This window comes from Eublepharis macularius, chromosome 18 (genome assembly GCF_028583425.1).
Source record: "Eublepharis macularius isolate TG4126 chromosome 18, MPM_Emac_v1.0, whole genome shotgun sequence".
Taxonomy (NCBI): Eukaryota; Metazoa; Chordata; class Lepidosauria; order Squamata; family Eublepharidae; genus Eublepharis; species Eublepharis macularius.
This window is the reverse complement of record NC_072807.1, coordinates 6,622,345-6,766,523: the sequence shown is the minus strand read 5'-3', so window position 1 is coordinate 6,766,523 and position 144,179 is coordinate 6,622,345.

Sequence of the window (144,179 nt, the reverse complement as noted above, 5' to 3'; positions counted from 1 at the left end):
TTTTAATTAATCTCAGTAGAATTTATAACTGTAAGTTCTGATACTTCATGCATTGTTGCCATCATGTTGGATTCTATTCTGTACATTTATTATTTATCCATTCATAAAAGGGATTCAAAGGTGTAAAGAAGTCTTCTTCTACTTGTCCATTCAATATAGAAGTTAATTTGTCCGTTTCTGCAGTTTCCATTATCTTCTCTATTAGTTCCTCCTGTTTGGGTATCGCTTGTCATTTCCAGTAAGACGCAAATAAAATTCCAGTTGCAGTTATTACATGAATAGTAAAATGCATCTGTTCTTTGTTTATGTCCGGCATACAATTTAACAAAAAACTCTCTGGTTTGAGAATAATTGAAATTTGTAACACAGTTTGTATCAAGTCGTGCACCATTATCCAGTACTTATGCGCCTCCTTACAGGACCACCACATATGAAAAAATGTCCCTGTATGTTTCCCACATTTCCCACATTTATTTGACACATTTTTATACATTTTGGCCAATCTATCCGGTGTTAGATATCACCTGTAAAACATCTTATATAAGTTCTCTCTGAACGCAACAGATTTAGTTACTTTTACATTTATTTTCCATCTTTTGCTCCACTGTGCTTAGTCAATGTTATTTCCTAGATTCTGCATCCATAAAGTTTTACATTTTTCCACCCCTTCATTCCTTTTCATTTGCATTAAAAAGAGATCCATTTTCTTAATTAGTTTTTCATCTGAGTCGCATAATAATTTTTCAAAATCTTTTTGTTCTAGATAAAAAACACCCAATTTCTTGTCTTTATTATATCTAGATTCAGTTTGTGCTCTTGGCCACCAATCCAAATTAATACCTAGATTTAGTAGATCCTCTTTTGTTTTTAATACTCCTTTATCATCTAAGAGTTCTTTATACCTAACAACTTTATCCATAGAAAATACATTTGGCTGAGTAAATACTTCTAGTGGGGAGACCCATTGTGGGATTTTCTCATATATTCACTGTACAGTTCTTTCCCATGTCATTGTGAAACATTTTCTTATCAGGTGGTTTTAAAAGTATTTGCATCCAGTTATTTTTCTGTACCATATAAATGCATGCCATTCTAACTGTAAATCATGACCTTCAAGAGCTAGAAGTCTTGGATTTTCTAATGAAATCCATTCTCTCATCCAAGCTGTGCAACACACTTGATAGTAAGTTCTCCAGTCAGGTAAAGCCAGGCCTGCATTCTCTTTTAGACCTTGAAGCGTTTTCAGCTTAATTCTTGGTTTCTTTCCTTGCCAAATAAATTTGGTTTTTGTTTCTGTGCTTACCTGTGAGTTAATGTTTCCTAGTATATGTTCCACTCCCTGCAGATCTTCAGTGTTCCCTTTTCCAGTTATAGCCTTTGAATTTTTGTCTCTCTCCCCCATAGGATTTAGTTTAAAGCCCTCCTTATATCACTGACCTTCCTCCAAGCAAAGGAAAAATGGTGATTCTAGTGGTGGGGGATTTATTTTCCAAACAAGCCCATTTTATCCCATGCTTGAAGTTGCCAACAGCCAAGAAGTTGGCCACATTGTTCATGCAGCATGTAGTAAGGCTCCATTCATTTCCTGACAAAGTAATATTGGATTGGGGCCCATAATTTGTTGCCAAGTTTTGGTGGGTGCTGATGGAAGTAACAAGCACGACCCAGGGACTGAGTTCAGCATATCACCTTGAGACCAATGGGCAACCCAAAAGGGTTTATCAGGCCTTGGAGCAATTCCTAAGATGTTACATTAATTATCAACAAGATAATTGGACTGATTTCTTGGCATTCGCTGAGTATTGTTACAACAATAGTGGTCATAGTTCTATGGGAGCATCTCCCTTTTAGATCACACAGGGTTTCGAAGGCAAAGCCTTGCCATTTGTAAAAGCCCCCCACCCAGGAGTGGGGTGGGAACCTCAGCACCTGTTGGCACTCTATCATGGAACAATGGGATCTGATTAAAAAAACAACTGTAGAAGGCCAAACAGGGTTACAAAAAACATGCAGACTATAAACACTCCCCCACCCATGGGATCTGAAACCTGGAAATGAAGTCTATGTGTCCACAAAAAAATCTTAAAGGGGAACAACTGAGCAAAAAATTGGGATGGAAGTTCATAGGGCCTTATAAAATTCTTGAAGTAATAAATGGAGTGGCTGTTAAATTAGACTTGCCAAAGAATCTAAGACACATACACCCAGTATTTCATGTCAACTTGCTAAAGAAAGCCCCAGGGGCAGACGTCTGGCACCCGAAATCTGGAGTTCCTCCCCCCCCCAATGGTAGACGGGCAACCTCATCATTAAGTGGAAGCTGTGTTGGACTCCAAATAGAAAAAGGGGAACTTGTTTTACCTTATCCAGTGGAAATACTTTGACCAGAGTCAGAATGAGTGAGTTCAGTGTAAAGATGTGAGCAAGAAAACTCATCAGAGCTTTTCACAAACATTATACGATAAACCAAGGGAGGGGTGATCTTGTTACAGATATGATTTTTAATGGGGATAATGTCAGACAGGCAAGCCAGCCTGCCTGACATACCTGTGAAAGTATATCTACAGGGGGGGATGGGTAGTAGTGTGGTTGCTTTCTTGCTTCACTGTATCTCTGATACACTTTGGGTTGAGCAGGGTTATCAGTACAGCTGGAATTGAACATCTGGGAACCAACCTTGAGAAATTCGGCTCTGCATCTCTTCCAGGACTTTCATGCTTCACAGCTCTGCGTCAACTTCAATTGATTGTTATTTGAACTTGGGGGGGAGGAGACTGGGGGTATAATCTTTCTGGGAGGACTTTGCTTTGGCATTCCAGGCAATTACAATGTACAGTGTACTTCTAGGGAGTAATAAAGACCTTTAACTCATACAACTGTGCTTGATGAAGTGGAGAGTCTGAGAGAATCCCCTAGCCAGGCTTGATAGGGGGAACCACTTTGCCTGGCTGGCCGGGTCCCAACCATGTGCTTGGAGGGCTCACATCTGGGGCAGTGGGGCTCACCCAGACAGGTCAGGGTGGAGGTCCAGGGGTGACCCAGGGCCTGACCTGTACCGCTAGTTAGGCCCTTGCCACGTTGACAGTTGTGTTGTTGTAATTTAATAAAGCAGCTCTTTAGTTACCTATTCTTGTGTCAGCCTCTTTATTCCAATTTGAGGTGTGTGTGTGTGCAAATGAGATGCCTTGTGCAAGTCTTTGCAGGTCTCCACTTCTGTAAATTATGTCTCACGTTTTTTGGTTCAGCTCAAATCTTGTCTGGTTCAAGTGGGTTCTTTCAATCTAAGCCTAGGGATAAAATCATGGCTGCTGAATATGTTAGATTTACAAACAAACCTCAACAGCAAAAAAACACACACCTTATTCTGGGTTATGGGATTAAATAGGTTTTAAAGTTGCATTTTATTTTATTTATTTATTGTTATCCCTGTGACTCAGCAGGTCTCCTGAATGGCTGTAGATGATCCTGCTATGTCTCCCAATTAAGAGCTCAAGGCTATAAGGATTCAACAATCTGATGAAAATGTTTGGTTAAAAGGGAAATGCTTAGCTACACATTTCCAAAACTCTAAATAATTGGCTGTCATCTGCAAATATTGCTACAGAGCTGTTTTACCCAAATCTTATCTGGGGCTGCCAAAAACCAGCACAGACCCCTGGAAAAAAGATTTCCTGTGAAACACTTGATCTTGACCTAACTCAAATGTCTTATTCATAAAAATCACATGACATAGCCTGCTCCATAAGACCCCAGGAATTTGACCCATAGTCTCTACTGTGGGGTAGAGAAACATTTAATTCCTCCTGGGGTCAAGGATGAACTGCTGGTGCCAGCCAATCATCTAGAGGGGAGGCCAGCAGTGGTGCCAGGGTTTTTGATGCCTGTGGCCGGCCAGTGGGCTGGGTGCCACACCATGCCCACGCGCGCACACACACACACCGGCCTGTGTGATGACTTCATGTGTGACATCATCACAGATGCGCGCACACCGCCGGCCTGATTGCTGTGGTGGGCAGCTGGGATGGTGTGCGGGTGGCCTCCAAGCTCTCCTGCTCGGTTGCCCTGTGCCACCACAGATGCCTGCCCACAGCTGCTGTGTCCGGCCAGGGGTGTGTACTGGCAGTGGTGGCGGCGTGGAGTGGGAGGGCTAGGAGACTGCAGCTCCTTGGTGTGTGCTCCCATCCCCCGCACCTCCTCCGGCGCCCCCTCTGGCACCCCACGCCCTGAGGCCAGCGCCTACCTGGCCTCAATGGGCACACCAGCCCTGGGGGAGGCAATGTTCCAGCCATAACAGAACTCATGAACGTCTTTAAAGTACCACTTGACTTTTGTTTTATTATGACAGACTAACATGTCTATTCCTTTGCAGCCATCTAGACAGGAACTCCCTTAACCAATCAGCTGAGATCTAACAATATCTTGACCAATCAGCTGAGATCTAACATCATGGCTACCAAGTGAGGGAACTCCTGCCCTGAGTTTCCATTCTCCACTGCAACTTGGAGCAGCAGCATGGGGGAAATTAAACATTAAAATAAGAAGTTAAAAATTTTCCTGCAATTCCTATAGCCACTGCCATTGCTTCCATCTGTTCCCCAGAAGTAACAGCATCGTGCTGGTGACATTGCCCCCACACTGCATACTATATCTACATGCTCCCTTCAGTTACAAGGCTCAACCTGGCAACCCTAATAGACATTGCCCAGCTAACAGACAGGAGATCTATAGTGCAATTAAACAGGAAAGGACGAGATAATATAGGGAAACATAAGGCTGGATCTATCAAGCAATCCACTTTCTGACTCTGAGGGAAACGCATTCCACCTACCAGAGCCTGGAAGCTGTAGAAGGACACCCCCCACACACAAACACTGCATTTAAAAGCTAGAGAAAGTTTGTCAGTCTGGGAGGAACAGCTACTTACCAATTGCTGGTCACAGCAGCAGAGGGAGAAAAATAAGAACAGTGATGCTGCTGATGTTGCTACATCACTTCTAGGCACAACCTGGAAGGGGCAAAGTGTAGCTCTAGGAACTGCTGGAAACTCTATGGTTACAATAGTTTCTAGTACAACCCAGAAGTGAAATAGTGATGTCATCAATGTCACATGGATGCCTCCTTACCCTGCCCCCCAGCCTCCCCGCTCATTTCCAGGATTGGTCTGGCCTGGCCACCCTAGGAGAATCCTTCTCCCCATTTCAGAGCTGAGGTCTTAAAAGGAGCAGGTTGCATAGTAGAGAGCTGAAGTGTTAGGAGCAGAGGTTCCAGGTCTCCGATCCCTGGCCTCTGGGCTTCTTCTACTGCCATGTGACGCCTATGGCCTTTCCCCAAGCCCCCATGGGTTGCTTGGCAAGCAATGTACCCCCCCCCCCAATAATCCCAAAAATGTGTTTTATGTTCTGCCTTTGCGGAATGAAATGTGGGCAACACTATCCCAAATTCTTTGCATTGTCAAGAAGCCTGTAGATTAAAAAGTAGCTGTCTTTTTCACTGTACCTAAGCTGGCTGCCAGTCTTTCAGTTCTTCTGCTGAGTTCTTGACATGATTTGCCAATGTTTAGTCAATGGTTGTAAATTAGCAGATGGGGACAAGTTCCAGGCTTTATCTTCAGTCTGGAAAAGCTGGGCTTAAAAGAAAGTATTTTCCAGTCAGCTTTGGATTTTCTTGATTCCTTCCCCCCTCCCAAAGGATTTAATCATGAACTATGTAACTAGGTTTGCCAGTCATTTGTTGGCAACCAGCAGGAGAAGGAGTGGGTTTGGGAGGGATCAGAGTTTTGCCTGAATTCTAGACTGTCTATTGGTGTCATGTTGACAACATGATGTCATTTCTGGTTATTCACCAGTAGTGACACCTTTGGCATGATGCTGTATTTTAAAAATTTCCCTCCGTGCTGGATATGATTGCCAGCTCCAGGTGTGGAAATTCCTGGAAATTTAGGGATGGATACTGGGGAGGGTGGGGTATGGGGAAGGGAGGGACGTCATCTGTGTGTAATGCCATAGAGTCCACCCTCCAATGTGGCAATTTCCCCCAGGATAACTGATCTCTGTCTTTCGGCAATCAGTTGTAACCCTGAGAGTTCTCCTTATGGAGGCTGACAACCCTACCACTGGTTCTCAAAGAGGAAGACCTGGCCTCCTTCCGTGCAACAGTTAACACCCCTGAAGATATTACAATCAACTGAAAAAAATGACAGTCATAAAACAAATGCAAAATCAACATCTAAAATTTGACAGTCCAGCAGAATGCAGGACTTGGAGAGAAAGAGCTAAGGGAGGGGGAGAACAGGGGCTCCTTCAGCTATAAAGAGTCCCCAAAGAACCAACATTCAACTGGTTCAGGAATCCCGATAGGCTATGTGGCTGGCCTTTAACTTGACAACTTTCAAACATCGTTTCATTTATTTACCTTGGAAATAAAGGATCAGAATAAAGAGCCCTCAAGTTGGCTCACAGAAAAGGGAAAACAATAACAAAATAACAACATAAAAGATTAGGAATTTAAAGATTCTTGCTATGTTATACAAGAGCCCTACTTAAATAGACTGGAAGTACTAAAACCAAATCAAGCATCAAAGACCTGGGAAAATAACAATGAGGCCTAAGCATGATTTCTAAAAGAAAAGGCAGCACTGGGGTCATACTGGCATTCCTCTTGGGAGGTTATTCCCCACCTGGGATGCCAATACAGAGCAACTGCATTGTGATCCCATGCAGTTTTAGACTGGAGAGGTGAAATTGACAGTACCTTTGGGGAGGTGAAGATGAAATTAACAAACGCTCTGACAAGCAATCTCTGCCAGCTCTGTCTTTTTAAATTACCCTTCCCGGCCAATATTGCATCTCCCTACACTTGACAAACATGTGCCAAGTCTTGTGTAGAGAGGCTCAAAGTTCCATAAGGATCCAACCTTGGGTCTCCGAAGTCATAGTCCAGCACTCTAAACACACTAGCAGCACGGATTGCACCATGCATTGAATAAATTTTTTATAAAAACATAAAAATTGGTCTAAATCATCTGCCATGTGCCAACTCCACCCAAAAAGTGTTCACAAACATTTGCTGAAATGCAGAGCAGAGACTTCACTGGAGTTTAAAAGGTGTAATTGCTTAAGATTGCACTATATATTTTGAATTTGGGTATTCTGTTTGGTTTGGTTGTGGAGACTGTAATTCAAAGATTAGCGTCATGCTTCCTTCAGTGCTACAATTCATGCTTCTGTGAACATTTAAAAATCACTTCACTCAGCACACATTCTAGAATTAGGGTCATCTTCCACAATAAATCCTGAGGTGCAATCCAGCATGAGAGACAGGAAGAGTGAAAGATTCACATTTCCTCTGGCTACTTGTGTTAATCTGTGATAGAGATAATATGGTTTTAAAGATTGTAAAGGAAAATATATCATGTGCACAGCAATCCAAACTTAATTAGTGCTTTGGGAGACAAAGATAAACTACAGTACGTATTATTTGTCTTCTAGGTAGATTCCCAAGCATTATAGATCTAAAGATTGTTCAATTTATTAAAGTCCTTTTCTAAGTAATCTTTGATTTTTTTCCCCTGCTTGACCTCTTTCTTTGAACTACTGGCACCGTAGATCTATAAAATGCTTGAAGTATCATGGATGTCAAGAATGGAGCTAAACTATTTCTACCCACAACCAAATTAACATGTTACAAAGTGGCTTGTAATAGAAACTCTCCTGCTTTTCCTTTTTCAAGATGTACTTCAAAATGGTAAATCAGAGAAATTTTATTTTCAGAGGGAGATGCAGCATCAAAAATTAATTCATCTCACCTCAGTTGAATTAGAAGCCTCTTTTTTACATTTAAACAAGCTCTGGTAGCCGTCTGTTTGGATCCATTTTTAAGGTCAATCACTAGAATCTTTATTCACACCGAAGTGCTGCTCCATGAAGGGGGGGGGAGATGAAAGCAAATGAGAATTGACCCAAACAAGCGAGGAAGCTTTTAACTTCTCTGAGTGCCAGGATAAAAGAATGAAAGGAAAGAAAGTCTCTGTAGGTATTCTCACATGGAAAATGTTCACAGACATAGCCCAAACTACTTTCTTCACAGTATTTTTCAGTGAACGTTGATCAGCTAAAGAGGCTGCAGCTTTGAGTGATTTTAAAAACAGCTTTCCAATTACTAGACAGAAGACTATTTTCTATATTTAAAAACCAAACTACTTTGAATACTAAAAAGAGGGCATTGCAAAACGTGAGAAGAAACATACAGATAGGAGGGCATGCCATCCCAGATCTTAAAAAGGAGATTCAGGGAATTACAGGTGAGTTAGCCTAAGATATGTGTTCCAGGTAAATTAGTTGAAACTCTAAGAGAGCATTATTAAGCAGGCTCTTCTTATGTTTAGGGTTGTCAGCCAATGGCACCTGGTGGGAGATGGGGGGTGGGGTGGATATAGGGGCATCATTCAAGACATTTGGAATAACATCACTTCCTGGAAAAACAAAATTGACCTCATAGAATCATAGAGTTGGAAAGGGCCTTACAGACCATCTAGTCCAACCTCCTGCCCAAGGCAGGAAAAGCTAAAGCATCCCTGTATTCATCATGCCACTCTAGGAATCACTAGAAACTCTATAGTTTGATTTTACTTAATTTATATACCGCCTTTCGACCCAAAGTGGCTTACATTATTCTCCTTTCCTCCTTTTTTACCAACACAACAACTGCATGAAGCATGTTAGGCTGTACAAGACTTGGGTCCAGTAGCACCTTAAAGACCAACTAGATCCCCAGGGTATGAACTTTTAAGGGTCAGCGCTCCCTTCATTAGATTTGATCTTTGGTCCTTAAGGTGATACTGGACCCAAATCTTGCTCTTCTACTACAGACCAACTTGGATATCCACCTGAAACCATGTTAGGCTGAGAGTGTGAGTGGCCTAAGATCACCCAGCAAGCTTTCTTCGCATAGTGGGGATTTGAACCTGCATCTCCCAGATTTTAGTCTAACATTCTAACCACTACATCACCACAATAAAAAAATCCTACTGCCTGGGTGGCAGGAAGCGCAGGTGGCTGATGGGAGATCTCCTGCTATGGCAAACACTCAGAAGTGACATCATGTCACCAGCATGACAGCAATGCACACTCTAGAATTCAGGCAAAACTCTATTCACCCCCACCCTGTCCCCACTCCTTCCTCTCCCAGTGGCTGCTGGCCAATGCTGGCAACCCTAGTTGCATAGCTGAATCCTTGAAAGGGTGGGATTGACAAGCCTAGTTACGTTGCATGCATGTAACTTGAAATGTAGTACATACACTTCTGACTTATTCTTCATGTTTCCAAAAAATGTATATTTAATTAATTAATAGATGATGATTCACCATATTTGCTGGCTGATCCCATGGACGTATATTCAGAAACCATCCCTTTGAATGAGTCTTGTTCCCACACAAATGTGCCCTCAATAGCAGTTTGATATTGCTTTCATCAGTGAGACCCCAGATAGATGACATTGCCTTAATTAAACCATTTAATCACTTATGTTAGAATGTATATGCCATCTTATCCTTTCTGTTGTAACTAGAGCTTCTCCCCAAATATTTTTAAAGCAAATTATTGTAAATAGACCACTAGTAACTCTGCAGTAACTGCCACTGCCATAGTGCCTACAATCTATAGCTATCAATCTAAAGTGAGGAAAATATGAAGTATAATTCAACATACTTAGAGTATGCTGGAGGTAAGGATACTGGAAAATAGCAGGTTGCCAGCACAGCAAAAAGCAGAAACTGGAAGGTTGCCTGGAGCTCAAACCAAGGGACAGCGAGGGGAGAGGGGTGCGATGTGAGTACTTACCCCTCACATGCTTGCATGCTCCAGAGCACTTCTTTGTTGTTCCAGGAATGAAATCTGGAGCGAGCATGAGCACATTTGAGGGGGTTGTTGACCCAATCCAGTGCATCCCCCCCAGCTGGCTAGGTGAGAAGTGGGTGGGGGCGAAGGAACTGGGAGCAGGGGATCTCCCACCACCATCAAGGGGAATGGGATCCCTGGTCCCTGCTCTCTGGTAGGGCCAATAGAACCAATCATTAAAATCTCAGAGAATCTCTGGAGCTCCATCCGAGTATCTCTTCACTAGACGCCTTGGTGCATGTTTGTCAAATGTAAGGAGATGCAATGTTAGCTGGGAAGCGTAGTTTAAAAAGACAGAGCAAGCGGAGATTGCTTCTCAAAGGATTTGTCAAGTTCATCTTTGCCTCCCCAAAGTTTATGTCAATTTCATCTCTCCAGTCTAAAACTGCTTGGGATCACAACCAGAGGGCAGTAAGGAATGAAAATGGGCTGGAGCTGTTTTCCAGAGCTGGGATTGGACCTGGAGAGGTTATAATGGGCTGAAGTTTCCCTTTTGGCATTTCACAGCCCCTTCACACAGCCCCTTCGCCCTATCACTGGCTCTGGCTTTTTAAACTACCCTTCCCAACTAACATTGCATCTCTCAACACGTGTTCTTCACTTGTCAGATGTCTCATGTAGGGAGACTATGAAACTCTGATTACACTGCATTTCTCAAAGTGGTACATAGGGCTAAAGAGAAATAGGCGCTTTCCATCAACATTCTCATCCTCTGTGAAAAGGCTCAGGGAAGCCTTGTCTTCTTTCTGAATTGGCCAAAGGATGATGTCACGGGATGATTCCAACTGTCTGGTATCAAAGAAGGAATGACAAAGGGTTGAGCCAGCTTCCCAGAGGAGTCTTGATGTGAACAATATAAACATTTGCAGGGTTTGAGGGAACTATTTTTGCCTACCTCCAGCAAAAATAACTCTTTTCTGCTGAAAATGGTTGGCTGATATCAGTTGATGCAGGCCTGCAGTCAATGTTGCTGTGGAACAACTTCTGGTGTTCAGCATTAAGTCAATAAACGTGTGTCTGCAGGATCAGTTACAGACAGAGAGTTCCCAGGGCCCCATCCTTTCCTCTGCCCACCACCAAGCCCCTGCTCATGCCCTCTTTCCTTTCACCCACCTACATGCCTCCCACGTGCTGCTCACAAGCCCCCCAACCACCCATGCTTATAGCTTCCTGTTGCCCTTTCCCAGGTGGCACTGGGCCAACATGTGTGGCAGAGCACTAGCGAGCCAATGCGTCAGGGGAGTGTCTTTGGAATCACTGGGCCCTGGCCACCTCAAGGTATGCTGATGCCAGCTAGGGTTACCAGGTCCCCTTACAGTCCCAGTGGGAGGCTGGGAGCCAAGAACTTACCTTTCTTTAGGCCACAGCATGCTTCACTCGCATGCACTTTGTGTGTGCAGCCCTGTGTCCGAGCAACGATGCCAATTCCAGTGATGTCACTTTTGGGCAATGTCATCTCGTGGATTCAGGAGCATGTGCGAATTCGCAGTGAGCCCACTTGGGACTCAAATGGCCTCAATTTGGCCTGTTTGGGACCCAAATTGGCCTGCAGCAAAGCGTGCACACACTCTCAGGGTGGTGCACATGCTCTTGTCACACTGTTCCCAGGAGTGCACCCGGGAAGCTCGTTCCCATGCCCTCCTCCCCCACTGGCCAGGTGCATGGTGGCGGGGGTGGAGGGTGAAAGTGGGGGATCCCCTGCCCCCACTGGGGGAATGGGATCCCAAATGCCAGCCCAGTGTCTCATGCCCAGTTTCAACATGAGGTTAGCAAGGCAAAAGAAACCCCCCAAGACTCATGGCAAAGGATCAAGGCCTTCTTTCAATGGAGCTGCCACCCTCCCTCCACAGCAATTACATGCGCTTAGTTAGCTCGTGAGCACAATGCTAGCAAAGGTGACAAAATGATGATGTGCAAACTAATTGCACATCATCATTTTGCATGGGGGAAACCCTCTATTTCAATGAGATCTGGAGCCTGTGCAAAGTGGCCCAGGGATGCTGTTTAGCTTGCTAGGGTCATGTATAAATCAGGTCTCAGTTGCAAAAGGAACAAGTTGTGTTTTATAACAATTTAAAATATACACGAGCCCCAAGAAACAGCATGAGGGGAGAGTCAGAAGTGGGGTTGCCAGCATGGGTTGGAAAATTCCTGGAGGTTTAGGAGTCAAGCCTGGAAAGCAGAGTATCATGCCGCAGAATCCACCCTCGAAAGCAGCCATTTTCTCCAGGGGAGCTGATCTCTGAAGTCTAGAGGTCGGTTGTAATTCTGGGAGATCGCAAGGCCCCACCTGGAGGTTAGTAAACCTAAGTTGGAGGTCTGCAGTAGCAGTCGGGAATCAGTTAATACTGCCCCTCCTAATGTTAGCAGATATTTACCTTTTAGGACTATTTTTTAAGGGGGGAAAGGATTTTCCACATTCTGTTCATTTATTTTTCACCTGCATTCTAGTATGACAAGGCAAATTTCTACATTTAATTCTGGAATAGTAGCATGCACAATTTGCTACATGTTCTTATTTCTTCATCTCAGTCATATCTATTCCCCTTCAATGTTACCAATGCATGTGCACATGTACACATGTACACACCCCAACACTGTCATCTGAATATGTTTGCGTTCAAAGTCTTTTGGGGTGGTGATTTAGTGATGTACACAAGTCTTTTGGGAAAATATATCCTACTAGTAACAAAGCCCGTTGTGGAAAAAAATACAACAGGCTCTAGAAAGGGGAGGGAGGGCAGGCAGGCATTGCCTCCTCCTCCATGACTGATCCTGGCTGGGTGAAGGCAGGGGGTGGACAGTGCCACCTGCTCCAATCCTCCTGATCCTGGCCAGGTGAAGGGGGAACGGGCATTGCCACCTACTCTGCTCCTGATTTTGGTCAGGTGACGGGGGAGCAGGCATTGCCACCTACTTTGCTCCTGATCTGAGCTGGGAGAAGAGGGAATGGGCATTGCCACCTGCTCCACTCCTGATCCCAGTTGGGTGATGGCAGGGGCATAACAGCAAAAAACCACGTGACATGTCTGACAACAATGGAACCAGTGTATTAAATACATAAAACACATTACACAGTAAAACACACAATTCTAAAATAGCAATTCATAAAACAAATACTATACTCCACATATGCAATACCATTAATACAGTTGCTAAACTACAGGTTAGTCTTCAAGTTGTCACTGGATTTCCTCTTTAAAAACATCTGAATGCCTGTGACCTTTTTCCCCTTTATTCCTGGGTTTTAGACAAACAAGAAGCATTTTGCTGTTGGCAGGAAGTTCCCCCTGATTTCTGTATGGGCACGACTTGTTCATAAGATTCATTTTTAGACAGCCTTTGTAATGTCAATTTTGCTTTATATAATGGTTCAGAGAAATTGACCCTCCCTAACCCTCCAAGAGAGCAGCAGATTTAATTATTTTCTCTCTCAAACTTTCAAAATTAGTAGCTAAAGTGCTTGATGAATGAGAATTCAGCCCCATACAGATAAATGTCAGCTCAATATGGCGGCTACTGCAAATATCATCACTATAATTGTGTTATTTGACCAAATTCTCATGCTGAGAATACAAACCCAGGTCCTTTAAAAACTTGAGTGACAAACATCTAATCCAGTTGATCTTTAAGATGCAACGGGATCAAAATCTTGCTTTTCTTATACAGACGAACATGGCTACCCACCTTAAATAGTCATATCATCTGTGTATAACAAATTAGATACCTGAGGAGTTCATGAGGCCATTTACAGTAAAAGGTGTGTGATAACCTTATCACACAGTCCCTGGTGAAAATAGAACAGGGAGGACATTATTGGTGCTGTTTTCTGACTCTGTTTGTATTTCATTAATGTGGCTTCCCAGACTGACTTCATCCTGACGAGTTTATAGCCGCAAATAATTTGTTAGAACATTCAAGCAGTGGCTAGAATGTAGGTGATAAATCTCCACCCCACTAGAGGCCTTATTATGTGAATGAGCTAAAATAAATCACAGAAGCTCTTCAGACTGATGGAAGCCTGGTATTTTAAACACAGTGGAAGATTCTGGACCGCAGATTTTGTAATGTCTCTTTAATGCCAATGTTTTACAAAGATACAGTTTAAGAGTACTTCTGGACCCAGAATTGCTTGCAGAAGATCAAGCAACGATACTGGGCAGGAGTAGAGCTTAGGCGAAGTCTGTAATACACTCCCTTCCACCACCTCTACACACCCCATTTCTGTCCTACAATTACATCAGCTAGGAGACAACTTACAGAGAGCATATTGAAGAACTAGCATATAAAACCTTTAGCTGAATAGGACAATCCAGGCATATGTTCGTCAAGTGTTGGAAGATGCAATGTTAGCCAGGAAGCATAGTTTTGAAAGACAGAGCCGGTGGAGATCGCTCCAGAGGGGACAGATTCTCTCACAGCTCTCAACCGCCTTTGGCATGCCAGATTGTCTCTGTCAGAACTGTGGCTAGATAACGTCCTTACTCCAGACTACCTTCTGCAATCAGACAAAAGCCTGTTGTTTTCAAAAGTTTACTGAAGAAAGAATTCATTATAGTCCACGAGCCTGAATACAATATTCAGGATGGTACATGTGAATTGTTACCAATGACAGGCAAAGCATGAGGTACAAAGTAACAGAACCCAGCAGGCCCAACCTCCCCCCATAGTTCTCATAACAATCCCTTTGAAGTCAGAAAGTGAAAGTTCTTCAAGGCTGGAACAGCGGTAGCCAGAACAATCCTCCTCTGTGAGAAAGCTGCTTGGGAACATCTTGGCACCTGTGAAGAAAGCACTCATAATACTGAAAGGATTAAAATGGAGTCTCTTTGGTAATAGCATATATGAAGGTTTTCTGAACATGACATTCTGCCCCCTCTAAGATGTCCCCCCCCCAGGTTTATGTGGATAGCGATTATGGAATGCCTTGATTAATCTAGGAGCATGGACATGCACAGAGTTCACCCATTCATCAAACCCAGAGTCAAAGTCCTTCCACCTGATGAGGTAAAATAGCTGATGTCTTTTTAGTTTAGAGTCCAAAATTTGTTGTACTTCGTAATGGGTTGGATCATCAATTAGAGTTGGAATAGGAGGGGCACGTATGTGCCATTTGTTTGCTGGGGGAGCTCGTTTCAACAGGCTGACATGGAAGGTATCATGTACGTAACGCAAATTCTTTGGTAAATCTAGAGTAACAGTCACTTTGTTGATTACTTTACGAACAGGAAAAGGTCCTAGGAATTTCAGAGCCAGTTTGCGGCTGGTTTGGGTTACTTTCAGATTTTTTGTGGAAAGATAGACAAGATCACCGGGTTGTAAATCCCATTCAGCCGCACGGTGGCGGTCAGCGTACTTTTTGTAATCCTGTTTGGCTTTGTCGAGGTGTTTTCTAATTTGAGTCCATTGTTGAGCAGCTTCCCCCCACCGTTCGGTGACGTCTCTGGATGCTGAAGTAGGAGGGGGGAGCGCTTCAGACGGGAAGGGTTTGAAGTGGAAGCCATAAACTACTTTGAAGGGTGTTTCTCCCGTGGAGGCGTGCACGCTGTTATTGTAAGAGAATTCTGCCAGGGGGAGTAAATCGACCCAGTTGTCTGTTGATAGCTAAGTGTCAAAAGCCAGTGTGCAGAGGCTTTAGATTAGAACGATCAGTATGACAGGTAGACACATCAGGTGACATAGAGTCAGATGGTTAACATAAGGGTCAGGAGACCATGAAGTGAATGACTCAGCTAAACTCATGCATGTATCTGATTGGGTGTCTACATGTATATATAGCTACCATGTACAGTATGGTTGGGGCTTCTTGCTAGTCCAGGTGTAGGCGAAGCACTTTGTCTCTCTGGACTGTAAACTTGTATATATTGCTCTTTATCCACCTATAAATAAACTGTATTATACACCTTTGCTAAACTAACAAGGTGTGGACTCTTTGTGGATCCTCCTTAAGCTGGTGCAGTCACGCTGAATACACACCCTCCAACAGGGTTATGGGCCCAGATAGACTGCGCCAAGGAGGCTGCTGAGGAGGCTCTACTGAAGTAGAGACGCAACAGAGTCGGTGGTGGATGTTGGCACCTGACGGCCGCGATCCCTCGGAGGAGGAATTATTGGCGGTGGAAAGTGTCAGTGACCAGGAGGAGGAGGAGGCAAACGAGCTCCCTCAGACCGGTGCAGAAGCAAGTATGGCACAGAGTACGGTCGTGTTGGTGGAGAAGCTGACCTCCGTGAACTACTCCATTTGGTCGTTGCGTATGGAGCATTTTCTAAAGAGAGAGGGGCTGTGGAAAAGTGTCAGCAACCCCCCAGCAGCCCCCAATGATGCGGAAAAGATTGCAGATGAGCGTGCTTTAGCTCATATCGTGCTGGCTGTGGGAGATGACCAATTGCTTCACATCAGGGACTCGGCTACTAGTTCAAAGGCCTGGCAAGATTTGAAGCTGATCCATGCAAGAACATCTGCAGGGTCATTAATTATGCTGACACGTCGCCTCTACAGACTTGCTCTCTGGCCGGGGGAGAGCATGCAGAAGCATATAAACAGTTTGACGGAATGTTTCCAGCAACTGGCTGCTCGTGGAAAGCCCACGGAGGACTCTGACAAGGCATACATTCTATTATCAAGTGTGCCTGATGTATATTTTCCTCTTATTGCAAGCCTTGAGAGCCTGGAGCCAGATAAACTCACTTATTCCTATGTTACGTCTCGTCTTCTTGAGGAAGAGGCTCGTGTTTCAACATACGGAGGCTGGCATTCAAGGACGGAGCAACGAGCAGACGGAGGGGCCCATCGAGGGGTTTCAGCTACTGACGGCGGAGGAGTTGCTAACAAGCAGCGTGAGGTCACCCAGCTGTCAGCAGCAGCCGTGAGAAAATGTTACAGCTGTGGCTCCACTTCTCACCTTCGTCGGTTTTGCCCGGACAGGAGAAGAAAACAACAGGAGCAGAAGCAAGGACGTGTACAGGAGCCTCGGTTTCCAGATCATCATGTGAGGCTGGTCACTGCATCTACTGTAAATACGCATTCCCAGTGGACAGTTGACAGTGGCGCTACCGATTCCTTCTCCCGATCTGAGGAGGTGCTGTATGATTTACAACAAAGCAACCTGCAGTCCGTGTTGTTGGCAGATGGGAGAGAATCTCCAGTCAGTGCCATGGGAGCTGTACGGTTTACAGCTCTGGAGGAGGACTTTGCGCCTGTATATTGTGTTCCCTCTTTGGACCATAATCTATTATCAGTAAGTAGGTTGACCCAAAAGGGGTTTGAGGTCCGGTTTGTGGGGGACAAATGCCAAATAAGCAAAGCTGGCAAAGTTCTGGTTACTGGGGAACTGAGAAACAATGTTTATATTGTAGAGAATAGGCAGGCAAAGGCTGACACGGTTACAAACAAGTGTAGCCATGACAATTGTGTGCATTTATTGCACAGGCGTTTAGGGCACGCTAGCTTTGGGGTTATAAACAAAACTCTAACACTCCTGAAGGGAGAAAAGGTGTCAAGCTGCTCAGAGTTCCTAGACTGCACTGTTTGCAAAGCAGTCAAAACAAAGGCATTCCCTGTAGCTAAGAAAAGTGGCCGGGTGTCTACAAAGCCACTTGAATTAATACACATGGATCTGATTGGTCCATTCCCCAAAAGCCATTCTCAAAATTGTTATGCCCTGGTCCTAACGGATGATTTTAGCCGGTACTCATGGCTGTATGTTATGAAACACAAGTCTCAAACGTTTGATTTGTTTAAGGTTTGGGCAAAAAGGGTACAAAAACAGTTGGGGCTGGACATAAAGGCCATCCAGTCTGACCAAGGGGGGGAATTCATGTCTGCACAATTCTCTCACTGGTGTGATAAATATGGTGTTTTGCACAGGGTAGCAAATACAAGTGTGCCACAAGAAAATGGTCTGGCAGAAAGGCATGGTGCCATTATACAAGAAAAAATGGCTGCTATGTTAGCTGATGCTGGTCTGCCAAAAACTTACTGGGCTGAGGCAATTATCTGTGCCTGTTATGTGGTAAATCGTCTGTGGTCCCGTGCTGTGAATGAAATACCTTTTAGGTTACTTTTCAACAGGGACCCTAACCTAAAGTTACTAAGGGTGTTTGGCATGACTTCTTGGGTGCATATCCCTTTAAAACAGCGGAGAAAAGGGGGCCCAAAAGCCTCTAAGATGATATTCATTGGATACCAGAGTGGCATGAAGGCCTACAGGTTTACAAATGAAAACAAAAAGGTATCGTACAGCAGGTCTGCTAGTATATGTGAGCATGGAAGTTGGAAAAGGCTTCACGGGTATGAGAGTGAAAGCCAGATTGTGTTGCCAGTTACCGATGAAATGCCTGAAACAAGTCCAGAGGGGGACGTGAGTGTGAAAGAGGAGATTAGTTCTCCAGCCAGGCAGGTAACACAGGACGCACAGAGGTCTAGTCCTCCTATACGTGTGTCCAGTCGTCCTAATAAAGGTGTCCCACCTCAAAGGTATGGTTTTGAAGCTGCAGCAAACTGTGTACTGGCTAAAGAGCCAGCTAATTATTCTGAGCTTCTCACTTATGAAGGGGAAGAGAAAAAGGCTTGGCTCGAGGCCATGAAGGCCGAATATCAGTCTCTAACTGACCATGAAGTGTTCACAGTTGTACCTAAGCCAAAAGACACAAATATTATTGGTTGTAGGTGGCTGTATAAGGTGAAACGACTTCCCTCAGGTAATGTGCAGAGGAAAGCTCGCTTAGTAGCCCGTGGTTTCTCTCAGGTACAATTCCAAGACTATGACCAGGTATTTTCTCCTACTGTTAGGCCTGAAACAGTAAAATTAGCCTTATGTAAGGCAGGGGCTCAACACAAAAACATAGATCATTTTGATGTCTGTACAGCCTATCTCCATGCTCCTATACAGGAATGTTTATACATGGAGCAGATACCAGGGTATGAGGTGTCAAATAAACATATGGTGCTCAAACTAAACCGAGCCTTGTATGGGCTGCGTCAATCAGCACGAGCTTGGTTTCAATACCTGTCACAATCACTAAAAGCAGCAGGCTTTGAGCAGGGCAAAGGTGATGCCTGCATTTTTACAAAAATGGTAGGAGGTTCAGAAGTCCAACTCCTTATTTTTGTAGATGACATATTGTGTACATATGAAACAGAAGAACAATTATGTTGGTTTAAACAAATAGCCAAAGATATTTGCAAAGTGAAACATTTGGGTCCCATCTCCAATTATTTGGGAGTGCAAGTGTCCAAAACTGAGGATGGATTTTTCCAACTGAATCAGAGAGATAAAATTACGAAGTTGCTCTCAGAGTATGGATTAACTGAAGCACATGGTGTGTCCACTCCTATGACTACAGGGTATATCAGGGAGCCAGATGATTTTCCCTGGGAAGATGTACAAAGATATCAGTCATTGGTGGGCAGTCTTTTGTATCTCTCATGTTGGGGCCGTCCAGATATAACACAAGCAGTAAACATGCTATGCCAAAGGTGTGCTAAGCCTTTCCATAGGGATTGGATAGCAGCAATACGCGTCTTGAAATATCTTAAGGCTACTCTCAATTTCTCTTTGGTTCTAAAAGCCACTGAACCTATGCAGATCACTATGTTTTGTGATGCTAGTTGGGCAGATCGCCCTGACGGTAAATCCACTACAGGACTAGCCATATTTGTAGGAGGTGCTCTCATTGCACATAAGACATTAAAACAGTCTTTGTTAGCACATTCATCGTGTGAGGCAGAGGTCGCTGCCATGAGTCAAGGTATCTTAGAGCTGGAAGTAATACAACAGCTCATGTCTGACATGAAACTGCATTGTGCAGTACCTATTGCTGTTTATGGAGATAATACAGCAGCACAACAGTTAGCCCAAGATGGTGGAACCAAAACACGCAGTAAACACATCTTAATCAGGTATTTGAACGTAAGATGTGCTGTAGAGCAAGGATTCATAAGATTGTTTAGATGTACATCTGGTGACAATATTGCAGACATGTTTACTAAAAGTCTGTATGCTGTACCATTTGAACGATTACGTGATGCCTTAAACTGCTCTCATACTGGCTTGGAGGAGTGTTGATATCTAAGTGTCAAAAGCCAGTGTGCAGAGGCTTTAGATCAGAACGATCAGTATGACAGGTAGACACATCAGGTGACATAGAGTCAGATGGTTAACATAAGGGTCAGGAGACCATGAAGTGAATGACTCAGCTAAACTCATGCATGTATCTGATTGGGTGTCTACATGTATATATAGCTACCATGTACAGTATGGTTGGGGCTTCTTGCTAGTCCAGGTGTAGGCGAAGCACTTTGTCTCTCTGGACTGTAAACTTGTATATATTGCTCTTTATCCACCTATAAATAAACTGTATTATACACCTTTGCTAAACTAACAAGGTGTGGACTCTTTGTGGATCCTCCTTAAGCTGGTGCAGTCACGCTGAATACACACCCTCCAACATTGTCTTGCTGAAAATTAATATAACAGCAGAGGAATTGATGTATTGTCGAAGGCTTTCACGGCCGGAGAACGATGGTTGTTGGGGGTTTTCCGGGCTGTATTGCCGTGGTCTTGGCATTGTAGTTCCTGACGTTTCGCCAGCAGCTGTGGCTGGCATCTTCAGAGGTGTAGCACTTTTGGTGCTACACCTCTGAAGATGCCAGCCACAGCTGCTGGCGAAACGTCAGGAACTACAATGCCAAGACCACGGCAATACAGCCCGGAAAACCCCCAACAACCATAGCAGAGGAATTGTTCTAATATTTGATTAGTTTTTTCTGACTGTCCATCGGTTTGAGGATGATGACTTGAACTTAAACCTTGTTCAATACCCAGCATTTGTAAAAGCTCCCGCCAGAAGTTGGCAACGAATTGTCCGCCACAATCCGAAATCACCTTTGACGGAAAAGAATGTAGTTTTACAATGTGCTTTAGAAAGATATCAGCTAGTTTTCGAGCTGAAGGTATAGTGGTACAAGGTATAAAATGAGCTTGCTTGGAGAATAAATCCACTACGACTAAAATACAGTTGTGACCTTTGGAGGGGGGTAAATCAGTAATAAAGTCCATGGATATTATTTCCCACGGTTTGCTTGGCGTTTCCAAAGGTTGCAATAGTCCTGGTGGTTTGCCTTTGCGGGATTTGGCACTGAGGCAAACGGGGCAGGACGCTACATATTGGGAAATGTCTTTGCGCATGCCTGGCCACCAAAATTGACGTTGTACTAAATGAAGTGTTTTTAAGTACCCATAGTGTCCTGCCATTGGGGCATCGTGACAGCGTCGCAAAACTTCCTTTCTTAAACTTTTGGGTACATAGAAGCGGTCTCCCCAAAGCCATTCCCCTTGTTCAGATTGTTGCAGTTTGTCTTTGGGTACGTTCCCCCCCTCCTTTTCCACTTCAGCTTTTAGTTTTAGTCTCCACCCCTGATCGGGTTGAGGTTGGGTTGTGCGACTGCGTGTGGTCACCACACCCCCTAATTGCGTAGAGGAAAAGACGGTGTCTACTGTCTCCTCTCTTTTGCTTTTGTGCTGGGGCATGCGTGATAGAGCATCGGCGAGAAAGTTAGTCTTGCCCGGTAAAAAGTTTAAAGTGAAATTGAATTTAGAAAAGTATTCCGCAGCTGTTTGGCATTTAGTCTCCGGGGGCTGCGTAAGGCTTCTAAATTCTTGTGGTCTGTCCAAACCTCGAAAGGATGACGGGCCCCTTCTAACCAATGTCTCCAGGCAGTAAAAGCTGCTTTTACAGCAAAAGCCTCCTTTCCCCAAACATTCCAATGTCTTTCTGCTTCAGAAAATTTTCGGGATAGGAAGGCACAGGGTTTGAGTTTCCCGTCCTCCCCCCTTTGCAAAAGTACGCCTCCAATTGCGGTGTCGCTGGCGTCGACCTGCACCACAAAGGGGCGATTTTCATCGGGGTGTTGCAGAGCGGGTTCTGAAACAAACTGCGTTTTGAGGTGGTTGAATGCTGCTTGGCATTCCGGTGTCCAAGGCAATTTGGCACTCGGTTTTTTGGCCTGCTCCCCCTTGTCTTTGGTTTTTAACAGTTCGGTTAGAGGGAGTGTAATTTGAGCAAAGTTCGCAATAAATTCCCTATAGAAGTTGGCAAAACCCAAAAAGGATTGTAGTTCTTTGCGAGTAGCGGGGGTTTGCCAATTTTGTACTGCTCGTACCTTGCCCGGGTCCATTTTTAGGCCATCTTTGGAGATGCAGTAGCCTAAATGAGTTCAGTTTTGTGGAATTCACATTTGGATAGCTTGATGGGCAGTTTGTTACACATGAGAGTAGTCAAGACCTTTTTTACAAGTTCTATGTGTTCTTCCTCAGACTCTGAATAGATTAAAACATCATCTAGGTACACCACAACCCCTTTGTATAAGAATTCATGTAGTACTTCATTGATCATGGACATGAAAACCGAAGGGGCCCCAGCCAGGCCAAACGGCATAACTAAATATTCATACTGGCCGAGGGGCGTGTTAAAAGCGGTTTTCCATTCATCCCCTGCTCTGATACGAACGTGGAAGTAAGCATCTTTCAAATCCAATTTCGTAAAGATCTTACCTTGGGCCACGACGTTGAGTAGATCTCTGATGAGCGGGATGGGATAGGCGTTGCTGGAAGACACAGCATTAAGTCCCCTAAAATCCGTGCACAGTCTTAAGCCCCCATCTTTCTTCTTAACGAAGAGCACTGGCGCAGCATGCGGGCTGTTAGCAGGTCGAATGAATCCTCTTTGAAGATTGGTGTCAATGAACTTGCGGAGTTCTTCCCTTTCGTTAGGGCTCATGGGATAGAGACGGCCCTTGGGCAACGAGGCGCCCGGTAAAATTTCCACAGCACAGTCCGTCCTCCTATGGGGAGGTAAAGTATTGGCTTCTTCTTCTGTGAAGGCTTGGGTGTAAGCTCTGTATTGCTTGGGTATTTGGTTGATTTCTTCCTGGGTGAGGAGAGCGGGTTCAGTGAGGGTAGGATTGTTACCCCAATTTTGATTCCAGCGATGACTTTTGCAAGCATCGTGGGTGAATGTGATGCTTCCCTCTGCCCAGTTTATGTAGGGATTGTGATCGCACAACCATCGGCTTCCTAAAATCAAGGGGTATTTGGCTGTGGCCCTAATAACGAACGATCTTACTTCCCAATGTTGTCCCATGCCGGTTACGACCGGAGTGGTTTCAGTAGTGACTGGGTTCATGTTAGTGCCATCCATTTGCTCAAAAATAACAGGCATTTCCAATTCCTTGACAGGAAGTACTAATCCATTCACTAGGGCTGGTGCAATAATGTCTCTAGAGCAGCCCGAGTCGATCAGAGCTTGCACGCGGATGTGCATTTTTCTGTCTGGGTTCACCAAGGTTACGAGTATGAAGAGTCTGGACCCTTGAGGTTGCTTCGGAGTAGGAACTGACTGAGGTTTGACCTGCCGTTTGGGTCCTTTTACGACAGATCCATTTCGTTTCCCGAGGTGGGACTCTCTGGATTCTCCTCCCCAGTTAGAGCTGTTGAGTCATATTCCATAACTTCTTCTAGCTCTAACCCTCTTTCGGGAGGATTTCTCCAAGGAGCTCCTCTGCCTCTTGCTGTTCTTGGAGCTGGTGTTGGGCGCGGTGGCGCTGGGTAGGCTGCGGGGGCTGGACGTCTTAGTTGGAGTGGAGGTCTTTGCACAGGCCGGTACGGACATTGCGCCACAAAATGACCACTTTGGCCACACTGCAGGCACAAACCTTGTTGCCATCTAGCGTCTCTCGCTCCACGAGTAGCATATCCAGCACCTCGGCCTCCTCTAACGAGAACGGAGGAGCGCCTTTGTCCCGCATGTTGCTGTTGTTGTTCCACTAAACGGACTTCTAGCATGCGGTTTTCTACTTCACAAGTTAATTGGATCCACCCTAATAAAGTAGGAGGATTTTCTTGCATAAGGGTTCTATCCAACAACTTAGGATTCAAGCCCTGTTTGAACAGAATTATTTTGGTCGATTCCTCACACCTTGGGCATTTGGCGGCGAGCTGTCGGAATTTTGTAACATAGTCTCTAGTCGACATGCTGCCTTGCCTAATGGACTGCAATTGAGTTCGAGCTCTCGTCTCCTCTAAAGAGTCTTCATATTGAGCTCGCAGTGCATCCACTAGCCCTTGAAGAGTATTCAATTCGGGGGGCACCGATATCATAAAGTCCTACATACCAATCTGCATCTTTGCCTTGGAGACTCGATCCAAGGTGTTCGATTTGACTGGCTTCACTTCCAAAGAGATGTCCCCATCGATTAAAGAACTGCACCGCTTGTACAAGGAAGAATCCCAGTTTGGAAGGGTCTCCATCAAAGGTAGCTTCTAATTTCCCATGGGAAGTTCTTGCCTGGGAGCTGGTGCTGGCATCGGGTAAACATCGAGCGGGGTGAGTTGTAACGGAGGTTGTCGCGGTGCGGGCGGTGGTAGCAACGGAGGTTGTTGAGGCCGAGGTTGAGGTTGTTGTGGAGGGGGTCCCCCCGGGATCGGCTGGGGAGGAGGCCCTCTAGGTACGGGTAACCTAGGTGCGGGCTGTAGTGGTGTTGGCAGTAAGGGCACAGGTTGAACCGGCGGTGTGCCTCGAGGCGCCGGTAATCTGGGTGCTGGTAACAGAGGAGCGGGCGTCGGTCCCTGGGGTGCCGGTTGTAACGGGGATGGGTGAGGAGATGTAGGCTGAAGGGGTAAAGGAGTTCTTCCAGGGATTGGTTGATTCGGTGTTGGAGTCTCTCTCGGCCCCGGCATTTGGAGTGGCTGGGGGGTGATGCCTCTTCCAATCGCGCTCGTCACCGGGATGAAACGCGGAGTATCCCCTCTTGGTAGAACTGGTGGCTCACTCTCTTGGGTCGTTGGTGGGGGTGCTACAGGGGAAGTGGGCCCCGTAGGACGTTCTGGTCCCCCTCCTCCTCCGTCGGTTCTCCTGTCATCTGGTACGACCGGACCTTCTGGACAGGGGTCTTCTGGACAGGGGTTTTCTGGACAGGGTCTTTCCCCGGTATCAGGCTCAGGATCTCCGGGTTCCTCTGGCTGCTGCGGCCACGGTTGGATTGGGCCCTCAGGCCGTGGCATATAACTTTGTAACGTGGACAAACTTTGACTGATGTCTGGTAGACCGACTGGCGGTTCTCGTCCACCGTCCCCCACCACAAGTACAGACAGCAGGTGGACAGCATGGGCTAGACTTTCTTCCATGCTTGCTAGTCTGGTCTCTAAAACTTGTACTCTATCTGGGTTTTCTCCCTCCTGTTCCGTATACTCAGTAGCCTGCGAGGTTGGCACATATTCAGCATGTGGTCTTGTGGCTTTTGTCTGTTGCCAAGGCAATATTTCTTCCATGCCTTGTTCTTCTTGGGATCTTGCAGCTAAAATCCCTTTCGCTAGACCAGTGACCGCTGAAATACCAGCGTCAATCGCAACAGTTCTGCTTTGGAGCTGCATCCAATGGTGCTCACTTACATCCGGTTTCCCCGACCATGGGGTAACTTCTGAGTAATCCCAGCTTAGGACACCGCGGCGGGACGTCTCCCACTCTGTTTGCTCGGTTGTCATGTTCCAGTAGAGCCACAGTTGGCTGCTGGCGTGCTCAGGAATCGCCTCTAAACTTCGTCGACCATCCATCGGTGGTTGCGTGAACATTGTACTAGCCCTTCGATCTCTCACCTCTCTTGGTCTCGCGCCCCACTGCGTTGGGGTGGGTACGGAAAACAGTGGTTCGGCGGCAGCTCTAGGCCGGGTATCCCCACTGCTGGGAGCGATAGTGTAGATCGTAGTAACAGAGGAGCCGTTACCTCTTGGTACGGGTCCTTGGGGTTCCGATCCTTGAGAGCCGGGGGAGGCATACGGGTCAAACAAAGGGTCCCTGACTGGGACTGCTTTGGAATCCATCTGATCCGGCCTAGGCATTGGAAATGGTGATTGGTAACAAAATGTCAGAACTGTGGCTAGATAACGTCCTTACTCCAGATTACCTTCTGCAATCAGACAAAAGCCTGTTGTTTTCAAAAGTTTACTGAAGAAAGAATTCATTATAGTCCACGAGCCTGAATACAATATTCAGGATGGTACATGTGAATTGTTACCAATGACAGGCAAAGCATGAGGTACAAAGTAACAGAACCCAGCAGGCCCAACCTCCCCCCATAGTTCTCATAACAATCCCTTTGAAGTCAGAAAGTGAAAGTTCTTCAAGGCTGGAACAGCGGTAGCCAAAACAATCCTCCTCTGTGAGAAAGTTGCTTGGGAACATCTTGGCACCTGTGAAGAAAGCACTCATAATACTGAAAGGATTAAAATGGAGTCTCTTTGGTAATAGCATATATGAAGGTTTTCTTCCAGAGCTTTTACCCTGCCACCTCCGCTGCTTAAAACTTTGAATTAATTGAGCCTCAGCAGGTCTAAAGCACCAGAAAAGGAGACGGCAGAGGCAGCAGAAGACTTTGAGAGAATCCATTCCCTCTGGAGCGATTTCCACTGGCTCTTTCTTTTAAAACTACACTTCCCAGCTAAGATTGTGTCTCCTGACACACGAAGAACACGTGTCAAAAATATTGTGAAAGTTGCCATACATTTGAATACCCATTAATTGTTGGGGGGCAGGTATCTAACCATTTACACTTAACAATTTACACTTAACAATTTAATGCAGGGGAGAACACCAATTTCCTCTCCTTTTCCCCCTGCTGGCCTGCTGAGAAGTAGTGAGGAAGGGAATGCCCTCAGTGGCGTATAATACCATAGAGTCTACCCTCTCAAGCAGTCATTTGCTCCAGGGAATAGATCTATTTAGTCTGGAGATCAGTTGCAATGCTAAAAGATCTGCAGGTATCACCGGGAGATTGGGAATCCTACCCAGACCCCACTCATTAAATCACCCTACATATGATTACAGTTGCCAGAATGGTTTTTGCCAGACAATGGAAACAAAAAAACACCCCTAAACTACAAGATTGGTCGTTGAAAGTAAAAGAGATCTATACCTTAGTTAAATTAACTGCATATCAGAAAAACAGAGATACAGATAACACAGATCTTTTATGGTCAGCAGCAATACAAAGAATGGAACCTGCAATTACGTAACTAGAGGAGGTATTACTATTATGAGCTGATGAAGAGCAGGTGTACGTATTGGTGGAGGTGAGTTAGGAGGTTTCAGATTAGTGACAAGATTGGTTGACACCAACGTACTTATATCCTGTATGTTATCTGCATGTATGTTTTCTCTTTTGTGTTTGTTATAGACTGTTAATAATTTTTTTAAAAAAATTCATGTTGTTTGGCTCTTAACAATGTCATTCCTTTTTAAGAATCTTACCATTCTTCTCAGAATGGAGAAAATCACAGAACGCATCTCAACCGCTAAGAACCGGAACTTCCAATCCAATTTCTATGAGAAATGGTTGCCTTTTCTGGACTATATGGAAAAGCAAAACAAATACTTGAAGTCAGTACCTGACAATCTCAAAGTTATAGCAATCAATTAAATTTTATGTTCCTTCATTGGCTTTTACCACATACATTGTAAATACTGCCAAGGCAATTGATACGCTGTTTCGAGCATATGTTTATATTCATACTGTTTATATAGTTATATGGTTATATATTTATGTTTTTTTACTATTGTATATTGTTAAAAAAATTGAATATATATATATTCAATATATATATTGAATATATATATATATTATATTAATATATTATATTATATTAAATATATATATATTTAAAAAGAATCTTACCATTCTTTATCCCAGTAGGTGGTTGCAGCTTATATTTCTGGATTGGAAAATAGCTTTTGTTCCTTCCATGGAAATGCTGGAATACGCCACTACTACAGAGTAGTAAACTGATCCAGTTTACTACATAAGCAACCACCACACCAGGTTGTCCCTGAAATGAGAGGGATAGAAACGCTGCAAAGGATTCCATGGTTGTCACAGTGAAAATTGTTAAAGCAATCTTTTTTGTTTCCCTTCCAAAATAAGGTTTATTTAACCTATCATTTCAAGGTAACTTGAAATGAAGAAATACAGTGGTATAAGTTTCAAACAACTTCAGGAATCCCAGCCCAATCCCCCTCCCTAATAATTTTTGAAGAGTGGGAGAAATGCAGCCTTGTCACAGAACAATTTTCCTCAATGAAATGCCATTTAAAAGCTGGCATAATACACCAAATACACCAAGTTAAGAATAGCTGTTCCACCTGATTCCTTGAGTGGTACATCATTATCAAAATTGTCAGTTCAAACACAACTGTTGTCAGAGCTGGCATTCTAATAAAATAAATGCTTTGACAAGAATATACCATACCCCAAATGGGGCCAATTTCTCCCCAGCAGGGTATTCATTTACAGCTGATTCCACGCCTGTTGCAAGAAATAACAAATGTACAGAACATCGGCATGCCTGAAAATGTGCCTGACCTGGTTTAGTGGAGTTGCATTAACCTCTTCCTGCCCCCTCAGTCTTTCATTTAAAACTACACTTTGGCTTCCATCAGTGTCTCTGTCACTGTCTCTGGAATGATAAACTAGGTGTCTCTATACATGAGATGCAGTACATGAGGATGCTCAGGTGAAGGGAGACACAATGTTCACCGGGAACTGTAGTGTAAAAAGACAGATTGGCTCTGTCATTTTCACCTCTTAAGAGCCCGCATAGCAAGATAGCTCCTCAGAGGGTTTATTTCCTCTTCACCTCCCTGAAGGCTCTGTCAATTTCCCCTCCCTTCGGGCCCCAGCCACAGGTGGGCAAGCTCTGAGAAATGGGGAAGGGGGACCTCACCTGCTCCAAATCCCTGGAGGCAGATTAGTTACCCTCGAGTGCTCCTTACTCTCCCACCCCGACTCACAAGTGAAGGGGGAACAGTGCCTTTGCCCCCACAGTTGGAAGAATGAGACAGACGCAGTCACTGGAACTATGGGCCGCTTTATTAAGCACAACATCAATACTAAACTGCAGCAAAGGCAAACTGGTGGTGCAGGTCAAGCCACAGGGTCACTCCTGGACCTCCGCCTTGATCTGCCTGGGTGAGCCCCACTGTCCCAGGCTTGAGCCATTCATAGAATGGCCTGGACCTGGCTGGTCAGGCAAAGGGTTCCCCCCACCCATCAAGCTCCTAAAACAAGACATAAGTAAACAAGACACAAGCATTAGATATACATTATTCTTAGCACCCTTGTACATACCTAGCAAAAAGAGATATAGTGGTGGTCTAAGTAAGGCCCAGAAAACGTGAAATGCCAATACTGTCATAAGCAGTGAATGTAGGGGAAAACGTTACCCTTGAATTGGAGGTCCCTAACTGTAAAACTGGGGGTAAAGAAAAACAAGCATCCCCCGGACTACGCCTCCAGCCTCTCTTGCTTAAAGGTTCTAAGGATATAGAAAAGGCAATAAAAGGAGAAATGGAAGAAACGAGGCATCTAGAGGACAAGCAAGTTTTCTACATTTTTCAGAGTGTAACTTCTTTGTGGAAAATGAAAGTCATAAACTTTGGAGCAGTTTCAGCTTCCAGGTATAAAGTCATGGTTAAGGTGTTAGGCAGCAGCCTGGGACCTCGGTGACCTCTTAATAAGAATTTTGCTGCGCTTTGCTGGGGTACCATTGTTGCCAGTGATATCACTTGTTTCGTCGTTAGAGTTTAGCAAGTTTAATTCTGAAAGAAGTCGTCTGCCAGAGTCCAGGTCCGAAGCTTGAAGTAGTTTCCCTTGATAGTAAGTCTGGAGCTTTGTGGGTGAGGCCCGTCTGTGTACCTTGTTGGCTTCCATTAGCTTGGATATGGTTGGGCGCATGTCTCTGCAGATCTGAAGCGTCTTGACAGATAGATCGTGGAAGACTCGGATTTTGCAATCATTCAGCATAAGAACAACAACAACAACATTCAATTTATATACCGCTCTTCAGGACAACTTAATGCCCACTCAGAGTGGTTTACAAAGTATGTCATAAAATGCCCTCTCTTCCTGGCTTCGCTCAGAATTTTGACTTTGGTGCTGCTGTTTATGAATTTAACCACAACGTTAAAGGTCAGAAGTCCAAGTGAGTAGTCCTATGTGCAAGAGTCAGCCCTTAGACTGGGCCAGGTCTTCATAGTATAACAAATTGAGTAAACTAAGCAATGAACCAACAGGAACAACTTCATTGGGCTTGTTTCTTGTGCTGCCCGCGGGGAGGGCGGAATAGAAATTTTAAATAAACAAATAAACAAATAAGTAAATAAATAAATAAATAAATAAATAAATAGGGGAGCCATGCCATCTTCCCATTTGAGCTCAGAAGCCAGCCAACCTGCAATACAGGTAGCCAGATCTGTTGTGCCCTCAGCATTTTCTTCCATGCCCCTAAATTTAAGATTATTATTTTTTATTTTCAAGGTCCATTGTTTTGAAGCCAACTTTCACTTGATTGCAAACCTGCGCGTTTCTACCTGCACCGTCAGACCAAGTTGGAGAGCTGTTTCTGCATTCTGGGTGGGATAACTGCTCTGTGGTCTCTTTGTTTTCACTCAGTTGTTCCAAAATAGGCTTCAGCATAGCTTCTATTCTACAGGCTATTTTTTCTTCTAACATATCTATTTTATGTTTGATTTCTTCGTCTAATGATTGAAGTTCTCCTTCATTTACCTCATTGTTGCTGGTGGCAGCCATCTTGGTTGCTTTCTTCCCATCTGTACCTGCTTCTTTTTTTGTTTCTCTGGCTGTGAAATAAGCTTTTAAAGAAGAGGGAGCAGGTTCTGCAGGTTTGGTTCTGCTTCCCCCAGCTTTCCCCATTGTTTGATGTCAAGATCAGTGCCTAGAAGCAGTAAAAAAAACAGCTGGAGGGGAGAGAGGGATCGGAGCTCATTCTTCAGGCATCTGACTGCATCCCATGCAGCGCCCCACTCCTCCTAGAGATGTTCTTTAATGTCTCTAGAGGAATTCTGAGAGAGGTGGTGGCAGTAATACATTAAACCGAAAAGGATTTTTCTGTCAGGATCAATATTAAACCATATAAAAAGGATTGAAGTGATGTGTCAATGAGCTCAGTGGGGCTTTCTTGTGAGTAACATACATGGACTAGAGCTGTTAATGTAAGTATTGTGTAATGATTAGACCAGCGGTTCCCAGCATGATGCCAATGGGCAATACGATGTTCACTAATGTGGTTGCTGGTGCCAATTTTCTGTTTTCCCAAAGGTTCTATTCCCTAAAGCTAACAGTCACTCTACATATTACTTCTTTTACAAGTTCTGCACGAAGACAATCCGTGCTCTGTGCAGATACACATCACCTCGGGGATTGGCTTCTGTTAAAAAAGAACATGCAAATGGGCTCAGAAAGCTGCTGCCGGGGGAAGGAAAGATCCTGCCTTTCTCCCAAGCTTTTTTCGTCATGCGAAAACAGATCGGAGGGGAGACATTTCCTCATTTCTGCTGTTTCACATGGAGGTATTGTGTGCATGTGCGGCAACAGTAAGACGAAAACTCCCCTTCACTGCATTGTTTTTGCATGTGGGGGGGGGGAAGCTTGAGAGAAAGGCAGGAGTTTCCCCTCCCTAGGTGGTAGCTTTCTGAACCCATTTGCATGCTGATTTTTTAAAAATAAAAGCTGTGCAGAACTCATAAAAGAAATAACATGTAGACAGTAACTGTAAGAACCAACTCCACCTCATTGGACTAGGTGGTACATCAGAAGAGCCCATGAATTATTCCTTCTGTGTCACAGCTATTTGTGATAGGATCCACACACACATACAGAGCAGCTATTTTGTGGCACTGAAAAGCTGTTTTCAAAATTTCAAAATTTCCAATGGTTGGGGATATCTGGATTAGACTAGGAATCTGGACACCATGGTTTAAATCTACATCTTTTATCTATGCCATGCCAATTGCTCTCCTTAAGCCTAACTTATTTCTTAAAGATTCAGTGCTGTCCTGAAATCCTTGGAACAAGATCAGGACACAAGTTCAGTTAAAATTGATCCTAGAATGCATGGTTATGTTTGTGTACTGTGCTGAATTTTCAAGCAAATCCTCCTTTATATTGTCAAAGGCTTTCACGGGTGGAGAATGATGGTTGTTGTGGATTTTCTGGGCTGTATTGCCATGGTCTTGGCATTGTAGTTCCTGACGTTTCACCAGCAGCTGTGACTGCCATCTTCAGAGGTGTAGCACTGAAAGATAGGGATCTCTCAGTGTCTCTCAGTTTGACACTGAGAGATCCCTGTCTTTTGGTGCTACACCTCTGAAGATGCCAGTCACAGCTGCTGGTGAAACGTCAGACTCAGGAACTACAATGCCAAGACCATGGCAATACAGCCCGGAAAATCCACAACAACAATCGAATCCTCCTTTGCTCCTGCAGTCCACAAAAGTATTGTTTTGCAGCGATTTGTAGCTGTTGCAGCTGTTACCATTTTATATATGTATTTGACAAATTGGGCTCTATCCTCCATATCCTAGAATGTTTATCCTAGAATGAAAACATGTTCTTTAAAGAGCCATAAGACTTCCTGTTTATTTATATGGGAGGAGAGTTACGTTTTCTCATATCTTTGACTAAAAGAACAATCTCTTGGCTTTTGAATACATGCAGGTTAGGGCCTTGCAGAGGCCAAGTAAATATCCGCAAAGTACAGCAGAACATTAGAGCCTGTAGAAATTCATAATAGTGGGGGGGGGGGAGAGGAAGGAGCTTTTGTGATGTGAAAAATAAGTGCATCTTTATTTCTATGTACAAAACCCAGGATGGTCTGCAGAAAGGGATGATCTAGAGTGGCTATTCATGAGATGCACAAGGCCACTCAAGTGAAGTGAGGAGCAATGTTTCCCAGGAAGCCAAGTTCTTAAAAAGGCAGATCTACAGAGCCAGCAAATATCACTGTTCAGAAGGTTTATTTCCTCTCCGCCTCCCAGAAGGGAAGGTGAAATTGACAGAGCTGACACTGGACACAAAACTTTTAAAAAGATCTATGTGTATCTAATTGAAATACCTCTGGCTTTGGTGAGAGAAGGTCTGTTCTGTGGAACAATGGGGGAGGGATGCCTCCCTCAGCACAAGATGCCTCTCCCTCGGCACTATACAATAATCAATCCACAATACAATAATCTACAGTAATTCTGCAATAATCAATCCTTTCGCTTTGCAATGGCCTTGGTAAGACCCATTAGAAAGGCTGCCGAAGGCAGCGCAGAGTCGTCACAGCGCTCACGTTGTGGGGCCAGCATTTGTGGGGCTCAGAGGCAGCGTGGTGTGGAAGCGGCGGATCTGCATGCGGCAGTGGAGAGCTGTTTCAGCCCTTGCATTCCAGGGCCGGCATCGGCACAGCCCTGAGGCAGACCAGCTTGGAGGCAGCTGATCTTCAAACAGTTTGTCACTACTCAATGCTGTGTTGCAGGTGGTTGCCTGTAGTGCCATTTTCGCGGCTGAGGGCTCTTTGCCGGGGGCTGAAGTGGTAGTTGGCTGAGGGGGGGCTTTTTCGGGAAGTACCCTCCCTGGCATGGGTGCGTGCGGAAGAGTTTCCCCTTCTGCTTTTCGCTTCATTTGCCTCCAGGGTGTCTTTGTCAGATTTATGAGGCTTGGATGCCGTTTTACTGAGTGGCAGTTGCCCGACTTGTGTGTAGCTAAGGTGCGAAAGGGTACAGACAGGCGTAATTTTGTGTGTGCCTCCATTTTGTCATTTGGTGCCATTTTGTGAGGGCCGCCATTATGTTGCACCGGGGGGAAGTGGTGGTGTACAGTAGGTGTGACCTCTCTGATAGTCAGTCATCTTTTTCTTAATAATAATTTGAAGGCCTTTAATAATAATTTGACGGCCTTTGCTGGATCATATTGGCTGGGTGATATTATACTGGGATGGCATCAAGGAAAGGTAAAGGCCCATCTAAGGGCAAACAGCCAGCAGAGAAGCAACCACACACCCCAAGAGGCCCCACCTGCTATTTCATCTTGTGAGGATGAAGGGGGTGATAGCTTTAATTTTGAAATTCTGCAGCGGCTTGAGGCCTTGGAAAAAGCGAAAGGGGGCTCTGCAGTAGGTGGGGGTGCAAAGAACTGGGCTAGGCCAATCAGGGCAGCGTCCAAAGCCGCATTCCAAAAAGAGACACTGAAGCACATTTCTGCCCTTGAGTCTGCAGCAGGTGCTGTCGGGGCCAGTACCAGCCAGGAGGCGCATGAGCTGGAGGAGGTGGACACTGTGCCGGAGGTGTAGTGGGCAGTCAAGGAGACGGTGACCAAGTAGCTGTGGCTGTGCAGCTCATGGTGGCAGAGGATGAGTTGGCCCTGCCTGGGCAGGTGTACACCTGTCCATGGGGACCCTGGGGTCAGGCCGCTGCCTCCAGGTCCCCGGGTCTCACACCACCTTCTTACCCATTTAACACTTGAACATTTAAAAAGACTTCACTGACTATTCTCCTCCCCACAATATTCATACAAGAATCGATTACCTACTAGCCTCATCAGCATCAAGCCAAAGGATACTCTTCAAATACAGAGTTTAAAGCATGGTCAGATCATGCAGGGGTCGAAAGTATAATTGAATTAAACTAAAAAAACAGATCAGGCTTCCAACGGAGTCTTAATAAATCTTTTTTATTTGACCAGTCTTTCTCCAGAGAAATAGAAACAGAAATAAAGGATGATTTTAAATTTAACTCCACTGGCGATACTTTGCAGAGTATGGTGTGGGATGCCATGAATGCCCTCATCAGAGGCAAAATCATTTCACTTGCCGCACACTATATAAAGAACAAGGAACAATACAAATCAGAATTATTAACTAATGTAAAAATTGGACTTTTTGATATTGAATTACAAAGTGAAGAAGCTCTGCTACCCAAGAACTTCAAATGTCTAAAATCCAGCTCCAGTTTTACTGCTGCTCCTTCCCTTTCCAATATCACTTATCATGAGCCTTACAGATGGGCATTCTTCAGAGCCCGACTTGAGGCACTTCCTTCTGCTGTATTGCAGGGTAAGTTTGCTCATGTGCCAATGCATGAACGCCTGTGCCCATGCATGACCAACATGGTGGAATAGGTCACTCATGTTCTCTTATTCTATGAACTATATCAAGAGGAAAGGGCTTGTCTTATACTGCCTCTCTTGTCTAAATTTAACCCCTTGCAGCCCTATCTCGACTTTAGACCAGAAATCTTGCACAATTTCCTTTGAGAAGACACTCAGAGCTCAGTGACTTATGCTGTGGCCAGATTTTGTTCTTTAGCCATTAGGAAACACATACTCCTTTTAGCTGAAAATGTGGTATAATTGCTTTTGCAATTTTTTCTTAATTCTTTTTAATCTTCATTGTTTTTATTTCATCAATTCTCCCATCACTAATGCTCTGATCTTATTGTTATGCCCTGATGTAATAACTTATTTTTTATCGCAGGTTTGTTTTGTTTTACTGGCTTTTGCTGTAATAATAAATGACTGACTGACTGAAAATTCTTGAAGATAAACACAAAAAGCATTGCAGTCCTAAAATACATAAACAACTACTAAGTGAAAGGCAGAAATTAGAAGTGCTAGAGGTGATATATGCTAAGTGATATACACAAAAATTTACTATACTTGAAACAAAAATATTGGCATCATAACCCAAAAGTGCTCCGTTTCTTAGCGTGGAAAATCCATAGAAAGGCAATGGTCAATTCAATTGGATCCATAAGGAATCGCAAAGGCCTCTTAACATCCAAAATAGACATGGGCACGAACAGCATTATGAATGGAAAAAAACCACGAACAGGCCGCTCAGCTGTTTGCGAACGGGCCGTTAGTGAGGCACCATTCCGGCTGAACAGGTGGTCGTTGCAAGCCTTGTTCATTGTGTCCGGTCACTGTTCGGGAAGACAGACACTCACGTGCCTTCAATCAATTGCCTTGGCAACAGAGGGAGGGACTGCCTGAACTCTGTCTGCACTCCCCCTCTCTCTCTGGACACCCCAATCAAAACCCAACTTAGCTTGATGGGCAGGTCTTCCTTCCAAGCATGCACCTGCAAATTGGTTACAATTGGTAACATGGGAGCAGACACCAGGGGGGAGGGAGGGGGGAGTGCCATGGGAACTCCAATCTCATCCCTGCAAACCCTTAGGCAGTTCTGACTGCCAACCACAGACCTCCTGCATTTCTCAATGAGACCTCTGCTTATAAAAGGGCACTGCGCTCTCAGTTCTGGCTCTCACTTTCAGCAAGCAGTGGAGTGGGACAGAGCTGTTGCTAGCCTTTGGGGAGAAAAACAGAGAGAGTGCATTGTAGCTGGGATTTTTTCTGTGTATGGTGGGTGGGATAGGGAGCTATCCCCTCTGGTTCCAGGGCTGCCAGGCCCTGGGGCCAAGCTCAGTGGGCACCTCGGCTGAGGGCTCACATTGGTTATTATCAGTGCCTGATCTGGTGGTCAGGCCAGGTCTGCTGAGCCAGGTCTCTAGCTCCAGCCTCTGATTCCAGGGCTGCTGCCAGGCTCTGGGGCCAAGCTCTGTGGGCACCTCAGCTGAAGCCTCACAGTGTCCTCTCCTTTTCTGTCCTCCTTAATTCTAGTTTGGTGGCACAATGAGTTTTCATGTTGTGGTGGCCACGGGTGGTCATGGGGGGAAGTGCAAAGGCAGTCCTCCTGGTTTCCTCAGTGCAAGCAGTACTGGGTGTGGCTCGGGGCAGCAGAGAGTACTCTTGCTCCCCCAGATTCACCTGTGGGGGCTATGGAGGAGGCCAAAGAGATCTTTCCGCTTGGGGGAGAGGATCTCTCTCAACATTTTGAGGAGGGGGTGGGTGACGGATCCCTGGAGGAATGGTTTGTGTTTTATGAAATATCCCTCCCATCCCCATCCCAAACTCTCTGAGTTGTCCCTGCCTGCAGTCCACTGCTCACTCCGTTGTCCGTGGCCAGCTCTGCAGCACAGCCTGTAACCATTCATCCTCCTTCCCCTGGGACAGTTAGTGGTCCATGTTTCTACACCTCTGTATGGAGGCCCTTCTGGGCCCTTCCTAATGACCCCCATGTGGTGTGGTGCCATGCCTGTGATGTCCTGGTGCTCAGGGGCAAAAACACGAAGCACCTGTCATCAACGGCCCTGACTAGGCACCTGAAGATGAATCACCCGAGCCTGTGGTCTCCATCCTCTCCCAGTGAAACATCCATTGGGGGGAGAAAGGGGGCCACCAGCTCTTCTGAGCGAGGATCAGTGGGAAGGTCACTGGAATCCATCCCAAGCAAGAATCATTGCCCTGAGGGTGACACTGGTGGTAGCAGAGTGCTCAGGCAGGCAGTGCTTGCTGGGGTTGTCCCCTCTGGATCTGGGACAGCGCCGCTAAGAACGGCGAGGTTGAGGGCTCAGGAGGTGGGCCTTCACGTCTTGGCAGAGATATTGCATTACATGACTTGCCCCTATCCACCGTGGAGGGCGTGGGCTTCCGCAGGCTACTAAATCATCTTGCACCTTGGTTCTCCATGCCGTCACCACGCACCCTTGCCCGTCGATTCCGGCGGGTATCTTGAATGAGGGCTGGCATGTTTGGGTCAGGTTTAGGCAGGCCTACTCCCACTGCTAACAGGCTTCTGAGGCCTTGCTAGGCCTTCCTTGCACAGACAGATCATGACACCTCCTTTCTGCGAAGGCAGGAAGGTGGATGATACTGGGGGCAGCCTCCTTTGGGCACTTGTGCATCATCTCAGGAGATGTTGCACGTGTGGTTGAGCCGCATGGTGCCCCTATCCATTGCAAACACTGTGCTCTCTGAGCAGGGGGGAATGGATCCCTCGTTTCCTGTCCTTTCTGCAAAGGCAGGAAGGTGGCTGGTGTCAGCTGCTGCTGCCCCATTCCTTCCTCTCCCGCTCTGGAACCACTCTGACCCATCCAAGTGACCTCTCCTGTCCCGTCCATCCCCTCCTTTCTGCAAAGGCAGGAAGATGGGTGATGCTGGCTGCAGCCTCCTTTGGGCACTTGTGCAACAGCTCAGGAGCTGTTGTACATGTGGTTGAGCTGTTTCCTCTGAGCAGGGGGGAATGGCTCCCTTGACTTCTGTCCTTTCCACAAAGGCAGGAAAGGCTGTCAGTAGTGAGTAGTGCCTGCTCAGCCTAGGTGTCTGAGTGTTGGGATAACCGCACTAGCCCACCTTGGTTCTCGGGGCTGCTTCCACTCTGACCATTCCTAGCGACCTCTCCTGTCCTTTCTCTCCCATCCTTTCCACAAAGGCAGGAAGGTGGTTCATGTCTGCACATTTCATCATCACTCACATGGTCCCCCTTTTCTCCTTCTACGAACCCTTTGGAGTCCTCTGCTGTCCAGCCCATCCCATCCTTTCCACGAAGGCAGGAAGGTGTCTGGTGTCTGGCGGTGCCGCCCAAACTGTTATGAGTAGCGCCTGCACTGCCTGCTCAGGTGAAGTGTCTCAGAGTGATGTGGAACTGCTCTGTCCCCCCTCAGTTCTTGGGGCTGCTGGTCCCTCTTTTTACCTCTCCCTCTGTGGAACCACTTCGAGCCTTCCAAACGACCTGTCCTGTCCTGCCCATCTTTTCCTTTCCGCGAAGGCAGGTCTGTCAGTCATGTCAGCTGCCACTTCACGAGGGACTACCATGTTACTGCTGCCTCCTTGGTCACAAGGGACAGCTTGGCTGCAATTGCACAAATAATTGTACAGTATAGTGGTACAGCATGGTTGCACAGCGTGGTGGCTCCCCTGTCAATGGGACTGACTGGACCTCTTTGAGCTGGGTGGGAATGTGTCCCGTGACTCCTGTCCTTTCTGAAAAGGCAGGAAGGTGGGCGATGGCTGCCCTGTTTCTTCCTCTCCCTCTCTAGGACCCCTCCAACCCCTCCCAACTACCTCTCCTGTCCCGTCCATCCCATCCTTTCTGCTCACGCAGGAAGGTGGGTGATGTTAGCTGCTGCCACAGAGTCCCTCTGTGGGTTCCGCAGGTGAACACTCACAACACTCGGTATCTTTCCAGTTCTTGGTGTATACCTCTCCCTCTCAGGTACTGCCACGACCAGAACCCCTTGGTCCCCCTCTCCCTGACCACTTCATCTTCACTCTTTCCTCCTCTCCCTCTCAGGTCCTTCCCAATGACTTGCACCGCCCCGTCCCCTCCTTTCCATGATGGCAGGGAGGTGGTTGATGCCAGCTGCCACTGACAGATTGAGGTCTTCCCATTCCTGTCCCCCTTGACAATTTCATGGTCCCCGTTTCTCCCTCTCCCTCTGTGGAACCACACCAACCCTTAGGGTTTTCTCTTATCTGTCCCATCCATCCTGTCCTTTCCGCGAATGCAGGAATGTGGTTGATTTCTGCTGGTGCCGCCTAAGCAACAGGGCCAGCTCAGCTGCTGTTGTGCATATGGTAGTGCAACACAGTGCCCTCTGACCATGGAACCAGCTCTCCCCTCTGACCAGGAGGAATCAGTCCTACCATGTCTCACATCCTTTCTGTGAAGGCAGGATGGTGGGTCATCTTGGAGGCAGCCTCTGCTTTGACACTGGAGGGGCATCCAATGTTCCATGCATGTCCAGATGGTGTGCTTTGTCCATACTCTACACCACATGAGGTGTGGACAACACTGTCAGCCCCAATGCCATGAAATACCCTATCTGGTGAACATATGTTGGTGTCTGACCCTCCAGGTTGTGTGTTTGTGTGTATGAGACCTCCTTATATGCCAACTTGTCTTGCTGAAGGTGCTGCCAGTGAGCAGCCAGACCCTCACCCCCGAGAGGAGAGCCGGCCCACCACTGCCCCCCAAGCCCGCCAGGCTTGGGGGCCGCAGTCATCAACCACCTTGCTGCATGAGTGGATGTTTTGTCTGACATGGAGGCCTGGTGGGCAGGCATATGGAGGTGCTGCGGAAGCGGATAAGTGTCCTCCAACCTGGAGGCCTGGCATGTGGGCACATGGGGGGTGCTGCCAGTGAGGGGCCAGACCCCCTGCCCACCACCACCTCCCTGAGCCTGCCAGGCCCAGCGGCCGCAGTCATCAACCACCATGCTGCATGAGCAGATAAGTGTCATCCGACTTGGAGGCCTGGTGGGTGGGCACATGGGGGTGCTGCCAGCAAGCGTCCAGACCCCCCACCCCTGAGAGGGGAGGCAACCCACCACCACCTCCCTGAGTCTGCTAGGCCCAATGGCTACAGGCCTCAACCACCTTGCTGTGAAAATGGATAAGTGGCCTCCAACCTGAAGGCCTGGTGGGCGGGTACATGGGGGGTGCTGCCAGCAAGCAGCCAGACCCCTGCCCCCAAGAGGAGTGGCAACCCGCCGCTACCTCCCTGAGCCTGCCAGGCCCAGCAGCCACAGTCATCAACCACCTTGCTGTGTTAGCAGATAAGTGGCCTCTGACCTGGAGGCCTGGCGTGTGGGCACATGGGGGGGTGCCACCAGCAAGCTGCCAGACCTCTCACCCCTGAGAGGGGAGGCAGCCCGCCACAGCCTCCCTGAGCATGCTAGGCCCAGTGGCCTCAGGTATCAACCACCTTGCTGCAGAAGCGGATAAGTGTCCTCTGATCTGGAGTCTTGGCGGGCCCATGTGGCCAGACCTCCTGCCAGCAAGTGGCCAGACACCCCACCCAAGAGGGGTGGCAGCCTGCCTTCAGGACCACCACACATGGCCAAAGTGAACTGGAGAGGGTGGCTCCATTTGTACTGAATGGGAGTTTCCTGGGGGTGTCAAATTTGGGAATGTATAACTCCGAGATCCACACTGCAATCTTCACCAAACTTGGGTGATGGCTGGAGAAAAGCCTGCTCTACATTCCTTGTGAATATGGGCTCTCTAAGTACTAAGAGGGCTGCTTTGGCACCGACGAACAATGAACACTGGACACATTTGTTAACGGGACACGTTTGTTTCCATTCGGCTGTTCGTGTTCATCGTTGGGAACGAGCCTGTTTGGGGTTTTTTTCCTGTTCGTGCCCATGTCTAATCCAAAACAACAGAGAGTTTAGATGCTTTTGCAGCTTTCTTCAAAATGCTATATGCTTCAGAATACCTGGACAAGGTTTCAATTGCTTCGTACATATCCTCTATTAAATCTTTATCTAAACTTCCTCAAGAGCTTAGAGACATTATAGAGCAACAGGTTTCCAGGCAAGACATTTTAGACACTGTTAAAAGCTTTAAATTAAATAATGCTCCCAGTAGAGACAGCTTCACAGCCAAATGCTACAAAATTTTTTTGAACACTCTGCCTGACTCACTAGTGAATAACTGTAATGCTGTTATGCTCCTAGGAGACATCCCTCAAACCTGGTATGAATCTAAAATAATCCTAATTCCTAAAAAAGAGAAAGATCTGTCTTATCTTGACTCAACAGAGCTATTTCCCTACTTAACCATGATGCTAAGATTTTGACTTCCATACTGGCAAATCAGCAAAGAAATTCATCACAAATTATGTTCACTGTGATAAAACTGGATTTATGCCCCAGAGAAATATATCAGATAACATTAGGAAAACTATCAATATTATTATTTATTGTAAATCTAAACAAGAAGATTCCTTAATCCTTTCTTTAGATGCAGAAAAGGGCTTTGATAGGTTGGCAAGATTAATGTCAACAATCATGCATCCTTATAGACTGCCTTTTGGCTGTTTCAAGTTGGGTCTGGGAGATGCTATTCTACAGTGGGTCCATTCCTACCTTAGCATTAGATTTCAGAGTTTGAGGCTGGGGGACTGCTGCTCTGCCTCTTGGCCTCTTGCCTATGGGGTGCCTCAAGGTTCCAGCTTGTCCCCCAAGCTTTTAAACATCTATGTAAGCCTGCTGGGACAGGTCATCCTTTTCTTAAAAAAACCATATATATATATATGTTTTTATTTCCTTCTATTTCTTTTTTGCACAAAGAAATTATATATATATATATATATATATATATATATATATATATATATATATATATATAATTTATTTGTGCAAAAAAGAAATAGAAGGAAATAAAAACAGAAAACCTCAAAACAATCTGGTGAAGCTTTTATAGAGTGTCTCCAAATATCTAAAAATACATACATACATAAGTCCATACATTGTTTATATGTGATACATTCAAATGTTGATAAGTTTATAAGGGCCCCAATCCTATGAATTACGGGAAAGAGGCTTTTGTCTTTCCAATGCTGTAATATAAATCTTTTAGCAACTGTAAGGGCAAAGAGGGTCCATTTCTGTTGTCCATCAGTTAGGTTCCATGAGACAGGCAAATAACTGACAGTGCAATCCTAACCCCCAGGCAGCACCGTCACTCGTGCGCTGGTGGAAATGGGGCGGCGCTGGATGGCACCCTATTGACTTTCGCAGGATAGTCCCACCGGTGCCCGAGCATGGCAAGGTGAAATGCAGCAGCCCCTGGGAGGTCCTGGCCACCGTTCCCCTGACAACCCCGCACACACCAGCCAATGGCCACACCCCGCCCCTCACATCCAGGCCAGGGAACAGCAGTGGCGCAGCTAATGGGGAGGCCACGATCCCCACTGCCGCTGCCACCGCCGCCTCCAATAGGCCCCCATCAGAGGGCAGTCATCCCTGCCAGGGAGGGGGGCAGAGGTGACAGTGAAGGTCCAGATCGAACACCTCCCCTCGCCTGACCAGCCCCCATTTCTGATGAGGGCCAGGCCGGTGGTGGCTGCAGCTTGGTGCACCTGCACACACCTGCTTCCACTGCCACCCCCCAAAGAAAAAGGTTCCCCCCCCCTGAAAAGTAGGGCCAGACAGTAGGGACCTGATCTCTGTTGCCTGGAGAGCAGTTGTACTTTCGGGAGATCTCCAGCTACCACCCAGAGACCGGCAACCCTAATTAGTCCCCAGATTCTGGAGAAGCAGGTGGGGCAGAGGCAGGGCCAGCAATGAGTGGCAGGAACGGCCATTGGGAACCACGTGGGAGGCCAGGAGGCTGTTTGGAAATGAGGGGAATGAAAAGTGCGCTCAGACTTGCTGCCGTGCAACGTGAACACATCACTGCATCTCTACAAAGCGAGAGCAGGGGCCGGACCTTGACAGCCATGTCCCAGTACTGGGGAGATGCCTCCCCCAAGTGAACTGAGAGACCCTCCCCATGCTGAGCCCGTCTCTGCTTCTGCAAACACAACCCCCACCCCCTGGCAGCTGCTTACCACCTGCACCCCATCTTCTTGGCTTATCAGATGCCAGCCGCTCAGCCTACCAGAGAATGAAAGTCTTCAGTGGCTCCCCCCTCCCTGCAGACATTCATGGGACACAGTTCAATTCCCACCCCTCTGCCTGACGTTATATTGGGGGGAGGAAGGGGGCGGGGAGGCTGAATGGGGTGCTGCTTGATATATTTGTGGTGATGTGCGAGTGGAAATGTGTGACAGGGTGTTTAGGGAGATACTAATGACAATGTCAGTCAGACATGCAAACACAGAAGTTAGTTGTTTTTCAACACGTTTTATTAAACTGGAAAAAGTGACATTGTTTCTAGGCTGGAAAGGGAGCCAAGACATTTTGCTCAGCCTTCCTTTTGCGCTCCCAGGGGTGAGGCTGAGATGCGGACTGCTGTGAGATATTGCTTCCTGGGCTCTATCCAAATGTCACTCATAGAGGATTACGGGGGTGGGTGGGTGGAGAAGCAGACATGCTTGGTCGGTTGTCTCCCAGACGGGTCATGATGTGCCTGCGAGAGAAAGACACATGTGGGCTTTACCCCATCCATGGCCCGCACTCCAACATCTGAGAAGATGCACATAGTAGAGAGCAGCAGCAGCAGTGACCAACTGATGCAAGATCGTCTGGAAAGGATGCACTCTGCCTTGGGGCGCTTTTACCTTTAAGGGAGGAAACGGGCAGATAGTTACAAACACCTGGTCAAGGGTAGTTTTCTGGGCAACTGCCTCTGGGGCAGGCAGGGGCTGTTGCCATCACCCCCTCCTCTGCCGAGCCTCACCTGAAGAGGCTAGTGGTCAGGTGAGTTCAGGTGATGGAGCAATTAGCGCTAATCAGCAAGATGGGTTAGCCGGTGCCCCATCTCCTCCTTACCTGTCAGTGCTCCCTCGCTCTTTACTGAGCTAGAACTTCAGAGTCAGGACACCTGCAAGGAAACAGGAGTGGCTGTTGTTAGTTAGCCAGACATTCTGGACTTTGCCTGTCAGAATGAGGAATCCCAGTTATCTAGAGTTCGTCTCCCCCCTCTGCAAGAAGCACAGGGTTTCTTGGTTCCAAAAGGTTTATTGGAAGATTATGCTCAGGATACAGGTGTCCACAATCCAAGGGCTTGAGGCCCTTGGCTGAACAAAAGCTTTGTTGAGAATGACACATGAAATGAAAGTAACAACGTTTCAAACACCCATTCCCAGCCTCCCCCCTTAGTCCTGTCTGCGAAGGCATGGGAAGACGAGGGCGTCAAGGTTGTCAGCCAGAACGGGCTGATAAGAACTCTTCGCTCCCATGGATATATGTGGCCTGGGCACCACCTGGGCCTAGAGGGAGAAAGCTAAATAACTACAGATTATAGCATGTTAATACGGCGTAACTCTGACTACAGAACTGACAATTGAACTGAGACTCTGACATTCTGCCCCCCTTAAGACCCCTCCTCTCACCCTTCAGCCCCTGCTTTCTCAGGGTATTTTTTATGAAACTTAGCAATTAGTTTAGGGGCATTTACATGAGAAGCTTCCACCCGTTCATGAAACCCCTCCTCAAAGTCCACCTAATTAGGTAAAAGAGCTTATTGTATCTGCGTTTGGAATCCAAGATTTCTTCTATCTCGTAGTGGATTTGGCCGTCTATCACCGTTGGGTGGGGCATGTTTTTCAGGATGCCATTCATCTGGGGGAGGTGCCTTTTTGAGTAGACTAATGAGGAAAGTAGGGTGGACCTGGCGTAGATTCTTTGGCAATTCAAGTTCTACTGTCACATTGTTGATCACTCTCTTAATTGGGAAGGGTCCTAAATACTTTAACCCCAGTTTTTTACTAGATTGCTCGATTCTGAAATTCTTAGTAAAAACATACTTTATCTCCAGGGTGTAATTCCCATTGCGCCACACAATGGCGATCGGCATACTTTTTGTAGTTAGCTTTTGCTTTGGTCAAAGTTTTTTGAATTACAGCCCATTGCTCTGTGATGGAGGTCCACCATTCTCCCAAGTCCACAGAGCGTTTGGATTCTGGCTGCACCTCAAAGGGGAATGCCAACCCTTCATATCCATGCACAATTTTAAATGGTGTCTCTCCCATTGAGCTGTGAACCGAGTTGTTATAGGCGTACTCGGCCAGATGAAGGATTTGGGTCCAATTGTCTTGTTGGAAATTAATATAACATCTGAGGAATTGCTCTAACACTTGATTAGTTCTTTCCGACTGTCCGTCGCTCTCGGGATGGTAGACAGAGCTTAATCCTTGTTCAATGCCTGCCACTTGCAAAAGCTCCTACCAGAAGTTGGCAACAAATTGTACTCCTCAATCCAATATCACCTTGGAAGGAAAAGAATGTAGCCTTACAATGAGTTTCATGAACAAGCTGGCAAGTTTCTTTGCTGACGGTACAGTGGTGCAAGGAATAAAGTGAGCTTGTTTTGAGAACAGATCCACCACTACTAAAATGCATGTGTAACCCTTAGAGGGGGGTAATTTGGTGATAAAATCCATGGAAATGACATCCTGAGGCCTAGAGGGGGTGTTCAGTGGTTGCAAAAGTCCCAGGGGCTTCCTCCTCCTAGACTTCGCCATTATACACGTAGGGCAGGAAGCTACGTACTGAGATATGTCCTTCCTAATACTGGGCCACCAGAACTGTCTTTGTACTAAATGCAATGTTTTTAGGTATCCGAAGTGGCCGGTGGTCCGGGCGTCGTGGCATTGTTGAAGCACTTCTCTCCTTAAGCTAGCTGGGATGTATAACTTGTCTCCCTTAACCCACTCTCCAGCTGCCATTTGTGTCATTTTTCCTGTGGGCGCTTGCTCCCCCTCCTTTTCCACTTCGCTTTTCACTTTAGCTCTCCATCCCTCAAGACTATTTTGCTTTTTGGTTACTTGGCTACGTGTAGTAACTTCACCTCCCAATTGGCTGGGGGAAAATAGTGTGTCAATAGTTTCCTCCCTCCTGCTCTCATGTGGGGCATGCGCGAGAGAGCATCCGCCAGGAAGTTGGACTTGCCCGGCAAGAAGTTTAAAGTGAAATCAAACTTTGAAAAGAATTTAGCCCAGCGGAGTTGCTTAGCATTGAGACGCCGCGGCGTGCGGAGTGCCTCTAGGTTTTTGCGGTCTGTCCACACCTGGAACGGATGACGAGTTCCCTCCAGCCAGTGACGCCAGGTGGTGAGAGCCACTTTCATGGCAAATGCTTCTTTCTCCCACACACTCCAATTCCGTTTGGCCTCCGTAAATTTCCTGGACAAATATGCACATGGCCGCACTTTGTTATCGTCCCCTTTTTGCATGAGGACCCCCCCCCCAATGGCTGAGTCACTGGCATCCACTTGCACTATGAAGGCTTGGTTCTCATCAGGCTGTAGGACCGGCTCTGTGGTAAAACAGTCCTTCAGTGTTTTGAATGCTAGCTGACAGTTTGGGCCCCACCCGAGCTTAGCCATCGGCTTAGTGGCTTGCTCCCCCTTTCCTTTTGTTTTGAGCAAGTCCGTTAAAGGGAGGGCAATTTGGGTGAAGCCTTCAATGAACTGTCTGTAAAAATTAGCAAAGCCCAGGAAGGATTGCAATTGTTTTCGGGTGGTGGGTGCTTGCAGTCCTGCACTGCTTTAACTTTAGCACGATCCATTTTTGATCCTTGCCCCAAGATACGATAGCCCAAATAATCCAATTCTTTCTTATGAAATTCACACTTGGATAGCTTGATTGGGAGTTTGTGGCGCATCAGGGCTGCCAGCACTTTCCGGACTAATTTTACATGCACTTCTTTATTTTTTGAATAAATTAGCACATCATCTAGATAAACGATGACCCCCTTGTATAAAAATTCATGCAAAACTTCATTGATCATCGTCATGTAAACCGAAGGGGCCCCTTTTAAGCCAAATGGCATTACGAGATATTCATATTGGCCTAAGGGGGTATTGAACGCGGTTTTCCATTCATCCCCTTCCCTTATTCTGACATGAAAATAAGCATCTTTGAGGTCCAATTTTGAAAAGATCTTACCCTGCGCCACCACACTAAGCAGGTCTCAAATCAATGGAATCGGATAGGCATTGGTCATCGACACAGCATTGATGCCTCGAAAGTCGGTACAAAGCCTAAGCCCCCCATCCTTTTTCTTCACAAACAGAACCGGGGCAGCATGTGGGGAGCTGGCGGGTCGGATGAAGCTTCTCTCCAGATTTTTATCTATGAAGTTTCTGAGCTCCTGTCTTTCTGCCGGGCTCATGATGTAAAATTTCCCTTTGGGGAGCTTCTCACCCGGGATCAATTCAATGGCACAGTCTGTATTCCGATGAGGTGGCAGGCTATCTGCCTCCTCCTCACTGAAGGCTTGAGCCATGTCCTGCCCATCCCCTTGGGCACCCACTCTGTCTCTAAAACAGCTGGATTCATATTAGAGCTGTCCATTTGCTTGAAAATAATTGGGACTTTCAGTTCATGGGTTTCCAACCCTAGACCATTTACTAACGCCGGTGCAATAATGTCTCAGGAGCACCCTGAGTCAATTAGAGCTTGCACTTGGACATGGGTACCCTTTTTTGGGTTCACTAACGTAACCGGAATAAATAATATGGCCCCTCTGTCTCTCACCTCCTCCTGGGTGGTCTTCTTTTTGATCTGCCGCTGGGTCCTCCTCACGACAGATCCATCTCGTTTCCCGACAGCGGGCTGGGGGTTTCAGGGTCAGGTATCTGGACATCAAACTCCATTAACACTTCTTCCACTTCTAACTCTGTCTCCGGGCGCCCCCTTTTCATTTTTCCTCGACCTCTGCTGGCTCGTGGGGCCGAGACGGGACATGTCGGTGGTGGTGGCTGAGCTTGCGCCCAGAGAGGGCATTGTGCTGTGAAATGCCCACTACTACCACATTGGAGACATAGACCCTGTCTCCAGCGCGTCTCTCTGGCCCCCCTTGCCACAGGAGTACCCCTTCCCCCTCTTGAAGCTGACGGGGCACACCGGGTTCCTGTGGCTTGCTGTTGCTCTACCAGCTGGACCACTTGGGAGCAGTTTTCCACTTCACACGCCTAGCTGTATCCATCCCAGGAGCATTGGGGGGTCATCCTGCATCAGAGCTCTATCGAGCAGCTTGGGATTCATCCCATTACGGAACAGCACCACTTTCCTTCCCTCTTTGTAATGCGGGCATTTCGCAGCCAGCTGACAAAATTTGGCTGCATAGTCCCTCACAGATTGGGATCCCTGCTGTCACGGGCTGGGCCAGCCCAAGCAGGGTGGTTCAAGTCCAAACCTTAAAGCCAAAGTCAAAGGGGAGTTCCAAGAGCAAAAGCCAAGTCAAACCAGTGGTCAGAGCACGAGATAAAGCCAGAGTCCAAAAGCAAGGTCAGGCACAGTCCAAGGTCAGTCACCGATAGTGTCAGGTCCAAAAGCAGGCACGGTTCACGAAACACGGAGTGGTTGCAAGCAGTAGACACGTTGCTTCCACGCCCAGCAGTTCCTCCAGACTGGCTCTTATAGCCAGGCGTGGTTTTCAGCCAGCTGCTGGGGCTCTATCCTGCCACTACTCATTGTCACTCTCCAGCAGCTGGCGTTGGCTCAAGAGGCGAGCACTGCGCCGTCTCTCCTGCAGTTCCTGTCTCTGGCGCTGCCTGCAGTGCTCCTTGGGCGTGGGTGAACCTGGGGGGGTGAAGGCTCTTGGCTGCGCTGCACCTGTAGAAGTCCCTGGCTGAGCTTCCTCTGTAGTATTGGAGCTAGAGGGTGCTGGTGCCTCAGCTGCTGGCTGTAAGCTCTGATCAGCCAGCAGCTGTTGCTCCTGATTGCTGGCTTCTGCTGAATCAGGGCTAGGGCTGGCTACACAGGGCTCCTCTTCTCCTGAGGAGTCCTGGCTGGCTACACGAGGCTCCTCTCCTCCAGAGGAGACCTCACTCTCGGACTGGGCCATGACACCTGCCGCAGGGTTTGGAGCTCAGTGCGGGCCCTCTCCCCTTCCAGAGGATCTTCATACTGGGCTCTTAGTGCCGCAATGAAGGCTTGCAAACTTCCCAACTCGGGGGGCCCCGAGTAATAAAGAGTTACATACCACTCAGCTGCGATGCCCTCCAAGCGAGCCGCTAAATGCATCACTGGACTTTCTTCATTCGGAAAAAGGTGGCCCCACTGATTAAAGAATTGTAGGGCTTGAACTATAAAGAATCCCAATTTACGTGGGTCCCCATCAAAAGTCACTTCCAGTTTGATCCACCCGATAGGCAGCTCGGCTCCACCGGCTGCCATCGCTTCTGCGGGCTGGACTGGTTGTAAGGGCGGTATATGTGGTGCGGGACCCCTAGGCTGAGGCAAAACTGGCTGTTGTGGTTGGAACAGTGCTCCTGCTCTGAGCGTGGGTCTCAACAGCACCCCTGGTCCGGGACGCAGTTGCGGGCGGAATGGGGCTTGTGATTGACCCGGTGGCCCGCCTCCTCCAGGAACCAGTTGTGGCCTTAGTTGAGGTGGTGGTGGCACCGGGCCTTGCGGCTGAGGCGTGGCCCCTCCCAGGGCAGCAGGTCCTGGTCCTATTGGAGCAGCCACCCTGACTGGTACCACAGGACCAGCTGGAGGTATCACTGGACCCCCTGCTGCTGGTCTGGCTGGCGTGCCCCCCCAGGTGCAGTGTGGCTGATGGGTCCCGGCGGCGGCAGTAAAAGAATTGGTGGCCCCAGGGCTGGCAGGGTGGGTGGCTGCGTACAAACTCTGGGAGCCGGTAGTGCGAGGAGTGGCTAAGGTCCTGGCTGGGTTGGGTCTCCAGGTTGGACAGGCCCGACCAAGGAGCCAGGTCTTGGCTGGGCTGGCGGTCCTGTACTGCCTCCTGGCACTGCCCCCGACTCTCCTTGAATCATCAGACCTATGAGATAGGTGGCCTGTGCTAAATCCTCTCTCATCGCTTCCATCTGCGCTTCCAAACTTGGTAGCGATCCTCCACCTGGTTGCTGGCTTCCGGCTCCCCCTCTTCCGCTTGGGTTTGTTGGAGCGGGCTCTCCTCCCAGGCTTGCTGGAGGTGATCAGTCCTCTCCGCTGCTTCCTCCGAGAATCCGGCCCCACACGTTTGGGGTTTCGAGGCAGCCGCTGTCCCTGAGGCAGCTGGGCCCGACATCTCTGAGTAACTGGCGACCCAGCCCTTGACAATCCCAGTTACAGCCAGTATTCCATACTGTAACACTTGGGCTTGGTCCTGCAAATTACTCCAACGTCCATCTCCCGCTGGGATCCCAGTCTCGTTCTCCCAGGTTCCGGCTGAACCTACATCTGCATAGTCCCAGCTCATTAACTCTGTGTGTGGCGCATTCCAGTCCAGGAGACTGCCAGTCTCCTCCAGCGGAGTCCATTCCAGGCAACCTGCATCCTCATCCCAGCGGTACCACGGCTGAGTGCTGGCTCTGGTAGGCCCCACTGAGAACGTGGATAGTCGGCCAGTTTCCCAAACTTGGCCTCTAGTTGGCCCCAGGTCCTCTGACATCGGACTCGATCATGGAGTGGGAAAACATGGTGCCAGCACACCTCTCCCGGGCGTCCTGGGGTCTTGAACCCCACTGCTGGGGCATTGGCTATGACGACAATGCATGGAGGCCTCATCCCATGCTGACTCTTGGCCGGGCACCTTCACTGCTCGCTCGTGCCTGTCCGGTCCCACCATCAGGCAAGGTAGCTGGCCCCGCACCCTCCGTGCCAGGATCAGAGGGGTCTGTCAGAGTAAATCCGGTATCCATCCTTCCCGGGTGAGGTGTCGGGGGAGTAAGGAGGATTCTCAACAAAATGTCAGAATGAGGAATCCCAGTTATCTAGAGTTCGTCTCCCCCCTCTGCAAGAAGCACAGGGTTTCTTGGTTCCAAAAGGTTTATTGGAAGATTATGCTCAGGATACAGGTGTCCACAATCCAAGGGCTTGAGGCCCTTGGCTGAACAAAAGCTTTGTTGAGAATGACACATGAAATGAAAGTAACAACGTTTCAAACACCCATTCCCAGCCTCCCCCCTTAGTCCTGTCTGCGAAGGCATGGGAAGACGAGGACGTCAAGCTGGAATGGGCTGATAAGAATGCTTCGCTCCCATGGATATATGCGGCCTGGGCACCACCTGGGCCTAGAGGGAGAAAGCTAAATAACTACAGATTATAGCATGTTAATATGGCGTAACTCTGACTACAGAACTGACAATTGAACTGAGACTCTGACATCGCCCTTCTTCCCTTCAGCGAGTGCACAGTTCTCCCACTTTTCTTGCAAAATCCCCAAAGTGCCCCCAGTGCCTGCTACCATGGGCACCCTCTCTCCCACCTCGTGTTCAAAGTGCCCACGGCACACAGCAAATGGGCAGAGCTTCTAGCCATGTTCTCACTTACCAGAGAGCGCGGGCAGGGCTGGCCAGATGTTTTATAGGGTGCGTTTGCGGGTGATTGGGTGCGGGGAGGAGGGCTCGTCCACACCAAGAGCGCATGCGGATTGGTCCCCATGATAGTTCCCATCCTATGCTCCTTTGGGCCATGGGGGTGGGGCTGGGTGCTTGGAGAGGGGGCTGAGTTTTTGCCGTTCAATGGGCGCCTATGGGCTATGCCTTGTTCTTTCGTGGTGTAGCTCTTTTTCACTGCTGTGGGCATTCCCGCTTCTGGAAGGGCTTAGGGAGCAAATTAACTCCAGCCCCACCCTCCTCCCTGCCCCCTCCTACACCAACATAGCACTCTACTCTGCTTCTCCGCCTCTACCCAGCTGCCTCTCGCTTGCGGCGGCGCCAGCCTGCCAGCGGTGCTGCACCTCGTGTCACCGCTGACGGTAGGGCATTTTCGCTCATGTAGGAGCCAGTTCCGCCATCACAAGCCTTAGTTCTGTTCCTATTCACTTTCCCTGCACCCCTTAGGATTGCACTGTCCAAGTACGTAAACATCCTCAAAAATAAATGAGTATTCTAATTCAAAATAGGAGTAATAACTATTAATAAATAAATGGACATCTCCAAAGTACATGATTTAGAGATTCATCTTTTAAGTTCCAATGTCAACAACTCGTTTCTGTATGTAATCCTTTACTAAAAAGGCACTGTGATGCCCAGTATAACCTAAACACCTTTTTTTTCTGAGTAAGTCACAGATTAAGATCCACAGAAGCAACAGGTATAAGGCTTAAAACCATGTCCCATTGATTTGGCAGAACAGGACAATCTAGCTCACTATTCCATTCATCTCTGATATTCTGCATATCATGCAGAATTCCAGGCAATTACTCTGTACTTGTGCACTACTAGGGAGCATTATCTAATAAAGACCTTTAACTCATACAACTGTGTTTGATGTGTTGATTCGATACGTGTTTCCAAAAGTGGAGGAGATTCGGAAGCACTCAAAGCTGGAGGGCCATATTTGAACACCAACAAATGTTGCCATCATAAATACTGCCATTCAGCAAAAGTAAGCAATCATACCTAGAGGTCATCTGAGAAAATAACAAGAATTCATCACGGAGAGCACGGCGTCACGCAATGATGGTGGGCGTCTAAAAACCTCGCTCCACACCCCGACTGCCGGCCGAGGCTTTTTTCAAGCACCCTTAAAGCGGTAAGCACTTAAAAATTATGGGCAAAACCGGAGGAGGGAAAGCAAAACCTGCAGGACCCAATAAATCCTTTCTCAAAGCCTTCCTAGAGAAAGCAGAAGCCAAACAAGCTTTGGCTGAAAATCGCCAGACACCAGCCAAGATGGCTGCCGCTAAGCTTGCTAAGGAGCCTGACGAAGCCCTGGCTTTAGAAAATGAAATACAAAATGCTCTGGAAAATCTTGAAAACAAAATAGCCACAAGGCTTGAGAATATCATTAAAAATCAGACAAGTGAACTTAAAGAGTCTATCTACCAAGCAGCACAGACTGCTGAAAATGCTAAACAACTAGCCACAGAAAACTTAAAAGAGATCCAGGTCCTGCAACTCAAAAACGAGCAGCTTCAAGAAAAATTTATGGACCTGGACAATAAACTAAGATCTAATAATATTAAAATTAGGGGCTTTGAAGATCATGAGGAACACAACACAGATCTTGCTGTATTTCTTGCAGAATGGCTCAGGCAAGAATTGAGATTAGAAGAAGGCATTTTCCCCCTGATTTCTCAGGCTTACAGAGTGGGACCCCCTAATAGCACCAGCCTAAAACAGCATCAGAGAGACATAATAATAATAACCCTTCCTGACTATAGATCTAAAGAAAAAATCATGAAGGAGGCTAGAGCAAGAGGCCACTTCTCCTATCAGAATAAAAAAAATATACATCTTTCAGGACCTCTCAAATGACACGCTAGCTAAAAGGAGGGAGCTAAAATCAATTATTGCCATGTTAAATGAAGCTGATATGAGATACCGTTGGGCCTCTTCAGCAAAACTTCTGGTGCACTAGCAAGGAAATACTTTTCAAGCACATGACATGGAGACAGGCATTACGCTCCTCAAAGACCTACAGCTGGACTGGAATTTCATCTCACCAAACAAAATCTCTTCATATGAGGCTAGATCGTCACTAAACAGTTGGAGCAAGATCCCAGTGAAAAAAGAAGCCAGAGGCCTCCAGCAGGAACTGACATGAGCGATTCCTGATGAAGCAAAGAGAGAGAGAAGCTGTCCTTCTTTCTTCCTTCTACTATCAATACTTCTCAGCAGCACAGAAGAAGAAAGACGTTAAGCCAATTGTGCAACAACAACTAAGTCTTTATGCTTTTTGAAATCTATTTCTCCTTGGCATAGGGCATAAATCTGTTAAAACTTAGCCAGGCAGGGTGGGAGGGGGGCGAGCAGTTGCGGGGTCTAGTTTGCTCTCTAACTTGTTTCTAACCCCAGACCCTGGGCTTTATCTCTTTTAGAGTTAAACCCAGTTATACTTACCTTTTCCTGTTAGGAAGAGGCTCTGGTGGTTTTCTCTTTAGTGTTACTTAAAGAGATTGGAGTTTTATTATTTTTCCTTTTCCCTCTTCTCACTTTCTCTTCTCTTCTTATTAACTATTTTCCTGTCCCTAAACTCCTTCAAAGCAAATTAGCTGTTTCTGCCTGTTCCCCCCTCTTTAATACTATATAATTACATATTGCACTTAGAACTATTCAGTCATCTATTAATCACTTCTGGTTAAGTGAGGGGTGTGTGTGGAAACTTATAAGGTTATCCTATATCTGGAAATCAATACTGTAACAGAATTTTATCTAAAGGTGAAAATATCAAAGTTTAACAACTTTATTTTACATTTCTTGGGAGATGGAATATAAGGTTATTTCCTTGAACTGTAGAGGTCTAATAATGTTATTAAGCGCAAAAGAGTCCAGACAATGCTACTGAAGCAACGACCAGATTTTTTGTTTCTACAAGAAACCCATTTGTCTTCAAAAACGCAGCAGGTATTCAAATCAAAACGGTGGGATCATCAATATTTAGCTCATGGTAACTCAAAATCTAGGGGGGTAGCAGTTCTAGTCTCAAAAAATGTTAGATCTGAAGGGATAGTCATAGAAAATGACCAAGGAGGTAGATATTTGTTCCTCAAAGGTTCTTTTGACTCAAAAAAGCTGACACTAGCATCTGTCTATGCACCCAATACAAACCAGAAGATATTCCTCAAAGAAACCTTTTCCAAACTAAATGTATTTCGGGAGGGAGATATTTTATTGGGGGGGGGGGAATCTAAATTTAATTGTTAACCCCAAATTAGACCATTCAAAACAAAAAAACCCTGACTCTTCTGTACCAAACCCCTCAAAAATTGGACAATTAGAGAACACTTGCACTTGGACTTTTTTGATAGGGCACTCCCCACTGGTTAATGTCTGTATATTGTGATTAGCATTGCAATTGAAGAGAGCTAGTAGCTTGGACAAGTGGTATGAGCAGCAGGGTGGTGGATGTGGAGAGTGGTCAGCATGGGGCCAGAGATCCCGGTCCTCTGGGGACGAGGGAGGTATGACCCAGGGAAGGATGAGAAGGACACGGAGATATGGTGAGGCTCGATGTCCTTCTAACCTGTGTCCCATCCCGAGGTATGTTGAGTGTGGAGCTAGGAAATATAGCCCCCCTTCGACACTGATGTTGTGTAATGCCAGGTCCATAAATAACAAGACCAGAACATTGCACGATTATTTTGTGGCAAATGATGTTGACCTGGTATGCGTGACTGAGACCTGGGTGAGGGAGGGTGAGACGGTTGCCCTGAATGAACTAGTCCCACCTGGGTTCTCAGTCCTTCATCAGTCCCGAACGGGAGGCCGGGGGGAGGGGTGGCGATTCTTGTCCGAGAGTCTTTCTCCTTCAGGCCGCTCCCCATCCCAGAGATCTCCGGCATTGACAGTGTAGGTCTAGTGTGGGGTGCCAAGGAAAGTTTGGCCATCTGTGTGGTGTACCGGCCGCCCAGCGCACCAGCAGATGCCCTGCCACATCTGCTGGAGGTGGCGGCTGGATGGGCCTTGGAACACTCAAAACTATTGGTATTGGGTGACTTCAACGTCCATGCTGACGATGACACCTCTAGTCGGGCTGTGGACCTGGTGTCCTCCATGGCTGCACTTGGACTTTCCCAGATTGTTTCAGCCCCTACACATCAAGCAGGCCACACGCTGGATTTGATCTTTGGGATGGGGATGGACGTGGTGCTAGAAACAACTGAGTTGGTGCCATGGTCAGACCATGTGGTCCTGAAGGCTCGGCTGGATATCCCACCTCCCCCCTGCAAGGGCGGTGAGCTTATTTATGCTTGCCCGCAGAGACTTATGGATCCAATTGGTTTCCAGAATGCTCTGCGGAATCCGATGCTCCCTGGCGGCTCATTGGATGAGCTGGTGGAAGACTGGCAAGTCCATCTTTCCGAAGCCATCGATGAAATCGCCCCCTGTCGCCCTCTCCGCCCCCGTACCAAACTAGCTCCCTGGTATACAGAGGAGCTACGTCGGAAGAAGCGGGAGCTGAGACGGCTAGAGCGAGTGTGGCAGTGAACTCGTGACAAAGAGGCAAGAGCATCTTATAGGACGTTTATGAAGGCCTATGAGATGGCAGTGAAGGCTACAAAGAAAGAGTTCTATGCAGCCTCCATTGCATCAGCTAGCTCACACCCAGCAAAACTGTTTAATGTGGTTCGGTCTCTGGTCTCCTTATCGGGAGTGGACCATCAAAATTTAAATTCGGATATTAGCTGTGAGGCTTTTGGGAGCTTTTTTGCTGATAAAATCTTGTCTCTCCGCCATGATCTCCCAGCCACAGTTGATGCAGTGTGCGAACTGGAGGCCGCTTGGCCGCCTTCTGGGATGATATTAGACCATTTCAGTCCGCTCTCTGGGGATGAGATTGACAGGATCCTGCGAGCAGTTAGGCCTACCACATACTCCTTGGACCCGTGCCCTTCGTGGCTGGTGAAGGCCAGCGTAGATGGGCTATGGGATGCCCTGGAGGCCATTGTCAACATGTCTCTGAGCTCTGGAATCTTCCCAGAAGCGTTGAAGGAAGCTGTGGTTAGGCCTCTCCTGAAAAAAACATCTTTGGATCCTACCGACCCGGTCAGTTACCGCCCAGTTTCGAACCTCCCGTTCCTGGGTAAGGTGATTGAGCGGGCGGTGGTAGAGCAGCTGCAGGTCTTCCTGAATGATTCCTCATCCCTAGATCCTTTCCAGTCGGGCTTCCGTCCGGGACATGGGACGGAGACATTGCTGGTCGCCCTGATGGACGATCTCCGTAGACAGCTGGACCAAGGCGGGTCGGCACTGCTGATATTATTAGATCTATCAGCAGCATTCGACACGGTCGATCATGACCTGTTGGTCCACCGCCTTGCCGATGTGGGGATTTGAGGGACAGCTCTGCAGTGGTTTGTCTCTTTTCTCCACGGTCAGGGACAGAGGGTGGCACTAGGGGAGAAGTTGTCATCCCGCCACCCGTTGGTGTGCAGTGTCCCTCAAGGGGCAATACTTTCCCCTCTGCTATTTAATGTATATATGCGCCCCCTCACCCAGCTGGTAAGGAGTTTCGGACTTGGGTGCCATCAATACGCAGATGACACCCAATTGTATCTGATGATGGACGGATGGCCTGGCTCTGCCCCAGATGTCCTGGAACGTGCCTTCGGAGCTGTGACTGGATGGATGAAGCAGAGTCAGCTGAGATTGAATCCCTTGAAGACGGAGGTCCTGCATGTGGGTCTAGGGTCCATGGGTGTGGGACTCCGGCTCCCTGCTCTCGATGGAGCGCTACTTACGCTGGTGTTGAGAGTGAGGAGCCTGGGGGTGGTCCTGGATGCTTCCTTGTCTTTGGAGGCACAGGTTGCAGCGGTTGTTAGATCCTCTTTCTTCTATCTAAGACAGGCTCAACAACTTGTCCCCTACCTATCGACCCATGACCTCACAACAGTGATCCAGGCAACGGTCACCTCCAGATTAGACTACTGCAACTCACTCTATGCAGGGCTTCCCTTGGGCTTGATCCGGAAACTGCAGCTGGTTCAGAATGCAGCTGCACGGGTGGTTGCCGGAGCACCAGTTATGGCTCATGTAACACCTATCTTCTGTCAGCTGCACTGGTTACCGGTTGAGTACCGGGTCCGGTTCAAGGTTTTGGTGTTGATCTATAAAGCCCTATGTGGACTGGGCCCAGCATACCTTTGAGACCGCCTCTCCCCATATGTTCCCCGGAGGTCACTTCAATCAGCCACTAAGAACTTGCTGATGGTCCCTGGCCCCAGGGAGGTCCGCCTGGCCTCTACCAGAGCCAGGGCCTTCTAAGTTCTGGCTCTGACCTGGTGGAACTCTCTGTCTGAGGAAACTAAGGCCCAGCAGGATTTGTTATCTTTCTGCCGGGCCTGCAAGACGGAGATGTTCCACCGGGCATTTGGTGGGGGCCAGGCTGTCCTCTCGCTGGCCATACCACTGAAGACCTTCCACCACCCATGCAGGACAATGCTGCATTTTAATATTTAATATTCTACACCCGCCAATTTTAATGTTTTTTTATACGATGTTTTAATGTTTTTATAATGTTTTTACTGTTTTAATTTGTTGTCAAACCGCCCTGAGCCCATCTGACGGGGAGGGCGGTCTAAAAATGTAATTAAATAAAAAAAATAATTAAAAAAATAACATTTTGAAACAATACGATTTAATGGATGTTTGGAGAACCCAGCATCTATCTGAAAAAAGATTTCACTTATTTTTCTTCTAGATATAGAACCTATACTAGGATTGATTATATCCTAGCTTCCCCATGCTTATTGCAACAAATCATCAATTCTAAAATAGGCCCTATGATGTGGTCAGACCACTCACGGGTGGAATGCTCAATAACATTATCAGAACAAAAAGCAAGAGATTCAAATTGGAGTTTAAATAAATTTCTTTTATTTGACACAGCAGCTCACAAAGCAATATCAGAAGAAATACAAAACTATTTTGAACAAAATGCGAACTGCGGAGTCCCAAGTGAAATAGTCTGGGACGCAATGAAAGCTGTAGTTAGGGGTAGGTGTATCGCCATTGCATCGGCCTTTAAGAAAAAGAAAGAAAGGATTAGACTAGATCTACTGAGTAAAATAACCCAATTAGAACAGGCCCATAAAAGAACCTGTAGCAAAAAAATGTATAAGAAACTGTTAATGGAAAGAAAAAAACTGGAAACTCTGGATACTACATCTATCCAGAAAAACTTAATCTTTTTAAAACAAAAATATTGGCAAAATACTTCTAAAAACTTGAAACTACTTTCTTGGAAAGTGGAGGGAAATAAAGCTACAAGACTTATAAATCATGTGAGAGATGAAACTGACCAAATCCAAACAAAATCAGAATCTATCATAAATGTTTTTCAAAAATTTTACAATAATCTATATAAATCAGATACCCCGAGCATAACAACAATCAATAACTATCTAGAAAAAGTAGGGATCCATAAACAATTAATGGACCAGCAAATTTCAATTACAGAGACCCAGGAGGTGATTAAAAATCTAAAAAATAATAAGTCTCCAGGTAATGATGGATTCCCTGCAGAATATTATAAAAAATTCTCATACCTACTGGCTCCTCACCTCACTAATGTCTGCAACATAATATTGGAAAACGGGAGAATGCCCCCTTCCTGGGCTGACTCGAATACGGTGATCCTTTTAAAACCAGACAAAGACTCCACAAAACCTGCTTCGTACTGCCCAATCACTCTTTTGAATCAGGACATGAAGATCTTCACAGCAATTATGACAGCCAGACTAAACAAAATTATTACAAAATATATCAATACAGATCAATCTGGCTTCATCCCAAACCGTCAACTTACAGACAATATAAGGAAAACATTAAATATAATTAATTTTGGGAAACTGAACAAAATGAATTCACTTATTCTAGCCCTTGATGTTGAAAAAGCATTTGACCGTTTGGAAATCACTTATCTTAAAGAACTACTACAAAAAATGAATTTTGGAAATAATTTTTTAAGGGTAATCCAAACACTCTACGCTAATCCCACTACCCAAATCAAAATCAACGGTCACAAATCAGAAAAAATTAAATTGTCCCGAGGTACTAGGCAGGGCTGTCCACTTTCCCCACTCCTTTTTGCAGTGGCAATTGAACCCTTCGCATCTCATATCAGAACATCCCCTGATATAAAAGGAATTAATATTGGAGACAAGGAATATAAACTATCCTTGTTTGCGGATGACATGGCAATATATCTATCCAATCCCCTACATTCTATGGAAAAACTAGAGACAATCACGCAGGAATTTACAAAAACCTCAGGCCTCTCTATCAACAAAAGCAAAAACGAAATTTACCCAATATATTTACCCACTGACCTAACCAATCATATCAACAGCACCTTCAATTATAAATGGGTTAGAAAAAGTTGGAAATATCTGGGAATCAAAATACCTACAAATTTGAAAGACCTACTGAATACTAACTACTTTGAGATTAACCACTCAATCGACACACTGCTGGAGGAGTGGGGGGAAAATATTTATCCTTATTAGACAGAATCAACCTCATTATGTCATTCATTTCCCCTAAATTCCTCTTTATGTTTCGTGCTATACCCATTACAATCCCAAATAAAACCTTTAATCAAAATTAGTAGATTCATCTGGAATAACAAAAAGCCCAGAATTTCATTGGATACCCTAAAAAGGCCGTCCTCTAGGGGAGGCCTCAATTTACCAGACTTAAAAACATACTATGAGGCTACCCACCTTAAAAATTTTGTGGTGCTAACTAATGGCTCAGAGCTACCTGACTGGAAGGGTATCGAACAAAACTATTTAGAAGGTAAACTCTTAAATGAATGCTTATGGAATAAGAACAATGAACGCCCACCTAATTTACATCTTAACCCATTTCTAATAAGCGATATAAAAATCTGGGACAGACTCAGAAGCAAACTGATTCGGCCATATTCTCAAATTTCTCCCTTTGTGGGACAGCATTGGTTCCCCCCAGCTTATAATATGCATTCATACCAGTGGTGGAGGAGTAACAACAAAACACGAATATTAGATGTCCTTGACAAAGGGATCATCCAAGAAAAATCAAAACTAGAAACAAATATTGTGACACGCATTCCATGGTATGAATATCTACAGGCCAAACACCTTATAGAATCAACTAAGCTTAAAGCTTCATTAGATAAACCCTTAACAGAATTTGAAAAGCTTCTGAAAGAAAGACCAGAGAAACTCAAAGGCATTCTATCCAAAATCTACCTAACCCTTTTGGAAATGAAACAAAATCACAAAACCCTTTCTTATCAAAAAAACCTGGTTCAAGGACGGTACTCTTGACACTTCAAATGATCAATGGGAATCGATTTGGAAATCACAAAACTTTCAATCAAAAATTGTAAACATAAAGATGCAAACCCTAAAATTTATCTCCCGCTGGTACATGACACCAGTTAGGCTGCACTACATCAGTCATTCCCAGTCTGCCAACTGCTGGGAGCATTGTGGTGAACTGGGTTCATATCTACATTGCTGGTGGGACTGCAGATATGTGAGCTTGTTTTGGGATAAAATACTCAGAGAAATCAAAGTCATAACAGAGTATACGATTCCAAAGTCTCTAGAAGTTATCCTATTTAATGTTTGGGAAAACCCAGAAATCCCATCAGCTAGCTTGAATCTCATCTATTCACTTTTGGCATTAGCTAAATCAACAATAGCTGCTTATTGGAAACAAAAATCTGCTCCACCTATAAGTAGCTGGAAATCTCGAATCTGGGACCACTTTATAATGCAGAAAATCACAGATCAACTAGCGCAGAGGGAAAACCCTAACTACAAGTCCTACTTTCTAGAACAATGGCTCCCAATCTTAGATTATTTAAATTAACTAGATTAACTAAAGAAGAAAAATGGTCCTCAAACAAAATAAAACAAGACCTCTACTACTCTATGGCATACCTCTAACCATTGCATGTATCAATCCACTGTTGGTATTGTTAATTTATGCATGGGTAGGGTACTGTGAATAAGAGATGTGATGTCAACCCTCATCTCCCCTTACACTTCTACTTATTGTGTGTGTATTTTATTTATGTTTGTTAAATACCTGTTGATGTTTATTGCTATTGTAGTTACTGCTGTTATTCGAATTCAAAAATCCAAATAAAATACTATTTGAAAAAAAAAGAATTCATCATCATTCATAACTTATCAATTGATCTAAAGTAAAAATCCCCGTTTGTCCCAGCCTTCCATAAAAAGATTTACTTCCAATTTTTAAATCTGGACTAGTTTAGCATGTGAGAATGGGTCAAAGTGATATTTTTGTGATATTATGTGTCATACTTTAACTGCAGAAATTGCAGGACAAACAGAATCCATTTTAAGCAGATTCTAAGTGGCTCCAAACACAAAACCTGCAAGAGAGCCCAAGATGGATAATCCGACTGAGAGGGGTAATCCCAATGATATTGTCCAAGTTAAGAAATATGCCTGGTGAGATAACCTAAGATCAGGCAAATCAAATCCTCCTTTATTAATTGCAAGTTGCATCCTCTTTAAAGAAATCTTGCGTGATGAACCCCACGTAAATTTCTGAAACTAAGTATTAATTTTATACATAAAAGGTATATGGAAAGGTATTGCACACAAAGTATACAGAGTTTGAGGTACAATATTCTTTATGAGGGTATTTACTTTATCTCATAATGACAGGTTTAAAGTTGCCCATCAGTCCCAATACAAGGATAAATCAGCAAATCAATTTGTTAAAATTCAACAAATCCCAGGGAAATGATGGAAACTATGAAAAAGTACCTGAAACAGTTTTGGAATGAATGAGGGCTAACAAGCTAAAACGTAATCTCTAAAAAATCGAGGTGCTATTGGTGGTGGTGGTGAGTTTAACCCATGTTATCTCCTCTTAGGTGGAGTTACACTCCCTCTAAAGAAGCAGGTTCCTTTAGTGCTCTGGACCTGCTCCTCTTGTTGGATAAACAGGTGGCTGCACTTGAAAAATGTCTGGAAGCTACAGTTCCTACAGAACGCTGCAGCCAGAATGCTGACTGGGCTGCAGGGACTATATCCCTTCAATCTTATTCCATCAACACTGGCTACCAATTTTCTTTCAGGCCCAATTCAAGATGCTGATATTGACCTTTAAAGCACTCTACAACTTGTGGCAGCATACCTGAAAGATTGCCTTCTCCCCTATGAACCTACCAGTTCACTCCAGTCCTTTTCCAAGGCTCTGCTTTGGGTGCTTCTGCCATCTTTGGCTAGATGGTTGGCAAGTGGAGAAAGGGCCTTCTTGGTTGAGGTGACAACAATTTGGAACTCCCACCCTAAGGAGATTCATTTCTCTCCCTTGATCATTCTCTTTCACCAGTGAGTAAAGACTATTTTGTTTAATTTGACATACCCCCAATAATTTTTATAGTCCATCCTCCCTGTTCTTTGGGTTGTGTCTTTTGAATTTTTATTTATTTATTATTTTAATAATAACAACATTCAATTTATATACCGCCCTTCAGGACAACTTAATGCCCACTCAGAGTGGTTTACAAAGTGTGTGGTTTACAAAATGTTTTAATGTTCGCTGCCTTTGGGAGCCTACTTGGGTAGAAAAAAATCCTTTAAATAAAAAAAAAGAATCATAGAATCATAGAATCATGGGGTTGGACAGGACCTCTAGGGTCATCTAGTCCAACCCTCTACACAATGCAGGAAATTCACAACTACTCCCCACTCCCCTAGGCATGTAAGAAGGCCATGAGAACTAAGCACTGATGTAATCCATTCTGCCCTGCCCCTCATAATCTGCCCAGGTTCACAGAATCAGCATTGCTGTCAGATGGCCTCTGCTTAAAAACCTCCAAAGAAGGAGAGACCACCACCTCCCAAGGAAGCCTGTTCCACCGAGGCACCACTCTAACTGTCAGGAAGTTCTTCCTAATGTTTAGCCGAAGACTCTTCCAATTTAATTTCAAGCCATTGGTTTTGCTCCAACCTTCTGGGGCAGTGAAAAACAACTCCAAACCATCCTCTGTATGACAGCCCTTCAAGTACTTGAAGATGGTTATTATATCCCCTCTCAGTCATCTCCTCTCCAGGCTAAACATTCCTTTAACCTTTCCTCACAGGGCTTGGTCTCCAGATCCCGCACCATTTTCGTTGCTCTCCTCTGGACACGTTCCAGCTTGTCCATATCCTTCTTAAATCGTGGTGCTCAAAACTGAATACAATACTCTAGGTGAGGTCTAACCAAAGGAGAGTAGAGCAATACTTCTCATGATCTGGACACTATGTTTCTGTTGATACAGCCCCAAACTGCATTTGCCTTTTTAGCTACCACATCACACTGCTGACTCATGTTCAGTGTATGGTCTACTAAGACCCCTAGATCCTTTTTACACATACTACTATCAAGACAAGTCTTCCCCATCCTATAATTATGCATTTGATTTTTCCTTCCTAAATGCAGAATTTGCATTTATCTCTGTTGAAATTCATTGTGTTTTAGCCCAGTTTTCCAGCCTGTCAAGATCACCCTGTATCCTGTCTTCAACCGTATTTGCTACCACTCTCAATTTAGTATCTTCTGCAAATTTAATAAGTGTTCCCTCTATTCCTTCATCCAAAACATTTATAAAAATGTTGAACAGAATAGGTCCCAGGATTGGTCCCTGAGGAAATCCACTTGTCACTTTTCTCCAAGAAGAAGAGGAACCATTAGCTAGCACTCTTTGGGTGTGATCTGTCAACCAGTTACAGATTCAAACCACATTTTACCTGTCAGGCCTGGCTAGGGGATCCTCTCAGAGTCTCCACTTCATCAAACATGGTTGTATGAGTTAAAGGTCTTTATTTAGATAAAACCCCCTAGAAGTGCACTGATACATAGTAATTGCCTGGAATCCTGAAGCAAAGTCTTCCCTGAGAGGTTATACCTCCAGTCCCCTCCTGCCAGTCCAAACAAGTCAGTCAAAGTCAGCAAAAGTCCTGAAAAAGATGCAAAGCTGAATTTCCCAAGGTCGGTTCCCAGACTTTCCCAGCTGTACTGATAAAACCTCTCAGCCAAGCGTAGCCAATAGACAGTGAAGGAAGAAAGCTACACTACAGGAAGAAAGCTCATTCCCCCCACCAGTAGATATACATTCACAGTTATGGCAGGCAGGCCTCACACCAGGTTTTTTTCAATGAACTTACATAACTCCACTCTTTCTCCTGAGCTCATCGAGTAAATTTTCCCTTTTGGCAATTCGGCACTGGGATCAGCTTGATTGCACAGTCTGTAGCTCTGTGAGGAGGTAATTCATCTGCTGCCTCCTCTTCAAACACATGACTTAAGTCCTGGTATTCTGGAGGAATGCTCTCTCTCTCCTCCATAGTTAAACACACAGTCTCTGGGAAGGGGTGAGGATTTTGGCCCCACTTGACGTCCCATACATGTTTTTTGCAAGCTTCAGAAGGGAAACAGCTCTCTGTCCTGCACTTCACATAGGTGTCATGGGCTAGTCCAGGAACAAGGTCAGAGTCCATTCCAGAGTCCAGATAGCAAGGTCAGGCAGTCCAAAGATCAGTTAACAGCAAGTCCCAAGGGCTAGGCAAAGGCAGAGTCAAGGCATGGTCCAAAGGTCACAATAGTAAGGCAAGGGCGAGGCCAGGTTCAGTGGTGTGGGTGCAGCAGGAACAGAATTCCGACATGTTGCTTCCATGCCTCCTGGTCTTCTGTGGCTGGGTTTTATAGACTGGCTGGGCTGGCAGCCAGCTGCTTGGGAGCTATCCTGAGCTTACTTCCTCATCACTCTCAACAAGCAGCTGGCGTCTGGGCAGGAGGCATGCACTTTACCACCTCTCCTGCAGTTCCACTCGTTGCTTTTGTCTACGGCGCTCTCTGGCTGAAGCTGGAGGTTTGGGTGTCCTTGACAGTGCTTCACCAGTGGTGTTGGAACTGGAGGGCAGTGGTGCTGCCGGCTCAGCTGCTGACTGAGAGCTTTGGGCAACTGCTGGCTGGGCTTCACCAGCGGTGTTGGGACTGAAGGGTGTTGGGGCTTCTGGCTCAGCTGCTGGCCATGGACTCTGATCTGCCAGCAGCTGTTCCTCCTGATTGCCGGCTTCTGCTATATCAGAGCTGGCTTGGCTGGTTACACAAGCCTCCTCTTCTCCTGAGGTGTCCTCACCTTCAATGAGCCCCATGACAGTAGGGATCGTGGTCCCACAGCCATCTTATACCCAACACCAGGGGGAACTTGGTGGCCAGGCTGACCATAAAAGTCCTTTCCTCCCAATGTCCCTCCATTCCCACTGGGGTGGTCTAGGTTTTGTGACTGTCCTGTCCATTTATTCAAAGAACAGAGGCTTAGGTTGCTTCACCAGCATCAGCCCCAACCCCGTCATGAGTGCAGGTGTCAGACTATGGATGACAGGATATGGCAGGTAGATCTCTGGATCATTTCAGCAAGACACAGGTCCTTGGTTAAATGACTTTTATTCAGGAAATCAGTCCTTTCCATGTACACAGGTCCATAGACTTACATGAAGCAAAATGCATGTGAGCATGGCAACTTCTCTTTGAAAGGAATAAGGTTTAGGACAGTTACAAGGCAATATACCCAAATAACCCCCTCCCCCCTAAACCGCAAGTTTAGAGGCAGTCTGGGAAACAGTTCTGGAGTTCACACACTAGGCAGACAAGATACTGAGTAATGCAACATTTCAGATACCCAAGGTCAGTCTAAAAAATATCAACGGGAAAGATTGTCCGCAGCTTTGCCAGCTGCCGGGCTATGCTGTGGAAAGGAGAAAACGAAAGTGGTTTTCAAAAGCTAAGGAATGTACCCATCAGTTACAACATGAGACCAGTTACAATACTGAGGTAACTCAGGACCATAAACTTAATATTGGTATGGATGAATGGGTACAGTCAAACATGACAGCAGGGTCAATCAAGTCTCTGCTGCACCCCGAGTCAATCAAGGCCCTTACCTTGATGTTCTGGGGGTTTAACAAGGTGACCACTATGAAAAATAGTACTCCCTTAGGTCTCACCCTTTGCGGCACCGGGACCTCCGGGACCCGCTGGCTGGTGCCCTTCACAGCAGGTCTCTGCCATTTCCCATCAGCAATTTCAGATCCTCATTGTCCAATGAGAGCTCTTCACTTGTGATGTCCTTCCCTCCTCTGGTACCATGGCCACTGTCAGGATTGTTGCCCACTGTCCCTCCATATTGTTACCCAGCTTATGATATGTTACAATAGCCTCATGCACCTGTTCCCTTGCTGCTTTCCAGATTCCAGGATGGGCGAGCCCTTATCTCAGATGGCTTGCCACAGCAGCCTTGGGATGACTCCCCGTTCAGCTACTGATTATGTTCAGCTGGGAGAACTGGAGGGGTGGGGGACATAGAGAAGGGTTGATATAATATATTGTGTACTCAATGCATCATTCTTAACAAGAGACCTGTGTACAGCCAGATGCCTTTAATTGCTTCTGTGTAACCTATGGGCATATGTATGGTATGTCAGGGTTAGAGTATATGTATGTACCACAGAGACTCCATATTAATTCTTTCAGTATTCTAAGTGCTTTGTTCACAGGTGCCAAGATGTTCCCAGCAGCTATCTCACAGAAGAGGATTGTTTTGGCTATCGCTTTTCCAGCCTTGGGAAACTTTCGCTTTCTCAGCTTCAAAGGGATTGTTTTGAGAACTATGGGGGGAGGTTGGGTCTGTGGGGATCTGATACTTTGTACCTCATGCTTTGCCTGTCATTCGTAACAATACACGTGTACCAGCCTGGATATTGTATCTAGGCCAGTGGACTATAATGAATACTTTCTTCAGTAAACTTTTTGAAAACAACGGACTCTTGTCTGATTGCAGAAGGTAGTCTGGAGTATAGACATTATCTAGCCACAGATCTGACATTTTGTTACGAATCAAACTTTTCCAATGCCTAAGCCAGAGAAGACAGATGCCAAAGCTGTTCCTGACAGGGACCCTTTGTTTGATCCATATGCCTCCCCCGGCTCTCAAGGACTGGAACCTCAAGGACCCGTTCCAAGGGGGACGGGATCCTCCGTTACTACAATTTATACTCTCGCACCCAGTAGAACGGATACCCAGCCCATCACCGCAGCAGATCCGTTGATATCCTTACCAACTCCGACGCAGTGGGGTTCGAGGCCAAGGGACGCGAGAGAAAGAAGGGCAAGTACAGTGTTCATGCAACCCCCAATGGACGGCCGACGGAGTTTAGAAGTAATTGCAGAGCATACCAGTAGCCAACCGTGGTATTACTGGAACAGAGAAGCCGACCAGTGGGAGTGGGAAACGTCCCGCCGCGATGTATTAAGTTGGGACTATGCAGAAGTTACCCCGTGGACGGGGCAACAAGACCTGAGTGAACACACGTGGATACAATTACAAAGCCGAACCGTGGTGATTGACACTGGAATTTCAGCGGTTACGGGATTAGCGAAAGGGATCTTGGCAGGGAGATCTCAAGGAGAGCAAGGTGCAGGGGCCCAAGGCATGGGGGAAATAAGACCTTGGCCCGGGGCAGCCTGTGTGGAATCATATGCTGAATACGTGGAGACCTCGCAAGCCACGAGGAACCACCTTATAAGTATGCCGATACCGAAGCCACCGAAAGGAATTCGGGTCGTGTACAAATTTTAGAGGAAAGGCTGACAAGCATGGAAGAGAGTCTGGCCGATGCAGTCCACCTTCTGTCTGTACTCGTGGTTGGGGGTTCGGAAGAAAACCGGGAATTGCCAGCAGGTCTGCACAACATCAGTCAAAGCCTGTCTAACTTGCAAAAGTATATCCCAAGGACTGAGGTCGGGGCACCAGGTCAACCACTTCCCGTAGAGGATATACTGCAGCAACCCGATGAACCACCGGACCCCACTCCGGAGATAAGTGAGGATACCTGTGCTGACCCAGACGTAGAAGACGAGGTGGAAGAGGATGGAGACGATGGGGGAGTGCCTGTAGAAGAACCTCCGACAACCCCGAGGGGTACACCGGAACGTCCTCCAGGAGAAGCTCCCGCCATCACACCGCCAATTATTCCTCCAACAACGTCCCAGGGGGGGGACAACCCTTTCTACCGAGACTAATGGCGCCATTGCAAAGAGGTACCACTCCGCGTCTCACTCTGCTGCCAGGACCGATTGGAAGGGGAACTACTCCTCGGCCGCTACAAACGCCTGGGCCAAGAGGAACCCCCACCCCAAGGCAACCGATCCCAAGAGGCACTCCTCCCCCATTACAGCCCGTGCCACTGCAACCAGTACCACTGTTACCCGCACCACGAGGGACGCCCCCAGCACCGCTACAACAGTACCACTATTGCCCGCACCACGAGGTACTCCCCCCGTCCAACCACTACCGATACAACCGGCACCGTTACAACCAGCGCCGATGTTGCCTGCACCAAGAGGACCCCCTCCACCGCTACAACCAATTCCGGGGGGCCCTCCTCCGCAGCTTCCACAACCAAGGCCCCAACAACCTCCGTTTCAACCACCGCCGCAACCGGTACCTCTCGACTACTGTCCGGCACCAGCGCCAGCAGCCAGGCCACAAGAATTACCGATGGGTTGGGTGAAGTTGGAAGCCACGTTTGATGGAGATCCTTCTAAATTAGGATTTTTCTTCGTGCAAGCCTTACAATTCATTAACTGGTGGGGACATTTATTTGGAGATGAAGCCAGCCAAATCGAACACTTGGGATCCCGTCTTCAAGGAAAAGCTGCAGATTGGTATGTAGCTCTTTATGATATAGGCGCCCCTGAGTTAAATACGCTTCAAGGGCTAGTGGATGCACTACAAGCCCAATACGAAGATCCCTTAGAGGAGACAAGAGCTAGGACGGAATTGCAGTCCATTAGGCAAGGCAACATGTCGGCTAGAGACTATGTTACAAAATTCCGACAGCTTGCCGCCAAATGCCCAAGGTGTGAGGAGTCCACCAAAATCATCCTATTCAAACAAGGCATGAATCCCAGGTTATTGGATAGAGCCCTTATGCAAGATAATCCCCCCACCCTATTGGGGTGGATTCAGTTAACTTGTGAAGTAGAAAACCGCATGCAAGAAGTGCGCTTAGTTGAACAACAGCAACACGCTGGGCAAAGGCGCTCTTCCGTTCTAGTAAGAGGAGGCAGAGGTGCTGGATATGCTACCAGAGGAGCGAGAGATGCTAGATGGCAACAAGGATTGTGCCTGCAGTGTGGCCAAAGCGGTCACTTTGCGGCGCACTGTCCGTACCGGTCTGTGCAAAGACCTCCGCTCCAACTAAGACGTCCAGCCCCCGCCGCTCCACCTGCGCCACCCCGCCCGACGCCAGCTCCTAGATCAACAAGAGGCAGAGGGGCTTCTCGTAGAAATCCTCCCGAGAGAGGGTTAGAGTTAGAAGAAATTATGGACTATGATTCAACAGCTCTAACCAGAGAGGAAAATCCAGAGAGTCCTGCCTCGGGAAACGAAATGGATCTGTCGTAAAAGGACCCAAACGGCAGATCAAATATCAGTCAGTTCCTACTTTGAACAGACCTCATGGGTCCATACTCTTCATACCAGTAACATTGGTGAATCCAGATAGAAAAACGCATGTCCACGTTCAAGCTCTCATAGACTCGGGCTGCTCTAGAGACATTATTGCACCGGCCCTAGTGAATGGATTAGTACTCCCCATTAAAGAGCTGGAAACTCCAGTCATTTTTGAACAAATGGATGGCACTAACATGAATCCTGTCACTACTGAAACTGCACTGGTCGTCACAGGCATGGGACAACATTGGGAGACAAGATCGTTCGTAATTAGTGCCACCGCCAGATATCCGTTGATTCTGGGAAGCAGATGGCTGTGGGATCACAACCCCTACATAGACTGGGCAGTTGGCAGTATCACTTTTTCCCATGATACTTGTAAAAATCACCGTTGGAATCAAAATTGGGGTAACAACCCTATCCTCAGTGAGCAAGCCCTTCTAACTCAAGAAGAAATCAACCAAATACCCAAACAGTACCGGGCTTACACCCAAGCTTTCACTGAAGAAGAAGCCAACTCTTTACCTCCCCACAGGAGGACGGACTGTGCCATAGAGATATTACCGGGTGCATCTTTGCCCAAAGGCAGACTGTATCCCATGAGCCCTAACGAAAGGGAAGAACTCCATAAATTCATTGACACCAATCTTCAAAGAGGATTTATCCGACCTGCTAACAGTCCGCATGCTGCTCCAGTACTTTTCGTTAAGAAGAAGGATGGGGGACTAAGACTTTGCACAGACTTTAGGGGACTAAACGCAGTATCCTCCAGCAACGCTTACCCCATCCCACTCATCCGAGATTTACTCAACGTCGTGGCACAAGGTAAGATCTTTACAAAATTGGATTTAAAAGATGCTTACTTCCACGTTCGTATCAGGGCAGGTGATGAATGGAAAACCGCTTTTAATACGCCCCTCGGCCAGTATGAATATTTGGTTATGCCGTTCGGCCTGGCCAGGGCCCCTTCGGTTTTCATGTCCATGATCAATGACGTATTGCATGAATTCTTATACAAAGGAGTAGTAGTGTACCTAGATGACGTTTTAATTTATTCGGAATCGGAAGAAGAACATGTAGAGCTCGTGAAAAAAGTTCTGACTACTCTAATGTGTAACAAATTACCCATTAAACTGTCCAAATGTGAGTTTCACAAAACAGAACTCACTTATCTGGGATACTGTATCTCTAAAGATGGTCTGAAAATGGACCCGGGCAAAGTACAAGCCGTACAAAATTGGCAAACACTCTCTACCTGCAAAGAATTGCAGTCTTTCTTGGGCTTTGCCAACTTCTACAGAGAATTTATAGCGAACTTTGCTCAAATAACACTTCCCCTAACTGAACTGTTAAAAACCAAAAACAAGGGGGACCAAGCCAAAAAACCAAGTGCCAAAGTATCCTGGACACCAAAGTGCCAAGCGGCGTTCAATCACCTTAAAACTCAGTTCGTTTCTGAGCCCGTCCTACAACACCCCGATGAAAATCGCCCCTTCGTAGTACAGGTTGATGCCAGCGACACTGCGATTGGAGGCGTCCTTTTGCAGAGGGGGGAGGACGGTAAACTTAAGCCCTGTGCCTTTCTATCTCGGAAATTTTCTGAAGCTGAAAGAAATTGGAATGTTTGGGAGAAGGAGGCTTTCGCTGTAAAAGCAGCACTAGCCGCCTGGAGGCACTGGCTGGAAGGAGCCCGTCATCCTTTTGAAGTGTGGACAGACCACAAAAATTTAGAAGCCTTACGCAGTCCCAGAAGACTAAATGCTAAGCAACTGCGTTGGGCGGAATATTTCTCTAAATTCAATTTCATTTTAAATTTTTTGCCTGGCAAAACTAACTTTCTTGCCGATGCTCTATCGCGCATGCCCCAACATAAAAGCAAAAGGGAGGAGACGATAGACACCGTCTTTTCGCCTACGCAATTAGGGCGAGTGGTGACAACGTGCAGCCGCAACAACCCAACCTCCCCAACCCGATCAAGGGTGGAGACTAAAACTGAAAGCTGAAGTAGAAAAGGAGGGGGGGGAACGTACCCAAAGAAAAATTGCAACAATCTGAACAAGGAGAATGGCTTTGGGGAGACCGCTTCTATGTACCCAGTAGTTTAAGGAAAGAAGTATTACAACGCTGTCATGACGCCCCTACGGCTGGACACTATGGGTACTTAAAGACACTCCATCTCGTACAATGGCAATTTTGGTGGCCGGGCATGCACAAAGACATTTCTCAGTATGTAGCGTCATGCCCCATTTGTCTTAGTGCCAAATCCCGCAAAGGCAAACCGCCGGGACTGTTACAACCTTTAGAAACGCCAAACAGACCATGGGAAACAATATCCATGGATAGGGATGTGCGTTTCGGCATTCAGAATGCCGAAAGAATGCCGAAACAAAAGTGTTTCGGCTTCTTTCAGGGAATGCCGAAACGTTTCGGGGAATCCCGAAACGTTTCGGGTAGCCGAAAGAAAAAAGCCGAAACGTTTCGGGATTCTTTCGTCTTTCATTCGGCTTTTCAATGGGAAAATGCCTCCGTCTTCCCGGACGTCTGGGGGAGGCATCTTCCCACCGAATAAGCCCAAAATTGGTGGGGACCTTCCTCTAACCCTTCTCTAACAACCACCCAAGTTTCAGACAGATTGGACTTTGGGGGGCCATGTTATGGCCCCCCAAAGCAGGTCCCCCCATCCTCCCATAAAGGAGCATCTTCTTCATTATTTCCTATGGGGAAAAAATGAAGAAGCAGGCTTCCTTTGCCAGGGGTGGCATTTTGCATGCAAAATGCCCCCTTACCCTCAGGGGCCCTTCTCCCACCCCTCCTCCCACCCCCCACCAAGGCTCAGCCTGCTCCCACTTGGGGGGGCCATTTCATGGCCTCCCCAAGTAGGTGCTCTAATCTCTACCACTGACAGCTGGGGGAGGCTTGTGTTGCCAGGGGTGGCATTTTGCATGCAAAATGCCCCCCAACCCTCTGGGGCCCTTCTCCCACCCCTCCTCCCACCCCCCACCAAGGCTCAGCCTGCTCCCACTTGGGGGGGCCATTTCATGGCCTCCCCAAGTAGGTCCTCTCAGCCCCTAAATTCCACCCCTTACAGCTCCACACAAACCCAATTCCCCCCAGCTGCCACACACAGACCCAAATCCCCACATTAGCCCCTCACAGACCCAAATCCACCCCCACCTGCCCCACACTCATAACCCCAGGAACAGGCTGGCAAAGGCCAGCCCTCTCCCTTTGTTCCCTATGCTGGGAACTTCTAAACTCTCTTTCCCTGGGCAATTCTGCACAGCCCAGGGGTGCCACAATGGTGGGCACACTTCTGAGTGCCAGCTGGTCCCTGTGAAAGAGCACCTGAACCACAGACACCCTCCCTCAAATTCCCCCACCACCTACAGAGATGGCTGGCCAGCCAGCCCCATTGTTCCCTATGATGGGAACCAACTGCACAACAAAGAATAAAACAAGAACAACACAAAATAAAGTTTTTTAAAAATTATTTTCTCCCTTCCAAAGTACAAGTAGGCAAAGCATTATGACACATAACACCAGCAGTCCCCCACACAGAAAAATAACACAACTCACTTAACATCAGAGAATCACAAAGCACGATTCCTGTCAAAAACACTTTATTTCTTGAACAGCTTTAGGCTACACAGCAGGGGGGGAACACCAAAGGGCATGGCAGCAGTATCTTACACAAAAATAACACAACTCACTTAACATCAGAGAATCACAAAAGCACAATTCCTGTCAAAAACACTTTATTTCTTGAACAGCTTTAGGCTACACAGCAGGGGGGGGACACCAAAGGGCATGGAAGCAGTATCTTACACAAAAATAACACAACTCACTTAACATCAGAGAATCACAAAAACACAATTCCCGGCAAAAACACTTTATTTCTTGAACAGCTTTAGGCTACACAGCAGGGGGGGAACACCAAAGGGCATGGAAGCAGTATCTTACACAAAAATAACACAACTCACTTAACATCAGAGAATCACAAAAACACAATTCCTGGCAAAAACACTTTATTTCTTGAACAGCTTTAGGTTACACAGTAGGAGGGCACAAAAGGGCATGATAGCAATGTACTACAAAAAATAATACAACCCACTTCACCGTTTTTGACAGCAATTGTGTTTGTGTGATTCTCTGATGTGAAGTGAGTTGTGTTATTTTTGTGTAGTACACTGCTTTCCTGCTCTGTGGTGCCTTCCTACTGTGTAACCTAAAGCAGTTACAGAAATAAAGTGCTTTTGACAGCAATTTTTTGGGGTGATTCTTTAATGTGAAGTGAGTTGTGTTATTTTTGTGTAAGATACTGCTTCCATGCCCTTTGGTGTCCCCCCCCTGCTGTGTAGCCTAAAGCTGTTCAAGAAATAAAGTGTTTTTGTCAGGAATTGTGCTTTTGTGATTCTCTGATGTTAAGTGAGTTGTGTTATTTTTGTGTAAGATACTGCTGCCAAGCCCTTTGGTGTTCCCCCCTGCTGTGTAACCTAAAGCTGTTCAAGAAATAAAGTGTTTTTGACAGGAATCGTGCTTTGTGATTCTCTGATGTTAAGTGAGTTGTGTTATTTTTCTGTGTGGGGGACTGCTGGTGTAATGTGTCATAATGCTTTGCCTACTTGTACTTTGGAAGGGAGAAAATAATTTTTTAAAAACTTTATTTTGTGTTGTTCTTGTTTTATTCTTTGTTGTGCAGTTGGTTCCCATCATAGGGAACAATGGGGCTGGCTGGCCAGCTATCTCTGTAGGTGGTGGGGGAATTTGAGGGAGGGTGTCTGTGGTTCAGGTGTTCTTTCACAGGGACCAGCTGGCACTCAGAAGTGTGCCCACCATTGTGGCACCCCTGGGCTGTGCAGAATTGCCCAGGGAAAGAGAGTTTAGAAGTTCCCAGCATAGGGAACAAAGGGAGAGGGCTGGCCTTTGCCAGCCTGTTCCTGGGGTTATGGGTGTGGGGCAGGTGGGGGTGGATTTGGGTCTGTGAGGGGCTAATGTGGGGATTTGGGTCTGTGTGCGGCAGCTGGGGGGGAATTGGGTTTGTGTGGGGCTGTAAGGGGTGGACTTTAGGGGCTGAGAGGACCTACTTGGGGAGGCCATGAAATGGCCCCCCCAAGTGGGAGCAGTCTGAGCCTTGGTGTGGGGTGGGAGGAAGGGTGGGAGAAGGGCCCCAGAGGGCTGGGGGGCATTTTGCATGCAAAATGCCACCCCTGGCAACACAAGCCTCCCCCAGCTGTCAGTGGTAGAGATTAGAGCACCTACTTGGGGAGGCCATGAAATGGCCCCCCCAAGTGGGAGCAGGCTGAGCCTTGGTGGGGGGTGGGAGGAGGGGTGGGAGAAGGGCCCCAGAGGGTTGGGGGGCATTTTGCATGCAAAATGCCACCCCTGGCAACACAAGCCTCCCCCAGCTGTCAGTGGTAGAGATTAGAGCACCTACTTGGGGAGGCCATGAAATGGCCCCCCCAAGTGGGAGCAGGCTGAGCCTTGGTGGGGGGTGGGAGGAGGGGTGGGAGAAGGGCCCCTGAGGGTAAGGGGGCATTTTGCATGCAAAATGCCACCCCTGGCAAAGGAAGCCTGCTTCTTCATTTTTTCCCCATAGGAAATAATGAAGAAGATGCTCCTTTATGGGAGGATGGGGGGACCTGCTTTGGGGGGCCATAACATGGCCCCCCAAAGTCCAATCTGTCTGAAACTTGGGTGGTTGTTAGAGAAGGGTTAGAGGAAGGTCCCCACCAATTTTGGGCTTATTCGGTGGGAAAATGCCTCCTCCAGGCGTCCTGGAAGACGGAGGCATTTTCCCATAGAAAAAAGCCGAAAGAATGCCGAAATAATGCCGAAAGAATCCCGAATCCCGAATCCCGAAAGAGATTCTTGTTTCGGCTTTCAGCTTTAACGATAGAGAATTTTCTTTCGGCTTTCTACTTTCGGCTATAGCCGAAAATTTTTGGCTTGCACACCCCTATCCATGGATTTTATTACTGACCTACCCCCCTCCAAGGGACACAATTGTATTTTAGTCGTAGTGGATTTATTCTCCAAGCAAGCTCATTTTATACCTTGCACCACTATACCTTTGGCCCGAAAACTGGCAGATATCTTTCTAAAACACATTGTAAAACTACATTCTTTTCCATCAAAGGTGATTTCGGATCGCGGCGGGCAATTCGTTGCCAACTTCTGGCGGGAGCTTCTACAATTTATGGGAATTGAGCAAGGTTTAAGTTCAAGCCATCATCCGCAAACCGACGGACAGTTGGAAAAGACTAATCGAATATTGGAACAATTCCTTCGCTGTTATATTAATTTCCAACAAGACGACTGGGTTGATTTGCTTCCCCTAGCAGAATTTTCGTATAATAACAGTGTACATGCCTCCACTGGAGAAACTCCCTTTAAGGTCGTGTATGGATTCCACTTCAAACCCTTCCCGTTTGAAGCGCTCCCCCCTCCTACTACAGTGACCAAGGACGTTTCCGACTGGTGGGGTGAAGCTGCTCAACAATGGACTCTAATTAAAAAACACCTCGACAAAGCCAAACAGGATTACAAGAAATACGCAGACCGCCATCGTGTGGCCGAATGGGAATTACAACCTGGAGACCTTGTTTATCTCTCAACGAAAAACTTGAAAGTAACTCAAACCAGCCGCAAATTAGCTTTGAAATTTCTGGGACCCTTTCATGTTCGTAAAGTAATCAACAAAGTGACTGTTGCCTTAGATTTGCCAAAAAACTTACGCCATGTTCATGATACCTTCCATGTCAGCCTGTTAAAAAAGGCTCCACCAGCAGACCAATGGCACTCTCAAGCCCCTCCTATCCCAACCTTAATAATAATAATAATAACATTCGATTTATATACCACCCTTCAGGACAACTTAATGCCCACTCAGAGCGGTTTACAAAGTGTTATTATTACCCCACAACAATCACCCTGTGAGGTGGGTGGGGCTAAGAGAGCTCAAGAGAACTGTGACTCGCCCAAGGTCACCCAGCTGGCTTTGTGGAGGAGTGGGGAATCAAACCCGGCTCTCCAGATTAGAGTCCCATGCTCTTAACCACTACACCAAACTGGCTTTCTATAGGACTCATTGGATATAGTCTGCCCTTGGGCAGGGTGGCTCCTGGGAGGATTTCTACTGCACAATCGGTCCTCCTATGAGGAGGTAAGGTGTTTGCTTCTTCTTCAGTGAAGGCTTGTAGATAGGCTCGGTATTCTTTCGGTATTTGGTTGATTTCTTCTGGGGTTAATAGAGCTTCCTCCATCCGGGTAGGATTGGTACCCCAATTTTGGTTCCAACAGTGATTTCTACAACCGTCTTGCCGAAATGTAATGCTCCCGACTGGCCAGTCAATGTCTGAGTTGTGATCCCACAACCATCGGCTACCTAAGATTAGAGGGTATTTGGCGGTAGGGCTAATCACAAATGACCTCGTCTCCCAATGCTGTCCCATTCCTGTGATCACAGGTTTGGTTTCGGTGGTTACTGGGTTCATGTTTGAGCCATCCATTTGTTCGAAGATGACCAGTGTTTCTAGTTCCTTCATTGGAAGTGCTAGTTCATTGACCAGAGCGGGTGCAATGATATCTCTGGAACAACCGGAATCAATAAGTGCTTGTACACGAATATGAGTTTTCCGCTCTGGGTTGACTAAAGTAACTGGCATGAATAGAATGGACCTTCGTGGTCTTTCCACTATGGGAACGGACTGGTTTTTGATCTGCCGTTTGGGTCCGCTTACGACAGATCCATCTTGTTTCCCGAACTCGGGCTCGCGGGTCCTTCCTCTCCAATTAAAGCAGTTGAATCTAAGTCCATGACCTCTTCCAATTCTAATCCTTTCTCAGGGGGATTTCTGCGGGTTGTACCACGTCCTCTAGCAGTTCAGGGAGCAGGTGTTGGGCGGTATGGTGGGGGAAGGGTGGTAGAGGTTGTACGTACTGGCTGGAGCGGAGCTCGTTGCACAGGCCTGAGTGGACATTGCGCTGCGTAATGGCCGCTTTGGCCACAATGTAAGCACAGTCCTTGTCGCCATCTAGCTTCTCTCGCTCCTCTAGCCGCGTATCCTGCTCCTCTTCCCCCTCGAACAATTATCGAAGTTCTTCAGTGCCCCATTGCCTGCTGTTGTTCTACAAGCCGTACTTCCTGCATACGGTTTTCCACTTCACATGCCAATTGAATCCAACCCAATAATGTTGGGGGATTGTCTTGCATAAGAGCCCGATCCAGCAATTTAGGATTCATGCCTTGTTTAAACAGAATTATTTTTGTGGACTCCTCACATCTCGGGCATTTGGCCGCTAGCTGTCGGAATTTAGTAACATAGTCTCTGGCCGACAGATTGCCTTGCCTAATAGTTTGCAATTCCGTTCGGGCTCTATCTTCTTTTAACAGGTCCTCATATTGTGCTCGGAGAGCTGCTACCAAGCCTTGCAAGGTATCTAACTCCGGGGCCCCCAATTCATATAAAGTTACATACCATTCTGCAGCTTTTCCTTGCAGCCGGGATCCTAGGTGTTCGATTTGACTAGCTTCGTCTTCGAACAAGTGTCCCCAACGATTGAAAAACTGAAGCGCTTGTACTAAGAGGAATCCTAGTTTTGAAGGATCTCCGTCAAACGTAGCTTCCAACTTTACCCACTCCATCGGTAACTCCTGAGGTCTAGCGACTGGGGCTGGTGCTGGTAACGGGTAGTACTGTAAAGGCACTGGCCTCGGTCTGGGCTGTGCATCTTGTTGCCGCGGAATAGGTTGTTGAGGTCTCGGCTGCGAAGGACGTAGTGGACCCTGAGGTACTTGCTGCGAACGAAATGGTTGCGGTGATGAGGTGGTTGTCTTCGCGGTGGCGGGAGTCTCGGAGGTTGCTCTTGTGGTTGGAGTGGTTGCTCTCGTGGTTGAAGTGGTAGTTCTCGTGGTTGAAGAGGTTGCTCTTGTGGTTGAAGAGGGGGCTGTTCTTGTGGCCTCTCCTGGTTCCCGTCTCTCGGGGGTCCTGGCGGGTGACGATTATCATCTTGAGGAGGCCCCTGTGGGAGATCATCTGGTAATACGTCCGGTGGTCCTTGTGGAGGGTCAGGCGTCATTGTCACTGGTCTTTGTTGATCATCCTCTGGTACTATCGGTGGTTCCCGGTTCAAAGGGGGGACCTGACCCTGTGCCAGCGTTATGACTGGCGGATCCCTCTGGACAGGCACCAACTGTTGCTGCATTAACTGCTGTAGGGCTGCTACACATCGGTTCATTGAAGCTCTAGGACGCTCCCCAGCCCCTTGTTGCAGCCCCTCACCTCTTCCTTCCATGACTAGCACCGATAGCAGATGCACTGCGTGGGCCAAGCTCTCCTACATGGTACCAATTCTATCCTCCAGTCTCTGTACGTGAATTGGCACCGAGGTATCGACATCCTCATAGGGAATTTCCTGTGGCATTTCAGTCGGGAATTGTACTGTATCCACATAGTCCTCAGAGGAGGTGGTAGCACTGGACCAAGGTCGAATTTCCCCCAAACTCACCGCCAACTTCCACAGATGCTACCCGGACAAGCTGGGACCTGGGGGGTGAGGGGGGCCTTTGGGGGGGCAGAAATGTCAGGATTGTTGCCCACTGTCCCTCCATATTGTTACCCAGCTTATGATATGTTGCAATAGCCTCATGCACCTGTTCCCTTGTTGCTCTCCAGATTCCAGGACGGGCAAGCCCTTATCTCAGATGGCTCACCGCAGTGGCCTTGGGACAACTCCTTCCCATTCCGCTATTGATTATGTTCGGCTGGGAGAACTGGAGGGGTGGGGGGAAATAGAGAAGGGTTGATATAATGTATCGTGTACTCAATGCATCATTCTTAACAAGAGACCTGTGTACGGCCAGATACCTTTAATTGTTTCTGTGTAACCTATGGACATATGTATGGCGAAGCCTGCGATCTCCCATTAAAAACCCATTGACTCAAGAGAGCTTGGATTTCTTGCTGCCAGGCTGGGGAGTCACTTTCAACATATCCTGTCTTCCATAGACTGACAGCGAGTGCTGCAGCTGCCTTCCTGGAAGTAGGTCAGGCTGCCCCTTCGAGTGCCTCTATGGTAGCCTGCTCAGCTTCGGCTCCAACTCCAGGTGGCTCTTCCCTTCACCTGGACACTCAGCGGCAACTTGTCAACAAGGATATTATGTGGATCCTTATCAAAAACTTTACTGAAATTGAGATAAACTATGTCTACAGTATTCCCTCGATCCAACAAGATAGTAACTGTCTTGAAAAAAGAGATAAAGTTAGTCTGACATGACTTATTCTTGAGAAACCTATGCTGGCTCTTAGTAATCACAGCCATCCTTTCTAAATGCTCAAAGACTAACTGACTGATGATTTGTTCTAAGACTTTTCCAGGTATAGATGTCAAGCTGACAGGTCGGTAGTTACCTGGATCCTCCTTTATTCCCTTCTTGAAGATGGGGACAACATTTGCCCACCTCCAATCTTCTGGCACCTCACCTGATCTCCAAGAATTCTCAATAATAATGGACAGAGGCTCAGAAATTACATCTGTGAGATCTTTTAGTACCTTTGGATGCAATTCATCTGGTCCTGAGGACTTAGTTCCATTTAAAGAAACTAGGTATTTACGTACTACCTCTATACTGATCCTAGGCTATAACTCCCCCCATCATGTGTTCTGTTATTGCCGTGTTGAGTACCATTTCCCTTGCAGGAGAAGACTGAGGAAAAGTAGGAATAGAGCAGCTCTGCCTGTTACAATTTCACTTCCCTGTCCCTGCAATGGGCTTACCATTTCCTTGCTCTTTTTCTTACTTTGAACATAAGCAAAGAACCCTTTTTTGTTGTTTTTAGCATCTCTTGCTAGCCTAAGCTCATATTGAGTTTTAGCTTTTCTAACACTCTCTCTACAAGCATTGGTTATTTGTTTATATTCATTCTTGCTTATAAAGCCCTTCTTTCATTTCCATTTTTTGTTTCTCAATTCTCTCTGTCCTGGACCTAAAATCAGAATGCTCCAGGGTATCCTTAATATTCCGGGAGCATCTAAACCCAAAGGAGGGTCAGAACCAGGAATCTGGTTAACAAGGTGCCAGCGTTTTTTGATGATGTTAGTAATATCCTTTGCTAAGGGAGTTGTAATATCCTTTGCTAAGGGAGTATTCAATGGACCAATGAAGACGGGCTCTCATCTGCAATAAACCTTCCCTGGGTTTTCAGGATGCTCTCAGTGCTGCTGCCTAGGTTATCCCCTTTGATCTAAATCCTTACTTAGTCTGTCTCTTTCACTTCTATAATTCTGTTTTCTAGAGGCCAGAGAAACTGACCACATCTGAGATGTGATGTATGAAGTGAATCATATTTGCTATTTGATTCATTGACAGAGAGAAGGGACCTTTCTGTGGCAGATGTAATATCTGTGATCAACACAATCAGCACGATCAGCACAATCAGCACGATCATTCCCCTGCAGGATTTGTCTATGTGTAATACTGCAAGGGTTGTATATGTTATTGAGTGTACATGTCCACTGTTGTAAATCAGGAGCACTTGTAGACCAGTGAAAGTGAGGATCCAGAGAACATCTCTTGTATTAAAAGTAAAACGTTAGAGGCACCCTTGGTGCAGCACTTTTTAGATTGTCATAAGGAGCCAAGAGAGTTTAGGTTTTCTGTGCTACAAGTGATAAAAGTTACTAGAATGAGCAACTTACAGAGGGAGTTACTAAGAAGAGAATTGTTTTGAACTGGTAGTTCATCTCCATAAACATCACCCCTTCTTAGGCATCTCTCTACACAAGACTTCTTACACAAGGATGCTCAAGTGTAGAGAGACGCAATGTTAGCTGGGAAGGGTAGTTTAAAAAGATAGAGTCGGAGATAGTTGCTCAGAGGGTTTGTTAATTTCATCTTCATCTTCCTGAAGAGGAAGTGAAATTGACAGAGCCTTTGGGGAGGTGAAGATGAAATTAACAAACCCTCTGAGGAGTGATCACTGGCTCTTTCTTTTTTAAATTACGCTTCCTGGCTAACATTGTGCCTCCCTACACTTGAGTGGCCTTATGTAAGATGTCTCACATAAAGAGACTAAGATGAACTGGTTTCTCCTGCTCTCATCCGTGACACCCTATCCACTGACAATAATCCATTTGTTATGTCAGTATTTCATTTAGTGAAATACATTAAGTTATGTCCTGACAGCCATTAGAGGAGGTTAAGGAGTGCAGTCTTTGCATACTGCTCTGCTGGGATCATGCCCAATAGCAAGCATCAAAATACAGCCTTCTAACTTGAGTCATCTTACTTAGCCCTATGGGGGTGGAGGAGAGGCAACTTTATCCTTGCCAACTGTCTCACCCACCTCATCCCAGAATCGTTATGCAAATCAAACAAACAACAACTGAACAGCACATATGACCTGGCTTCTTTGCAGCTTTTGTTTTGATTTGGTGCTGTTTATCTTTGGCTATTTCACTAATAAAGCACAGCCTCAAATGTCATCTTGTAATAGATTTTACATCTTACTCCCATTAGAACAGGTGTGTGTGGGGAGGAGACTCCAAACAGGTATTTGAAATGCAAATGAAGAATGTATTACATCTACTGTCTTAATGGTTTGCTGTATTCATAATGTATTCATAAGATGTGAAATATATGGTTTTAAGCAAAGGTGAGCCTGCTCCTGAGGGGGGGGGGGGAAGCACACGCAGCTGGAGGGTGGGAGAACAGCTTGGAACAGGCTGATACCAAGCAGAGGAGCACTCCCCCACTCAGCAGTGGCCTAATCTTGGCCATTTCGGGCCTGATCCTGGCTGTTTCGGGCCAGTTTGGGCACAGTTTGGGCCCGAATCAGCCAGGATCGGGCTCAAAATGGCCAAGATTGGGCCACTGCCTGGTGGGGAAGTGCTCTCCTGTGTGGCAGCAGCCTGTTCCATGTTGTTTCAGAACTGATCCTGGCCTTTTCAGGCCCAAACTGGGCCAAAACAGGCCCGAAATGGCCAGGATTGGACCCTATTTGGCCTGATACGGGCCACTGCCAGGTGGGGGAGTGCTCTCTCATGTGGCATCACCCTGTTCCTGGCTGGTGCATGATCCTGGCTATTTCTGGCCCATTTTGGTCCAATTTAGGCCCTAAATGGTCAGGATCATGCCCAAGAAGGCCAGGATCAGGCTACTGCTGGGCAGGGGAGTGCTCTCTCTCATGGCAGCGGCCATTCCAGGCCCAATTTGTGCCCAATTCAGCCAGATCAGGCTGCTGCCAGGCGAGGGAGTGCTTCCCCATGTTGGCTCATTCTGGACTGATTCAGGCCCGATCTGGGCCAAATTTAGCCAAATTTGGGCTAAATCAGACCCCCTCCCCATGGAGCATGGGAGCACTGCTGGGGTGGCCATGGCCTGCGTGATGACATCACTTCCCACAAATGACATCTTTATGCAGTCCTGAGAATGTGTGTGTGCTGCATGCGCACCCATGTAGTGACAGGGGTGCCACCTCCTCCCAGGGATTGCCCCTGGTGAGATTTCCTCCACCTCTTTTCCCAGAAAAAAAGCCCTGGCTTTATGTAGTTAGGATTGCCATAGAGCCATGCACTTTAATGTATTTTAACAGCAAAGGAACTAATCAGAACAAATGCTCCTAAAACTCATCCCAAATACTTCGTGTACCACAAAATATAGGAGCTCTACAACTTGTGATCCCAGCATAGCTGAAACACTTCTCTAAAGACAGTAATAAATGTTGCATATACTAGAAAGCATTAGCATCCATCCGGCAGAACATTTGTACCAGTCCAAGCTGAAAAAAAGTCCCTGTTAGAATGCTAGTCATTCATTTATCCAGTCCTTGTAATTTGATTATTTTCTCTTTTAAGGTTTTTGGATAACTTACCTCTGAATTTTTTTTTAATAAAGTAAGATACTGTGTGTGTGAGGAGTCAAATCTAAAGGACAAGGAGCTAGCCCAGAGAAAGGATTATTTGGATGGAAGGACTGCTGTGCCCAGTAAGCAGGGAGGAACAATCTAATTTGTTTATACATCAGATCATATCATTAGAAGCAATTTACCAGCCCTTTTGTATTTTGTAGAAAAGTTTTGTTGTGAGTTGAGCAAGAGGGGGAGATGATAACATGGTGGCAATTTCCTGACTGTCTGTAAATAACAAACATTGTTAACCAATAAATGATGGAGGTCAATGGGCCATGCAGTCATTAGATTATTTAATGATGTGCTGTGGGTTACAAGGGGGTCGAAAGCTCTAATGATGTTCTCTGCTTCCCTGGCTGGAAAGGGCCTCTGCAAGCAGAGATAAGCATCCCCAGCTTAGAATGCAGCACAACAGCCAATCACCCAAATGAGAACATTTCACTGGAGTGGTGTTTAATGCTCTTCCTTGTCCAGGCCATTCATGAAAAGGGAACTTTCAGTGACTTGCCAGCTAGGAAAGTGGCTGCTTAAAGGAGAGAGTTTAATAATAGGTGAATTCCCTCCCCCTGACTCTAATCAGAATGGGTTCAGCTAAAAAAGTTCTTTAAAGAAATATCAGAAATATCATACCAGAGGAAGTACCAGAGGGACTTGTAGGACAGGTGTAATCTTATTCCCTCCCCTCCTTGCTGCCTCATCTCTGAATTCCCTCCATCTTTCAGAGCTCTTGTTCCACAATCATCACTTCCAGTTTGCCTTCCCCCATCCACCAGCTTCCCCTCCCCTATGGTTGTCAACTCTGTGTTGGGAAATTCCTGGAGATTTGGGGGGTGGAGCTGGGGGACATGAGGTTTTGGGACAGGAGAGAACTTGGTGTAGTATAATGCCATAGACTCCACCCTCCAAAGCAGCTGTTTTCTCCAGGGAACTGATTTCTGTAGTCTAGAGATCATTTGTTGTTCTGGGAGATCTCCAGGCCCTACCTTGCAGTCAGCAACACTACCATCTGCCCACCCAGATGCCTGTTCTGGTTTGTGTCCCCACCTACCATCCCATTCCCTGCTCCAGCCAGGATCAACCTATGGGTTATTTTCACATTATGAGCTCCTCTTTGGGATGCTGTTCTGCACATTTGCCAGGCATTTGCAGGTGCACAAAAATATGGCAGCCACCCAAAGCAGACGAGAGGGGAAGCAGGAGCCAGGGCTGGCCTGCCCAGGAGGCAAATTTACATGATTACCTGGAGTGCCAGAGGTGGGGAGGACACCAAAAGAGTTAGGGGGCTAAAGGCAGCCCTAGTGGTCAAGGCATAGGGCAGAGAGTGAGCCAAACCAGCTTTCCTCCTCTGCATGTCTACTGTGCCTACTCAGAAGTAAGTCCCACTATGTTCAATGATCCATGTAACAGTCACCTCCAGGTTAGACTACTGTAACTCGTTCTACGCAGGGCTGCCCTTGGTGGGGGTTAATTTTAGTCCATCACTGCCGAGCCTTCCACCAGTCTCCCTCTACAAGGGGTATGGAGAGTCCACTCACACTGGTTGCCCCAAAAGGGGTACAGTATTTTATCTGTTGCTGTTTTTATTATTGATTTTAAGTTGTATTTTAATCAATGTCGTACCCCACCCTGAGCCCGCTTGTGGGGAGGGCATGTTAAAAATAGATAGATAGATAGATAGATAGATAGATAGATAGATAGATAGATAGATAGATAGATAGATAGATAGATAGATAGATAGATAGATAGATAGATAGATAGATAGATAGATAGATAGATAGATAGATAGATAGATAGATAGATAGATAGATAGATAGATAGATAGATAGATAGATAGATAGATAGATAGATAGATAGATAGATAGATAGATAGATGGGTTCTGCACTACTCTCAGTCCTGTTGTGGCGAGTGGTGCCCCTGCATTGGTAGGTACTGTTGGGAGCTCTCTCAGCTTGGCCAACCCCTACTCCTCGGTGTGGCACATTAGAGGCAATCACAATTATGGGAGGTTGAGCAAGTCTCCCGCTCCAATCATTCTTGGAACCTGTTTGGCTGGGGGAATCCTTGGTGCGCCTACTGACAGTGCAGAAGACATCAAAATTGGCCTTCCCGGAAGGTGTTAATCCCATAACATTCTCTGACCCATCTGTGGAGCTCTCTCTTGCTCTCTGGACAGCCGTGGCTGCAGAAAAGTCTCTAACATTAGCCCCTCGTGTTCCTCATGGGGTCTTATAGCCGGTTCTACCAGCAGGTTTATAATTTCTTGTACTAGCTGGGCCATTTGTCCCAGATCCTGTCTCATCTTTGCCATTTGAGCTTTGATGGATCAGTACTATTCCAATTTGAATGCCACTTGCGTAGCTTGTAGGCGGCCTACGTTGGGGTTCCACATAACAAAACTCGGTATTGGTCTTTCTGTTGATTCTATCGATTGTGGCGTCTGGCCCCCATCTGGGTCTACCAGCCTGGCCACAGTTCTGAGTTCACGCCAATCCAGGGTGTCTGTGTTCTCATCAACCGTGTCATCCAAAAACTCCTGCCCGTTACCAGGGGTTAATTCAGGGTCCCCCTGTGTTTGTAATTTCTCCAGGTTGAGTAGCTGCAGTATCTGGCCCCAACTCTGGTTCCCTGGCCCGGCTGCAGCTCTTGATTCACACACTGGGTATCTTTGGTACTCCTCTGCATTGCCTGGGGGTAATTCAGGGTCCCCCGGTATTTGTAAATCCTCCACTAGTTCTCTCACGAGGCGATACTCGCTGGTCTCAGCCATCCGCAGTTTTATCACACTCCTCTCTGCCAGTCCCACTGGAGCGGCTGCTCCCATTGCCATCGATTCACCAACGTACCCCTCCATCTTGAGGGAACATCGAAAATACATTGTCCCTCCACAGCATTGCATCCTCTCCTCAGCTGTTATGGATCTACAAGGGGCCCACTCATGGGTGGGAGGTACATTTTACTGATAGTGGGTAGACCTGGCTTTGGGGATTGCTCCCAATTCTCAACACATTGGGAGAGACCCCGTAGCTCTAAGTCCTCTCATCTCCACTATATTGAAGTCCATTAGGTAGTCCAGTCTCATTTGAGTCATAGATTCAGAGGAGTTAGCCGTGTTAGTCTGTAGTAGCAAAATAAAAAAGAGTCCAGTAGCACCTTTAAGACTAACCAATTTTATTGTAGCATAAGCTTTCGAGAATCACGTTCTCTTTGCATCTGACGAAGAGAACGTGATTCTCGAAAGCTTATGCTTCAATAAAATTGGTTAGTCTTAAAGGTGCTACTGGACTCTTTTATTTGAGTCACAGGCACCAGCTCTCTAGAATTTCCTCCAGGAGTTGCACCTAGTCCCAGCTGAAGGTCTAGGCATTTAATTGAGTCCTCTGGCTCTGTGGGCCCCGGATCTGGCTCTGATGACATGAAGCTGGTAGCCATCCTCCAAAGGTAACAGGTACAGAGGAATTAAGAATTATTCCTGTCAAAATGTCAGGTGTATGGATGACAGGCTATGGCAGATAGATCCCTGTACCCTTACAGCAAGCACTCCATGGTCTTGGTTAAAAAGGCTTTATTCAAGGAATCAAATCATGTTCAAAGATATCAGGGGATGACAGGAATAACAAGATCTATAAAACTATGGTTCATATAGGTCCCAAATACTTATCCCCCCTCACAACAGGAAAACAACTTTTTCAGGGCTTTTGGCACAAAGTCCTGAGAACTCCTTAAATAGTTTACATGCTTCATCTAGACAGGAGAGAGGCAATAGATTAAGAATGAAACACAGTATTTTTCTTCCCTCTGAGAACTAGCAGGTTTGCAAGGTCAGAGACACTGAGCTTCAAAGCACAAGAGATAAGACACTCTGGATACAGCAGGCCTGTGAATACAAGGCAAGTTATGGCATCAGCAATATGATATCAAGGCACAGCATAGAACAATGGTTCATGGCAACACATCAACTGAAAAATAATGGCATGGAGGGGTGTAGACATGATAGCCACCACCTGGAGGCTGGCAAGCCTAGCCTCAGGCTTCCTTGAGGCCTACATGCCCAGGATCATGACACCCACTCTGAGGGAGTATTCATCAACTGTATCTAGGGTTGCCAACCTCCAGAGATAATTCCTGCCAGAATTACAACTGATTTCTAGACTATGGAGCTTAGTTCCCCTCAAGAAAATGGCCATCTTTGGATAGTGGACTAGCATTATACCCTGATAAAGTCCCTACCTTTTATGAACTGTGCCTTCTCCAAGCTCCACTCCCCCCAAATCTCCAGGGATTTATCAACTTGGAATTGGCAACTTTCACTTAGGGGTGCCAGGTCCCCGCATGCAATCTCTGCTCCCTGCCTCAAGAAACCGCCTGGGCCAGTACGCAGCAGGCACCTTCCCCACAGACACGATAAGGTTGCTTTCAGAAGTGACTTCATGATACCTGTCCATGGTCTGAGGCTCAGGTCCTGGATGTACCAGCAGAAGGGGAGGGGAGGCAGTTGAGGGACAGCCACCCAGCCACCTGGGATCAGAGCAGAAGGGAGGAAGGAGGCATCTGTGCCACAGGAGGGCAAAGAAGCGCCCAAGCGTCAGAGAGTCAGGCAAGGCAGGTGGAAGCTAGCCAGCCCCACCCTCTGGTGGGAAGGCAGGGGGCTGGGAAGGGAGAGTCAGGACCCCCAGGAGGGGAGTAGACCTGAGGAAAGAGATGCAGGAAGCAAAGGCATTCAGCCATTGATTCTGGGAAGCCATCAGGGGGGAGGGGGAGAGAGGGGGAGGGAAGGAGGGGGGAAGCTGGAAGAAGTAGGAGTGAGAGAGATGAAGAACAGGAGGAAGAGCAAGCCCAGAGGAGGCGAGGAGGGCAGGGGCTTTGAAAGACGAGGAGAAAGGGGAGGCAGCCTGGACTCTGTCAGGTTGAGGAGGCCTGTGAGTGAACTCAGAGGGAGTGAGGGTGATGTATACCCCCCCTCCTTCCACAGAGCAAGAGCCTGCACTGTCCCTGATGGCTTCCCAGAATCAAGGTCAGGTGTGCCGGCGCCCAGCATAGTGGCGCTCATGGCACAGGCTGACAATACCTTAGGGTTACTAGGTTCCTTATACCCTCCCAGTGGGGGGGGGGAGCAACACTTACATTGCATCTCCATTTAGTCTAAACCATGGATACCAATTTGCAATGATTTCTACTACGTGAAAAAGAAAAGTGGACAAAAATATTCATTTCTGTGTAGGTAAGAGTAAAACCCATCACAGAAGAGTGAGTGTGCTAGTATAGTCATTGGTTTTCTGAGCTGTTTTGAATTGTGGCCAAAGAAATAATTAGAGACCATTATCCACCACTCTTTTGGTAAATTACTTTCAGTTTTTACAATTATGTCTATATCTGGCACAGTAGATTTAATTTTGCTCACATAATTTTAAAAACAGGCCATCTACCTTTGCTTTAATTGTTTTTAATTTGCTTAACCATTAAGAATACCTACTCTTACCAAAAAATAATCCTGTTGGCTCTCCTTAAAAATTCTTACCTGCTTGGAATACAGACAATTGTGACTCCAAGGCATAGAACAACATTCTCTGGATATAAAATGTGTTTTTTTCTTCTTGTGCCAGTAGCTGAAATGCTGTTCTTGGTTGCCCATTAAGAGAGCTACATTTAGCTCTTGCCTAAAAGCCATTTTAAAAGGATTTCTTTGAAATATTTTGTATGAAATATCTAGTACACTTGGGTCCCAATCCGGCAAGCTTTTATATTCAAGTGCTATTGAAGTTAATGAGGTGGAGGTGTGAGTCAATATGACCAGCATCTTCACTTTCTAGGACAGAAAGAGCTTTGTTTGAGCCAGAGCACAAGAGACCCCTGAAATGTGTTTTGAATAACAGGGTACAGCCCTCGAGCACACAAGATGATAAGAAAGCAGATTCTGAGCACATACAGCAGCTCCTCCTGTACCATTGAATCAACTACTACGGACCTTGCTAGGGAAGGGTCAGGACTAGAGTCAGGAGGACTGCCAGGCAAGTTTGAAGTGTTTCACCTCCTTCTTGAATCAAAAAAGATATTTATACTATACCACAATTCCAAACAGTAACAAAAGCATAAAGACACAACTTAAACAGCTGGCCAGGCTTTCCATATATCATATGTCTACTATCTTTATGTCTAAGTGCAGAACAATATGATTTTTAAAACACAAAATTAAGAGCCAAGTCACAGTGAAGTAGATAAAGAAGCAGAAGGAAGCAGCCAGAAAACTGACGTGGGCCAAGAGGGGGGAAGCAGAGGTTGATAGGGATCATACCCAACACAGACAGAGAATGGAGCCAAACCCAAGAGGGGGGCAGGTTTCTTCTCCCCTTTGAGTCATCCCAGTTTTCTCTCTGGTTTAAATATATTGTGTATCAGAAAGATACTGAATTGAAGATAAAACAGAGAATGAAATGGAGAGAGTGCCACAGAGAATGAAACGGAGAGAAAATGCCATTAGAAGTCTGGCAGATGTAGCTGGAACACATGCTAGCATCTTTCCAGTGTTGTAATATAAATCTTCTATAAATCTTCTAAGTATAAGGGTACCTTCAAGAGAAAATGGTTATGGTGGACATGGTCTTTATACTTGTGAGATGTATGAATGTCCCAAAGTTTAGATCAATACTTCAAAACTAATATTTTGTTTTTTTCTTGCTTACTATTGACAGCTCATTTTATGGCCATTGCTTTGTCCTCTCGAATCCTTCTCCCTCTCCTTGGATTTTTATAGGACAATCTTCCTGAATATTAAACAGTAGATACAGAGGGGAGCACATTAGTAATGTGTGAAGGACCATATGTAGCTTATCCTTGAGCAGACCATCACACTGCAGAGCAATTATTTTCATCTGGAGCTCCTCTGGAACCTCATATATTCCATCCGCTATAGGGGTTTCTGGAAAGACACCATGACCATACATTGAATAAACTACTAGCAAACTTTGAGTGCCCATAGCAAAAGGTAAGAACAACAAGAAAAGGGAGAAAAAAAACAACCCTGCAGAAGAAGGGTAACCTAAGAGAGGGGGCAAAATAGTACAGAGTCCAGTAGCACTTTTAAGACTAACCAACTTTATTGTAACATAAGCTTTCGAGAGCTACAGCTCTCTTTGTCAGATGCATCTGATGAAGAGAGCAATGGCTCTCGAAAGTTTATGCTACAATAAAGTTGGTTAGACTTGAAGGTGCTACTGGACTCTCTCCTATTTTGCTCTTGGGACATGTTACATATGCAGAACTGGAGGGGTAACCTGCCAGCAGAGGGGAAGGAGGGGGAGACCCCCCTTCTTGGCAAGATCTCCCCATGACCACTCCCAAGAAGTCCATGGAGATGGTGGTCATCAGGGCTGTGCTTGGCCCCTCTAGGAATGTGAGGCATATAAGCCAGAATTTGGCAAAAGCAATAGTCAGGTATTACTTTTCAGACCCCTGCGAGTGCTTTCCATTTGTCCTCTGAGCTACTGAGCCAAAAAAGAACCTATCTTGCCAGATCCTTTCTAACAACAAAAGCAACAACATTTGATTTATATACCACCTTTCAGAACAACTTAATTCCCACTCAGAGCGGTTTACAAACTGTTGTTGTTATCCTGTGAGGTGGGTGCGGCTGAGAGAGCTCCTAGAAGCTATGACTCACCCAGCTGGCTTCAAGTGGGAAATCAAACCTGGTTCTCCAGATTAGAGTCCTGCTGCTCTTAACCACTACACCAAACTGGCTTCTAATGACTCGGAGGCTCCTCTCATGCAGACAGAGTGTGTCTTTTCCCATGCAGGTGACATTGCTGCATGCTCCTCTGGAGAGTTGTGTGTGAAGGAGGGGCTTACCTGAGACACAGGTAGTGTAGTAGTCTTCCTGTAGTGTAGCTTTCTTCCTTCACTGTATCTTGACTACGCTTTGCTGAGAGGTGTTATCAGCTGGGAACGTCTGGGAACCAACCTTGGAAATACTTTTCAGGACTTTTGTTGACTTCAACTGACTTACTTGAACATAGGGGAGGGGACTGGGGGTATAACTTCTTGGGGAAGACTTTGCTTCAGCATTCCAGGCAATTACTATGTATCAGTGCACTTCTAGGGAGTTTTATCTAAATAAAGAACTTTAACTCATACAACCATGTTGGATGAAGTGAAGAGTCTGAGAGAATTCCCTAGCCAAGCCTGACATTTTGCCTGGAATCACTCCAGTCTTTGGAACCAGGGGAAACCAGTGAGAGTCCCTTCCTGCAGCATAGCAGCTGGAGGGGACAACGGATCTCCTGTGAATCCTGCGTCATGAATCATGCAATTTCCTGACCTGCCTGGCCGATAACTTCCCTTTTCAAAAGGTGGATGTGCCTGGCCAATAACTTCCATTTTCAAAAAGTGGAGGAAGCTACAAGGGGCTCGGACATACTAGACTTGATATTAACCAACAGGGAAGAATTGGTAGACAAGGTGAAGGAGGTGTGGACCTTAGGGGGAAGTGACCATGTCCTCCTTGAATTCCAGTTGCTGTGGGGAGCCAAGGAAGTTCATAGCCAGACTTGTAGGTTAGATTTTCATAGGGCCAACTTCGATGATCTCAGAGGCTTGATGAGCGTCATTCCGTGGGGGAGTGTGCTGGAAGGGAAAGGAGCGAGTGAAGGGTGGGCCATTCTCAAACACGAGCTTTTGCAAGCTCAAGCCCTCACTATCCCACAAGACGGAAACATGTTAAGGGCTCCAAGAAACCGATGTGGATGTACAGAGAGCTCCAGAATAAGCTAAGGGAGAAAAAGGAAATGTTCAGGAAATGGAGAGAAGGACAGACCTCTAAAGAGGAGTATATGAGGGTTACTAGGTACTGCAGATCAGTACGACCTGGGTCTGGCCAGGAGGGCTCGCTACAATAAGAAAAACTTCTACAGATATGTGAGAAGCAAACACAAAGTAAAAGAGGCAATTGGACCACTGTTGGGAGTAGATGGAGAAACTCTGATGCAGGACAGAGAAAAAGCAGACAGGCTTAATGACTTTTTTGCCTCTGTTTTCTCCCTGAAGAACTCAGGCACATCTAGAGATAGTAGAAAATGTGACAGGACACCTGAGTGGCTAATTGACATTGACAGAGAGGTTGTGGAGAGGCATCTGGCTGCACTGGATGAATACAAATCCCCTGGGCTGGATGGGGTGCACCCAAGAGTGCTGAAAGAACTTTCCAGAGAACTTGCAGAACCCCTGTCCATCATCTTCAAGGCCTCCTGGAGGACTGGGGATGAGCCACAAGGTTGGAGAAGAGCGAATGTTATCCCAATCTTTAAGAAAGAGAAGAAGGATGACCTGGGAAACTACAGGCCGGTCAGTCTGACTTCTGTTGCTGGGAAGATATTAGAACAGATTTTAAAGGGATTAATCTGTAAGCATCTGAAGGACCGCTCAGTGATCCGGGGAAGTCAGCATGGTTTTGTTCCTAACAGATCTTGCCATACCAACCTGGTTTCCTTCTTTGATTGAGTGACCAGCTTACTGGATTGGGGGTACTCTGTTGACGTGATTTAACAGGATTTCAGTAAAGCTTTTGATAAGCTTTCTTGACATTCTGATGGGCAAACTGGAAGACTGTGGACTGGATTATAGGACAGTTCGGTGGATAGGGAACTGGTTGGAGGACCTCACTCAAAGAGTGGTGGTCAACGGCGTTTCATCAGATTGGAGGGAGTTGTCCAGTGGAGTGCCGCAGGGCTCGGTTTTGGGCCCGGTACTTTTCAATATTTTTATCAATGATCTGAATGAAGGAGTGGAAGTGCTGCTCATTAAATTTGCTGATGATACCAAATTGGGAGCGGTAGCAAACACCCAAGAAGATAGAATTAAAATTCAACAAGACCTGAATACTCTGGAGAAGTGGGCAGCTGTGAATAGGATGCAATTCAACAAAGACAAGTGCACAGTATTACATCTGGGCCACAAAAATGGGAAGCACAAATACTGGATGGGGGATACACTTCTGGGCAGTAGTATATGTGAAAGGGATCTTGGGGTAAGAGTGGACTGTAAACTAAATATGAGCAGTCAGTGTGATGCGGTGGCAAAAAAGGCTAATTCAATCTTGGGTTGTATCAAAGGGGCCATAGCGTCAAAATCCCAGGAGGTCATAGTCTCTTTCTATACTGCCTTGGTCAGGCCACATCTGGAGTATTGTGTGCAGTTCTGGAGGCCTCTCTTCAAAAAGAATGTGGACAAAATCAAGAGGGTGCAGAGGAGAGCGACGAGGATGATCAGGGGTCTGGAGACTGAGCCCTACAAGGAAAGGCTGAGGGCCTTGGGAATGTTTAGTTTGGAGAAGAGGAGATTGAGGGGGGACATGATTGCTCTCTTTAAGTATCTGAAAGGCTGTCATTTGTAGGAGGGCAAGGAGCTGTTCCAGTTGGCAGCAGAGGGTAAGACCTGAAACAATGGGCTTAAATTACATGCACAGAGTCTGGATATTAGGAAGAACTTTTTCACAGTCAGAGTAGTTCAAAAGTGGAATCAGCTGCCTAGGGAGGTGGCGTGCTCCCCCTCACTGGCAGTTTTCAAGAAGAGGCTGGATGAACACTTGTCAAAGATGTCAGGGCTTGTCGCTGCTGCCGCTGGACGAAGCGCCGGCTGGGCTGGCCCTGACATCAGATGGGGGCCAGGGATGCTGCAGGACCCTGCTCTTTGGAAGGAGGGGCAGTATACATCATCCAGACTCTCTCTCATTCCACTCGCTGGCCTGCTCAACCTGGCCTGCTCACCCCCTGTGTCCTCCATCATCTCCTCCTCCCAGAACTCTCCTACAAGTCTCCACTCTTGCATTGCTTTCACTCCACACCATCACTCCTTACTCACACCCACCACCCCCAGAACTCTTCCCAGCCATCCTTTATAGGTCTTCCTTTCCCCGCCCCGCCCTTCTTCCAGCCTGGATCTGGGCTGCCCCAAGTAGTTGCAGCTGGGGTAGCTGATCTGGCTCCACTGACTGGCACCAGCTGTGTCATGTTGCCTGGCTGCCAAGCCTCCCTGACTCTGCTGATTGCTGAAGGCAGGTCCAGCTGCGGCCCCTTGGCTGCCTGCCCAGCTCCACCCCCAGAATGCCTGTGGCAGCTCCACCTGAGTTTGCTTGGCTTCTGGCACTCCCTGGGCCTGGCTATTGCCCTCTAGCTGGTGTATAAGCTTGGGCGTGGTTCTGGGCTGTTGGGTCTGCTTCTCCTCATCAGGTAAGGGCTCTGCTTTGGCAGCTGCTGGGTCACTATTTCCCCTGCCCTTGCTTTCTCCCTCTACTTTGCCCAGCCCCCTGCCTTCTCCCTGGACAGTGGGGCTAGCTGGCCTTGCCCTGCCCCTTTCAGCCTCCTGGGGCCTTGGACCCTTGCCCCTTTTTCCTGGCATAGGCAGGTTCTGGCTCTGATGGCTGGCTGGGACAGCAGGGCCGCTGCCTCCCAGCTGTCTCTCACTGTTTCCTCCCAGCGAGGCCAGGAGCTGTGCCTCAGACCCCGGACAAGTGATGCTTTAGGCTGATTCTGCACTGGGCAGGGGGTTGGACTAGATGGTCTGTATGGCCCCTTCCAACTCTATGATTCTATGATTATTAGTGCCTGATCTGGTCAGGCCTCTGGGAGTGGTGGGCTAGGGCTCTAGTCTCCCTCTGGTGCCAGGGCTGCTGCCAGGCCCTGGGGCCAAGCTCAGTGGGCACCTCAGCTGAGGGCTCACCAAATTACCATCACCATCACCATCACCATCACCATCACCATCACTATCATTCTTCTTCTTCTTAGTCTCTGTGCCTGTCCTGTCCAGGCATCTTGGTGTGCTGGGCTATGGCTGTAGCCCCAGCCTCTGGTTCCAGTGCTGCTGCCAGGCCCTGGGGCCAAGCTCAGTGTGCACCTTGGCTTAGGGCTCACAATATATTTACCGGTGCCTGATCTGGTGGTCAGGCATCTTGGTGTGCTGGACTAGGGCTCTAGCCTCAGCCTCTGGTTCCAGGGTTGCTGCCAGGCCCTTGGGCCAAGCTCAGTGGGCACCGCAGAGGAGGGCACACAGAGTCATCTCCTTTCCTGTCCTCCTTAATTCTACTTTGGAGGCACAATGAGTCTTCCTGTTGTGTTGGCCACCAAGGGTGGTTGTGGGGTGAAGTGCGGTGGCAGTCCTGGTTCACTTGTGGAAAGCAGTATTGGGTGTGGCTCAGGGGCAGCAGAAAGTCCTCCCGCTCCCCCCAATTCACCTGTGGGGGCTGTGGAGGATGCCGAAGGGGTCTTTCTGCAGGGGGGAGAGAATCTCTCTCAACATTTTGAGGAAGGGTGGGTGGGTGATGGATCCCTGGAGGAATGGTATGTATTTTATGAAACATGCCTCTCATCCATGCCTGCAGTCCACCCCTCATCCCTTCATCTGGGGCCAGCCCCACAGCGCAGCCTGTAACCGTTCATCCTCCTTTCCTGGGACAGTTAGCAGTCGATGTTTCAATGCCTCCATATGGAGGCACTTTCAGGCCCTTCCTGATGACCCCCATGTGGTGCGGTGCCATGCCTGTGATGTCCTGGTGTGCAGGGGCAAAAACCCAAAGCACCTGTCTTCGATGGCCCTGACTCGGTACCTGGAAAAACACCACCCAAGCCTGTCTCCCTCCTCACCCAGTGAAACACTCATTGGGGGGAAAGGGGGCCTAGTACACCACAAGAAGAAGGAAGTATGCCAAAAAATTGTATATTGCAGTACTACTATATATACAATCAATATATCCACAATGGTTTCAATTCAATTCAATGTAACTGCAATGTATCCAAAGTCCATGCAAAACGAGAGAATCAAGTCCCATGTATTGAAGGAACCTCAAGTTTTTCTCACAACGTCAGGCTGCAAATGGTGCCAATTAAAGCTAGTTGGTGGCGTCCAAAATCTGTGAAGTCAAGGGTGGCGACGAGCTATACCGGTCTAGTTCCTTTCGGCTCGTTTCAGACGCGGTCCTTCATCAGGCCACCAGTGTCCTACAATTTATATTACAATCCATCAAAAAACAGCCCAGTAATGGCCGTCCCTGTATTCCCGTTTGTCAGTCCATACTTACAGTTAATCAAGATATTTCATATCCAAACTCAAATAGCATACAGGTTCACATTCACAAGTCCAGCTTCCGAGTTAGGTGCGAGGGGCATGTGTATCATCAATTAAATACAAGCTTAAAGGCCAAATTGCCAATTAACACACAGTTAGTTCATTTAAAGACATATAGGTACCAAATACATTATATTGTACCCCGTTGCACTCCTATATTGTAAAATACTGACTCCAAAATAACTTATATCTACAAAGGACTCTAACAGAAATAACGAAGGGGTCTGGGTGAAGGGAGAGGGGGGGAAGGGGGGTGAAAAGAAGGAGGAAGAGGGAGAAGGAAAGGGGGGAAAGGGGGAGGAGCAGGGGGAACGGGGAAGGAAAGAAAGGAAAACAGCATGGAAGGAAAAGAAGTGAAGAAAAAAGAAGGAAAAAAAAGGGGGGAAAGGGGGGCCACCAGCTCTTCTGAGTGGGGGTCAGTGGGAAGGTCACTTTGCCCTGAGGGTGATGCTGGTGGGAGTAGAGCGCACCAGCAGGCTGCGCTCACGGAGTTTGTCCCCTCGGGGTCTGGGACAGCACTGCTTAGAACCTCAAGGCTGATGGCTCAGGGACTTCCGGTTTGGGATCATGGTGGTCTGACACAGCTCTAAGAGCAGAGCTGTCCGAGCCGCTGTTTGTGAGGGCCAGCAGGGTGCTAGATCGCCCGGGGGGCCCTGTTCTCAGGTGGAGAACAGGCATGAATGCTCAGGATCCAGAGGGTGCGTTGATCTCTGCTGAGGGGAGAGATCTGCGCAACGGCCCCCCACCCAACCTTGAGGTCCCACCCGAAGAAGGACGGCAAAGATCTCTGCAGCGACTTTGGAGTCATTGAATTGGCATAGGATCACTGTACCCAAGCTTCAGTAATTAATTTGGACTAATTTGGAATAATTTGAGTATCAAAACAGCGATTACAACCCACGAATAGGACTATTAAGGTAAAGATTGCTATCTCTATTTCCGAGAAGAAATTTGGTAAGATGAATTGAATTAATTTGGAAGATAAAGATTGCTAAGTGTCAAGGATATATTGGTTAAGCTCCGGTAAAGTGACTGAGTTAAAAAAGAATTTATTTAGAAGAATTAGAGCGAAGAAAGTAATTATTGTTTACATACCTGTGGTCTAAGAGAGATAGTGAGCTGTGGGAAACCTGAAAAAACACGAGAACCACTGTGTGGTTGTGACAGAGCAGGAAGTGCGTCAAAGCAATAGAGTAACAGGCTGGAAGCGGTGGTTTATGGAAACTCGGAAAAGGAAGAGCACCATTTTGAAAAAGAGAAAGGGCAAGACCTCAACTCAAGCGGAAGTAGGACATCTTGGAGAAGGTTAAGGGCAGAAGCCTCAAGTTAAAACCATAGAGAAAAGACGCCTGCCATTTTGGATACTGGAATTGTTTAATTGGAGAAGAATTTGTTTTAAATAAAGGACTTAACTTTAAAAATAATAAATTACTTTCGTCACGGAGTTGCGGAAGAGAGCGGACTCATGGGAGCGAGGTAAAGCCAGCCCCATGATGTCGAAGAAGGAGTGGCAGTTGGCGTTGGAGAGTTTGGATAAGAAAGTGGCAGACGGAAATAAGGAGATTAAAGATATGATAAGAGACATGGCGAAAGACTTTAAAGAGAAATTTAAATCGGAGGTGGCGGAAGTAACCAAGAGTATTGATGAAGTCAAGAAGGAGTTACAAACGACGCAGTCAAAAGTGAAGGTAATGGAGGATGAAGTGGACAAATTGTATGTTTCTTTCAAGACAGAAACTATGGGTTTGCAAGGAAGAATGGCCATGATGGAATGTAAATATATGGAAAGACAACTTAGATTTCATGGGGTCCCAGAAGCAGAGGGAAAGTCAGCCCAAGAGCAGATATCAGAAATACTTGCAGAATTTTTGGATAAAGAAGTGGAAGAAATTGTGGTTTTACTGGATGTGGCATACAGAATCAACTCAAAATATACAGCTCAAAAAAATCTACCAAGAGATATAATAGTGCAATTCACAACAAAAAGAACAAGAGAAGATATTGTGAGTAAACAGTTTCAAAACCCTCTGGAAATTGCTGGAAAAAGAGTACGAATAATGAAAGAGTTACCTAGAGGAGTTTTGTTGGAGAGGAAGAAATATAGAGAACTGGTTCAAATGTTGAAGGATTTGAATATCAGATACAGATGGGAAATACCAGAGGGTTTGAGCTTTGAATTTCAAACAGTCAAAAAAACAATTAGGTCTAGTCATGAGATGGAGAGGTTTTTTACAGACAATGAAAAAGACTTACCTAAAAGATCCAGAATATGACCATGGAGTGCAAAATTATATCTTGGAATGTAAATGGACTTAATTCACCTTTCAAACGTAAAACTATTTTCCATTGGCTATCTAAACAGCATTGTAATATAATTTGTCTACAAGAGACCCATATTAAAAAACAAGATGTAAAATATTTGAAAAATGCCAAATTGGGAAGGGAATTTGCAGCTTCATCGAAGCAAAAAAAAAGAGGAGTAGCCTTGTACATTAAAGATGAGCTGCAACCTAAAATGATATTTATCGATGTGGAAGGAAGATACATAGCTGTGGAAATTATTTGGAACACGGAAAAGATTTTGCTGATTGGAATTTATGCACCAAATGGAGCTAAGGACAATTTTTTTAAGGACTTACAGAAACAACTGGATGGGCTAACTTACTCACAAATAATTTTGGCAGGTGATTTTAATGGAGTTACGGCTTTAGATGTGGACAAGAAAACAAAGGGTGCACAAAAGAAAAGAGGATTATTGCCAAAATCCTTCTCTGAAATGAAGGATCAAGAGAATTTGGAAGATACTTGGAGAAGAAATAATCCTAAAGTAAAGCAATACACGTACTTTTCTCCGAGACATTTGACATTATCAAGAATTGATATGATCTGGGCCTCTAAGGACTTGGCTGTATGGACAAAAGATGTGGAGATAATGCCAAAAGTAGGCTCAGATCATAATCCAATCATGTGGAAGTTTGGAAAAGACACCAAAAGATGAAGATGGAGAATAAATGAGGACTTGCTGCAACAAAAGGACAATCTAGAATTGCTACAGAGGGAGACCAAATTCTTTATACAGTATAATTTGAATAATATCGTTCCAACTCACAAAGTTTGGGACACTTACAAGGCAGTTATTAGAGGAGTATTGATGGATTTAAATGCAAGGGACAAAAAGAAAAAAGAGGAGAAAAAGAAAGAAATTGTGGAGAATATAAGAATTAAGGAGACACAATTGAAGAAAAGACCAGGGAAAAAGAAATTATTTCAAGAAATTAAAATTTTGCAAGAACAATTGAAAGCAATGGAGAATAAAGAGTTGGAATGGGAACTGAAGAAATTGAATCAAAAGTCGTTCGAAGGAGCAAACGAACCTGGGAAATATTTAGCGTGGCAGTTGAAAAAGAAAAAAGAGAAAAAGGTGATAACTAAGATTCAAGAAAATGGAACGACATTGACCGATCAAACAGCGATTAGCAGAGCATTCTTTAAATTTTATGCAAAATTGTATCAAAGGAAAGAAGTAAATTTGGATTCTATTGAGCAATATTTAGACAAAGTTAAATTACCATTGATATCAGAAAATTGGAAGGAAAAGCTGAATGCAGAAATTACGGAGACAGAGATAAGAGAAGCCATTCAGTCGACTAAATTAGGCAAGGCACCAGGTCCAGACGGAATTACGGCTAGATTCTACAAATCATTGGTAGATGAGTTGGTACCATTTTTGAAGGTGGTAATGAATGAAATTTTAAGAGGACAAAAGGTTCCAGAGTCTTGGAATGAGGCCACTATATCATTAATACCAAAGGAGGATCAGGACCCATGTAATGTTAAAAATTATCAACCTATTTTGTTGCTGAATAATGACTATAAAATTTTTGCAAAAATATTGGCGGAAAGACTGAAGGAAGGGCTTGTGGAATTTATTGCAGAAGAACAAGCAGGTTTCCTTCCAAATAGACAAATTAAAGACAATTTGAGAACTGTTTTAAATGCGATAGAATATTATGATAAACACTGTGAAAAGGAAGTTGGTTTCTTTTTTTTGGATGCAGAGAAAGCTTTTGATAATTTAAATTGGAGTTTTATGTTCACCACAATGGAAAAACTGCAAATGGGGAAAGACTTTATCCAAGCGGTAAGAGCGATTTACAAAGACCAATGTGCAGCAATTGTAGTCAATAACGATTTAACTAAAAAACTGGAAATTAGGAAAGGTACAAGGCAGGGCTGCCCACTATCTCCATTGTTGTTTATCTTGATTTTGGAAATATTGTTGATTCAGATTCGAGAGGATGATGCAATAAGAGGCATAAAAATTAAAGATTTTACCTACAAAGTTAGAGCTTTTGCGGATGATGTGATGGTTATTGTCGAAGATCCAATACAAAATATGCCAAAGCTGCTGGACAAAATAAAGGAATTTGGAGAGTTGGCTGGATTTTATGTCAATAAGAGAAAATCCAAGATATTATGTAAGAATATGACCAAACAAAAGCAACAAGAATTGATGGAAATTACAAATTGTGAAGTAACACATAAAGTAAAATATCTAGGAATTGAGCTTACAGCGAAGAATATTGATTTGTTCAAGAATAACTATGAAAAGCTATGGCAGCAAATTGACAGAGATTTGATTAAATGGAATAAATTAAATCTGTCATAGCTGGGAAGAATAGCGGCAGTCAAGATGAATGTGTTACCCTGGATTATGTTATTACAAACAATTCCAATTATCAGAGACAGTAAGCAATTCGAAAAGTGGCAAAGGAAGATTTCCGATTTTGTATGGGCAGGCAAGAAACCGCGAGTAAAAATGAAAGTTCTGTGTGATGCCAAGGAAAGAGGTGGACTGCAATTGCCGAATATTAGACTATATTATGAAGCAATTTGTTTGGTTTGGCTTAAAGATTGGATGTCATTGGAGAACTGTAAGCTACTAGCTTTGGAAGGCTATAAAAATTGTTTGGGTGGCATGCCTACCTGTGGCATGATAAATTGAAAGCTGATTCTATGTTTCTACATCATTATGTGAGAAGGAGTCTCTTCACAATCTGGAAAAAATATAAAAGTTATCTGGGCGAAGGTATCCCCTTGAGGGTGGTACCATATGAATCTATCGACCCGAGAGTTATTTACAATAGAGATCAATGTCTGTCCTATAAAAAGATTCTCATTCAGGAACAAAATATGTTAAGAATTAAAACAGAAGAAGAGTTAGGTTCATGTTATGGATGGTTTCAATATAGGCAGATAAAGGACTTATATAACTCGGATCGTTTAAAAAGTGGAATTAAATGGACAGATTCGGAATTGGAAGAAGCTATATTGCAAGAAAGTAAGAAGAAAATCTCAAAAATTTATAAAATTCTTTTGAAGTGGCACACAGAGGACGAAACTGTCAAAGTCCAGATGGTGAAGTGGGCTATAAATTGTATTGTCGAAGGCTTTCACGGCCGGAGAACGATGGTTGTTGGGGGTTTTCCGGGCTGTATTGCCGTGGTCTTGGCATTGTAGTTCCTGACGTTTCGCCAGCAGCTGTGGCTGGCATCTTCAGAGGTGTAGCACCAAAAGATAGAGATCTCTCAGTGTCACAGTGTGAAAAAGATGTAGGTCATTTGTATCTACTCAGGAGGGGTGGGGTTGAGCTGAGTCATTCTGTAAGAGTTTCCCAGGGTGTGGAATGCTAATGGCGGGAGGCTTCACTGAATCCTGAGGAGGTTCTTTTGCATATGGATTGGTGCTTGATGTGCTAATCTTCTCTGCAGGGCTATTGTCGGGTGTGGAGTGTTTTGTTGGCCTGGTGTTTTTCAGAACTGGAGCCCATGCTCTGTTCATTCTTAAGGTTTCTTCTTTCCTGTTGAAGTTTTGCTTATGCTTGTGAATTTCAGTGGCTTCCCTGTGCAGTCTGACAAAGTAGTTGGAAGTGTTATCCAGTATTTTGGTGTCCTGGAATAAGATACTGTGCCCTGTTTGAGTTAGGCTATGTTCAGCCACTGCTGATTTTTCAGGCTGTCCAAGTCTGCAGTGTCTTTCATGTTCTTTTATTCTTGTCTGGATGCTACGCTTTGTGGTCCCGATGTAAACTTGTCCACAGCTGCAGGGTATACGGTATACTCCTGCAGAGGTGAGGGGGTCTCTGCTGTCTTTTGCTGATCGTAGCATCTGTTGTATTTTTCGGGTGGGTCTGAATACTGCTTGAAGGTTATGCTTTTCCATAAGCTTTCCCATCTGATCAGTAATTCCTTTGATATATGGCAAAAACACTTTTCCTGTAGGTGACTGTTTTTCCTTGGTTGTTTGATTCATCCTGGGTTTGATTGCTCTTCGGATTTCATTTCTGGAGTAGCCATTTGCCTGAAGTGCGTGGTTTAGATGATTAATTTCCTCATTGAGAAAGCGCGGCTCACATATCCGTCTTGCACGATCCACTAATGTTTTCATTATGCCTCTTTTCTGTCGGGGGTGGTGATTGGAGTTTTTGTGTAAGTAACGATCAGTGTGAGTTGGTTTCCTGTAGACCTTGTGACCTAACTGAAAGTTTGCTTTGCGGATGACCAAGCTATCCAGGAATGAGAGTTTTCCCTCACTTTCTTTCTCCATTGTGAATTGTATGTTCAGGTGGATGTTGTTGAGATGATTCAAAAACTCCTTCAATTCTTCCTCCCCATGGCTCCAAATGATGAATGTATCATCCACAAACCGGAACCATACACTGGGTTTGTGGGGTGCTGATTCTAGAGCTGTTTTTTCAAAATGTTCCATGTAGAAGTTTGCTATAACTGGGCTGAGTGGGCTCCCCATGGCCACCCCATCCATCTGTTCATAGAATTCGTTGTCCCATTGGAAGTAACTGGTTGTCAGACAATGATGGAATAAGGCTGTTACATCCTCTGGGAAAATCTGATTAATCAGTGCAATAGTGTCTTTTACTGGAACCTTGGTAAACAGGGATACAACATCAAAACTGACAAGTATGTCTTGTGGATTGAGTTTCAGAGAACTGATTTTGTTGATGAAATCTGCTGAATCTTTGATGTAAGACGAGGTTTTCCCGATGTGGTCCTGCAGGAGATCTGCCAGATGTCTAGCTAATTCATATGTCGGTGAACCAATGGCACTCACAATGGGTCGGAGTGGGACTGAATCTTTATGTATTTTGGGGAGTCCATATAGTCTAGGTGGCTGTGCTTCAGTCTTGCATAGTTTTCTGTGCGTGTCGGGATGTAGTGAGGAATTCTTGATCAGCGCATTTGTTAGCCTGGTGATTTTGCAAGTGGGATCTCGTTTTAGTTTTTTGTAGGTGGAGGGGTCCAGGAGTTCCTTAATCTTCTTTTTGTATTCCTCCGTTTTCATGATCACTGTAGCATTGCCTTTATCAGCTGGTAGAATGATGATGTCTGGATCTGCATTGAGGGTCTTGATGGCATTTCTCTCCTTGCGTGTTAAATTGCTGGTGGGAAGCTTTGCCTTTCGTAGAATCCTGGCTGTCTCTCCTCTTATTTCCTCAGCTTCCTCTTCCGGTAGATGACGGATGGCGGCTTCTACATTTGCAATGATGTCTTCCACAGGAATTCTGGTGGGGGTGACTGCAAAGTTTCCTCCCTTTGCCAAGATGGAGGTTTCTTCTGGTGAGAGTTGACGGTCTGTCAGATTGATGACAATGCGTGCATTGTCGAGCATTGGGCTTGTCTGTCTTTTTTCCTGTAGTTTGTTAAACTTCTGCTTCTGTCTGGATGTGTGGTTGGTAAACACTTGTTCCATCTTCCTGTAGGTGAGATTATCGACCTTGTCCCAATCCTGACTTCTCATTTTATGGCTGGTGTTGATATGCAAGCAAAATAGCTCCTTGTCTGTGGCAGCAAGTTCTCTGCGGGTAGTGTGGATTCTCTCACGTAAGAGGGCCTGTTCTAGACGGTCATAAATGCGGTTCGCCTGTGTGGTTTTGAAGATTCTTTTAGTTGTGAGAAAAGATGGAATGGTTCTTGTGTCCCTGCAGCGTAGAAGAAAGGTCAAAGAACAGAGTAGATGTGCTTTCTTGTTCCGAAGTGTTTCCAATCTTCGGGTCTGTTGGAATGTTTCCTCCCCGTAGAGGTGTTCGATGTATTGTCGAAGGCTTTCACGGCCGGAGAACGATGGTTGTTGGGGGTTTTCCGGGCTGTATTGCCGTGGTCTTGGCATTGTAGTCCCTGACGTTTCCATATGCAAAAGAACCTCCTCAGGATTCCGTGAAGCCTCCCGCCATTAGCATTCCACACCCTGGGAAACTCTTACAGAATGACTCAGCTCAACCCCACCCCTCCTGAGTAGATACAAATGACCTACATCTTTTCCACACTGTGACACTGAGAGATCTCTATCTTTTGGTGCTACACCTCTGAAGATGCCAGCCACAGCTGCTGGCGAAACGTCAGGAACTACAATGCCAAGACCACGGCAATACAGCCCGGAAAACCCCCAACAACCATTGGGCTATAAATTGTCAAAGAGATATAACAATGGAGTCATGGGAGTATTTGTGGAAAAATACAATGAAGATTTCAACTTGTACTAGTATTAGTACAAGTATTCAACTTGTCAGTATTAAAGAAAATGTTTTTAAGATGATATATAGGTGGTATTTGACGCAAAAAAAATAGCTTATGGAAATGCTAAAATGTCTGATAAATGTTGGAAATGTAAAAGTCATGAAGGATCACTGTATCATATGTGGTGGACTTGTGAGGTAGCTAGGCAGTACTGGGGAGATATTTTAGAAATGATAAATGAGATTTTGCAGACTTCAATAATAAAGAACCCAGAACTCCTGCTACTGAACTTAAATATGGAAGATGTTCCTACGCAATACAGAATACTGTTATTTTACATGACAACAGCGGCAAGAATATTATATGCGCAGAAATGGAAAGTGCGAGCAATACCATCTATTGGAGATTGGATACAAAAGGTGCTGTACATGGCGGAAATGGACAAAATGACAAGAAGGCTGAGAGACCAGAATGCTGAAGAATTTTTTAAAGATTGGGGTAGATTGAAGGAGTATTTGGAAAAAAAGTGGGACGTGAAGGGGAAACTGTGGCAATTTGAGAGTTATTAGGGAAATTTAGTGGGGACAGTAATCTTTACCATTTAAAGAAAAGTTTTAATTATAGTAAAGTTTAAATTTTAAATAGACTTGAATTTAATAGAAATTATTTAGTTTATTAATGTAAAAAGAGTTAATTATATAGAGAAAGAATAGAAAAATAAGTTATAGATTAAGATATGGGTTGGAAAACTGTTGGAAGTCACCAGAAAAGGGGGGAGGGAAAGGGTGGGAGAAAATTGATATTTAGGTTTAATATTTGAAATAATGTTTGTAAATTTGTACTCAGCTAATAATTTTTTTTTTAAAAAAAAGGTTGATGGCTCAGGAGGTGGGCCTTCATGTCTTGGCAGAGACGATTGCCCTACATGGCTTGCCCCTATCCAGCGTGGACTGTGTGGGCTTCCACAGGCTACTAAAACATTTCACCCCTTGGTTCTCCATGCTGTCGCCATGCACCCTTGCCCATCGAGTCCTGTGGGTATCTAGAATGAGGGCTGGCACATTTGGGTCAGGTTTAGCCAGGTCCAGTCCCACTACTAACAGGCTTCTGAGACCTTGATAGGCCTTCCTGGCACAGCCAGATCATCATGACACCTCCTTTCTGCGAAGGCAGGAAAGTGGGTGATGCTGGAGGCAGCCTACTTTGGGCACTTGCACAGCAGGTCAGGAACTGTTGCACATGTCACACGGTGCCCCTATCCATCACAAATGCTGAGCCCTCTGAGCAGGGGGGAATGGGTCCCTCAACTCATGTCCTTCCCGCAAAGGCAGGAAGGTGGACGATGTCAGCTGCTGTGGCTGCTGTCCCATTTCTGTCTCCCCCTCTCAGGAACCACTCTGACCCATCTAAGCAATGTCTCCTGTCCTGCCCATCCCCTACTTTCCGCAAAGGCAGGACGGTGGGTCATGTCAGCCCCTGCTTCATGAGGGACTATCCTGTTACTGCTCCCTCCTTGGTTCCACAGCTCGGTTGCGATCATGCAGCCGATTGAACCATATACGGATACAGTTGGTTGCACAGCGTGGTGGCTCCCCTGTCAATGGGACTGACTGGACCCCTTTCAGCTGGGTGCAAATGTGTCCTGCAACTCCTGTCCTTTCCATCAAGGCAGGAAGGTGGGTACTGTCGGCTGCTGCCGCATAGTTCCTCAGTGGGACCCTCGGGTGAGGACCTGCGGTTGCTGGGGGATCCTGCCACTCCCCCACCACATATCGGACAGAACAAGACAGAGAGAAAGATAGAAAGATGTGTTGATAAACAAAAACAAAACCATTGGAAAAAGATGGACACACGAGCATACATATAGATGAAGATAGAGAAAGGAATGTAGAAAACAATATGGTTATAGAAAGAGAAAAAAAATAAAAGCTAGAGATGGAAAGAAATAATAAAGGGCAGATATATACGTAGAAAGAGATAGATTCAGAAAAATAGTGGTGGAATCATAGGAAGAAATAGAGAGAGAGAGAGAGAGAGTTGCACATAGACAGTGAGAGAGAGATACAGAGAAACAGATAGAAAGGGGCACACAGATATCAAATGTTCTAGAAGCAGAAATAGAATATGAATGCGTCAAGGAGATATAGAATCAAACAGAACACGCCACATTCACGGAGAAAAGGATTGAAAATCAAAAACAGAGAAAGAGACAAATGTTTCAGAATGTGTAAGTAGGATGAACAATATGCTAGAATGTATGTACATATATTAGAGAATGAATGTTAACAGTTAGAGAATGGTATATGGTTGGAGAACTAGAAACAGATAGAGATTGAAATAGAAAGAGAGGGGATATCACCCGCCCTCCAGCCCTCACTGGGAATACCAGCGCACTCCACTTTGGCCTGGAGGTTGCAGGGGGATTTTCCGGCAAGGCAGAAAGATGGGTACTGTCGGCTGCTGCTGCACTGTTCCTCAGGGGGACCCTCGGGTGAGGTCTCGCGGTTGCTGGGGGATCAGACCCCCTTCTGAATGTCATGTCCTTTCCCACCCTCGCTGGGAATACCAGTGTGTTCCACTTTGGCCTGGCGGTTGCAGGGGGATCTTCCCCTCCCCCTCCACATGATGACATGTCCTCTCCCTCCCATCCTTTCCGGCAAGGCAGGAAGGTGGGTACTGTTGGCTGCTGTCGAAATTTTCCTTAGAGGAACCCTCAGGTGAGGACCCACGGTGGCTGGGGGATCAGGCCCCCGTCTGAATGTCATGTCCTTTCCCACCCATGCTGGAAATACCAGTGCGCTCCTCTTTGGCCTGGTGGGCGAGAACATGGGGGGTGTCACTGGTGAGTGGCCAGACCCCCCACCCCCTGAGGGGAGGCAGCTTGCCACCACCTCCCCATGCCCACCAGGCCTGGCGGCTGCTGGCAATACCCACCGTTCCTGTATTGGTGGGGAATGCCAGCTTGCTCCTTTTTGGTCTGGCGGGTGGGCACATGGGGGGTTCCGCTGGTGAGTGGCCAGACCCCCGCTCCCTGAGTGGAGGCGGCTCGCCGCCACAGCCCCGTGCCTGCCAGGCCCGGCAGCTGCCGGCAGTACCCACCATTCCTGCATTGGCGGGGAATGCCAGCTGACTCCTCTTTGGCCAGGCGGGTGGGCACATAGGGGGTGCTGCAGGCAAATGGCCAGACCCCCCGCCCCCTGAGTGGAGGCGGCTTGCTGCCACTGCTCCATGCCCACCAGGCCCGGCAGCTGCCGGCAGCACCCACAGTTCCTGCATTGGTGGGGAATGCCAGCTCACTTCTCTTTGGCCTGGCGGGCACATGGGGGGTGCCACCGGCGAGTGGCCAGACCCCCACCCCCACTCGCTGTCGCCTCCCCGTGCCTGCCAGGCCCAGTGGCCGCCAGCAGTACCCACCGTTCCTGCATTGGCGGGGAATACCAGCTCACTCTTCTTTGGCCTTGTGGGCGAGCACATGGGTGGTGCTGCCAGGCAAGCCTGAGGGGAGGTGGCTCGCTGCTGCCTCCTTGTGCCCGCCTGGTCCATCAGCCACTGTCAGCACCCACCTTCTGTACACTGGGCCAAAGTCAACCGGTGGCTCTAATTGTATCGAGTGGAAGTTTCCTGGGGGCCTTGGATTGGAGAGGGTAACTCCAAGATCCCTTTTGCAATCTTGTCCAAACTTGGTTGATGGCTGTAGGAGAGCCTGCAAAACACTCCCTGGGAATATGGGCTCTCTAAGTGTAACGGGGGCCGTTCCACGCCTCACATGTCAGGTCCAGTGTATATCTAAACTGTACTGACTCCATTTTCTAATGCTTCTAGTGTTTAAGTGCTTTCTTCCCAGGTGCACCAGTTCCCAGGCAGCATTCCCACTGAAGGCGACTGTTTTGTCTAACACCGTTCCACCAAGCATTGGCCTTGAAGGAGAGCAGCTTCCCAGGACTGAGAGATGTTGTTTTGAGAACTGTGGGGGGAGGCAAATCCAGATGGGTATTGTTACTCTGTACCTCATGCTTTGCCCTTCATTGGTAACAATGATCATGTACCATCCTGAGTCTCCTATTCAGGACAGTGGACTATAATGGACCTTTTCTGCAGTAAAGTTTCCTTATTCAAACAATGGACTTGTGTTTGCTTCTAAAGGGAACCTGTAGTGAGAGCCTTATCTAGCCACAGTCTGACATTTTGTTACCAATCCTGCCTGAGTCGGGCCCAGCGGAATCCAAGGTAGTCCCGGACAGGGATCCTTTGTTTGATCCGTATGCGTCCCCCGACAGTCAAACAGCGCAACCCCAAGAGTCTCATGTGCCAGCCGGGGCTGGAGCTTCGACGTCTACACCGCCTCTCATCGACCTCAGCAGTGACGGGACAAGGCCGACGGCTACCGCTCTCCCCTTGATCTCGCTACCCACCCCGTCGGAGTGGGGAGCCAGACCCCGAGAAACGCGAGAGCGCCGGGCCGGAGGGCTACATCCAAGAGTTTCGATGGACGGACGCCGAAGCCTAGAGACTGTCCCTGAGCTGGATAGCAGCCAACCGTGGCTGTTTTGGAACAGGACGGCCGAACAGACGGACGGGAACACATCTCGCCGCGGTGCCCTGAGTTGGGATTATTCGGAACTTGCCCCATGGAAAGAGCCAACGGAAGTTCCTGAACAAAGTTGGGTGCAAATGCAAAGTCGCACCCATGCTGTAGATTCCGGCATCTTGGCAGTGACGGGCCTAGCCAAAGGAATTCTAGCAGCGAGATCGCGAGTCGATCAAGGAGATCCTCCGCCTTGGGGGCCGTTTTCCCCGGTGAGTACAACCGAGGGAGGTTCTGTGATGGGGCAACCGGGTCCTAGCCGAATGCAACAGTTGGAAGCTAGGCTGATTGATATGGAGGAAAGTTTGGCTCATGCCATTCACCTAATCTCAGCGATGGGGGCAGGGGAGAGAATCTCGCCTGAAGAAATGGCGGTACAAATTGCCACCCTCCAAAGTGTCATGTCCTATCCAGTGGAGGACGCCCCGCAGCAGCCGCTGCCTTCGGGAGAGGAGGAATACTATCCTGGAGAACCGGGAGAGTCGCCCGCGGAACTCCCTAGAAAAGACGAAACCCCGCCGCGCGGGGATACTCCAGCTGAGGCACCTGGGGAGACTCCGACGGAACCCCCTAAATCGGACGGGGATCCATCTCCCGAAGAGACTCCAGCGGAGGAGCCAAGAGAGGGGGAAGAAAGGCCAACCCGTCCAACCGAAACGACGGTGATACCCCCTCCCGCTTCTCCAACGACCGTTCGGCCGGATCAGACGGAAGAACCTCCGGCCCCTTCTGAGGAGGAATTACCGCAACGACCGCTAGAAGTGGTTCCCATTCAACAAACCCCGAGCGCCCCGACGCCACAAGACCAGCCTTTGCGTCCCAGAGACACGACGCCGAGAGGGGCAAGCCCGCGCGGCCCACCACCCATCAGGCCTTCGCCGCTGCGGCCCCTCCCGCTTCGAGCGCAACTAACTCCTTTGCAGCAACCGATACGTTTGCCACTTGAGCAGCCCGTAATACCACCTCCGAACCAACCGGTGGGGCCTTCACCACTACGACCCCACCAACCCGCCCCTCAGCGGCCGGTCATTAACCAGCCGCACCGGCCACCTCCACCTCAACCGCTACTGCCAGCACCTCCTGTCTTGCCACCACCAGCCCGACCGAGATTGCAGCCGCGACTGCAGCCACCGGCCCAGCCAAGAGCACCACCGCCAGCCCAGCCGAGAGCACCACCGCCAGCCCAGCCGAGGCCGCCACCCCCGGCTCAACCGGTGTTGCCGCCGCCAGCGCAACCAGCACCGCTACCACAACCGGGTCCCCCCGTACCTCAAGTACCAGTGATGCTTCCGACGGACTTCTACCCAGCACCGGCTCCGAGGCAAGACCTTCCGATGGGTTGGGTGAAACTGGAAGCTACTTTTGATGGGGATCCCTCCAAACTGGGATTTTTCCTAGTGCAAGTCGTGCAATTCTTCAACCGGTGGGGACACCTCTTCGGCAGCGAGGCCAGTCAAATTGAACATCTCGGCTCCCGCTTACAAGGCAAAGCAGCGGACTGGTATGTAGGACTATACAATATCGGGGCCCCGGAACTTAATACTCTCCAGGGGTTGGTGGATGCCATTCGAGCGCAATATGAAGACCCCTTAGAGGAAACCAGGGCCCGAACAGAATTGCAAACCATTAAACAGGGCAACATGTCGGCGAGAGACTATATCACGAAATTCCGACAATTGGCCGCCAAATGCCCTAGGTGTGAGGAGTCCACCAAAATCATTCTGTTCAAGCAAGGACTAAACCCGAGACTTCTGGACAGAGCCCTCATGCAGGACAATCCCCCTACGTTGTTAGGTTGGATCCAACTTGCATGCGAAGTTGAGAATCGCATTTTGGAAGTCCGTTTGGTTGAACAACAACAACAAACGGGACAAAGAAGACCCTTGACTTTACAGAAGGGAGGACGGGGAGCTGGGTACGCTACCCGAGGAGCGAGAGATGCTAGATGGCAACAAGGGCTGTGTTTGCAATGCGGACAAGCCGGTCACTTTGCAGCACAATGCCCCTACCGGCCTGTGCAAAGACCTCCGCTTCAACTACGGCGTCCAACACTTGCCCCATTTCCTACTCTCCAACGCCCGATTCCCGCGCCCCGCGCGAACAGAGGCCGCGGCGCTTCCCAAAGGCCCGCCTCAGAGAGAGGACTGGAAGCGGAAGAAGTTATGGAATACGACCCCGCTTCCCCAAACGCAGAAGTCAATCCAGAAAGCCCCCAGTCGGGAAACGAGATGGATCTGTCGTAAAAGGGCCCAAACGACAGATCCGCCCCAAGCCCGTCCCTGCACGGAACCGGCCGCCTGGGTCCATCTTATTCATACCAGTGACTCTAATCAACCCAGAGAGAAAAATGCACATCCGAGTGCAAGCCCTTATCGACTCGGGCTGTTCAAGAGACATCATCGCACCAGCCCTAGTAAATGGACTAGTCTTACCAACTCGGGAATTACAAAATCCAGTAATCTTTGAACAAATGGATGGCACCAATATGAACCCTGTTACCACTGAGACCATCCCAGTGATCACAGGCATGGGACAACATTGGGAAAAAAGGTCTTTTGTCATCAGCTCCACTGCCAAATACCCGTTAATTCTAGGCAGCAAGTGGCTATGTGATCACAATCCCTACATAGACTGGGCCCAAGGATGCATCACTTTCAGTCATGCCAACTGCAAAAATCACCGTTGGAACCAAAACTGGGGCAATGATCCAACTAACACTGAAAAGGCCCTTCTTACTCAAGAAGAAATCAACCAAATACCCGAACCGTATTGGCCTTTCCTAAACGCTTTTTCAGAGGAGGAAGCTGATACTCTGCCCCCGCACCGACGAACGGACTGTGCGGTGGAAATCTTACCCGGAGCCTCACTGCCCAAAGGACGACTCTATCCCATGAGTCTCCATGAACGAGAAGAGCTCCGGAAATTCATCGACACCAACCTCCAACGAGGGTTCATCCGCCCAGCCAACAGCCTCCTTCTCCCACACATTCCAATTCCTTTCCGCCTCCGAAAATTTTCTGGACAAGAATGCACAAGGCCGTAACTTTCCATCCTCCCCCTTCTGTAGTAAAACTCCCCCTATTGCCGTATCGCTGGCGTCGACTTGCACTATGAAAGGGGACTGTTCGTTGGGGTGGGAGAGGACGGGTTCCGTTACAAATTGCTTTTTTAGGCATTCGAAAGCAGTTTGGCACTCGGAGGTCCAGTGTAGTTTGGAGGAGGGTTTTTTAGCTTGGTCCCCTTTATCTTTTGTTTTCAACAATTCTGTTAAGGGGAGCGTGATTTGGGCGAAATTTGCTATAAAGTCTCTATAGAAGTTGGCAAAACCCAGGAAGGATTGCAGTTCTTTACGGGTGGTGGGTGTTTGCCATTCTTGGATTGCTTGTATTTTGGTTGGATCCATTTTTAAACCCTCTTGGGAGATGCAATACCCAAGGTAAGTGAGTTCGGTTTTATGGAATTCACATTTGGACAACTTGATGGGCAGTTTATTATTCATCAAGGTGGCCAGAACCTTTTGTACCATTTGAATATGTTCTTCCTCTGTGTCCGAATAAATCAAGACATCATCAAGGTACACCACCACCCCTTTGTACAGAAATTCGTGCAGAACTTCGTTTATCATGGACATAAATACAGACGGGGCTCCCGTCAGTCCAAAAGGCATAACTAGGTATTCATATTGTCCGAGGGGCGTATTAAACGCGGTTTTCCACTCATCCCCTGCCTTGATACGGACGTGGAAGTAAGCATCTTTTAAGTCTAATTTTGTAAAGATCTTACCTTGGGCCACGACGTTGAGAAGGTCTCGGATGAGTGGTATAGGATAGGCGTTATTGGTGGACACTGCATTAAGTCCTCGAAAGTCCGTGCACAGTCGTAGTCCCCCATCCTTCTTTTTCACGAAAAGAACCGGAGCGGCGTGGGTAAGTGAGAGCCTTATCTAGCCACAGTCTGACATTTTGTTACCAATCATGCCTGAGTCGGGCCCAGCGGAATCCAAGGTAGTCCCGGACAGGGATCCGGGACGCCTCTCATATCTGGAGACTGGGCAAGGGGACACCCCAAAAGTCATCCACCAGGGAATTCAGCACTCCCGGCAGCAGCAACACTGCTTTAGCCGCAGGCCACATTTTGCCACCCTGCATGGGGGAGAGGCAGACTCCTTCCCCGGGCATCTAGGTACTGGGTGGAGCCAGGTGCATCATAAGGTGGCTCTGCCCGCTTGGCTGGCAGTTGCTTCGTTTGCTCGGGCGAAGCAAGAGCTGGTTTGCTCTGCTTCACCAAGCAAGCGAAGTGAGCATTGCAGACTTCTTCCCCCTATGACAGTGATGGCAACAGTGGCAGAGGCAGAGGCAGCAGTGACAGCAGTAGTGGTGGTGGCGGCGGCACACATGTGATGCAGAGGAGGAGCGAGGACACATTGCGCTCATGGTACCCAAAGCAGCAACACTCAGTGGGGCAAAGCGTTGCCAGATCTTTAGGCCTGCAGTTTTGCAGGTGGCTTCGCTTGCACCCGCAGCAGCAGTGTGACAGCCACATTGGAGAGGAGCACTTCCCGTGGGTTGGAAGCTCCCCCCGGGACAGGAATCGACCCTGGGTGACCCTTCCTCCTGCTATGCTTTTGGGAGGTGGGGAATCCAAATTGGCATGCGACCCATTCCTTTCTCCCCCCTCCCAATAAAGTCTCACAGGGGTAGCAACAGTGGGAGAAGTCGGGAAGCGCATTCAGTGAGGGCTCACAGCCCTCTTGCACCTGGTGGGTTTTGGCTTAACGCCTGCCTTAAGGGCTGGTGGGTCGTTTGGTAGGCAGGCAGACCTAGGGGTGAGCAGCCATTTTGTACTCAGGTGGCCATTTTGTGGGTTGTCAGCCATTTTGCAGATTTTCCCCTTGCACTATTAGACTGCAGTGAACGCCTGTGCTCAGGTGGGAAATACTGGCCTGCCATGCAGAGGGTCTCAGATTTAACCCTTGCAGCTATTTTATAAGTACACTGCTTATTGCATTTTGTGATGCCGCCCAAGGCGGAGGCCTGTCTAAGGGCAAGCAGCCTACCACGAGGCCTGCCCCCAGGAGGCCCCCTCCTACATTGTCCTCTTCTGAGGACAAATGTGGTCCAAGTATGAAGGAAATTTTGAATCGCCTGCATATTCATAAAATTTATCCATCCATTCACTCACTTCTGGGCAAGATTCTGTCTTCCATAATGTTATGTTCTGAGCATTTGCTCCCTCTGGAAAATACAGTGAAAGAGATAAACATCTGTATAGTCTTATAATTTGGTTAAAATCCTTTGCAAAAGACACTACTTCTATTTTTGACTATCAGTTTCATGTGATGTATCTCCCCATCATCTTGTTATACAACCAGAATTACCAATCTTTTTGTCCTGCGAGTGCCCTAACACTTGCAATATCTGGCCAGTAAGCAAAAGGGAGAGGAGAGACTGGAGGTGTACTTGAACTCCCTGCACTGCTGCTAGGGCCCATGGCAGGCTAGGGTTGCAAGACCTTAGCCAGCAATTCCCAGGAGTATTTAGGGGGTTGGGACTAGACATGGGCACGAACCAAAACAATTTGACGATTCCGCAGTTCGTGGTTCAGTGCCGAAGATGATCCTGAGGTCGCGAACTGAAATTAACATTTTCCATTGCCGAACCGATTCGCGATTCCTTAGAGATTCTTCCCCGTGCTGGAAAATTAGCCCTACTTATTTCGTACCTGATCTACACATCTCTTATAGAGTACCACAGTTTGCCCTGGGAGCTAAGAAAATCAGGGTTCAAGCTGTGCTTAATGGTTTATGAAGTGTCTTATTATTATCCTCACAACAATCACCCTGTGAGGTGGATGGGGCTGAGAGAGCTCTGAGAGAGCTGTGACTGAACCAAGGTCACCCAGCTGGCTTTGAGCAGAGGAGTCAAACCCTGCTCTCCACATTAGAGTTCTGCTGCTCTTAACCACAACACATACCACCACCACCACTAACAACAAAAACAGAAACAACAACAACTGATTTATGTACTGCCCTTCAGGATAACTTAAAGCCCACTCAGAGCAGATTACAAAGTATGTCATATTATCCCCACAACAATCACCCTGTGAGGTGGGTAGGGCTGAAAGAGTTCTGTAAGAGCTGTGACTGACCTGAGGTCACCCAGCTGGCTTCAAGTGGAGGAGTGGCGAATCAAACCTGGCTCTCGAGATTAGAGTCCTACTGCTCTTAACCGCTACACCAAACTGGCTCTCATGGAGGAGAAGTCCATCAAAGGCTATGAGCCATGGTGACTGAAGAAAACCTCCACATTCCAAGACAGTAAACCTCAGAATGCCAGTAGTAGAAGACAACATCTGGCAGAGGCGTCAGCCTCTATTTGTTGACCCTATTTGTTGACCCTTTGGGGCTACTGGTTGGCCATTGTGTTTGAAACATGCTGGACTAGATGGACTGGTCTGATCCAGCAGGGACTCTTCTTGTGTTCTTAAATCAAATGAAGAGTAATAGAAAAGAAAGCAATCTTAAGTATGGGAAAGAATATTGCATCTCTTAAGCCACCTCAGGTTTCAAAGGTACTCCTTTCAGACCTCCAAAGAGGACCACATCCTGGCTGCACACTTTTAGTCAGCTTTTTCAATCATGTGGAATTTTCCTTATGGTTATTTCTCCTCTGTTCTCTGTTCTGAACATTTTTCAGTATCAGTGTTGCCAATTTTGGTGGCAAAACTGTTACGTGCAAAATTTTGCACCTCTGTGGTTCGTTCTCCCTTTTTCTGACCAACCACAATAAAAATTAAAATAAAGATCCTGGAGTCCTTTTTGAATTGAAGCAAAACAGATGGATTAATTAAACCGGTGGATGAGCCCCTTCTTTACACAGAAGTAGACGGTCTCCTCGTGTGCAAAGCTCATCCCAAATTACAATAGAAGTGCAAAGCAATTAATACCTTCAGGTAATTATAATAATATTACAATATTCTAATATTTGTTGTCTTATTGGCTCGTAAGGTATCTAGGGTCAGTTCTGATTTGAAGATGCACTTCTGGGTCGGCCCTAGGGATGTGCGTTTCGGCTTTCTGAATGCCGAAAGAAAGCCAAAACAAAAGTGTTTCGGCTTCTTTCGGGTTAGCCGAAACGTTTAGGAGAAAGCCGAAATGTTTCGGCTAGCCGAAAGAAAAAAAGCCAAAACGTTTCGGCTTCTTTCGGCTTTCTTTCAGCTTTTCAATGGGAAAATGCCTCCGTCTTCCCGGACGTCTGGGGGAGGCATTTTCCCACCGAATCAGCCCAAAATTGGTGGGGATCTTCCTCTAACCCCTCTCTAAACCCCCCTCCCCCAAGTTTCAGACCGATTGGACTTTGGGGGGCCATGTTATGGCCCCCCAAAGCAGGTCCCCCTATCCTCCCATAAGAAAGCAAAGGAGCAGCATATTGTTAGCATGCTGCTGCTCATCTTCTTCATTATTTCCTATGGGGAAAAATGAACACGCAGGCTTCCTTTGCCAGGGGTGGCATTTTGCATGCAAAATGCCCCCTTAACCTCAAGGGCCCTTCTCCCACCCTTCCTCCCACCCCCCACCAAGGCTCAGCCTGCTCCCACTTGGGGGGGCCATTTCATGGCCTCCCCAAGTAGGTGCTCTGCTCTCATCTCTACCACTGGCAGCTGGGGGAGGCTTGTCTTGCCAGGGGTGGCATTTTGCATGCAAAATGCCCCCCAGCCCTCAGGGGCCCTTCTCCCACCCCTCCTCCCACCCGCACCAAGGCTCAGCCTGCTCCCACTTGGGGGGGCCATTTCATGGCCTCCCCAAGTAGGTGCTCTAATCTCTACCACTGACAGCTGGGGGAGGCTTGTCTTGCCAGGGGTGGCATTTTGCATGCAAAATGCCCCCCAGCCCTCAGGGGCCCTTCTCCCACCCTTCCTCCCACCCCCCACCAAGGCTCAGACTGCTCCCACTTGGGGGGGGGCATTTCATTGCCTCCCCAAGTAGGTGCTCTTTTCTCTACCACTGACAGCTGGGGGAGGCTTGTCTTGCCAGGGGTGGCATTTTGCATGCAAAATGCCCCCCAGCCCTCAGGGGCCCTTCTCCCACCCTTCCTCCCACCCCCCACCAAGGCTCAGACTGCTCCCACTTGGGGGGGGCATTTCATGGCCTCCCCAAGTAGGTGCTCTTTTCTCTACCACTGACAGCTGGGGGAGGCTTGTCTTGCCAGGGGTGGCATTTTGCATAAAAATGCCCCCCAGCCCTCAGGGGCTCTTCTCCCACCCCTCCTCCCACCCCCCACCAAGGCTCAGCCTGCTCCCACTTGGGGGGCCATGGCCTCCCCAAGTAGGTCCTCTCAGCCCCTAAAGTCCACCCCTTACAGCCCCACACAAACCCAATTCCCCCCCAGCTGCCACACACAGACCCAAATCCCCACATTAGCCCCTCACAGACCCAAATCCACCCCCACCTGCCCCACACCCATAACCCCAGGAACAGGCTGGCAAAGGCCAGCCCTCTCCCTTTGTTCCCTATGCTGGGAACTTCTAAACTCTCTTTCCCTGGGCAATTCTGCACAGCCCAGGGGTGCCACAATGGTGGACACACTTCTGAGTGCCAGCTGGTCCCTGTGAAAGAGCACCTGAACCACAGACACCCTCCCTCAAATTCCCCCACCACCTACAGAGATGGCTTGCCAGCCAGCCCCATTGTTCCCTATGATGGGAACCAACTGCACAACCAAGAATAAAACATGAACAACACAAAATAAAGTTTTTTAAAAATTATTTTCTCCCTTTCAAAGTACAAGTAGGCAAAGCATTATGACACATTACACCAGCAGTCCCCCACACAGAAAAATAACACAACTCACTTAACATCAGAGAATCACAAAGCACAATTCCTGTCAAAAACACTTTATTTCTTGAACAGCTTTAGGTTACACAGCAGGGGAGCACACCAAAGGGCATGGCAGCAGTATCTTACACAAAAATAACACAACTCACTTAACATCAGAGAATCACCCCAAAATATTGCTGTCAAAAGCACTTTATTTCCTTAACTGCTTTAGGTTACACAGTAGGAAGGCACAACAGGGCATGAAAGCAGTGTACTACATAAAAATAACAGAACTCACTTCACATCAGAGAATCACACAAACACAACTGCTGTCAAAAACGGTGAAGTGGGTTGTATTATTTTGTGTAGTACACTTCTATCATGCCCTTTGGTGCGCCCCCCTGCTGTGTATCCTAAAGCTGTTCAAGAAATAAAGTGTTTTTGACAGGAATTGTGCTTTTGTGAATCTCTGATGTTAAGTGAGTTGTGTTATTTTTGTGTAAGTTACTGCTGGCAAGACAAGCCTCCCCCAGCTGTCAGTGGTAGAGATTAGAGCACCTACTTGGGGAGGCCATGAAATGGCCCCCCCGAGTGGGAGCAGGCTGAGCCTTGGTGGGGGTGGGAGGAGGGGTGGGAGAAGGGCCCCTGAGGGCTGGGGGGCATTTTGCATGCAAAATGCCACCCCTGGCAAGACAAGCCTCTCCCAGCTGTCAGTGGTAGAGATGAGAGCAGAGCAAAATGCCACCCCTGGCAAAGGAAGCCTGCCTCTTCATTTTTTCCCCATAGGAAATAATGAAGAAGATGAGCAGCAGCATGCTAACAATATGCTGCTCCTTCGCTTTCTTATGGGAGGATAGGGGGACCTGCTTTGGGGGGCCATAACATGGCCCCCCAAAGTCCAATCGATCTGAAACTTGGGGGTTTTTTAGAGAGGGGTTAGAGGAAGGTCCCCACCAATTTTGGGCTGATTCAGTGGGAAAATGCCTCCTCCAGACGTCCGGGAAGACGCAGGCATTTTCCCATTGAAAAAGCCGAAAGCCAAAAGCCGAAAGAAAGCCGAAACAAAGCCGAAAGCCGAAAGCCGAAACGGCTGGCCGTTTCGGCTTTTGGCTTATTCGAAAGAGATTCTTCTTTCGGCTTTCGGCTTTCGGCTTTAGCCAAAAAATTTTGGCTTGCACACCCCTAGTCGGCCCCTCTACTTGGGGGAATTCCAATTCTTGCAGCTTTTTATCTTGTCCTCATTTTGGAAGGACACCTTCCAACCTTTTACCTACTTTCTTCTGGGCATAACACTTTCACCTTCAAGGGTGCCAGGAAGTCTCAATCTGGCAGCCTTGGTGCCTTCAGATAACTGAAGTCCGTGAGCAGAAAGGGATGTTTCCCCCATTTCTGCCCTTTCCCCTAGTTTTTTTTTTTGCAGGGAGATAATGCCACAGGTGGCCAAACCAGCTTGCTGCATGAAATCAGTTTTCTACAAAAGGCTCTCTGGTACTGATTCCTATTGGTATCCTGTAGAATAATATAACATATGTGTAATATTTCTATAAGTGCATCTCCTACAAGCAATATATTTAGTCCTCAGTTCTTACAGAGTTTCACAGTGGTCATCAATTACTGGATTCCGTTTGTTGTGGGAGGACAAGGATCTGTGTATCTCCTTCCAGGGGACCAGTAAGGGTGTTAGTCTCCCTATGGTGCAAGGTCCTCCCATAGAATACTCAGGTATATAAGAAAAGGCTACAGTCCACACAACATGAACCAGCCTGGAGGTAGTTCCGCATTCCCCTTTTCATGTCTAAGGGGATATGTCTCATTGCATGCCAAGGAGGGGCCATGGGACACATCAAAGCAGCCTCCTCCTTGCCATGCGCATGGTGGAAACTGAAAACATTCTTGTGCAGGCAATACTTTAGAGAGTCCAATCGTCATCATGCGTGGTGTCTGAGTTTTCACTGGTTCACGCGTCCATTAATAAAGATATTGAAAGGCCCTTAGTTGTAGGAAGTAACTGAACTTGGTTATATCATGTAGTGCTTGTGGGCTAGTAGGAATCCCCCAAAGGCAGAATGAAAACATCTCATCTCCTGACAATCCACTGTGCAGGCAAAATGAAGAAATGTTCATACGATTTGCAAGGCTCACCCACAGGCTGGTCTTGGAACCCCAGCTCAGTGGAAGTGTTGCACTGTTACTCTGCATCATTGGCAGCTGGATCAGGAGCAAAATAGCCATAAAGTGCCAGTGGGATTGGTGCTGGCTCCCGCCGTGCCCTTCTCTGCCTTGCTCTGTGGCCTCTGGGGGTCCTCTGTATCGAAGAATACCAGTTGGGTTCCGTGGGGAGACAAAGTTTGTGGCTGGAGTTCCGGTTTTGCCTGTCTTGTGGGCTGTAGTAGGGTAGTACTGGAACAAAATCCCTTGTCTACCCTGTCATCATTTCATGTTGATCAATTAATAACTAACTCTCAATTGTGGTTGTTGTGGATTTTCCAGGCTGTATAGCCGTGGTCTTGGCATTGTAGTTCCTGACCTTTCGCCAGCAGCTGTGACTGGCATCTTCAGAGGTGTAGCACCAAAAGACAGAGAAAAGACATCTCTGTCTTTTGGTTCTACACCTCTGAAGATGCCAGTCACAGCTGCTGGCGAAACATCAGGAACTGCAATGCCAAGACCATGGCTATACAGCCTGGAAAATCCACAACAACCATCGTTCTCCGGCCATGAAAGCCTTCAACAACTCTCAATTACCTCACTTCTTGGCAAAGCACTTGATGGTGGCTATTTTATAAGAAGCAAAGCTTGTCACCCTTCTTTGCATATGCCTGAAAAGATTGATAGATTGGGACTTTTTTGGTTTCACAACATAGAGCTCCCAGTTTTGGCTCTCCTGATCAAGCCATGACTCATTGACATGATTAGATAGTTTCCTTTTTCTTGTGGCTTGCCCAGAAAAACTCAGCAAATGATGGAGATAGGAAATCATTATTATTTTTTTACTCATCTGATGCTGTAGCTATGTCAAATAAAATATTTTCTGTTAAGTTATAATTTGAATCTTGTATTTTCAATGACATGAAACAAATTACAATGATAACCGAGTAAGCAGATATAAATGCTTACAGCAATTATTTTAGTTTATGATCATTCTGTCTTCACACTGTAGCTAAATTCTGGCATTCAGATAAGTAAGGATGTTATAAATCTTACAGTTCAGAAAAGAAAGCCCACTATTAGCAATAATGCTCCTTCAACCAGTTTCCAGCTTCATTTTTGTGTATTTAAATTATAAATGATATATTCCAACTGTCACAACAGGTTTTTGCCCTGAAACATATTTTTTAGGTTGCTTCTGTTGGGGAGTAGATGGGAATAAAGTTTTTAACTGTAAAATAATTAACAGTTTTACAATTTAGTTGTAAAATAATACCCAAGAGTTACATTAACTCAAAATCCCTGCTGAATATAAGTTTCAGAATGCAGTTCCATAATATGAAATGAGTTCTGTTTTCAGCTCAGGCTGATCCAGAGCCAGAACGCAGAGGCCAGCGCTGGTGAGGGCAAATCAACACAATGCCATAACAATGACATTACGATGTCATAACATCATTAAGATTTTTTCTCACACACAAAAGAAGCATCTTGGGAAAGGAAGGGGATGAGGGGAAGGAGGAGCTGAGAAGAGGATGGAGAGCTCAATCAGTGAGAAGTGGCCTGTCGGGGTGGGGGTGCGGGCAGAACAGAGAACAGAGGGGGAATAACCAAAAGGAAAATTCCACATGATTGAAAAAGCTGACTCAAAACTGCATTGAGAAAAACATCTGTACAGGCAGAAAATCTGAAGGGAAATTATAACAACAACAACATTCAATTTACAATTGGGGACGAGGGTAGCACTTGGGGAACAGATGTCCGCTTGCCATTCTTTGGTATGCGGCATCCCTCAGGGGGCGATTCTTTCCCCAATGCTATTTAATATCTATATGCGCCCCCTCGCCCAGTTAGCCCGCAGCTTTGGGCTGGGTTGTCACCAGTATGAGGATGACACTCAGCTCTATCTGCTGATGGACGGCCAGTCTGATCTCGCTCTGGATTCCTTGGCCAAGGGTCTTGAGGCTGTGATGGTATGGTTACATCAGAGTCACCTGAAATTGAATCCAGAGGTTCTGTGTCTGGGTAGTGGGGCAATCGAGCTGGGGACCCGGCTCCCAGCCCTCGACGGGGTACAATTGAAACCTTTGCCGACAGTGAGGAGCCTGGGTGTGATCTCGGATGCCACACTTTCAATGGAGGCCCAGGTCACAACCATTGCTAGGTCTGCCTTTTTTCATCTTTGACAGGCCAGGCAACTGGCGCCCTATCTTTTACCCTAGGACCTAGCCACAGTAATCCATGCAATGGTCACCTCCAGGCTAGAATACTGCAACTCACTCTATGCTGGGCTGCCCTTGGGCCTGACCTGGAAGTTACAGCTGGTCCATAATGCAGCAGCACGCATCCTTACCAGAACGCCAATCTGAGCACACATTCATCCTGTGTTGTGCCAGCTGCATTGGCTCCCACTGGAATTCCGGATCCAGTTCAAGGTGTTAACCTTGGTGTTTAAAGCCCTTTATGGACTGGGACCTGCATACCTGTGGGACTGCCTCTTCCACTACATCCCCTGCAGGGTGTTGTGCTCTGCAGACAAGCAACTCCTGGTGGTCCCCAGCCCAAAGGACATCCGTCTCGCCTCAACCAGGGCCAGGGCTTTTTCTGCCCTGGCCCTGGCCTGGTGGAACACTCGCCCTCTGGAGATCCGAGCCCTGTGGAACCTGTTACAGTTTCACAGGGCCTGTAAAATGGAGATGTTCCACCGGGCCTTTGGCTGAGTGCCAGCGGGTGTCCTCCTTTTTCCATCTAAGACCACCACTTCTTCTGGGGCTGCCCTCGGCCATTTGCTATGCCCGTATACAGACTCCCAATATTTGTTTAAATAGCCTGCTCCTGGACTATTTTAATGATTTTTAAAAAATTATTATTGATTTTATGTTTTTGTGATTTAAATGTATTTTTAATGTTGTTAGCTGCCCTGAGCCCATCTGTGGGGAGGGTGGGGTATAAATTGAGTCAAACAAACAAACAAACAAACAAACCCAAACAAACAAACAAACAAATTTAGATGCCTTTCAGGACAACTTAACGCACACTCAGAGCAGTTTACAAAGTAATTGTTATTTTTATCCCCACTATAATCACCCTGTGAGGTGGATAGGGCTAAGAGAGCCTTGGAAGAGTTCTGACTGACCCAAGATCACCCAGCTGTCTTCAAGTGGAGGGATGAGGAATCAAATCTGGTTCTCTAGATTAGAGCCCTGCCATCTTAACTGCTACACGAAACTGGCTCTCTTGGAAATGCCACACTGGAATTTGAAGGGGGAGTTAAGCATCCAGAATTTGGAAGAAAACCCAAAGAGGTATGAGGCCAAAGGCAGCAAAAATTACCCATGCAGAAAAAGCCAACGATGGGTTAGAGGCATGTAGATATGTTTCTGATCAGTGGATTTCCAGTATAAGGTGGTTCTTAAGGATCCATTATGTATTTGTACAGTGGTATCTAGAAAATGCGCTTCCAGTGTAGTTTGATGCATGGTCAGGTTGATGGTGGGGTGGAAGTTGCTGAAGGCCTAGTGGAATTCCTCCAGTGCTTCTTTTCCTTGTGTCCAGATGAGGAAAATGTCAGTAAGTCTCAGGTACAGGAGGTTAGCTGGTAGGAGCTGAGAAAGTGCTGTTCCAAGTGAAACATGAAAATGTTGGAGTATTGCGGTGCCATGCAAGTTCCCATGGCTGCGCCATTGATTTAAAGGAATCTGAAATAGTTGTGGGTAAGGACAAACTGGCATTGCTTGGTAGCAAGGTCAGCTGTGGAGTTGTCAGTGATGGTGTTCCTAATGGCTTGTAGTCCATCTTTGTGGGGGATGTTGGTGTAGAGACTCATGGTTCCCAAAATAGCATAACCTGGTAGATTGTCAGCTGATTGTATCTTTTTCAGGATATTTTTGGTATTACAGACATAACTGGAAGCACTGATGACATAGAGTCTGAGACTGGAGACCATGTACTCAGATACCCCAACAGTGTTGGTCTCTATGACCAAGACAATAGGGCATCCTGCTAGTCTTGTGTATTTTGGGCAGAAGAAAGAAAATACCTGATCGAGGTTCCTGTGGTGTGTCCATATAGATTTGTTCCTGTATGAATGTGAGGCAATTCCTTCAAAATCATAGAGTGTGGAATAGTCCTGTAAGAAAACAGTGTTTCCTGTAAAGCTGCTTGCTATGAATTCCTTTGCTTCCTGGCCAGCTGTAGACCTTCCTTTACCAATCTGTTTATTCTTTCAACAAGGCTTTTGGGTGATATAAGAATTTTTTTTCTGCTTAATGCCATTGGTGTGAAGGTACATTTGCATTTCAGCAGAAATTAGCTGTACTTCATTATCTGTTACAAGTTCTTTAGGGAATCCTTCTCTGGAAAAAAACGGAAGCCATGAATTTGATCACTGTTTCCATGGTAACATTAGCAGCAAATGAGACTTGAGGCCTACAAGGAAAGAAGTTGTGCTTATTCTTCTCAGATCTTTTATACATTCTGACTGGACTATATGTTCAGTCACTGCCCCCCACACCCCAGCAAAAAATGTGAGTTGAAAATTGCCAACTGGTAACTTGACAGCAACAGCAACCAATCACAGTTGCCTATAGGGCTGCCTGTAGACCGTACAGCAATCAGTGGACCATTGCTGGTTGCACAGCATCTGCCACCTGGGCTCAGACTGCATTGCCACATCAGCAGCCATGCTGCAGTTCACTGTTGGCAGGATAGCTGGTCTAGCTGGTCTAGCAGATTTATTAGATCAGACCATCAGTCAACAAATACTCTATTAAGAGCACTGCTGGATACATGCTGAATTAGTGTTCCAGTTATATTCCGAGACAGGATTTCTATTTCCCTCCATCTTTTTCTTCCGTTTTCTCCAAGATCAATTATTGATGCTGGCAGCTTTTCTCTTTGTTGGTTTTATCTTGGCTGAATTGCATTCTTTTGTTGTCTACCAAGTTCTCCTTGTCATGGCCATCATTTGAATGCTTAGCTTCTCTCCTACTGTAGATTGTTGGCACCCTCTTCCAGATTGATGATCTGCACTGCCTCATCTGTGAAGCTAAGGAAACAATGCAATTGTTTGAAACAGAGACCCTGAAATAGCTTAATGTTGTTATGGGGAGGGAAATTGTTTTTTTTCCAAAATTTACTTTTTCAGATATGGCTATTGATTCCTTTATTCTCTCTTTTAAAGGGGGAATTTTTCTTTTCTTTTTCCTTGATTTTTCTTCAAAGAAAAATAATGAACCCGTTTGTAACTTCAGCCCTTGCACCTATTTTATTTATACACCCCAGGGTGGTGCTTTAATAGGAGGTTGGGAAGGTTTGGGAAGACACGGCCCTGACTGTGAGCATCTACAGAGTGAAATTCTGGAATTCGACAGAGCCTTCCTTCCTGCCCCTCCTCACTTTGAATTTCTGTTTTATCAAAATGGAATCAGTAACTAACCGTAAATTCCTATAAGGAGGAAAAGAAACAGATTGTTGGATTTCAGGGAGAAATTAGGTACAGAAGAATTAAAAGAATGTCTCTTAACAACTCTTGCAATAACTTTGGTGGCTCAGGCACTTAGCATTTAAAACAGCACAGTTATACAGTCCAAAAAATGGAGTGCCAGCAATGAAATGTCATATGTATATAGTATGAAGTATTACAAGCAAAGCCTCAGATCCATTCTTGTTTTACTTAAAGTTGTGATCCACAATTCAGAAGCACTCAAAAGCAGTAGCTAATTGCAAGGAAGAGCCATTTGGTTATTTTGTGCCCCCATCTCACCAAGCCTAACAACTCCTACCAGACTGTACAAATTACTTACTTACTTACTTACTTACTTACTTACTTACTTACTTACTTACTTACTTACTTACTTACTTACTTACTTACTTACTTACTTACTTACTTACTTACTTTATTTATTTACTTACTTACTCATTTATTTATTTATTTGACACATCCTGCCCTCCCCACGAATGGGCTCAGGGCAGCTTAGTGCTTAGTGTATGTATGTATGTTGAAGGAAGTGGAGATACTGAAATGGGATAGTATTTTTCTTTGAAGAACTATTTCAGCTCAAATTCTTTTATGTCTGAAGCAGAGAAGACCCTAATATAACAGGACACAAATTGTTTCATTCTATATGTAACCTGATTCCTGCATAGTAAACCCAGATACTTTAAGAGAAACTAGACTGCGCTGTTTAAAAGCAATTTCAGTTACAACTGCTGGTGTTTTGTTTAAATTTAACATTTGTTAAACACCCACCCCCACCCTCGCCAGTGTATTTGAATATACTTTTGAAATAAAAAAAATAGATTGTATGATTAGGGGTAATTTACGCCACTCTGTTCTGTGAACACCAAACAAATCATTTGAACTAATAATATTACAGTAGGACTTTGTAGAGATTCAGACAAAGCTCTTCTTTCTGAGCAAAGGCCCATATGTGCTCCAAACAAAAATTATAGCACAACTTAGCTCTCGCTAACACATCATGTTTACAAATGTTTCTCAAAACATTTCCCTTTCCTTACCCTTTCCAAATTATTTTGTTGAGCTGGGAACCCACAGTGGCTTACATCATCATCCTCAACTCCATTTTATCCCCACAACAACCCTATGAGGTAGGTTAGGCTGAGAGTGTATGACTAGCCCAGCTAGCAGAGCATGCCTCAGTTCAGATGTCTGAGCCCAACCCTGGGAGACATACCCTAGATTTGTGATCCATTTTGGCAAGAAAGCCACCTAACCCAAGGCTGCATTCTGGCAATTCCTATTCTCTCTGACTTAAAGGTTCTGCTGCATCCTATAAGCTCAGCTGGGGTGTGCCACATTAAACCCCTTTCCACTTTGTACCTTTAAAATAGAATCCCTGAACTCTTTGATCTCCGCAGAGTTTTTCAGAGTTGACAAATCCTGTATGAGATTCATTCTGTATATGTATTGATTGATTGATTTTAACATTGATTTTATGCCCACCTCTTCTGTGAAGTAAGACTTGAGGCAGCTTATACCAAGAGACACACTAAACAGGCATGACAGTACAATAAAACAGCATGAAAATGTACTCACTTTGCACACACACCCTCCTCAGGCTCCACTCCCAAATCTACAGGAAATTCCCAACCCTAAGTTAGCAACTCTCCTCAAGCACAGGGGGGGGGGGGGAGTGTCATGTCTGCCTACCATTCATCCATGCCATTCATATATTCTCTGCTCTCGGTATTGATTTGATCACACTGTGTACCTGTATGCTCTCATATAATGCTTCTATACTGTAACCATTATAATCATGCCATCCTTGGCCTGCCTGAAAACGAAAGTACTAATGCTGAGCCTGTTATCTCTGGAGATTGCTTGTTGACCTTGCAGCTGTCCTGTCTCATTTCCCAAGAGACAGAGAGAGTTGGATTCCTTGTAATTTTTTACCTTTCTCTGCCCTTTTTACCTTTCTCTGCCCAGAGCTATTGTGTTCTCATGAGACTTTGGGATTTTTGTGCCTAATTTCTAACTGCCCAAGGGGAGGGGGGAATCATGATCCTTATATCAAAGTGCCTTTGCATGTAACCCCATTCCTGCCAACTTACCCATCTTTGGATGTACTTGTGAACTTAATAGGTCTCTAAAATCAAACCTTTTCATCTAATGCACTGGAGTGCATGCTGTGAGGGTTTTGGGGATCTATCTGCCATGGATTGCCATTCCTAAAACTGACGAGGAGAATACAAAACAACTAGCCCTCCACTGCTCCAGCTCTAACTTCCCCTCCCCTGACCTCAGTGGCAACAAAAGACTCCTATCCAAACTTGGATTGTATTTCTACTTGCTAATATGGGGTGTTTAATAAGTGTGACTGTGCGTTTAAATGCAGAAATCTGAGGAATAATAACAACAACAACAACAACGACATTTGATTTATATATCTCCCTTCAGGACAACTTAACGCTACCTCAGAGTGGTTTATTATTATCTTCATGACAATCACCCTGTGAGGTGGATGGGTCTCAGAGATGGCTTCAAGCAGAGGAGTGGGGAATCAAACCTGGGGCCGTTTCTACACTACTCACCTGCTTCTGGAATGGGGTGCAACGTCGTGAAAAAAATGCAGAAGATAGTGTCTTCTCACGCAAGTTTTGTGTGATGTTGCACAAAACTCGTACGAGAAGACACTATCTTCCGTGTTTTTTTCACGACATTGTGCCCCATTCCAGAAGAAGGTGAGTAGTGTGGAAACAGCCTGGTTCTCCAGATTAGAGTCCTGCTGCTCTTAAACAGTACACCAAGCTGAGGGGGGTTGGAGTAGGAGCTGATTAGATGGTTCACTGTACCCTAAGGAAAAGAGTGAACTGCAGTTTTTAGTCAGTACTGAGGGAACAGTTTTCAGTCAGTCTTTGAGTGTCTCAGAGAAAGAATTCAGCAGCAGATCTGTGGGGCTAGTTCTCAGGGGAAAGAATAATACTGTGTTTCATTCTTAATCTGTTGCCTCTCTCCTTTGACTAGATGAAGCATGTAGACTATTTAAGGAGTTCTCAGAACTTCGCGCCAAAAGTTATGTTTTCCTATTGGGAGGGGGGATGTGTACTTGGGACCTATAAGAACTATAGATTTTACAGATCTTGTTATTCCTGTCAACTTCTGGTCAACTTGTGGGCATATTTATGAACATGATTTGATTCCTTGAATAAAGCCTTTTCAACCAAGACCATGGAGTGCTTGCTGTGAGGGTACAGGGATCTATCTGCCATAGCCTGTCATCCATAGACCTGACATTTTGACAGGAATCACTCTTCATTCCTCTGTACCTGTTACCTTTGGAGAATGGCTACCGGCTTCACATCGTCAGAGCCAGATCTGGGGCCCACAGAGCCAGAGGACTCAACTAAATGCCCAGACCTTCAGCTGGGACCAGGTGCAACTCCTGGAGGAGATTCTAGAGAGCTGGTGCCTGTGACTCAAATGAGACTGGACTATCTGATGGACTCCAATATAGCGGAGATGAGAGGACTTGGAGCTATGGGGTCTCTCCCAATGTATCAAGAATTGGGAGCAATCCCCAAAGCCAGGTCTACCCACTATCAGTGGAATTTACCACCCACCCATGAGCGGGCCCCTCATGGATCCATAACAGCTGAGGAGAGGATGCAGTGCCATGGAGGGACAATGTATTTTCGACATTCCCTTGAGCTGGAGGGGTATGTTGGAGAGCCGATGGCAATGGGAGCCAGTCCCGTGGTCCCGCAGGACCAGCAGAGAGGAGCACGATAAAACTGCAGATGGCTGAGACCAGCGAGTATCGTCTTGTGAGAGAACTAGTGGAGGATTTACAAATACCGGGGGACCCTGGATTACCCCTTGGCAACGCAGAGGAGTATCGAGGATACCCAATGGAACAAGGAACTGATCCCTTGGATGTGTGTGAATCAGGAGCTGCAACCAGGCCAGGGAACCAGAGTTGGGGCCAGATGCTGCAGCTACCTGCCCTGGAGGAATTACAAACATGGGAACCCTGAATTAACCCCTGGCAATGGGCAGGGTTTTTTTGGAGGACACGGTTGATGAGGACACAGACACCCTGGATTGGCATGAACTTGAGACTGTGATCAGGCCAGTAGACCCAGATGGGGGCCAGAGGCTGCAACTGACAGAGTTGATGGAAAGACCAATACTGCGTTTTGTGGACCCCCCCCCCCCCGTAGGCCACCTACAAGCTATGCAAGCAGCATTTGAATCGGAAGGTTAACGATCCATCGAAGCTCAAATGGCAAAGATGAGACAGGATCTGGAACAAATGTCCCAGCTAGCACAAGAAATGATAAACCTGCCGGTAGGACCAGCTATGAGACCCCAGCACAATGTGACATTCATGAAAATGAGTTTAAAATGAAAAACAGATAAACCTTTGTATAGCTGTCCCTCATTGCAAGTGAACATACCAAATGAATGAAATACAGCAAAATGTTGCTTAGCAACAAGAAACATGTTCTGCCCCCATCCAACCTCAAGCTTACGTCTTTGACTTACTTTTAATTGGCTCACTGTTTATGACTTTGGTTATGAAAATAATAATTAAGAAGAAATAGACATTTTAAATGCTTGTCAGACTTTGAGGGCTTGTGATGCTTAGCAGAGTCTCTGGAATGATGGGGCTGCAAGTACTGGGCAAAGTCAGCCCCTTTCATACATTGGGCAGCAAAGAAAGAGAGCAGAAGTGTTGTAAAGATCCCCCTGGAACCAAGATGCAAGCCATGTACTCTGGGCTCCTAAGCACATGGACCAGCAGCTTCAGACAGGAGGGGAAACCAGTAGGGGGCAAGCTCAATTAGGACACCAGTAAGATTGTCAGCTGTCAGGGCTCCACCTGAAGTCTCAAGATTTTAACCGTCTCCATTTCTCAGCATTTCCAAGAGAAAGAATGGCAATCAGAGGCTCCCATGTTTTGCTCTGATCCTAGGAAAGGCATCCAGGCCACAGAGATTAGAAAGCAGCTGGAATTGCAAGAGCCATGACCAAGCATCCCCCAGACCAAAGGTGAGCCATGGAAAGTGACCCCACAACTTCAAGGGCAGAAACTGCAGCAAGGGCTTTGGACTCACCTCCCCCAATTCCAGTATGTGTTACTTTTGCTGATTCTGTTCTGATAACCTGCTATCAGATTTCATTGGTCTTTATAGAGTAGAACCTAAAAAAGCTTTTCCTCATATTCCTGGTGTCTGAGAAAACAATGTAAGTTGGCCAAAAAAAAAATTATGAATTTTATGAATGCACAATTCAGGAATTGTGGGGAAAGGGTATGTAGATCTTTGCTGGTACCCCAGTGCCTGCCAAATGTAGAGATTAGAGGGAAAAAAGTTTAGCCCCATGGGACAGCATTTTTGTAGATCAGATACCATTTCAAAACCACACCCAAGTCTTCAGAAACATTATCAAATGTGATATAGGTAGATACTCTAATGAGATCCCACTATATTTCACGTTGGTCAGACCCACCTGGAGTATTGTGTACAGATCGGGAGGTATAATTTTAAAAAGGATGTGGACAAACTAGAATGGGTGCAGAGGAGAACAACTGGGATGGTCAGGGGCGTAACCATACAAGAAGTGGACAAAGCTGAAAATTTCAAGGTTGGGCAGACTCTCCTCAATAAAGATGAATGTATTACCGAAACTGAGTTTTTAAATTTCAGATGTTACCAATTTATATACAAGAAAAAAACTTTGAATAAATGGCAGAGACAAATAAATAAATTTATTTGGAATGGCAAATAAATAAAAATAAGATTTAAAGTTCTACAAGATGATAAAAAGTGGAGGGTTAGCAATATCAAATATTAAGCTATATTATCAAGCGCCTGGATTGGTTTCAGTTGCAGACCGGATTATTTATAAATTGCTGTACATGGCAGAAATGGACAAAATGACAAGGAAGCTTAAAGATCTTGACCTAGGACAATATATTGGTGATTGGGGGAAACTGAAACAATACTTAGAGAAAAAATGGGATGTGAAAGGAGAACTGTGGCAGTTTGAGAATTTTAAAGGGCGGTGTTGTAAATGGAGGAGAGAAGTGACTTTACCATTAAGGGGGAACTTTAAGTATAACAATCTAAGCTAATATTATGATTAAGGAAATTTGATTTAGATTATATAGTTTAACAAAGGAAAAGTAAAATGGATACATTAGAAAATTTATACTATACATTACATATATTATGATGTTTGGTGTTAGTATATTACACTGCATACTATATTGGGATGTTATATTATAATGCATGATAGGTTATATTGTATGGAATAGTATACAACAAATACTATATTGATAGTATATTTGATAAAGAATATGCATAGAAGAACTAGAACATGCTTAGAGTAAGAGATATTATGATCTATGTGTTGCAGATAAATATAGGTTATGTTATATTACAATGCATGCTATGTTATATTGCATGGTATAGTATACAGCAAATACTATATTGATAGTATATTTGACAGAGTATCTGTATAAAAGAATTAGAATATGCTTAGTGTAAGAGATATTATGATCTATGTGTTGCAGAAAAATATAAGTGAAATAGTATTAAGCAACAAAAGGGGGTAAGGGTTGGAAAGCTGTTGGAAGTCAATAGGGAGGGGGGAGGAAAAGGGTGGGGAACAGAACTAATTAGATATGAAGGGAATGTATGTATCAAATTTGGAAATTCAAACTCACCAATAAAAATTAAAAAAATAATAATTGCAGACTGGATTATAGTGCCAAAACAAAGAACAATCAAACTTGAAATGGCAGATTTGGATGCAGGAACACATTATCTATGCACTAAAAAAACCACTGAAAATAAATCCATTTAAAAAATACCATCTGATCAGAGAAGGATTATTTAAAATCTTGGGGAAATGTCGAAGAATATTGAGCCCATCAATATATCCATTAATGTTCCCATTGGAGGCATATTATGATAAAAATGTATGAAAAAGTAACAACTCAATAACTTATGAAGAAATGATTAATTTACAAGGAAGAATAAAAACTTAGCAAAACCGAAAAGATGAAAGTAAAATATATAGTGGCTATTATATTCACAATTGACTTCAGGGATGTGAAATGAAATAAAAGCAACAAGTGGAACGATCAGGGACCTTATAGAATTTGAAAAATTGATCAGACAGCACAAAGAACATCGGTTGGAACAAATTTATAAAATATTATTGAAATTGGACACAGAAGAACAAGTAAAACCATGTATGATCAAAATGGGTAGCCATGTTAGTCTGTCTGTAGCAGTAGAAAAAGGGGGCCAGAATTACTATGCAACAATGGGAAACTTTATGGACAAAAAACCTTGAATTTATAGAGTCAAATGTTAAAAGAAAATTGGTATAAGATGTTTTTCCAATGGTATATTACACTGACAGGTATAGAAAAAATGGATAAAACTTGTAAGGGAAAATGTTGGAAATGTAAAGAAAATGACCATATGTGGTTCACCTCTAAAATAGCTAAAAATTATTGGAATGTAATACATGACATGTAATGCGAGATATTTTGAAAATAAAATTTGCTTTCGATTAAAAAATGATGTTATTGGGTATTCTGCCCAAAAATTTTGGAAGAAGTTTTACATGATAATGACGACCTGAGTGCTATTTGCAGCCAAATGGAAAGTTTATTGTTGCCCTAGATGAGAAGAATGGGAAGATAAACTAGTGGATTATATTTCAATGGCCAAACTAACCAACTATATTAATAAAAGACCAATATCAGCATTTCAAGAAAGATGGGAAATGTATTATGCATATTATATTAATTAATTAGAAAAGAGTCCAGTAGCACCTTTAAGACTAACCAACTTTACTGTAGCATAAGTTTTCAAGAACTACAGCTCTCTTCGTCAGATGCATAGATCCTCTGGATCTATATTAATTAAGATAAGATGTGGAAGAAGTTTAGAACAATACAGCAGAAGTTGCATGATTTAATCTAAATGGAATAATAATGAGAAATTAATTAATGTTTTTTTATTTTGAAAATTTGAAATATAGGTTGAATTTTGAGAGCTATAGAAAGGATTGTGAAATAATCTCTTTTTAAATTTCTTTTTTTCTTGTTTTTCAACTGTATATTTCTTTTTTTCTTTTATCTGTTTTTTTTTTGTAATTTGTAATATATGCTTTTTTGTTATATTTTATATCATTTAATAATAAAAATTGTTCTACAAGATAGTTAGGAGCCTGGAGACAAAGGCCTACAAGGAAAGACTGAGAGACTAGGGAATATTCAATTTGGAGAAGAGGAGGTTGGGAGAGACAGGATTGCTCCCTTTAAGTATTTAAAAGGCTGTCTGTTAGAGGAGGGGAGGGATCTGTTCCTGTTGGCAGCAGAGGATAGGACTTGAAACAATGGCTTTAAACTACAGGAGGGAAGATACTGGCTGGACATGAGGAAAAACGTCTTCATGTTAAGAATAATTCAGCCGTGGAATCAGATGCCTGGGGATTTGATAGGTTCCCCTTCACTGGCAGTCTTTAAGGAGCGGCTAGACAAATACTCACCAGGGATGCTTTAGGCTGTTCCTGTATTGGGCAGAGGGTTGGACTAGATGGTCTGTAAGTCCCCTTCCAACTCTATGATTCTATGAGGCACGAAAATATATCATGTTAGCTATTTTACCTGTGTATCCACGTGGTATAAAATATATCTCACCACAGGATCCACCTATCACATTAGAGAATCTTAGTGAAATCCTCAGTACCCCTTTGCATAGTCCTTGAACTGTGCTCATGTACATTTTTAAAAGTCTGTATTGTCCATGCTTGGGTGTATTATATGATCATGGAAGTGTGGACATGCAGAGGAAAAAATAAATTCTTCAGTTGCCTTAATCTATGCAGAGTTGAGTGGAGAGGAGCATGAATCTCAGATGAAAGACCCATGGATTCCCATAGATGGGGAATAACAAACAATATGGTCAAGACTACAGAGACCAATGACATAATTAGGTAAATAAAAATGTGTGTCAAGAAGATGGACATTACTAGTACGTCTGTTAGGGCATGGAAGGTTTGACTCTTTACTTAGGTATTGCCCTCCCAATGCAACTGCCAAAATATTTTTTTATCATTTAACAGTTCCAAAGCTCAGAAGAGCCTTTACTCTGGCAAGAATGAATGCTCTTCCCTCAGAAGTTATGGAGGGTAGATAGAAGAAAGTATCATATGCTAACAGAACAGCTAGATGCCCATATGATAAAACTGAAACCATTGAACATGTGATTATAGAGTGGCCCATATTTAATGAGTTGAGGGCTAGCTTAATCATCCCTCTGCTTAAGAATATGGAACTACCTAATGTGAGAGTGCAGATAACATGGTTATTATTGGATACAAATGATTCCGTTACTCTTTCTGCGGCAAAATATATAAGGGCAATAATTAAAGACCAGATAAATGGTTCTTCCCATTTTAATTTCTGCTTAAGGCAGTAGCCATATGGGCGGGCGGGCGGGCGGGCGGGCGGGCGGGCAGAAAGAAAGAAAGAAAGAAAGAAAGAGAAAGAAAGAAAGAAAGAAAGAAAGAAAGAATGCTGGTAGGCAGGCAGGCAAAGCAGCAGCACCAGAAAAGGTAGCAGTGGCTATCGACTTTGCAGCAGCCACCCCGAAAGGTAAGATCTACCTCTCCTGTGGACACCCTGCCCCTTCTTGCTTTTACTGAAGGAGGGACAGAGATCTTCCAAGAAGGCAACTAAGAATGGAAGCAGCCAGTGACAAGTAACGCACTCCTCTCCAAAAAAAGAGTCATGGTTGCTAGAGACAGCAGAATGGTGTCCTCAAAGGCCATAAAGAATTACAAGGCTAGAGTAGATTATGGAGAGCTCAAAGCCTCTCTCCCTTCCTCACACACAGCATTATATACCATCAATTCATAATTACAGTCATTTTCCTCTCCTGAAACACAAATGAGTGATAGCTTCCAATAACTGAAAATTTGAAACAGTTAAGTAGCATTCCATAGAAATAGAAGGACTGAAATATTTTCAAAATGGGGCAGCACGTGACAGATTTACAGCTTGATGTGCCACTCTTCATGCGGATTTATTTCCTTTGATTTATTAGCGTCTTCTGTCCATGTGCAGGAATTGAGTCATCTTCGTTCGAGGCATTCAGGCCATTTATACCCAGTGGCAATTAAATTTTATTCAGGCATTAAGTGTTTTGGATGGAAGGATTTTTTATCAGCATTCCACAAAAGCATCACTGGCCATCTGCTTGGTAAATAAGTTTAAATTTTTTAATTCAAAGTTAATACTTCTCCATTATTTTATTCTCAAGCGAGAACAGTGTTTTGCAGCCCATCGTAGCCCTTGAAGAGGAATTTAGCAACACTTTATGTCGGTGGGTGTGGATTGATTCCCCCCCCTCCCAAAATGTATTGGGGGGACGATATCCTATAACTCAGCTCTATAGGATAAATTATAATTCTTGATCTATAAAACAGGTTAGTAAAATGAAGCACTTTTCTGCCAACTTTGAGGAAGAATCTTCCAATCCCTTCAACGTTCTACTTATTGTCAATTTGATATTATACTGATGTGAAGAGCACATTTATTCAATTTCCAATATCACATAGAATAGAACCCACACTTGCACATCCTTATTGATAGCCCATGATAATTTAAGTTGGGCACAAGCAATCTGTACACTTAGGCTTACAATGTTCACAGTCGGAATAAAATATATTCGGGGGCCTCTGCAGTCTTTTTGGTATTGTAGAAATAAATGACAAATCATTAAGATGTAGTAAAACAGACACTGGGTGTTCAAAATTTATTGATTGATTTAGCATATTTCTATTCTGCTTTTCTCCTCCTGGGAGGCACCCAAACAGCTAACAATACGCAGGGAAAACACAAGCCAAACAAAAAAGGTGGGGAAGCTTCTGATGGTCTTCAAGTTGGTCTTCTCTTTCTCAGAAGCTCAGTAGCGTCGGCCTTAGTAATTGGAAGAGAGACCTCCAACGGAGACCAAGGTTGTAGAGAAAATGGCAAACCACATCTGTTCATCTCTTGTCATGAAAACTCCACCAGGGGGCACCATAAGTCAGGGGGCACTCTCCAACACCAGACATGGCTAAGACGAGCCGCTGTCCTGTGTTGCCCAGGAGAGCCTGATCTTGTCAGATCTCAGAAGCTAAGCAGAATTGGCCTTGGTTAGTAACTGGATGGGAGACCTCCAACAAAGACCAGGGCTGCAGAGGCAGGCAATGGCAAGCCACCTCTGTTAGTCTCTTGCCATGAAAACCCCATCAGGGGGGTTTGTGACTTGAAAGCACTCTCCACCAAGGATGCTTCATAGAGTGCTTAATTTCACAATGGATCAGCTTGTACTTTTTTTCTATAGCAGCTTCAATGGAAATACATTTGGTGTTTGAATAAGCAATTGTGGGGAGAAGGATGGAGGGGATGCAAATACACTCTTGTTCAGAACCTGGCCCCTTAATATGGATACAAAAATCTGCACAATAAGGCCAGGAATGGAAAGGACAGATGTTTCTATGAACCTGGGAAGACCCTAAAATTGAAACAAAGAGAATGTTTTAAAACTCCAAACAATAGGGAAGCTATCACTGCAGAAGTGCAGACGCTGCCAATGACACACCACCATCAACAAAAACCTGAACAAGATTTTGTGACATTTCATCACAAAAGATCCCAGCAGCAACTTGGCCAGAGGAGGAGTTTTCAGACACCATATTTTGCTCCAAGCCTCCCCTCCATCACCTACCCAGTGGTGGCTGGGACAGGGAACTTTATTAAAGTGTAAAGTGCATTTTGCAGCTGGAGTAGAAAGAGTGCCAGATAGGAGTGTGCACCAAGAAAATTTCCATTTTAGTTTCGGTTCCTGGGGTGGGGTGTTCTGGAATAATTCTTTCCATTACCAGTTTGTTCCAGGTTTGCCAGTGCCAGCTCAGAACTGATCTGCTGATCCATTTGGTGTTTTTTTTTTGTTTTAATGAATTTCAGCCTGTTGTAGCACATTGGCTGCACATGTGCAAACACACACTCTTCTTTTCAAGGGAGGATGGCAAAACAAGGCTCTGGGACAAGGCTCTGAGACAGCTGTTTTCTCACCATTGATCCCCCTCCTAATCTAAGCCATTGATCCACTGAATTTTAACTCAAGCACAATAACACAACAAAGGAACCGTAGAAGGAGAGTGTTGTTGGGTGGAGCAGCAGTAGCAGGGTGCTCACATGTAGGAGAGTGTTCCAACCAGTGCAGTGCAGTGCAGTGCAGTGACATTAAAAACTTTCCTTCTTCATGATCACTTTTTTTCTTTTTCTATATTGCCAATAACTTATTACCTTTGCGTTCTGCTGTTTCTGGTGTCTTATATGTTTGTTCCCACAATGATGGAAGAATCCAAATCCTTCCTTTCAACGCTCAGTGTTCCGCTGCAAAACAGGGCATTCTCACTGCCAATCTTCTCCATTGCCCAAGTGCAGTTAGGCAGACAGGCAGAATAATTGGCTAACCCCACACCCAAACAGACCTATGTTTCCCCCATAAGTTTTCCTTTTTCTCTGGGGGCAGGCTGGATTGTTTTTGAAAGGGCGGAGTTGGGTAAACATTTGCCATTTTACTCAGAGAAAGAGAGAGACCTGAAAGATGATGGAAGCAATCCTAAACAGTTCTACTCAGATGTAAGCCCCTCGTTATTCAATAGTGTGAACTCCCAGGGAAGTGGCTTTTGAATTGCAGCCTATGATTGAAGGTGATGGGAGGGAAGGGGTTTCCCCTTGTGAGGACCTGATTGGCAGGGAGAGAGACAATGTCATTTGCTGCCTAGTGTTGATAGGCGGCCAGACGGGAGGGGAAGCAAATGTGGCGACAAAGCAAGCCACAGACACAGCAAATGGAGTGAAAGAAAAGGCCACAACTTTATTGAATTGAGTTACAGCAGCAGGAGCATTGGCACGCTTTGAGATCGGATACTCGCATCGGCTGACCCACCTGTCAGGTGATGACCTCCAGCCCCCACAGACCCTGCTGTGGAGGGGAAAACCCAGGGATGGCAGTTAGAGGGGTACACATGGGTGAACACCCCTATGTGTCCTCCCTACCACCTAGGAGTGAGTCTCCCTGGCAGCCCTCCAAGCAGGGCCTGCCCCCTCGCCTCGCTCCCTAGGTTCCTTATGGAAACCCCCTAAAATGGGAGGTAGAAGGGGCAGGCAGGCCCCATCTTCCCCCCAGAGGGATTGGATCCCAGTGCCACACCGCCCCCTAAAGTTGTGACAATGTGAAATAACAAACCATGCAAAATAACAAAACACACCCCAGTTAATGACAGAAAACAGGGAGGGATGGCTGGGACTTCGCCCGTCGAGAGGTAACTGAGCTGGGCGAGGGGCTGGCCGGCTTAAATGCCAGCCAGCTGGACCTGAGGGAAGACTGGGCTCCCCAGGTCCAGCCTCCCCCCCCCCCGGCCAAGCCATCCCTGGCCAGCGCTGATTGGCCAGCCAGCGGTTTGAATTTGATTAGGTGTGGGCCGGCTAAGGGGAGCCCGGGAAAACAACATGGAGGCCACCGCGTCTTCCCCGCCCCCCGTCCTACCACCCTGCAGGCGGCAAACCGGCCGTCCAGGTAAATCGGGCGACCAAGGCTTGCCGCCTAGACCAACCGCCTAGCCTCTGGTGACCAAGGCTTGCCACCAAGCAGGGCCTGCCCCCTCGCCTCGCTCCCTAGGTTCCTTATGGGAACCCCCTAAAATAGGTAGAAGGGGCAGGCAGGCCCCTTCTCCTCCCCTCCTCCTCCTCCTCCCAATGCCACACCGCCACAAGAGCCCCAAATTGGCTCCCGCCAAATGCCCCTAATGCTGCAACCAAGCCAAAAGGCCATCACAAATATCCTACAACCAGATGTCGTGGCCCCAGCTGGACAGAGGTATGCCGTCTGGGCAAAACAGTGCCTCGATCCTAAAGGAGATATCTGGATGTGCAATCAGGGCACCCCCTGCTGCTGAAATATATAGCCCCATGGCCCTAGCGAGTCTTTGCCATATACCGTCCACCTCGGGGCATCGTGCCCATTGCCAGTGGCGCCTCTGTAGCAAGTCTGACCAAAGGAAATGGGTTTTAGGAAAAAGTCCCATCAGGTGGTCAAGATCCACTGTCATGGCGTGCCTCAGCTCAGGCCCTTCCTGTCTCCCCAAGTCGTTCTTGCCCAGCTGAATCACCAGCACATCTGGAGGGCCTTGCTGGCGGGTGTGTTGTAGTACCGTCGAGACCAAGGATTCCTACAGCATCCCACGCTTGCCGATCCAGGTAACACGGACGCGGTCCTCCAAACTGAGATGTTTGCCCCAACCAGATGATGCTGCGTAGGTCCCGGCCCAGTGCAAGATGCTATGCCCACAGATCCACACCTGCTTGCAACGACCTGCCAAAGCTGGATAGTATAAAGAGTAATTAGTGACTATTATCGGATAAGGGGCGCATGTAAGAAAGGTAAGCCCCTGACTTCCACCGCCCGATGGCCTGGATCTGCAAGGCCCCCAACCCCCATTTGGCCACCACACTGGCCACCCCGATCCTGAAGGAGTGGGTTCCGAAGTCCCCTGGGTTAAGGCCGCCAGCCAACAGGCAAGCCCGTAACACCGCCGCAAATTGCAAGTGCGACACAGGGGACCCATCAGCGTGAAGGAGGAGGGGGCCCTTGTACCCGGGGCAGATGGCCAGATAATCCCTGGTGGCTTTTACTGGACAGAGAGCAGAGTTGGCGGATGGGCAGAGGAGAATGCTAACCCCCCCACCCCAGCTGATCAGTCTTGGAGTGGCGGATCCTGATGCACACTCCCTGAGGCAATAACGTGACATCGCTCCTGAGCAAAGCTCGCCCCAAGGTGTCCGAGCGGGAGCTGGCGATGAGCTCCCCAGCCCAGAGAGCCCCAAAGAAGGCCAAAGAAAAAGCCGCGCGAAAGAGACGAGCCTCGAAATCAGACCAACACACACTGCCCGCCAGGGATATTATTTCCTGCAAAATAGCTAGAGTGATGGGCCATTGGTTGTCTGGGGGTGGGGGGGCCAGGCGCTTCCATCCCTCAATAGCACGCCTGGCCGTAAAACAGTCGCAAGAGTCAGGGAAGCCCTGGGCCTTGCTGAAAAAGGAAACGGCTGCCAACTCCCTCTGCATGGTTCTGGGAGCCCAGCCTTGCCCTTGCAGGTGGGCCAGGTAACGCAACACCATCTCCTGCGAGGTGGACCAGCTGGTAGGGCCCTCTGCACTGGCAGAGAAGGCCAGGAACCACTCGGCCACTGAAGAGTACGCCTGGAGGGTTGATGGGGCAACCGAGCTAAGTACTCCCTGCATCACTGATCACTGCCAAGCTGCCACAGGTCCTTGGGAAAGTCTGCTGGAACGGGGTGAGCATCCAGAACCAGGCTGAAGAACCTCTCCATCTGGAATCAAGATAACGCATCCACAATGCTGTTATCCACACCTGCCACATGCCAGGCTGAAAACGTAATGTTAGCAGAGAGACAAGATAGGACAAAGCAGCGAACCAGACGCATGACCTGCTCAGAGCGAGAAGACTGCTGTCAGACTATGGAATCCCAGTTATCCAGGGCTTGTCTCCCCCCTGTGCAAGAAGCACAATGTTTCTTGGTTTCAAAAGGTTTATTGGAAGATTATGCTCAGGATACCGGTGTCCACAATCCAAGGGTTTGATACCCTTGGCTGAACAAAAGCTTTCTTGAGAATGACACACAAAATGAAAGTAACAACATTTCAAACCCCTCTTCCCAGCCTCCCCCCCCCTTGGTCCTGCCTGCGAAGGCATGAGAAGACGAGGACATCAAGGTCGTCGGCCGGAACGGGCTGATAAGAACTCTTTGCTCCCGTGGATATATGCGGCCTGGGCCTAGAAAAAACTAAACAACTACAGTTTATAGCATGTTAATATGGCGTAACTCTGGCTAGAGAGCTGACAACTAAACTGAGACTCTGACAACTGCCTGTTGAGGACACAAACCACGGCCTGGTTGTCACACCAGAAGGTCACCCACTTGTCCTTCAAGTGATCCCTCCAGATGACAATGGCCACTAAGATGGGGAATAGTTCGAGGAAGGTGAGGTCCCTGAGAATGTCGGTCCCCTCCTAAGCAGGCGGCCACCGCTGGGCGCACCATTGTCCCTTAAAGTAAACTCCAAAACCAAGACTGCCTGAGGCATTTGACTGGACCTGGAGCTCCAACCCCAGGTCCCAGGCATCCTGCCAAAGGGAGACCCCATTGAAGCCCATGAGGAAGTTGAGCCATACCCTGAGATCCTCCTTCATGCCCTTCATGATGCGAATGTGATGGTGAGGAGAAGAAGCCCCTTTTGTGGCATGTGCTAGCCTGTAAGGTCTGACTATGTTCCTTATGTGATCTAACCAAAGAGACTCCATTTTAATCCTGTCAGTGTTTTAAGCTCTTCTTTTGCAGGTGACAAGCAGTCCAGTAACAGTTATCTCAAAGAAGAGGAATGTTATGACTACAACCTTTCCAGCCTTGGGAAAGTTTCACTCTCTCAGCTTCAAGCCGTTTGTTTTGAGAACTACGGGGGGAGGATGGGACCTGCTGGGTTATGCTATTCTGTACCTTAACCTTTGCCTGTCATTCGTAACAATACTCGTGTACCAGCCAAGATATTGCATCATGGTCAGTGGACTATAATGGTTGTTTATATTCAGTAAAATCTTTTGGAACCAATGGACTCATGTCTAACTGCAAGAGATAGGCTGGATTGCAACTTTTAGTAAGCCACAGTCTGACACTAGCCGAGCATAGAAGGCCCGCCCGGGGGAGACCACACGACAAGCGAAGTTCAGGTGGCCGACTGACTGCAATTCCCTGAGCATGCATTTTTGGCAAGTTAAGCCTGAGAAAGCATGCCCCGCAAGCGGTCCAGCTTATTGGCTGGCAGGCGGGAAAACCCGGCCACTGAGTCCAGGTCGATGCCCAAATACACCAGATGGGTGGAGGGGCCCTCCATCTTTTCCTGTGCTAAAGGGACCCCCAAATCACTGGCCAGGCCCTGGAAAATGTGAAGTCGGTCATTGCAGGCTGACCCCCCAGGGGGCCCTGATATCAAAAAGTCATCTAAATAATGCGTGATATGAGGGGCCCCCATGTGCTCCTTTGCCACCCATTCTAAAAAGGTGCTGAAAATTTCAAATGCCACACATGCAATGGAACACCCCATGGGCATGGCCTTATCCACATACCACCCCTCCTGAAACTTGAAGCCTAGTAAGCAAAAATCCCAGGGGTGAACAGGCAGCAATCGGAAAGCAGACTGAATGTTGCATTTTGCCATGAGGGTCCCATGGCCGCAAAATCTTACCATCCTGACTGCATGATCAAAGGAAGCATACTTCACGGAACATAACTCCTGAAGGATGCCTTCATTAACTGATGACCCCTGGGGGTAAGAGAGGTGGTGAATTAGGCGGTATTCCCCCGGGGCCTTCTTTGGACCCACCCCCAAAGGAAAGACCCTCAGGTTGGGCAGGGGCGGGGAGGAGAATGGGCCTGCTATGCGCCCAGCGTAAATTTCCTTGACCAGCTTGAAAGCAACTATACCAGGCATTTCTCTGGCAGACTTTAAGTTGCCTGCCATGG